Source organism: Anopheles marshallii, chromosome 3 (genome assembly GCF_943734725.1).
Source record: "Anopheles marshallii chromosome 3, idAnoMarsDA_429_01, whole genome shotgun sequence".
NCBI classification, from domain to species: Eukaryota; Metazoa; Arthropoda; class Insecta; order Diptera; family Culicidae; genus Anopheles; species Anopheles marshallii.
The window spans coordinates 37,712,186-37,821,108 of NC_071327.1; the positions used below are offsets into that span (position 1 = coordinate 37,712,186).

The 108,923-nt window shown below is 41.6% G+C and overlaps 9 protein-coding genes across 9 annotated transcripts; 5 read left to right on the forward strand and 4 right to left on the reverse strand.

Moving 5' to 3' along the window:
* The first annotated feature begins 1,143 nt into the window (after positions 1-1,143).
* LOC128712561 (thrombospondin type-1 domain-containing protein 4) lies at positions 1,144-72,500 on the forward strand. The gene is made up of 11 exons (XM_053807453.1): positions 1,144-1,178; positions 7,800-7,881; positions 19,669-20,801; positions 29,666-29,756; positions 29,826-29,928; positions 29,999-30,156; positions 64,933-65,131; positions 69,770-70,081; positions 70,207-71,138; positions 71,206-71,382; positions 72,096-72,500. The coding sequence occupies exons 1-11, from the start codon at positions 1,144-1,146 to the stop codon at positions 72,498-72,500; spliced, it is 3,627 nt and encodes a 1,208-aa protein (XP_053663428.1).
* A 2,156-nt stretch (positions 72,501-74,656) lies between these two features.
* On the reverse strand, positions 74,657-75,451 carry LOC128714107 (transmembrane reductase CYB561D2-like). The gene is made up of 2 exons (XM_053808983.1): positions 75,239-75,451; positions 74,657-75,166 (listed from the first exon to the last, which is right to left on the reverse strand). Exons 1-2 carry the CDS (start codon positions 75,449-75,451, stop codon positions 74,657-74,659), a joined length of 723 nt encoding a protein of 240 aa, XP_053664958.1.
* Positions 75,452-77,515: 2,064 nt separating this feature from the next.
* LOC128714567 (uncharacterized protein KIAA2013 homolog) lies at positions 77,516-79,460 on the forward strand. The gene is made up of 2 exons (XM_053809441.1): positions 77,516-77,687; positions 77,755-79,460. Exons 1-2 carry the CDS (start codon positions 77,516-77,518, stop codon positions 79,458-79,460), a joined length of 1,878 nt encoding a protein of 625 aa, XP_053665416.1.
* A 713-nt stretch (positions 79,461-80,173) lies between these two features.
* On the forward strand, positions 80,174-83,689 carry LOC128714450 (BRCA2-interacting transcriptional repressor EMSY). The gene is made up of 5 exons (XM_053809325.1): positions 80,174-80,234; positions 80,300-80,474; positions 80,568-80,847; positions 80,927-83,297; positions 83,370-83,689. Exons 1-5 carry the CDS (start codon positions 80,174-80,176, stop codon positions 83,687-83,689), a joined length of 3,207 nt encoding a protein of 1,068 aa, XP_053665300.1.
* Positions 83,690-86,052: 2,363 nt separating this feature from the next.
* Positions 86,053-88,485, forward strand: LOC128711672 (PAT complex subunit CCDC47). Its single transcript, XM_053806555.1, has 3 exons — positions 86,053-86,958; positions 87,040-87,384; positions 88,246-88,485. Exons 1-3 carry the CDS (start codon positions 86,053-86,055, stop codon positions 88,483-88,485), a joined length of 1,491 nt encoding a protein of 496 aa, XP_053662530.1.
* Positions 88,486-90,971: 2,486 nt separating this feature from the next.
* Positions 90,972-92,055, reverse strand: LOC128714235 (PI-PLC X domain-containing protein 3). Its single transcript, XM_053809110.1, has 2 exons — positions 91,802-92,055; positions 90,972-91,707 (listed from the first exon to the last, which is right to left on the reverse strand). Exons 1-2 carry the CDS (start codon positions 92,053-92,055, stop codon positions 90,972-90,974), a joined length of 990 nt encoding a protein of 329 aa, XP_053665085.1.
* Positions 92,056-99,190: 7,135 nt separating this feature from the next.
* Positions 99,191-102,793, forward strand: LOC128712162 (uncharacterized). The gene is made up of 4 exons (XM_053807057.1): positions 99,191-99,553; positions 99,626-100,093; positions 100,163-101,429; positions 101,514-102,793. Exons 1-4 carry the CDS (start codon positions 99,191-99,193, stop codon positions 102,791-102,793), a joined length of 3,378 nt encoding a protein of 1,125 aa, XP_053663032.1.
* Positions 102,794-103,716: 923 nt separating this feature from the next.
* Positions 103,717-104,946, reverse strand: LOC128712562 (tumor suppressor candidate 3). Its single transcript, XM_053807455.1, has 4 exons — positions 104,854-104,946; positions 104,031-104,760; positions 103,801-103,963; positions 103,717-103,732 (listed from the first exon to the last, which is right to left on the reverse strand). The coding sequence occupies exons 1-4, from the start codon at positions 104,944-104,946 to the stop codon at positions 103,717-103,719; spliced, it is 1,002 nt and encodes a 333-aa protein (XP_053663430.1).
* A 1,262-nt stretch (positions 104,947-106,208) lies between these two features.
* On the reverse strand, positions 106,209-107,428 carry LOC128713931 (protein MEMO1). The gene is made up of 4 exons (XM_053808803.1): positions 107,374-107,428; positions 107,040-107,190; positions 106,746-106,970; positions 106,209-106,665 (listed from the first exon to the last, which is right to left on the reverse strand). Exons 1-4 carry the CDS (start codon positions 107,426-107,428, stop codon positions 106,209-106,211), a joined length of 888 nt encoding a protein of 295 aa, XP_053664778.1.
* Positions 107,429-108,923: the final 1,495 nt, after the last annotated feature.

Consider the following 108,923-nt stretch of genomic DNA (forward strand, 5'->3'; position numbering starts at 1 on the left):
TTGCGAACCGCCGGGAAATTGTCGATTGCTTGAACATTTGTGTTTGCTGCTGCTGCCGGTTGTGTTTTGCTTTCTCCCGTTGATGGTCTCCGTGTGATGTGGTTGTGGTGGTAGCGTGAAGTAAGCACCATTTTCCAACGCTTCGCTATCGACGTCGCCCGAAAGCATAACGCAGTCGGACTATTGCTTCTACTGCCATCGCAACAAAACGCTAAACGACTGGAAAGGAATGAAAGAGGAGCATTGGATGAAACGAACCCCTCACTTAACGATGGTCGGTGAAGGTGCTAGAGAATGTAAGAAAGGCCCAAGTGCCGTATCGAACAAACACCGAGAACGCACGGTGTCGCCAAGAAAAGCATCGTCAGCCACGTGCCACCAGGATCGGGAATCAAAAGCCCAATTGATTGACTAACTATTTACTTGCCGGACGGATGCGCTGCTCGTGCGCCCGCCGTGTGGTCCCGGACGGAACGGACCAAAGAGTATCGAGAAACCTCTCGACCAACGTTACCTTCCAAGATGTTTACCTTCTTATGCTCACTTGCACCGACTGCACGGGGGACGGCAGTCCAAAACGGCCGAATAAAGTGGGTGAAGGAGTTTCCTCCGAATGCTCCGGTATCATTTGACGTTGCCGCATGTCTCATGTTGTGACTCTTGGTGAGCATTAACAATGGATGACTGGATGAGTGGAACGACGATGACGATGGTGAATTCGATGATGATGATTACTACTATTATTATTACCGTGACAAGTGAATCGATCTAAGAGAACCCGCATCGCACGAAGACGATGGTGTAGCACTTGCCGTGATGCTAAACAATGCGGCATCCTGAGCTTAGGTTCCCTGGTTGGACGTACCCCGATACGCTGTGCATTGTTGCTGATTGATTTGATCCTGGTCCGGTACGGTGGCGGTGGTGCGGTGCGGTCAGTCAGCCGGCGTGAGCTCGGAAGGATGTATTCTCAGGCGTCTATGGAGCAACCTGTGTTATTTGTGTCCTTTTGGGACGAGCCAGTTGGCCAGTCTGCAGGGCAGCGGATTGGATTTATTATACGTACAAGCACTCACAATTTCCTGAGCTTCGGCATTGCTGAGTCCCGGGGAAAACCGGATACACGTTTTCCGTCGGGACATAATGGCTGCTGGGATTGATGATGTGGCGCTGTTCGGGTGAGTGAAGTTGAAAAGGTAGGGCTCACGGGGTGGTGAGCGTACTGCCGTTGGATACGCTTTTGGGCTTCGATGGCTTTGTTTGGAAAACCACATGTTCGAGCGAGCGTCCGGTCAGTTGAGCGTAATTGCGGTTGTCGGTATGGATGGGATTACTTTGAGCAGAAGATGGTCGAGTGTGCGATGGGCAGTGTAATTGGGTATGAACTGAATAATTACCACACATCCGCATCGGTGGTCTGCAATGCGGGACCCATGGCATTTGATTCTTTGCACGGCGTGGCAGGATATCTGCGAAAGACCTTCTTTGCTCGCAGGACAAATGTGCAGGACTAATTTTTGGTATTGTTTTGCTGTTTTGTCCTTTTTCCCTTTTTAAGATGGGAATTATGTTTCAATTTTCATTTCATTGTTAGGGACAGATGACGCTACATCGAGTTTGAAGTTTGGAGCACCATTTCAACATGAAACGATAAGATGTAATGAGCCTTGCTCATTTAACTACAACTTGTCACAATGTCAATGCTGAACATTTTAAAGCCCTGCAAAGTAGCCTTAAGCTATTCCTGCTAAACTCGACGGTTCATAATGCTCCATTCAGATAGCTTTGCAGGGTCGGCATAATGCGAAATGTTTTGATACACTTTGTTGCCTTGCGGTATATCAAACGAATGCAGCCGTCTATTCATCTGCGGAAAATGAAAACTATAATATGTACACACACACACAATCCGTCGACACCAACCATTTCATCCGCATCAAATTTGCGTTAAAGGGCTTTATCGGACAGCATGAATCCCGTGTGTGAACAGCCATACACCGCATCGTTTAGGCCGGGTACGCTAGGTTCAGATGTTTATCTTTCCAGGCTCGCATATTAATAACAAGCGTGTAGTGTCAGCCGACAGTGTTGGTCATAGGGCACGCGGATAGATGCTGTTGCTGTAGGCTTTGGAGCACATTGGAGTATTGTGATTAATTTTCCCGGCCCAACATACACGCATTCGTAATGAAATGTGCAATGCATAAATAGTTCCAATTTTACTTCACTAGTTGAGCTACCTGACGGGCATGATTAATAGCTCAATATGTTTCTGTATTGCACTAGATAATGATGGAAGTTAACGCGTCAATCTGTCAATATCGTTGAAGCAATTTAATGACCTTTCAAATGGCACAGAGCCACTGCCTTTCCATGGCCTTTTCATGCAGAGAGGACATTTTTACATGTTGCTGCACTTGAACACGATACCGAAAGTGCCCGGCCCGCCTAGGGCTGGAAGTATATCGTTACGTTCGATAGGTTGCGCAACTTGTCAAATTGTATTCTTTGTGTATCGATCGTTACCTTTTACTGTGACAAAGTGCCGGTGACCGGATATCGGAAGAATAAATCTTGGCAGATATCTTCCCCAGATAGCTCGGCCTGGTGGTAAGTTTTCTTCCGCAGCTTTGCCATGGCGGCGCTAACGAGTTGATGCTTTCTGATCACGTACTTTCCGTTACACCGGTGCGGTAGCCTAACTTTCGCTAGTTCAATGGGTTCCCAACCCGTTGCCGACTGTTCGCATGTACCCGCGTTTGCTTCCTTCGGCACTTCGGCACAAAATGTATCATGCGGATGCACTTATCTTACAGATTCTAACACTCAACGCCAACTCAAAAATGGTACGAAAGCAACCGAGATTGGAAATTGTGGGAAGCATTCTTTTGCACATTGAACCTGTTTAGGAATAAAATGCACGCCCCGTCTTGTGGAACGTGCCATTTTGTACACGCGTATCGTAGCTTTAGCTAGAACACGGTGCCAACCCAGGCTGCAATGAAATGAATGTATAATGTTAATACCAATCATTAGCTCATTGGTAGACTGTTATAAATATTCTAAGTATTCAAAAAATGTATGCTTCAAATATTTTCATTCTGAAAGATATTTTTATACATTATTGAAAATGTATAAAAAAGTCAGATGGTTTAATGATTTTACATAAAAGGCTTCAAAATTTGTTTAAAACTTAGTTGTATACGTGGTTCGTGGTAAAAAAAAAATAATGTGCAAATAATTATCCCAGCACGTAAACGATGATGAGACTTCCCAAGCACTCCATAGTGTACGCGCTCAGGAGCACTACTTTGTCTGGCACTTGCATCAAATGCAGTGCATGCGATGCAATTAATTAACACGCTGCAAGTATTGCAACACCTGCTCATCCATAAGGAGCTTTCGATTGTACTCATGGTGCAGCACCAGAGCAATGGAACAAATTTGTAATTACCAGTTGCATGACTAGCTGATGATTTGTGTGCAGCATCTCACCCGGAACCCGCACTTGAACCCAGTTGATCGTTTACCAATCAATAACCGAATCCATCAAAATCGTAGCGCGCCCCAAACCCCATCATCACATGATTTGCGGGCCCATTTCATACCGTGCGTCGTAATGCAAGCCGTACCCGGTTGAGCCAGAGTTGCGGCACCAATATGATGCATCTCTAGTGCTGCTTAACCCTCGGTCTGCTTAGTGGGAAAACATGGCCCAAGAGGGTCGCTACGTGAATAACAACGTCAACGAAGACTCCCACCGCCACAGCCGAACACCATGGTACGCATCGCACAGTTTCCGCTTCAACAGACAATCAAACATCAATCTGGAGTCCATTGTTTGCTGAAAAGTGCAATAATGCACTCGCGATAAGATCGAACCACGGCATGCACACGAGGGTTCGGATGGCGGGGCGTGTCCCAGGTGGAGAAGAGCTAAAGAAAAGTGACCTCTTAACATTTCGATCACGCATCCGCAACGTCGACGCTTCTTTCGTCGGCAGAACGGAACGGAAAGTGACGGGTTCGAGTGGCTTTGCACTTTCCAAGTGGCTGCAGATAGAGATGGAGATGCTCTTGAAATGAAGTAATTACGAGGGCGCACAATCCGTTCACCGAGCGCGAAAGCGGTGTTGATTTGAAAGGATTGATTTCCATGGTGGATAATTGCATATAATTAGCAACTGCAAGGTAACTAGAAGGTACCGCACAGGCACGGTAAGTTGACGCGGATCCGTGCCTAGAATGGGGAGACATTTCCGGATCAGTTCAACATTTATCAGATGTAGCACACAATCGACATCCGGTGTGTTGGGATAGAAACGCGTTCGGAGTTGACTATGCTGTGAACATCACTGAGCGCACTGTCTTTTATTTGTTTTGAAAGAAACGCTCGCATATTTGCTTTGATTTACATAGAAGTAATGTTTCCATGTAATTCATAATGTTCTCGTTCTGTAAACATTTTGACAGAAAAACATGCATGCAATGCGCAATTTCTGAACAGTTCAATGTAATTCCAAACTCATATTTTACTCCGTTTATGAAGTCTTGCCGGGTGCAGCAGCAGTCTCCCGGAAGAATGCCTGTTAGACGATGCCGACTTACGCAATATTTGTTCTAATTTGTGAATTTGATATCTGCAGCTGTGGGGTGAGTGCGCCTTCACTGAGAAGAAGGAGCCTGGTTGTACGGTGTGGCCTAATTTATGTACTTCACCCCGAAGTCGCCAGTATCCGGCATCGAGCCGTAGTGCAAATGCAGAAGGCAATTCTTATTATTGCCTGGTATCGAGCATTGTGTAACCTACATCAATCGTGTTCCATCGTTCCGGACCGGTATGTTCCACTTGGTTACTGTTGTTTTTAAGGGTCATAGCATGGGCAAACCTCAACTGCTTGCGGAGCATCGGGCGAACAAATCAAATGGCATGCACATCCAACAGCAAGTGCAGTCTCAGGCGTACCCCATGTTTCGTGCAATGAAACCAATTACAGATTCTGTTGCCCAAAAGCTACAGCACCACAGTGTGCGAGAGCGAACACACAATCAATATCTAGGGTTTTTGGGGGAAATGCTCTATGATTGCGACTTCTAAAATAGGACTGTGTTGTTGAAGGTCCATAGAGTGGCGGTGGGGCCACACGATCGTACCGACGGTTCGAGTGTCCGGAACGAATTCGAGCAAGTGAATTGTGGCTGTACACACATAAATTCATAAGCATATTTTATTGAATTTGTTGGGGTAATAAAGATAACCGAGCTCTGGGACGAGAAGTGCAGAAATGGTGATCGTCCAGCTTCGCCACTGTGGGCGTTTGCAGTCTCCACTCTCCGAGAGCCTGTAATGGTCTTGATAATTTTTCTTTCGGGTATCGTACGAGATACCGTGCGGGAACGTCGGGCACCGAGTGGTTTGATGTGGTCGGCCATTACGTACGGTCATACCGGAAAAACACATGGAATGGACATGGTCCGACGACGTTTTCGCAAGGCTTTCGGACAACGATCTGAACCAAAGTGCTGGACGAAGAGATAAAACGTACATGGTTGTATCGGTTTTGCTCGAATGTTGGTGTATAAGTTCAAGGATCAAAAGATAGATGATGCCGTATTCACAATCACGAAATTAAAGCAACTAAGCGAGAAAAATTGAAAGGGATATTCCCTTTTCCAAAATGTTGATAATAATGCAGAAAAATTTCGCTCAAGTTTAATGTTACCTACACCTATTAAAAGCCTCTTTTCTTCGGAATACTACAACCAATACTACACGCCGTCATACTCACACTCCGCATGATGCAGCAGCCTTTTTTGACAACCAAGCAGTTCTCCCGTTCGTGTTGGGGTCGACTGACGTTTCATCTGGCCGTCATTTCGACACGTGGTGCTAGCACTGTGTGTGAAGAAGGTCCTGGCCATCATCCAAAAAAGGGACCGATACATGCAACACGGGTTTGGGGGAAATAAATTAGACGCAACGAGCGCTTCATCGCATGGTTTCACTTTATCCCCGCATCGGGCGAAAACGAACCGAAACCGAACGAAGGTTCGTCCCGGCGAGTACGGATCTGTTGGGTTGATGGAGTGGGTGTGAGTGTTGGACGTGTACCAGCTGCTATGGAGCGCTTCGACATGCTGGCTAACTGTTGTTGAGATGGGTTTAGTTCAAAATCTGCAACGAACAGGCGAAAGTAATTCGATGGTGATGGTCTGAAATATGTAATAGAATTTTTTGCACAAGCTTTATCGCATGAGAAGGACACTGTACTAATCTCTGTGCTTAATATTACATATTTAACGATAATACGTTTGATCATCTGTCTGTTTGGGCGACACTTCCACGCTCTCTGATTTTGTCTATCTACGATACCACGTTTTGCATTATGCTGGTTTGTGGACATTGTAGGTTACACCATGTGCCATCGGCCGTTACTATAACTCACATGCTGAGCCAGTTTGTTGGGGACAATGTACAGATAATATTACAAAAAAGGTAACATGCACTAATTCTTACCAGATCCCTTGGAATTATAGACTAGACAATCATAGAAACTGTGTGTGAGGTAGGGAATGCTAAAGCTAACGTTAAACGCCATTGACTTTCTAATTATTTTGTTGCAAATACATGTTCAACACTCTGAGATGACTGTTATAAAATGATTGCTTTGCTTTGACAGCTAACGCAGTCCAAGCGTTGACAGAAAGGCACAACTTACACGGCTGATTCTGTATTGACTAATTCCCGCTTGACGTGCCCAATGAAACATCTTTCCGAAAGTTGCACAATTTGATACGTGAACACAACCGCTTATGGAAAAAGTAAATGTTGTCCTACTAGCGCCATGACTAACAACAGCAATTGTTTCGGGCGTATGCTAAAACCGCATAACAGCGCTATGCAATATTTACCATCCTTTTAGGCGACAGGCGATTCGATTGGTTTCGAAAGTAAACGATGGTACGGTCACAATGGTACAGATTTTCAAACATGTCCAAGCCGTTTCTAAAACATTAAACAATATGACTGGGATTCGTTGACCCGTGCTTTGCCGTTACCGTTGATGCGTGTCTTACGACCATTTTTTAATTGACAAACGCAGTGATGTTTCGCAATATTAAATGGATTCGTCAGGCACTCCATACTGAGCATTAGGAGATAGATTTTTTAACCACGAGTCAATAATAGCCGTACAGAATTATTTGATCTTTAAGGTAAAATAATTTCCTACTCTAGTGCCATGTTGGATGAAAAAAAGCTCTTCATCATTGTCGGCATTGCTAAAAAGGGAGTGAAGGGTCTGATCATTCCGGGAGTATCTGTTAGTTCTGGGTGTCGTTGGTGAAGTTGAACGAACAAGCAGAACACTTTTGGGTGGCGCTAGATGTGAGGGATGATTTGAAGAAGCAGCTTGCCGGTTATGACCAAAGCAAATCGTTCGTGCTGTCGTGTGACGAATATCGGAAAGGAATTAATTGCTTCAATACTTGCAGTGGCGGCTGCCACAAAGATAGGCGCCAGTAGGGTTTGGATTACAGATTGCTCTGCTGCATCATCATCATCATCTGATCAAATGTGATCCAAGGCTGTAAGTGACCTATGTGATAATTGTACAATGTGTCATGGACATCACTTCCCGTGCAATTACACTACGATGCATCATTGCGTTGGGATTGGTTAAAAGTAGGTCATACAGAAGAAATAGTTATTGTATCTGTTGGTTAGAGAACCACTTGGAGACATGTGAAGTTTTTATTAATAATTTTCTCGTATCTCTATCATTCTACTCCCATTACAGGCTGGTATATTGTATCACAATCATCGCTATCTTTTCAATCGATACGATCGAAGCTGACCTCTCTACAAGGGACCGCATACGGGTGAGTAAAGTGTGCCGCTACCGAAATCACGAGACAAAAACAGAGTACATGAAAACGCAACATGGAACATGGTGCAGACATAATGGCACAACGGTCGAATTATGTTGCACTTTGTGCCGATCGAAGCAGGAATCTTCCACCGTAGGGTGGAATAAGTTGCACGGACACCCAACCGACAGAGTGGTTGCGATAGCAGAGGGAAAAAAGCACGACACCTCACCGTTTGTGGGTGCCAGCAGACCATGTGGCTAATTAGCAAAATGGAAAAGCATGTTCACCTAATAGCATCTGTTTGGTGTCGACCGGTGGTCCACTCGTGGCTCGTGGGTCATCATCGTGCTACTACTAGTGTACACTGGGATCGGTTCGTGTCATTATACTCTTTATAAACTTTTTCTTATCTTTCGTGTGAGTTGAAAATTTAATTAGGAAACAAAATGGCATTTTCATAAGCTTTTGGTAAGGAAGCATAAATGAATAAAAACTATTTTCGTACTAATATGGTGAAATTACGCCATGTTTAAAGTATTAAACTGGAGGGAATTTGTTTGCAAATTTCAGTTTTTCATGAATAGTTGTTATATTAATGCTTCATTAAAAATTAACACAAAAATTTGCCCACACTGCTTGTGAAGTAGCCGGCGAGTCATTGGGTACATCTCCACCAGTGGGCCCTTTTCCATCGCTATTTCCCCTTGCTTCCAATCTCCATCACCTGTTACCATCCTGTTACATTTCAACGGTGGTAGAATCATTGAGTAACAGCAACCAAAAAGAAAAACACGCCAGCAAAACAAGTATAAAACGGCAGCAGATTAAGTTATATCTTATCAACATGAAACGGAGAAAAGCAAGGTATGGGAGGTAAGAATGTAACATAAACAGTATATTCCGTTCTCTTCCTTTTATGCCAGTAATTTCCACTCAAGCCACTTTTGGTGGCCGGCATGCCGCGTTTGGTGTCGCTTTCACGGGTGGTTGTTGTAAGACATATTAATGGCTGGGCTGCGGGCACACTCCAGCAGTGCCCGTCGGTTTGAAGGTTGCAGGCTTGCAGGCACCGGAAGGCCAGAAGAGGTGCGCTGTGATGTGTTTGAGTTGGTAGTTTGTTGTGTGTTTGCGAACGGATGGAACTTCTCTCGCGATTGTTTGTACACGGTTCGCGGTAAGTGCACTGCACTGGAGGCAAATGTGATACAGCATGAACCAAGCTGTTGCCTCAGATGCGTGCACAGATGAGATGGGTGGTGCCTCCAGTTCGTCCGAATGCGTGGGTGCAAACAATTGTTCCCAATTCACACTTAGGTAAATTAGGCTACGGGGCAATATGCTGGCATAGCGCCGGTTTGCCGGAAGTGTACCAAACGGACGCCAAGAAGGATGGCTCAATGCGTATGGGGATGATGCACTGCAGCAGACGTCTTCAATATGAAAGGGTAACGAAAGTAGCCATGCTCAAACTTGAACCTTCCGAGATAAGGTACTTTAGGGCTAATGATAGTGTGTGTGTGAAAGAGAGATAGAGAGAAAGATAGAGATAGCGAGAGTTAGAAAAGTTGTTTAATCTTGTAACATTCTTGTAACTTCAAGGTGAAAAAATATTCAAATTGCTTAATGTTTTGTTTGAAATTTAATATTCGAGGGGCTGTGCTGTAATTTGAAACATTTCTTTTGTATGAATTGGTAAGCAGCTTTAGGTGCATTAATGCATCGCTTTTAAATTGTCAAAGATCTCTAAACGCAAACTTTTGTGCGTGAAACTTTCAATAATTATTTTGAATAATTGCTATTGGGAAATATTTATACCACTGCCTTTCAGGCGGACGTGTCAATGCCATCACCCCACCTCGTTTTGGTCCTAAAACCTTAGACCTCGATCGATTTTCATCTAAAATGTCTCTTTTTCTCAATGGACGTGTTTGAGGCCAGTTTTGGGTACTGAGCGGGTCGTCCGGTGTCATTCAAATGACATGACTGGCCACAACGGGTGTTAGGCGTGTCTAATTTGATTGCAGGACAGTCAGTTCATTCATTCTTTTTATAAGTATATCCAAACTTATGTTATTAAGCATGTTGTTACTACATACCTTTGGTTATATGTTCTTCATCCATTCCATTCCATTCCAATTGTTTTTCCTTACTTACTTAAATATATTTGTTATGGTACGTTATTCTGATTTGACATAACAAGCAAACTTTGCTCTTCAACAACCGGCTAATATTTCCAACTATGAAATTTACTAAATTTGGCAATGTTCTAATGCTTTAATGAATGTAAAGGAAAAAGAAATAGTAGTGTAAAATTCTTAAAGAAATAAATATTTTTTTGTAAAATACACAAAACAACAAATCTTCTACACAAAGTGTGGTATGGTAACTGAAGCTACAAAATCGACTATAAAAAGCATGAAAATTTAAACATAAATTGGGCTCTTATAAATACTAATCCTTCTTAAAGTAATGTTTGAAGCTTGCATGCTACATTTGAACCGTTGGTGTAAAGTAGAAACAACCAATTTTTCAATCAAAGCTTCTGAGCAACTTGAAAGCAGTTTTCTCAACAATAGCCCATATGAATTTCGTTGATCAAAAACCTCTAAGTGCCCATTTGAAAAAGCCGAATGCAGAAAGGCGACCTACTCGGTAGCCGGTTAAGCGTGGAGCGTGAAAAACCATTACTGTGGAGTATCCTAATTTTCACTTCCTTATCCGTGTGTAGCCATAAAAGTTGCACCGCAGGGCAACTTTATCATAACGCAAACTGAAGCGTCAGCGTCAGCTACCCGAACGGATGTTGCCGGCCCAACAACCGACGACGGTGACGACAGGCAGACAGACAATCCATGGCAATATTGCGGATCAAGCGGAACCGTAAGTTAAATCAGGAAACCTAATCGCCTTGTTGTGTGTGGTCCGGTATAAGATCCGGAAGGTTTTCGATTATGTTCGAAGTTTATTGCCACACCAGCGTACGGACTGACCAATTCTGTATTTTGTGTGTGTGTATGTGGCCAGGCCATACTCCAAGCTAGTGTCAGACGTACAAGACATGAAGAATTTGAACCCTTTGTCGTACGATTTGGCCCCGAAACCAGGCCGTTCAGGAGCGTAGTATCAAAAGTGATGATGTTTCGATGCCTTGGCTCGCTGCGGTTTGACCTATAATGCAACCTTATGGTACAGAATTCGAATCATGCTGGGTTGGTATTCGGTTAAAATTCAAATTTTTCACCTAGTCGTTTGTGGAGGCAGTATGCTCTCAGGAATAGCTCCCCAGTCTCCCTTTAACCCGCTACCGTAGAAGCCCTGGTGGTGGTAAATGTTGCGCAGCATTGCTTTCAGATTTTCCGGTTCATTTAGCGCAGACAATGGTTCTGCTAGTGGAAGCGATACCACCGTTGGGCTGGGACGGAAGAGAAATACGGATCGGGTCTATGGTGGCGTGACGATAGAAGTAGTTCTAGATCAGATTTGGGTCTGGCTTTCGACGTACGTCGAATGAGAACACCGAAAGGGTTAACTTCCGCTTGAGAGAAAAGGAAAATCGCATCGCCTAGTTCTGCACAGTAGCTGTAGCAGGGCCCAAAGATAGGCGGGAAAAAATGCATGCAAACAAACAAAATTAAAAAAAAAAGCAAGGCTGAACCATGTAGGGAGGAAAATTTTCCCAAAATTGGTCTGCCAGAATCGGCGCTCATGATGATGTTTTTTTTTATGATGGCTTTTGGTGCGATTGTGCTGATAGTTTTACGGCCGATGAGTGTTGAATATTTTACGTCGCTTAGTTGCTCTTCGTTTTTTGAGTGTAGCTTTTTGAGTGTGCTTCTGGTTGGTACACATCGGAAAATGGTTGCAGATTTTCGTGTTATTGGCTTCGATGCATATTCTCTTTGCAAACAAATTTCCATCATATAACATGTGAAAGAAGACTAATCAAACGGACAGAGGAGAAATAGGAACCAAATAAAAAAAAACTTTTAATAAATATGCAATTTATTTGTCACGCTGGCAACAACGAAAAACTAAAACAAAACAAAAAGCCATTTGAGATTATCAACACACGGCCTTGCACACAAGCGCAAGCACAGAACATACGTTATGTAATTTCCTGCTCGGGAAGCCCATTCGAAATACGTTTACTTTCGCCCACCCGAACGGCGCATTACCAGCGATAGTAAAAGGTGAAGTAAAAATAAACAAACCGTGTTTCAATCATTTTGAATATTGGACCAATTCCACTTGTTCCGCTCAGCATTCAATCACAGGCTTCTCGGGTACGGGGTCCAAAGGGTGATAAATCAAAGCGGAAAATCCACTTGCTCGCCCCTCTCCAAGCCAGCCCCGGAAAGTGGAAAGCAAATATGGGAGAGATTTTTGCGTGACCTTGCTGCAAAGGGGGCAACGATTTCCCACGTCTCAAACGCCTGCGGTCGTCCAGGTTTAGGTTTGGACCGGAGTGTACCAATGCAAACAAAGGCCAGCCAGTAATCTGAACTCTCGCAGATGGTCGGTCAGTTTCTAGGTCAACGGTCAAATGGCACAGGAGACGAACAAAATCGACCCGGAGTGAAGGGTCCCTCTCAATACTCGCACACCGCTCCTGGAGCTGAAGCTGACCGAACCTCCAATTTGCCCTTCAATCGGTGAAAATATTCGGTTGCAGTAAAATGAGATTATTCTGTCCGGTACGATAACAGCGAACCATTAAGAAGAAGAGTCCCAACAGGAATCGGAAGGAAGTGAGGACGAGCATCGTAATGTGGCATGTGTGAAATATGATGAAATGCAACGAAAACCACTCATCATCGTGCATCATATCGGTTTTGGATGAGATGTTGAAAAAATTCCAACAATTCTATGTGGATAGAGTAGCTGACGCGATGAAGGAAGAGAAGCTGATGTTAATGGTAACCCTTGGCCATGTCTGCCAGTGCTGCCGACCAACGGTTCTTACCGAATCGTTCTTGCATTTGACTGGTGGTGGTGGTGTTTGGTTCTCTGCTCAATGTACAAACTGTTTGAAGCTGACAACATTGAAGAAAAAAACGCTTTGCCAACATATTAAGCGCTACCCTAGCTCCATTTGACCTATTCGTCCAATTTGGTGGTTTATCGATAGGGCCGGGAGGATTAACTGCGGAGGCAGTTTCCCGTCAAACACGCGATCATGTCTAAACGGCCAAAGATAGACGCGGCAGATGAAATGTGAGGCGCAAAGATTCTAAATTCCTGACGACGGAAGCGTTGCGCCCTTCGCCCTGTTTCCTCTGGCCCGCTCGTCTCATCGTTTGCTCCAAATATGATTTATGGACGCAACAACTTATTTGCCGCGTAGTGTTTGAAGCAAAGTGTGGTATGTTATGTGTGAGCGGCCGTGTATGTTTGTGTACGAAAGGCATGCGAAATAAAATTTTGGATAAACAAAACCCTTCGACGGGGATAGGGTGTGTTGGCATTAATCCTACAGCTACACTATGCTGTGTGTGTTTCGTTATATTACGGCACATGACACCAAGTTGAACATGTTAGATGAGGTGCGATTTTTGGCAAGGTTAATACTTTGAAGCTATTCAAGAAATTTAACACCAAGTAGTTGGAAATCAAGAAGAGTCACGTTTAACTATTTTTTTGTTGTTGTTAATATCACTATTACGCTTTGATCTGTTAATTCTTGCTGTATCCGTCATTAGTGTCAAATCAAATTTGAGCAAACCATGCGCTTCAGTTATACCTCGGCAGAAATGGTCTTAAGTTTTCTCAACAAATTCAGTTTAGTGACCTCGAGCGACTCATATCAGCTTTCCCGACACGGAATTTTATTTTTTGAGAAAATATATAAATCACACAGTGGAAAATTTGTAGGAAGTGAGAGTAAAGCGATTATTTTTGTTTGAGGTTTGACTGATACACTATATGGTACATTGGAGTGAGACGGCGTGTTATCATGGTGAAATATTGATTAGTTAACTACTTCCAAGTCCTATCCTACCATATCCTATCCTTATTCGTCAAAAAACGGCGATTTATTTTACCAAATATTCTAAAAGCACCAAGTAGTGTTCTTTATGGACTCAGCTCTTAACATAGCTCTGGAAGATGTCATACGAAAGTGTGTTATACTCGACCCGGCCTTTATTTAAAGCTTTCTGTATTTCAAACGCTTGTGAATGTGAAAGCCACCGCTGTTCGCAACACTTCTGCGATATTTTGAATCTTTCGTAGACTAAATTTTTCGGAAAACACAGAATCTCTATTAAGATCAGTTCTCCATTTTTTCTGTAAAAATTTAGAATTCGTTGAACGCCTCACAACAAATAGCTACCGAATGTCTGTCGGAGGTAAGATTCTTTCCGTCTAATATATCGTTTGGCGGTTCCTTCTCTATGAATTCGAATTAGACTGACTGTGTGGAACAAGCTGCATTCATGGGACCATTTTCTTAACGATTTGCGAAAAACAACATTAGAACAAAAATGTTACAACAAATGGTCCGTTCGTGTTACGTGTCGGTAGCCGTAATAAATGTATTTCTTTCTACTCTCTACTTACCGTCCTACGGTGCATACAGCACCGTAAAGATCCGTAAAATTCTTAACCGGAGCCTTAAAAAACATATTTTACAATGTGATTCCTGGCAGATGAGAGCCATTCACGACAAGCATGACATTTGCGATTATGTGTGTCATTTGAACGGAACACCCATTGCGTATACCTAGCAGAGAGCTACCGTTCTTTCCAGTAACGACACGAGCTGGGAGGAGTGATCTGAGGGTCGACCTTGGCAGCATAAGAAACATGCGGCTCTACCGTTGGTGAAAAAACGGCAACCAAAGTGAAGTAGGTTGGGGGATCGTTGGCATGAAGCAAGCAAAGAAGGGCAGTGGGTAACATTTATTTCGAACGTACAAGCACTCGATACGATGTTGAACGTCCTACACCATGTTCTCCCGGCAGAACAAATGGTGACGTAGAATTACATTTACAAATCCAACAAAACCACCCATCGGTATCACACGACGTTCATTGTTGTGTTTCTATACAATTTGCAGTCTATGTTACAAATTATTTCTGTTCTTTTGCACGATGGTGTGTGTTGTTTTTTTTTACACCCCAAACCAAAAATTCGTTCCCCAAGACCCCAATCGGAAATTGTTCTAGAGGGCGAAGAATTTCACACCATCACCAAGGGCACCAAAACATTTTTATGAGCTGTTCGCCCATTATCGTTTCTGGTTCGGCTTATAGCTGAACCGAAGCGAACCATAAAATGACGGGCTCTGATTTACGAACATATGCTATCGATTATGTGCCCATTATGCTCGCGTGGTTTTGCGGTCCTAGCCAACGGTAGCTCGTGTGGGTGATGTCATTTTTTATGGGGAAATGCTTTCCTTTCTCACTCCGTTTGTTTGCAGCCGAACCGAGACGTAGATTAGGTAGTTTTGGATTTTTATTAGAGGGAAGATTGACAGATAAGGTAACAAAGTGAATAAAATTGGTCAAACGTTGGGGGAAGATACATGGTTGCAATTAATATTTTGAGATAATTAAAAAAGTGGGAATGGTAATATGAAGAAATATGTTTCTATTACAACCCTGAGCGATCGATCAAGCAGTAAAGAACAGACGTCTTAATTAAGTACTGCTGTAATTGGTATAACAAGCAAAACATGGGGTTTAATAAATAAATTAATAATGGTATATTTATATCATTAAACAATAATGTATGTAGGCTACACATAGTTTAACAAATCTTCTTTGTGCTTTAATATTCTGACCAATGCTTCTTTTCATTGTATAAAGTAAAAAGATGATTGTTATTCCAGTTTTTTCTTAAATAATTCTTTGTTTTGATAAAATTGTTATGTTTTGTTTTTAGTATTACATTTTGTATGTTTCATTTGCTTCGTAAATAAAGCTTTATGAATTGGTAACTTAAAATTTATCTAAACATTAAAAATCTTCTCCTTCTTCTTTATTAGCGTAACAACCTCAAGCGGTCTGGGCCTGCCATTTCTGGCTTTCTTTGACTTTATTTACCCGTTGCTGAAGAGTCAGCCCTGCGTATGGGGGATTGATACTGATATGGGGAAAAATTGATAATAAAATCGGAAATAAGTAATGCATATTATACAACACGCAAGGTATTATATAACAAATTAAACGATTCTTAAATTAAAAAAAACTCACAAAAAATTATCTGGGAATGTATGAAAGTCAAGCAAAAATAAGAAACTGACATTACGCTAACAGGAAGAAAGGTTCCAATGAATCTTAAGTGATACGCCGAGAAAGAATTGACAGAATAGTGCGCGGACGTAGGATTCTGGGTAGGATATGAAAAGAAATGTTAGAGAATAAAACAGGTGGTATCCATTTTCTGTAGAAGTAATTCTCTTATAATTAAGTGCTTTGCGCTATGTGCCACACCGTTCCTACAGCCAGTTTTGCATTCAACCGAGTAAAAGTTGGATTTGAGTTAGGTGAAGAGGATTAGTGTAACCTTGCTAAACTAAGCTATTCTCAAGGATTCATGAATCGTTAGAGATTCATAACTCCTCGAGATTCATGAATTCAATCCCTCCGGAAATGTAATCTCAAGGATTCATCCCTGAGGATTCATGAATCCTTAGAGAGTCGACTCCTGATTAAAATGACTTCTCGTCAAACATTCATATGAATGACTCTTCGTAAAAGATTCATTAAGCACAACACTAGCTGTTAGAGTATGTAAGTAGCTAAGTAAACAACTTTAACTGTAATTGTGTATTTTTCACTGAAAAAACATAAAAATTTCATTGAATTTATCGCGTATAAAATTATGAACAAAACACATGAATCAGAACTTGAGAAATGTTCACTTATGATTTCGTGTGAAAAACAAAATAGGATTTTTTTCCGAAGACACAATTATGTTTCTTCCTAGCTTTGGCGACAGATTTCGCTGAACCGTCGGCATATAATTCGGTACGTGCATGCCCTGCCCTTCGTGTACAATCCGTTTAAGCTAACGGGCATTTTTTGTTCGTCTTTGATTGCCATTTTTGGGGAAAAGTTGTTTGCCGCCATTCTCATCAACGGAATCTTGTCAAGTTATTTTGTCGCTTTGCTAGGGGGTAAAGCCCCATACAGCTCAGTAAAGTCAAACGAATTCTAGAATCTACGGCTGCTACCCAATAACAATTGTTGGCAGAAAACTTATGTCGTGCGCTTTCCGGCGGGATTTTCTTCGCTTAGGAAAATTTGTCCGGCTTGCATTTCTTGTAGGTGGGAGGAGATGCTTTTTTTGCATTTCCAGTTTCATTTGTTCAGCCTGTTTCGTTCGGTCGGAGCTATTGACAAGTTTTTCTGTAGATTTTCCAACGAGGCGCTATCACGAAAGCGGCGCTAGTTCTTTGTCCTACACACTAGCTGCATTTGACAGTACATGATGAAGCTCGGTCATGTCAGTTTCCTTTTTTTGTCTACCCCGAAGTGGTTTCGTACTGCAAAAGCTTTTCTCGTAGAATAAAATACCAATTTTGAGGCACTTTCCTCTCGGAGCTTTCCCCTGTTGGACACCTTTCTGAACGAACAACATTCAGACAAAACGCAACTACAATTGTCTGCTCATTGTGCCGAGCGTGAACAACTTTTCGGAAGTTCGGTTTCGTTGGTACTAAATTTAACATAATCTGTATAGTAATTTGCAGCAAATAGCATTCAAATACCGGACGGTGGGCAGTACGATTCGCATCGAGCAGAATTGGTGGTGTACTGAAGTGGTTTGTGGGGAATTTCAGAATTTCGGTTTGGTTTGGACTTTTGTGGGGTTCGTTTCTGGGCTGTTCATGGATGGTGGTCAGATCTAGTAGTTGGATTGGTACCGACGTGTATCGGTGCAGGATAATAGGGCGAACAACCATGCACCTAGAAAAAATGGTAGCATTTTCCGTCTAGACTGGCTTTTTGGGTGTTGGGCAAAAGCTTAATTGAAGTTTCATTCTTTGCGATGGTATGGAGGTGGCAGTGCGGACATAATCGCAACACTAGTTCTGTGGTCTTTGGTGACTAATTAGTCCAATTGTGGAAATTGAAATAATGCGAATGTAGTAGTTGATTATGGTTTCTGTTGGATTTCAGAGGAAAATTATAATTGGGTTTACACCATGAACGAGCTATAAGCAAGCTGGAGTTAAAGGGTGCCCCACATCAAATCACAGAAAAACGTTGTAAAAATTTACCGCTGGGGATTTTCTCTTGAAATGTTGAAAAGAATTAGTAAGGAGTATACTGTTTATAACCTTTCTATAACCCAACGGCTACCAATTTTCCTTACATTCGTAAAAAGGATGCAATTTAAAAATAACGCCATGAAAAATATTCTGGTAAACATACGGAAAATCGTCTTAGCGCTAGATACTGACGATTGGCTGGGGTTTTTTACCGCCAAGTATAAGTTGGATGTTTGGGAGAAAGTAAAGTAACAAAATGTTTCAAAGTTTGCCTAGAATTAAATGATTTGGTAAGCGATATGCTCATGTGCTCGAACAAAATAGTATGCGTTTGTCAGTTCATTGATTAGTTCGTTACTATCGGGTCTTTAAACTGGGAGGTCTACCTCAAGGAGTGTCTAAGTATGCGTCTGATTCCTCTGTAGAAGCGATACGAATGCCCTATGATATTTTGGCCTGATCTGGGTTTGCTCCACTGTTCAAATTTGGTTCTGGAGTGATACGAAGAGGGTCACTTTCCTATTCAAGAACATGAATGCACCCATGTATTTGAACTCTTTACTCTTTACTCTCTTTACTTTCAGAATTACTCTTCGAAAATTCTGAAGCTATTAAGATACAGATACTATGAAACCTTCCCAAAGAGGTTAAATCTCAGGCATACATGAATTAAGCACAGAAGAAACTACAGCCCGATGTTGTACAGAACAGGAATGGTGGAGTTAGGAGTGAAGTTAGGCGTAAGGTTCCAGCGTTCAGTAATGGTATTGTAGTTTAAAAAAAAACATATTGTAATAACTTACTAGTAGTTTATGTTTTATTGTCTAAAAATTTGAAATGGTTCAGTTAACAGGGTAATTTTCTCTTTTCTTTTCCCCTTAATGCAATATGATTTGATGACACGGTTTATCAGTTAATTAAATTGAATTGCAAGTGTTCAATTGTGACCTGTGTATGTGACCTGTAAAGAACAATTAGTGTCCACACATACAAAATGAAATTAAAACTCAATTTTAAGGAAATCAATTTATAAGTTTGGGTTTATTTATGTAATTTTACTTTAAATTTAAATCTTTTCTTGACGTAACGACCTTTTAGGATATGCCTGCCATTTCTGGCCTACTAGACTTAATACCGTACCGAAACCTCCTTTTGTATGATTTCAAAAATTCGATGTAATTTGATTCTTCCTTTTTTGGAGTCCATATAATTATTTATATTCCCTTAGTTATCTTTGTTGACTCTCGTAGCAACATTACTATAATTGTTTGTTTCCTTACACGTCCGGACAATATCTGTGATTTGCTGTGTTTGCTCCTTCAATAGTAACATTTTGTTGCCCACAAAAAGCATCTTTTATGCAGCACACGTCAACATCTGTTAGGGAATAAATGATGGAAAGTATAATGTATGCTCTTCAGCAAATCATTCATCCTGTCAGCAAATGGGATCATTTCTTTTGATTCATCCCCTAAGATCTGCACCTGGATGGGATCTGTTCTGTGCCTACCATTCGTATCCAGGTTCACACTAACCTTCGTTGTTTTTTTTTGTTACTCCTCTTATTCCACAGATTCACCGGGAATGGCTCGAAAGGCGGGCTGCGAAACGATCGAATGTCAGCGCTTTGAATTCTCCTCCCGACGCGCTGGTAGCAACGACGACTCAGCGGACAACCTACATGCGAAAGTTAATCAAATTCAAGAACGAAAACGAACCGCTGTCAGAGAATGACATTTCGTTCGTACCCCATTTCGGTAACGGAGCGGAAATCGGCAGTGGCAGTAATGGGCCTGTTGGTGTCAATAATGATTCCGCCTCGGCAAGCCCCAACAAGCAACAGGATCGGCATCATCATCTCGACCACCACTCTCAGCAGCGTTGGAATTTTCAGCAGCACGGCATCCATGCAGCATCCCGAACCAACGAGAAAGAAATTTTGACAGACGATGCCGCACGATATCGGTATGATGTCGTGTCTGCGCAAGATAGTAACCAACAGGAGGAAGGTTCCGGTGGACGCACAGAAGAATCACTGACGGCCCGACATCCTCTGCCTGAAGCGGTTGTGGATGAAAGCGATACGAAACCTCTTGTGTACATTATGGAACCTCCAGTAACTTCGATTCCCGAAGTACCCGAGGACTTTGGAGTTCCTGTACGCGGGCTGAGGGCTGACGAGTTTCCGGCCACTACAGCTACCCCCCAGGTTGAGGAGCTAACCGAGAAAATTAATGTCGCGGTCGGATTGAACCACCAGAAGCTGAACGAGCGCAACCAGCACAATGCTATCGATGCAAATCCCTTAAATAATGATTTGTCGGTCGGTTCGCACGACGCTACCGTTGCACCTGCAAGCATAGCGCCCACCGACCTTAAATCAGATCCAATTCCAACCCCAACGACGTGGGACACTGCTGAAGGAGCACTTTCGAGCAAGCAGGCCGTACCAAACGGTGTGGTCCGTTCGAGTGCGGAACCATCCGGCGAAGAAGGGAAACTTATTCTAATAACAACCACGAACCAGGATTCAGGCAAACAGGAAGCTGTTCAAGAGTCGGATATCGTGTTACCGGTGGGCTCTGCAGCCCTGTCAATGAATGTCACAGTGCGAAATCTTTTCGGGCCATGGAGTAACTGGACGGCCTGTTCGAGATCGTGTGGAGGAGGGGTGAAGACTCAGGCTCGAAGCTGCTGGAAACGAGAGTAAGTTTTTTCATTTTGGGACCGCTGAACCCTTTTACAACCCTTGCAACATTTTCACGATGGCCGGGATATGAGCATACTCCGGTTTTGGTTTTAGGGCCCTGGAAAAGTGTACGACTGAGAAGTGTTGGCTAATTTGTGGTTATGTTAACACACAGGAAAACACGGATAATGTAGAGTACCTTCGAGGTTGTTTGTTTTAGCAATGAAAGAGTCTTTAATGGTTTATTGCGGTTATGATATAGTATTATTAAAAGTATTCAGTTTAAACACAAATATGTTTTTTTAAGATATTAATGAAACAGTTTTGATTTTTCTGTTGAAATGTATGTATTAAAGCAATGAATTTTATTAAATTAATTACAATAATTACAATACGCAGTAATTAAATATTTAATAAAAGATGCTATTTCATGTCTATTTTTCGTTGCACATCAACGGAAATTGAGAACATATTTTTTTGTGATTTTTAAGTATAGTTTTGATTTTGATATGCTCAGTTGACTATGTCCTATATGGTCTGTCATAGTGCAAACATTGGAAATAATCCTCGATCGCCAAAATAGTCAATGCGTCATGCCCATTCTGTACATGATCAGTTGACGTTGGTATTGAATTTGATATCGGAGTTTTTAATTAATTTTGCTTGAAGAAAAACTTTCCATTCAGTTTTCATAGCTCGTTTTCAATTACCAGCAACGGCAGCATCCGTTGCGTTGGGCACTATAAAAACACTTTAACTCGACCGCTAGACTGCGTGACTGCAGAATTCCGCCAGAATTGCGTCGAAACTGAGCACGGAAAACGATCCATCGTAATCGTGGTTTAGGTAATAAAAAAGTAAAGTTTATCTCATTTATTGCTGCCAGTCGAGAAGTAGTGCGATGCGAATTTAATTAAAGTATGAAAGTGAACCATGGCACTGCAAATGAGACTCATGAATTGAGTGGAATTGAGCGGGGTTTGGCTCAACTTTTGACAACGATTGGTTCGGATGATTTCATTCAATTTAAAATTATTTCAATGTGTTTGGCATAGTTTGTGGGCTTTTTGCTACACTTCGGCATTTCTGTATTTAGTCTGGGAAGTTACATTTTTGTATGTAATGATTGAATGTAATACATTGGACTTTTAGAATATTTTCTAATAGATACATTTTCGATAACATTTAATGAAGGAGTACTAGTTTTGTACCATATCCTGGTTAGTGTCGGCATTATTCCACAATGATGAGTTTGAAAGAACAACACAATTTATTGCTGTATTTAAACTGCTGTTGAATTTGAGATATTGAACTCGATTATTTGAACAACTCATCCACAAAGGGAATATACTCAAATATTTGGCATAACTTTTGTGTATCTTTTAAAGAACCAGGTCGGAAAATTATACCCAATATCGAGTTTTCCAAAGGAGAAACGAACCATTTTCCAATTATAGCTCATCCATTAAAGGTAATAAAACTAAAGTATGGTAAACCGAAGCGTTAGGGCAAACGAAAGTGTGAAAACTTTCTGCATCAAATTGTACTAATGATGCGTCCTTTCTCCATTGTTCCGTTCCATCACACTACAGCTTTCATCATAATCTTCATCATTTTCCGCGTACCATCATCTTACTGCAGTCGTTTTTCTTCGTATCTTTCGACCAACTGTTCGTCCTTGGTCCTACAGCCTTCCTCGAGTGCAACAAGTTTTTGGCAACTGATTAAATTAAATCACAAAATATAAATAATCCTTCGTCTGCCCGGCGGCGACGCTACCAAATGGAATGTGAATGCCGTCACCCGCAAATTCCCCGTTTGGGAAAACAATCCACAACCATCGAAGGGTGGCACGAAGTAAACGTGCAGCAGAAATGCGAAGAAAATTTAAAACTTACTTTTATCATTCCCATAGTGAAACCCGGCGGTAAAACCCATGTTACTGACTCATTGTTTTTCTTTCCCCTCGACAGTTAAACCATCCCTGGCCGAAGGGGGCTTGGTTTCTGGCGCCATCGTACTGAATTTTGCTAAAAGGGATTAGCTGTCTTCTGTTATGGAAGAAGGTTATGCTTTGTCTAGTGCAATTTACCACAAACATTTCGCTGAATAGCTGGGTCAAGTGACGATAGTATCGTCGGTGACCTCGATCATGAACTGCTTTGTGAGGTGAACTGTGTACAATTTGCTTGAAGTCGTTAAATTTTGAATGTCAGCCTGGGTGTGTGGCGCAGTCGAGGACGGTAGTCAGGGCAAATAATCCGCCAAGAGTTCATATCCCGATGGGAGCCCAGGTCTATTGGTAATGCTTACGCTTATGATGAAGATGCAGCAGACAGTGGACCACCCAAAAAGCCGAATGTACCTTAGTGAAGCGATAGCAATAAGAAAATTGGAATGCTTTCATTTTATTTATTTGGTCCAAAAACAGTATTACACTATAACACGAAAATGGTCTGCAATTAACAGGATACTTTAACTTTAAATATTAAATGCTAATAAATGGTAAATGCGCAAATAACCGCTTCCAAACAAGTGTGACTACAGATTTTGATTGAATTGATCGAATCGAATGAGTTCAGTTCGAGATTCGTCGCCATGCCACAAAGTCCCACAGTTTCGGTGCAAAATAGGCATACCATCAACGAGTAAAGTGTTTCCAACCTCTCGGTCGTGTACAACTGTACACGTTTATCGCAATACAATGTCGGCTGCAAGTGCCAACAAGGACTGCACTTTCTTAGGAGCGCCCCACACATCGTTGGTGTCGTGGTGGTGGTTGGTAAATTGGTTATTGTCGGTAATAGAATTCAAATCATACCCTTATTATGCGCAGACTTCTTCCCACTCTCATGCTAGCGCTTCTTCCGCTGCTCACTGCACAACTTTTGCTAATAGGAGACCCTTGTGTTCGCCAAGTTATGTTGTGGGTTTTGCGACGTTGGAAGGATGAGGATGAACTTTGCCATATTTAGAATAGGTTTTCACCATGTTTCCCAATGCACCGGGGTTTTGTGGAAGTGGATGTGGAGTGGCAAGCGGGTTTGTAGAGATTATTCAATGAATTGGAAAGCTAGATGAAGTGCTTATCTTCACGATAGTGAATGAAATTGGTTCGGGAAATAGCTTTCGAGATTTTCCGTACCCTACCGTACCCTACAACAAGGATTTTGCTTTGGTTATGATGATTACTGTTAGTGAGCAATTAGAAACCCTCTTATGGCATTAATAACGCCCCAATAAGGAGTGAGGTGCTAATTTAGTGAGTAGTGCTATCTAAGAGGATTAGCAAACCCGTACGTATTGTTAACATGTTTAGTAAATAAAGAATAGATCACTTATTCTTTTAGAATAAAATGCACCTCAAATTAATAATGGTAGTAATGTTTATCAAATTAATATTGATTTTAAGCTTAATTTTTTAACAGTAACCATACCCTCCTTATGGAGGGTCAGTAACCAGTAACCCTCCCTGTGGACTTACTATTCATATGAGCTGAAGTTGGACATGAAATATATTCCATTCGGTACTGGTGCCGAAAACAGAAGAATACGGATTGCGGTGTAAATTTTAGACCATTCGTCCGTACACATGCTTTCATGACTCTGGTATTTATTATTTGCACACTACTACCATTTTTGTCCATCTCACTAGCGAATGTATATTCTACCAATCTAAAAGTTTACCATCAGAATTTGTACGACTTCCGGAAGGAACTGCCATTGTCCATCTACCATACTTGCGGTATTTTTGTAATTAAGCCCAAAGCTCGATTGCATGCAGCCAGACTTGGTTTTTGTTTCGCTTTGCATAAATTTGCTACAACTTTCCGTCACAACTTTTACATTTACACCCGTAACAAGCAGGGCACTGGGTGGGGGAGATGACAGTGACGTAGTGTAGTGTAGTGCCATTTAGCAAAAGTCCTCGTGTCGCGCATCGCTGAAGAGCACCATTTGCAAAGAATAACATTTAATTCTATCCGAGCGAATAAGTGCGGAACCCGTAAATGGATTCCGTTTCCGCACTAAATTCGTCGAGTTTCCGCTTTTTTCCCACCGGCCAGGACAATGAGGCAAACTAAGCGCACTGTTGCGTAGAGATGGTGACGATGGTGACGATCATGATGATGATGATGGTGAGGTGCTATTCTCGTCCAAACTTGTCTTGGATGGACTTTATGGATTTAAGAAAGTTGTATCCTTTCGCGCGCTGAATGAAGTGGTACCAAAAAGCACAGAAGAATAGTCACCTACCGCCATCTTTATCGTGCGTTCGCTATCTTGTTTTTTACTGCACGAGCTACGCACCGTAGTTGGGCGGAAGTTTTCCCAACGTGCTGTACAGGAAAGTTGTAAAGAAAATGAAGCGACTTCTGCTGCGAACTATACTTCTATCACAAAAGGCACTACAAGTGTGTCCGTACTTGTAGCTGTCGTTTCATGGCTTTTTCGCTAGACTTATTACTTGAGCCAAAAATTTGTTTCGTTGACGGCCATCCCGGGTAGAACGGGTGCACTCGCTACAATCGCTCCCTTGAAGAAGTTCCATCTGATGCTCAAAGTATCAGTGCAGCGTGTTTGTTCAACGTAAGCACTGGCCGTTGCGGAAGAGGCGTGAGATAGAAGCTTTGATTCATCACCGTCACAAGTAGATAAAATACGTTTGTAATTCGCTTCAAAAAAAAAACCATCCACTTGATCTCCTTTCCGGTTTGCAGCATCGTCGTTGCGTTGACAACGCGAGGTCGTTCCTCCGGAGAAAACGATGGCTGCACTTGTGCGCAACCTTGCTAGTTCCGGAACAGAGGGATGTGATACGATGGAAGCATAACGATGAGAAAACTATAATCCACTTTTATCTAATTATGCCACTCCGATGGCTTTTTCTCGCTTCGCTTCGACGACGCTACGCTCGTTTCTTTCGGCATTGCTGTTTCGGGTGTAGCTTGGTGCTGTTCTGTGATGCAATGGGGAGCCCAGTACGCGAACGATCTGTGCCGTGTGCCTTTTTGCTTGGGATGGATGCAAATAGAACCATGCCATGAACGATGAAGATGTTTTACTTCTCGCACCCAATGGAAACGCTCAAAATTTATTGGTTTCATTAAAAATGTCGTTCGGCTGGTGAAGTCGACGACTGCACTATAACTAGAAACGGAATCTTTCTAACAATTGTACCAAAGTATCAAAGACAGTAAATTTTATCGTATACTCTCTAGTGGGTCGGTATTCGATTTTATTTCGTACATTTCACAACACTAGCCATAGATCGTATCATACTTTCTTATTCTGCAGACACTTCTGTATCTAGAAGGTTCAGAAGAAAAAAAAAACAGACGAAAGCAAGACAGAACGGGGAATCAGTAAAAATTGGTTGAGTATTTAATCGGATTATCAAAATCACAGCACGAAAGCAAATCCTCCTCACGATGAGCTTCCGAAGTATGTTGGAATGCAATGAGTTGGTGTATAATGGCAAGAGGCAACAGATGAATGTATGCGACGAGATTGCATTAGATTTGTTGGAGTAAGATTTTCCTTCGCATTCCTCCTGGGTACTTTACCACAAAGATGTTCAACTTGTGACGATGAACTCGGAGCTGTGAAAGGTCAGCTTTAAGTGAACTTATTCTCGGTTACTCACCTTCCTGTTTCTGCTGCAATGGTGGAGAGATTTTGGTTTTCATGAATATCTTCCTTAGATGATCTGATCCGATCAGCATCGGATGCAATCTCATAAAAGATTCACACAACATCGAGCATATTTCACCTTTCCTTCTCCGGCTGCTCTTAGAAAGCTAACGAAACACGTGATGTGGTTTGGAAAGAGATATGAATCCAGAATATGCTTTTCTATTCAAACTTTTGAAGCTTTCATCGATGATGATGGTATGGATTTGTACACCTGTCTCATGAGCAAGACGGGCCAAAGACCAATGCCATGCTGTTTGGATTGATTTGAAGCGCATCCCCTAATAAGCTGTGGTTTGTTTAATCCTTGCAGACTAAATGACAAATATTATATTGAACGATGGATGAGTAAAAACGGGTGATGTAACATATAACAGCAAAGGAACTATCGTTATGAAATTGCTTGCTTATTTATTTTTATGAGTTCTACACTCATCATTATTTATTTAAAAAATAATAGAATTCACCAAGTATTGAAATTTAACTTGGACCTCTGCCTTCTGCGGATTGCAATTGCACAGCACCGGTATTGATTTGCAATTGCTATATATAAAATTACTGGAACATTTTACTCAGTGATTTATGCAACTTTCTTTGTAATTTTAAAAACTCTTTCTTGTAATATCCCTTTTCATGCATATTTACACATTCTTCAGAACATAAGTAATAGAAGACCTTGTTTCTAGAATGGTAAACCATGAATGTAACATCGTTTCGCAGAAATGTTTATCCATTCATGACATAGTTGTGTTCTCGTTTATACTTCGCCAAAAATTCCCACCCATGTCAGTTTCGTTCCGATACTGGCTATCTTGACAGGCGTTGCCAGAGGCAATCTTGTCAAGCACAATTGTAACTGACGCGCAGCAGTTGTTCGCCGATGTTTCAACCACCGCCGAAGGAACCCGCCAAGGCGTGTCGGCGTGTAATCGTGAGACGTTGATTATGCATTTCCCTCTCGATGGTCAAAGGTGCGAAATTCCATGGGATATTCCCAAAAACGCACCTTCGCACCAGAGCGTGTCTGTGATCCCTAAATGGGTTGTAATTCCGAAAAACCACCCGCTCTTGTAGATTAGCGAATGCTGAGGAATGTATTTGCACTCATCTGCCACCGGGTGGCGATGATTGCCAACGAGAAGCTTATGGTGGAGTTGTGATCTTTGCATCAGTAAACCGAACCAGTACACCGCTTTGACCGTTCTCGGCTGTTTCTGGTATGGTACTTGCTCGATCTAGCACACAATTTTGGAAGTCCAGAAGATCCACCATGGGCAGCAGCGGCTGATTAACATAACATCCTCCACGAAGGTTATCCCTTTAGCCATGTCTTCCACTCACACTTTCCCACCGAATTGTTGGAGCTGTCAGTTTTCATTCGACTCCTTTCATCCTCACAATGCCGGGAAGCGATGGAAGACGACATCTGAATTAACGAGAACTGGAGAACGTTTGAATCGGTCCGCATCGTGATCGGTGCGAGATGGCGGCTGCATGTAAAAGATTAAATAATTCAATTTAGTCACCCTGCTGACGCTAGCAGCTGCAAGTGTGAGATGATTTTCCGCCGTTTGCTACTCCATTGAGCTAGTAAGTTTGGTTGGAGTGTACTTTTCCAAGCGATTTTACAGCGCCGCGCACTACACTGCAAGCACGGAGCAATCTGACAAGACATTGATTGATGCGCTACTCCGCACAGTACTAGCATTAGAATTATACTGGTCATTTACATGCCCGGTTCATTCAATTTCAACAGATCAGTCTTCCATTTCCACTTGCATCCAACGGGAAAGTTTCTTATCTGCCGGAACTGATGAGTTCAATTAAACTTCCAAATGTCGGATAATTATTGAGCATGTTTCTTGGAAAAGCAGTCATCAGCCATCAATTGTATGGAACTGTACTAATATAAATGCATTGAATATATTACGCTCGAGGCTGACTGACCGATCAATTTTTAATGGTGAGTAGTATTGAATGTTTGTTTACGGACGGATCAACCATGATACATTTCCGTAGGGAAAAGTGCTGTCGTGTTGTTGTGGGAAAAGAATTTCAAATAATAATACACCCATCAACACAACAAACTGCATCAGTTTAATAACTTAATATGAATAATGTAAATGTATTTACTGATTGCATAATTTCGAAACGTTATGTACTTTATGAAGTTTTCACATATCTATTTTATCTTCGCATCATTCAAATGCACTATTTAATTAATACGGTTTGTTATTGTTGTGCAACTGTTATTGTTTTCTAGCATATTTGTTCATTGGATTGTATCCGTATTATTGAGATAGGATTTAAACTCGTATTACTACATCCCAGTAATGCAATATGCAGTGAATTGTATGCAGTAAAGCTCTCTGTTCATGATATTGATGCTCCGAATTTATTATATAACTGATTGAACATTCATACACCAGAATGGACGATTATAATCAGAGAAATAGTATGAACCCTCCATACATTGGAATAAATAAAGCTTATTCGAGTAGTGCACTATTGACCGCAATATTAGCAAAAATAGTGCCCCAACAGTTTTAACTTAAACTCTTAAACATTTCAAATCAATCTATTATTAACCAGGAGAAACAGAAAACAGGTATTGGATATAAGGATATAAAATATGTTGTATTTTTAACAACTTTTTATCATTCATCATATCAAGTCCTATTCATTGAAAATCTAAACACATATCTTTCGTTATAACTCGGTAAATTTTCAATCTAGAAAAATGGTTTGTACATCAAATCAAAGCTAATTTATTGTAAATTCAACAGAAAAAATAAATAAAATAAATGAAGTTGGTAAAGGAGGAGCTGAGAACAGGTCGGTAGTGTAATATCATCACCAGAAAGGATAAAATAAATCGTTAAATATTAACTATCAATCACTAGTAGATTTTGTTGTTGTGTTGTTGAAAGTTTAATAAATTTACTGTGATTTGGTGTATAAACCATTTTTCATCGTTGAAAATCGACCGAGTTACAGCTTGTTTTGTGTGTCATTCTATATGAACAAAGTTGTATTGTCTATTGAACAAATGAAATAAATTTGAATCGAGGAAAAGCTATTTTATTTACCAGTCAAAACATTTTAACGGAACATCCTATTTTTAAATTGTGTAAATTGTGCATAATTCTGTAATTCGGTACGTATTTTATTTCGTTTTATCTCATAGGTACATAAATGGAAAAAGGAGTACCAAGCCCGCAGTTGAGAGTTTCGAATGTATCGGCATCATTAAGCGTTACCATTTATGCAACGAGCAGGTATATTTTGCGATTGTTTCTTCTGCTCTGCAAGCACTTGAATGATTTGAAATTTGAAACCATTTACAGGAATGTCCTAGCACCGATGGCGATTTCCGTGAACAGCAGTGTGCCAGTTTCAACAGCCAAACGTTCCAGGATAAACGCTACATTTGGGAAGCTTTTGTCAAGGGTATTCGTTGCGGCCAGTGTAAACCCCAAAATGTATTACTAATGATTATTGTCTATTTACCTCATTACAGAGGATGCCGAATGTGAATTAAATTGCAAACCGATTGGTATGCGCTATTTTGCAACACTCAATAAAACGGTCATCGATGGAACACCTTGCTCCAAACCAACCGAATATTTCCGCCGTAATAACAGTGGCCGTGGGATATGCGTCGAAGGATTGTGTAAGGTATGTACTTATTGCTCAACAGTACATTGCTCTTTAAATTACACTTTTCAAACAAGCTATAAATACATGTACGATAATTTCATTTTCGTGGAACGTTCATCAATGAAGTAATTTCCGACGAATTGCGTGTGCGCATCAAACGAATCATTAAATTATTAAATGCAATGTGCAAATGAGCAAAAACAATTTCACTTTTCCATACAACAAAGCGTGTCGTACCTTTAATGATCCAAATGACAAGGATCTGTTTACATTGTGGCGTTGAGCATTAAAGGGAGCTGTTATCGGATGCGAAAGGTCGTAAAATCCATTGATGTTATGGTTATGGCTTCATGGTTCAAATTTATGAGCTGTTGCAATCATGTTCGTGCGGTTCATTTGTAACATGTTTGATATGTATTTTACGCGAAACACGATGGTTCGAACCAAAAAAAAGGGGCATTAAAGTACAATGTGTTATAGAAAGATGGTAAGCATGACTGTAAATCAACTTTTACAACTTTTTTTCTGGTTTTAATATAATGAGGTTTTGTTATTGTTTTCATAATCCATCCAAAGTAATGTTTCAAATGTCAAAAATCAAATCAAAAACGAAAATCATGTTGTTGTTTCATAATGGTCCAAATCCAAATTATGTTGGTAGCAATAACGTTCTGGATTATTTAAAAAATTTATGTTCATTTGTTTGCTGTTAAAAGCTTTGCATGAACGCCTCACTACCGACATCTGTGTTAGTCTAGCGGAACTAATCGAGGGAGGTTATGCTTCGTAACAGCTTTTCCATTGATCATGCTTATGCGTATGATTCATGCGCAATCGCAACAATCGTACGCGTCGTCTAGTCGTATCTGTGCGCATGCTGTGTTGAATTAAATTAGCTTGCTTAGTTTATTTGCCTTTGGTTTTGAATGTTTATTCACGCTCTCTGATGGTAGGGTGTCAATTGACGAAGAACAGGATAGAGGAAACAAAACATTACTGGAGAACGTGCTTCGTTACCAAGTTCAATGGTGCTGTACTTTATGATCGAACCGCAATACATCAGTAATACTTTCTGAAGTAAAAAAAAAACCTGCTTTGTAGTACTTTGTATAGCAAACACAAAGAACATTATTGTCAAAGATAGAACCTGTACTGTAACATTTCCGCCCCGTAGTTGATTGTGGATCTTGTTAACGGAATTTTCCCTTCAACATTAAATGTACAATGTTTTTAGTTTTTTCGTGTAGAGGAAATGCAAAATAACTATGCCAGATTTCGATTTCTTGTGAACAATACCGTTGTATCTACTTGCCGCTCACGTCCGTACGAGGTCCAGTGCAGAGTTCACGCTCCTTATCCGATCTTATCGCGTGCCGTGATTGATGATGCTCATCATTATGAGTAATTTGTTGCAAATGAGAATCGTCCTCTTGCCCATGGCATTGTTCGTCTGTATTATCAGTTGCGTGCGATCCACATCCCATGCCGGAAACAGTGCATGCGTGTCCGTGCGTATGCACGAATAAAGGATTCTTCGTTTGGTCGTGTCGCACCATTGCTGTGCTACACCCTCGCTCATCGTATACCCGCGGGCAGGAGGTTAAAGCACTTGATGCGCGTGCACCATAATACCCATAATAAACCAACCATGAAGAATCGGGTTCTGTCTATCGAAGTGCAAAATTGATACCATTTCATGTTGCGGTTATCATGGATGGAAAATAAAAATACTGGAATTCCGTTATGCTAACAATGCCGTTTGAATGCTTTTCCAATGCTCATTTAGCACCATAAACATAAAACCCTTCTTACTTATATAAATACTTTTTTTGTTGTGTCCCATGGCACAGGAAATGTGTCACGATACGGAATTTGGTTTCCGAACAAAGGTTCCATGCTGGCGCATATGCCGGAGCGTAGGAGTTCAATTTGCATATGGACCGTTTTAGAGCGTCGAGTTGATCCAAACCGCCACCAACTCCAAAGACAGTTGCGAAATACACCACGACGGTATGAATATCTCCTCTTTTGTGGTTCTTTTTCGGGGTTCCGATCGTAAAACTCTTATCGATGGGGAATAGAAATAGAAAGGAATCCATCCAGTGGCGTTTTGATTGAAAACGATCGTAATTTTATGAATGGCGCCTTCAACCGTCTGTCATCAATTCTTCTGATCGTACCGAATGTTGTGCCATGCGGTAAAGTCGCCAGCTAATTCCCAGTCAATAATTTACTCTTCCTTCTCTCCCTGCCCATCATGTGATGTGTATACTGTCGTCTGTTGATAGCTTCATTTGTGCGAACACAAAATAACAAAGTTGATAAAATTGAGCCGCGCAGTGCTGGTCGGATTGATTCGACGACGATTGAATTACTTACTCGTCCGACCTCAGAGCGATGTTACTGATGATTCAACCATAAGGCGTTTGAGTGTGACTAATTTATTAATGCTAAAGGGGAAGAAATCGGTTTGCGAGTGATTTACGCACTCCGCATTGAGCCTGATAGTGTCTATTAACAATTCGGGACAAGTCTTCAATCGAGAAAATATTGACGGTTTGTGATTTGAAGTCTAAAAAGTGGTATTTGATTCAACCCTTGCTACTCACTATTGAAACTATTCAAAATGGTTTGTAAACGTTTTCGCGCAGAAAAGAAAAAAAAAACATTTCGACTAAAAACAAATACAGGCAGGCAGAATTAGCAAAGTAGGTAGTAAAAATAACATACATTAGTAAGATTTTTAATTATATAGTTTATTTACATTTATCATTTGTAATTTAAAAACAAAACCGGATTCTACAGCAACACACAAAAACGGATATATTTAAAGACACCTTTGTTACGTCTTTCAGCTTCCCGATTGTACAGATGGTTGATTGATTGATTTTAAACATCTGGATTTCAAATCAATTTTATTTCATCACACAGTAAACAAAAATCTTTCAAAATATTATGAAAATAGGTATATAATAATACTTTCGCGAGATTCGTGATATTATGCAAATATCGCTGCTTAACGATTCAGTCATCTCGTTTTATGACATGAAGCCACCGGTAGGATGAAGCACTCATTTCAATATTTAATTTGTTAATTTTTTCTATCACTTGGAATCCACATTTTATAATGTATGCAAGATATTATCATTTGTTTACCAAACATATCCATAGCAGCGGTGAGTTAATAATCATAAATAGCAGCACATTTATTCAGTTCGTATATTTATAAATACGTTCTGCAGCATAACTAGAACTCGATGTATGATTTATAAATAATAAATCAATTGGGATTTAATTGGCCTTTCGGGACAAAAAACAACTTTTCTATAATTCATTAAACTGACAAGCGGTGTCAGCATGATTGTGGTATTAGCTGGAACAATCGGTTTATTCCTTGAATACATCGGAATTTAAAAATTGGACAAATAATCCCAAACACACACTCTAATGCACACAAACACGCAACCAACGAAATAGAATAAATCGTAGCTTCTGCGTAGGAATTTCTAGCAAAACCCATAAAAATGTTCATTCGCGGGCTGGCCTGGCCGCACGTCTCTTCGTCTATGCTGCCGTTGTATCAATTTTTCCATCCGAAATACTCGTGACCGAATAAAAACACAACCCCGGCCCCCGATTGTTGGTTCGATAGCCGGAGGTGGAGGCGCCGAAATGATTAGCGAATGATTTAAAACAGAAAACACGTCTAAGCGCGCGAGCACCACCATAACACGTTCCGTACCGCGGGTGCTTGACTTTTACTTTAGTGTTTAGCACTCGGTTCCACTTTGCATTGGGAATTTTTATTCATTTGTTGCCAACCTATGACTGTGTGCAATCTCACCCATTTACCCACCACCAGCAGGAGGAGATGTTCAAATGATGTTCAATGTTGTTTGGCATGGGGGACGTAGCCGTAGATACGTAGGTTTTGGAAGGTAACCGGCTTATGGTGAGTGATGGAAAAACTATTTATAATGTAGGAATTTAATTTAATGTACACCATTTAACGATAGTTACACGGCTAAACATTTTTGTACGATGATTGAAGCGGTTATAACAAATCTGTTTATTTATATATTTTATCCGCATCTGTGTTCTGTAATCATCTGTATAATGTTTGGTACATAGGATTGTTTTAAGCAATTTGCCATTTTTTAAATAAGATTTTTATGTAGCAATGTCAGCTGTTTCGGAACAAAAAAAACTTTGCAAAAATAGTTAGATTTCTGAATCAAAAATATTCATAAAGAATTCCAAATTCACAGAACAGAATCAGAATTCCAACGTACTTCAAAAAGCTACAAAAATTGCAAAGGTTAGAAAAGAATGGTTGAATTGATGTAGTAAATCTATGAAAAGTTATCTGAGATCTTTTGTTGGATGTTTGTTTCATAAACTTTATCGTCAGAATGATATTTGCTTACATAAAAGCAAACAACATGATATGCTTTCAATAACTCCAGATCTGGTGAGTTTCGGGATTTGTTTCATGTTCTTCTACAGAAGCATTTTCCTGGGACATCAGACACACTATAAGTTCATGGAGGCTATTTGAAGATATAGCTAAACTATTGACAAACTTCACAAATTCTTTCACAGTAGGTTGTCTGTTTCTATTTACCTGAGTGGTTTCTGAACATTGCCATATAAGCCATAATTTCAATAATTAACTAATTAATGTTAATTAATATTTCATCTTTGGTACTGCAACAAAACAACTCGAGCTGTGATTTTTTTGTCGTTGGTTAAACAATGGTTGAAAAGGTGCCCCGTTATGAGGGAGTATGCTATAACTAAGCAAAAACTCTTTTTCTTGTTGGTATGTAAATCAAATATAAAATTTAAATATTTATACCATGATTATTGAAAACAATAAATCAAATTACAATTGTGTATCGAACTCTCACTAGGAGATTGTTTACCCAACAATTAACGACCAGTTTCCATATTGGTGTTACCATTATCAACTGGAATATAATTTCGCCAATTCAGTTGTTTTATGGAATAGCCCAATAATTCCATCACCGTGTCAGACCATGATGAATAATAATGCTAAACAAACAATGCGCCCGTTGAACCAAACAAAAAAAAAAGCAGGTTGTCCAATCGGATCGGAGAGATGACGCGAGAGATCAAAGAGGAAAAACTCATCGTCATGGAGATTTGTAATTTAGCGCATAAATAAATAATCCCTAACCCCGGAGAACATTGCAGTACGATTTATGTCCGACCCGACCGGTGACACCTTGGTTGTGTTGTTGGAATGTTTTCGGAGAATTCGTCGGTGGGATTGGGTCGGAAATTACCACCGGACGCTATTCTATGTGCTCCGTACTTTTCCGGTATTCCCTGCTCCACCGGTATGATATTGGGTATGGTGCATGTATTGTTGATGCTTTCATGTATCTGGCATCATTGCTGGCAATGGTCGACCGCGTGGACAGCCATGTTTGTTCAACGATTGTTCGTTAGAGTAAACGGAATCGACTACTCCAAAACTGTTCCAAAGCCGTTCAAGTTCAATGGTTATGTTTATGCAACAATTAGGACCGTTGGTGAGCAAAGCTGTATCTTGCCGTTGATTCGTCATTTCATAGACCAGATGGCCACGATTTAGGAATTATGATTATGAGCGGAGCGTTTTATTTAGAACACTCCTTGCGAATGGTTCTCTGTCAGCCCTGTTGTGGAAGGTCAGACGGATGGAAAGTTGCCTACGTAGCACCAATAAACAATACGTGGCAAGATGCAAAACCCAACATTTCAGGAGATGCTCGACTCAATAGCACCCGATGCCGATGGGTTGGGTGCCCTTTCCACGTTCGATCGTGCTTGAACTTCAGCGAGCGACGCACAGTGAAAAATAGATCACCTTCATGGATGACGCTATAGTGCGAAAGGTTTAGCGGAAGAATGGTGCTGTAGCGATGCTGCATCAATTGACGGGAAAGCGCGCTCGATATCGATTGAGCGAGTGTGGGGTAAAGGCAAAAGCAATCATAATTTGGATACATCAGACGCGATCGCCTTGTCGCTCTTTGCCGCGTTCACTTCTTCCTGTTCTCGTGTGGACGGAAACCCATGCAGAACCGGAGAAGCTTCAGTTTAATAAGCTATTTGTGCGATATAGCTTCGATTGAATAAAACGCCAGCATTGAGCCGGAGAGAATTAATCGAATTCCTGTCTAGAGCTAATGTGCGCCGCAAATGTGTGCTTTGGCGTAGTATGTACCTAGGCTCTTTCATGTCTGTTGGGAAGGGTTTAAGGCTTAGTGCTCCACTTTTCGGAGTTTTTTTTTGTTCTGGGCATCGCAAACCATTCTTAATCAAAATGTGAAGTAAAGTGTGATGACGACAGATAGATGCATGGTGGAAAATTGATTGTGGAAAATTAGTTTAGACTTCTCGTAAATGGTTATAATGGGTGCTTTGCTTTGCCCTTTGGCTTCTATTGTGTTATGGCGAACGCAACAAGTAGATAAGAAAATTAGTGTCAATTGCATCAATAGTGCGAAAAATGACTCCACCGCTTGAATGTTTATTATTTCGTTTAAAAAACGATAACATTAACTTTTAACTGACTTTGAACATTTTGTTACTGCATGATAGAGTTGAAGTGTATAACAATGTACAAAACAGGTTATATGTGAATTATCGCACGAATAAACCAATTTTACAACATCCATGACCATGGAATACATATAAGAGCTTACTTAAATGGTTTGAAAAAAAAAATGAATTAATGAAGAAACTCGTAGTTATATCAACAGAAATTTCAATTTTATTTACCTTCATTTACCTTCATTTTATCCGCCAGGTCATGTCTTAAATACCTGTTGAATAATACAAATTTACATTTTATTGTGGGCTTTTCGCAGAAGCAGCTTATGATTTCAATGAATGGCTATTTTGCATCTATCGACGTTCTGTTGTCAATGATACAAGAACCATACAAGTCGTCTCAAAAACATCAGAACGTGCTGCTGTGACCGCACTGGTCGGCAAACCTCATAACGGACGATGGTCGTCAGGTGATAATGACGATAGGTTTGGCGATAACGATGTTTATTCAAATTTAGTTATTGATATCAAGGTATTCCTTCTCTGTATGGTCGTTCATGTAGTCAACTAGGGAGTTTTCACCGATCATAGCGATTTTCAATATCCGATCCGAACTATGTACAGTGGTAAATACGCCCGGCTAAGTCGACGCACCATGGCATCATGATGCTAGATAAATGACAATATCAACATGAAGTGTTGGCTATCTTGCTAGATTAATTTATTTATTTGTATCTGTGCGACGGTAGAGCGCTTTTCGTCATTTTGTCCTTGCCAAACTTGAGTCATGAATGCTTATAAGCATCCGGGATAGACAGAGTCAATGTTTAGTTTCATTGAATACATTTATGGACATTTTTAAACATAAATCAATATTTAGGAAAATGAGAATGTATCATTACTAGATAAGCAACAATTATTGATAATAGCTCATAGCTCCTAATTAAGTAAATTCATCACTCCTGAGCATTGCCCTTCAATCTATTTCACTTCCCGATACATGGTAAAACCCATCTCGCCATGCGTATTGATACTTTCCCCAAAATAAACAATTTCATGGTTTGTACTTTTCGCATAGATTGAAGTACCTGCCGTTAAAATAATACTAAGTGCAAGAGGAAAAAAATCATTTCCCCCCGGTTTTTGGAAAACTCCTATCCATCACCGAACCTTGATTTCACCAAACCAACAGTGCCGGCCTGGGTATTCATATTCTAAACTTTAGCCCACCAGGCTAAATACACGCACGCATACATTCTTTACAAACAAGCAATAGAAAATGGGAGCGGAGTAAGAAAATCAAAACAACCACCACCGGTCCAGTCGAGTAAAGATTTCCCGCTCAATCATGTCGGAAAGGTTGTCTGCCCTCCGTCACGTTCAATGCGGTTTTGCTGGTGATGATGGATGTGGCAAAAAAAAAAACACCGGCCAAGTTCTGAAGCAGAGATCTTGTAGAAAAATTCATAACTTCTGCACTTTCTCAATTTTGTATTTGTTTTTTTTTGTTACGATACTCAGAAGAGAAACCGCAGAGTGGAATGCTGAGTGGGCAAAGTCTAGGGGTCGGGAATGCAGCAGGACAACTGAAGCATATCAATCAGTTGGTGAACTGTTTTGCCGTGATAGAAAAAAGGAAGCTGCACCAACGGGTGGGTGGATATGGAGTTCGGTTAAAGGGCACCCATTTGATCCTCACTGTGGTTTAGTTGAATGTGAAGTTTTTGTATTCAGTGTCTATTAGCGTGTGTGGGTTGCGCGTTTGTTTGGAGTAAATATGCAACACGGAGGAATTCTCCACAGCCGCAGGACGAGTGGCAAATAGTTTGAATACTTACTACCAATTCCAGAAATAGGAAAAAACAGCGTTCATACACTGTACAAAGAATCGCCAGCAACGAACGGGATCCCTGAAGGTGTAAGTTCTCAACCTAATCACCATGCACTCCCATCATTTCGTATTGAGTGTGCTCGTGCATTACACGTCGCCGGTAGTCGTGTTCCGAGCAAACGACAAAAACATTTTTCCGAGTTTCCCAACAGAAAAAAAATCATACCTCGTTTACAGGTATGTACTGGCAGCTGTCAGAAAGGATAACCGGAAGGAGACTCCTTATCCATTTCTTTTCATTATTGGACCGGGTTGGAGCACGAGTGCGTTTCCCCGACGAAAGTCGCATGCTCTCCAAATCACGATGGCGATCGTGCTTATGTACGCTCGCTCCATGCTATTCTCTCAATCGCATACTCTCGGATCGGTTGGAGCTTCGGATCCCGCCTGTTCGGTTCAGATCCCGTCACGTTTGGGGACTAACAACTACGCGCCATACTCTCCGCCAGCACGCGATTCAGTTTGGTCAGCGACTCGTTCGGATACGCATAGTGGATACCTTTGTGCGTTTCGGGCGACAGTGTTTTCCTGCTTTTCCTGCTGCGACTTTCGTACGGAGTGTGTGTGTGTGTTGTGAAAGTTCCCACTGGTGGTGTGTTTTCCCATGCTCGTGCAGTGCGTTCCACTGTATACCACGATAACAATTGGAAAGGTAGCGCAAATCCTGGCGCTTTTGTGCAAGTGCGACCATGCGAATGTTTATGCTTCAGTGTAGTGTAGTGTTGTGCTAGCGCGTTGCTTTACAGCATGCGACCGGTGCGCTCGGAATGGATGTTCGGTGGAAAATGAATAATAGTGCGTTCGCTCGCTTGGCACAGTGCGCCCCCTACCGAACAGGACATGTGCGGGATGGAATTGGCTGTATTGGAAAGTGCATGCAAGTGGGCGCAACGGAAAAGGGCGCAAAGAAACAAAAGATTTATGCAACACGTGAGGCATTGTTGTGTTGCGTAGCTGTGATTCTTTGGAACCGTGCCAGCACGCGTTGACCACCTTAAATCCGTCACCAGGAATAGAGAGCATTGCTTGGTCTATCAAAAAATTTGCCGAGAAAATGTCTACCCATGTGTGCAGTTGCTTCAATTATCATTATCGTTAGTACTGCTAGCAACTATTGTTATTATCATTACCAGCCTCGTAACCGCTCTGTACCTGCAGGTTGGTTACGAAAAGACACGCTTTTTATCTAAAAGGTCGCATACCGGGGTACTGTGCGTAAATACGCATTCGGTGCGATAAGAGCAATCAACAGTGTGCGCCTAACGCATATAACCCTTCTATAGCCGAAAACACGTTCCGGAAAACACGCGTGGCATAACCACCAGATCGTAACTCGTAGCCCCGTGGCCCAAGATTTTGGCTCGATTTCGAGTTGTAAAAGCAACACAAGCCAAGCCTTCGTTGGGCAAAATGGTTTCACCGTCGAGCAAAGAGTTAAAACATCCCCAAAAGAAGGGATGTTGTGGTTTGTGGATGTGTGCCGGCTGTTGCAAGCACTAAGTAAAAGTCTTTACGGTGTTCTCCCTACCGTTCGTGCACCGGTTGTTATCATGATTCTGGCTGAGATGAAACACTAAGGAAAAAGAACCAAAAACAAAAAAAAAACCACCCCCACAATCAGAGTTTGTTTTTCTTGGACTCATTTTATTTTTACACAACACCAACTGAAGCTTACGCGCTCAACAGCCATGTCCGCAGACAGATTCCGGGGTGGAATGGTTTATTTGAGTTCGTACGTTAAAGGAAACAGATAAAAGGAGGTCCCCACTAGACGTCGTGGGATGTGCGAAGTTACATCATTCGCTTTGATAAATGCAGCTCATTCATCCCACCTGCTATAGAATCGGATATTAATCCACTTTTCTATCAACCAACTTTTCGGGGTTCCGTAGGATGTTTTCCATTTTGTTGGTTTTTTTATGCAAAATGTCATTGTCAAAGTTTTTTCCGACTCCACGCCGGTTCTCGCTAGGTAATGAGTGGTGCGGGTGCCTGGCAATAAAAAGAACGTTCTCGTACAAGAACTGACACGGGAAAAGTTTATTGGATAATTAATTTGAAGTACACATATTTCTTGAGGCGCTTTTAATGGGCGAAGTAGCTTTTCTTGCACCGAAGAGGGCATAGAAAAACAGTGCGAAAGCGAGAGCCTCCGGGTGAGAAAAGTGGTGAATAATGTTATGATTCGTTAACGAACACGCAGGCTGCAAAGGAAATACGCTGGTAAACCCATCTAAGCCGGTGGGGATGTATCAATTATGCTAAATATAATGCCATTTCCCCGTACCATTGTCCCAAGGTGCGTCACGTATATCCCTCCGCACTGGCACAGCTCTTTTCCAGCTTGTCACAGGTGGTATCATTAGGAAAGGACGCCCAGGAAAGGGATCTGGGTGTAGTAAGGCGCGTTGCGAATATTAAATTAAATTTATAATTACACGCATACATTTGTAAATCTCGCAAAATGTGCCGGGCGAAGCATAAAAACGAGATCCTTTACCCTATTGTCGCTGTGCCGGGGTCGTGAAACCGTCTTCTAACAGTGTGTGTGGTTTCGTTGAGTTGCACCCAGCACGAACGGTGGGCACGGCTATTGTGGGTGACATATTTTGGCGAAGAATTATTTGATGTCCTTTTTTACAATTAAAAAAAACTCCTTGCTGTCTCTCTACGATTACACTCATGATCAGTTGTCACGCTAAGCTCACGGCTCAATGTTTGATGTCGCTGTTTTTTTTTTGGTCACGCTTCAAATGCAAACGGCAACGTTTTATTCACACATACGGTCGATACCGAAACTGCGAGCACGCGAGATCTGTTTTTTTATTCCAATGCATGAATGAATCGATTTTTTGTCTTTCCCCCACGAGCAGACGAGCTTTAATGTAGGAAATTGGCAAAAAAACAAAACCAAACATTGACAAACTCCGCGTACACCCGTTCCCCCAGTGGCAAATACCCCATCGCCTTTTTTGTAGTGAGATAGAAATGGCACAGCAAAAGGTACGTAATGCATCTACTGGTTGGACGGTGCAGAAGGAAATTCAAGTGAAAATTCCATTCCAGCTCAAATCAATTGCCAATAAACTTCAATCACGTCCACCGACATCCATCCGTCTAGGCGAGTTTGGATGGTTTGGGTGAGGCGTTGGCGCGCTGTTCTAGGTGACCGGAAGTCTGTTCCGGAGCTAGAACAGAGAACACACAAACACACGTTCGATGCAGACGACATTCCAATCCCATTCGATGAGAAGCTTTGGGGCGGTCGTTATAGCCCCGGTTTTTATGCTTTTATAGAAAATTGTGACGGTCTTTTCTGCGGGAGGTTATAAAGCTGGAGCCAGAACTTTCGACGAACAAGGGTAGTGTGGGGGAAAGTATCAGTTTTGTTTCGGTATTGGGCTGGAGCCTTTTTTGCGAGATGGAATTTCAATAAATTTATCAACTTTCCCCATACTTAGCCAAAGCCCATTCCGCGCTATTCTGGCTGGGAATGTGAACGGCACACGTTTCGGTTGGCAATCAAAGGGAACAATATCATATTTCGTGTGTCACGATTAAGGCGGCTTTAACTCATCATTCAACTGGATTTTTGTCATTTTCTGGACAACGTTAAACTGCATAAATTGTCATTTGGTCATTATTTTGTTTGGATATCACTAAATCTACAATATCAAACCACTAATAGCAGTTTTCTTCATTTCTATGCGTCAGTAAAATGAGTGTTTCGAAATTTAATTTGTGTTGATAGACTTGATTTGATTTTGTGATAGAATATTAATAATTCAGAAGAGAAAAGCAAAACAATCAGTATCAGAAAACCGGTATACAAAAAGACAGATGTGTACATCAATGATGGATGGTGTTTGTGACAGGTACGAATCTAGTTTCACCATAAGTCTCGGCAGGGCTGAAACCATTCTCCGTAAGGTAAATCTCATCGGTGCTCCCCATCGGGACTTTACACAATTTTCCATTGCGTACGTGCGCGCAAAGTGTATGCGGAAAACGTGTGATTCGCGTATTCATGAATGAACCCGGTTCTGGCACGAATATGCCGGCTCGCACGCCCAAGCCAGCCCGATGTATTGGAGATTCCTGGACTGAATAGCTACCGGGATTGCTGGAAACCATACGGGACACCGTATACTTTAACTCCGCAAGAGATGGTACGATCATTTGAATTCGGTCGGCCATGCCCAATGCCTAGTTCGCTGGAACGTGTCGATACGGTGCTCCTGCTCTGAAACACCGGCCAACAGTCAAACGTTGTCCCTAATCCCAGCATCCCCCATGATCCCATGGGGAGGAAATTGCGATCCGGGGATTTGTACTTTGAGTGCTCGTTTGTCCTTCGCCGCTTGACGACTTGCTCCATCCGGTTGGGTAAGCGATCTGTCCCGAAGGCTGATGGCGAGCGATGCTTGGTTTTAAAATATGGACTACCCGGGCTAGCCGGCGGACGAACGGTTTGAAGCCACTTCGAGAAGCCACTTTGTCGGTCGAGCTAAACGAATGGAACGCCACCTGTTTGACTGCGCGCTTGCCGCGAATGATTGGTACGAACGATTCCCGGTGCGTTATCAGAAAGCTTGTTTTCCAAGCTCCGCATGATTTTTTCCCGGCTCTTTTTCATGACTTTCTTGTATTTTCTCGCTTTGCTCATGATTCTCGGTAATCTAACCGTGACAAATACTAATTCATTAGCGTATACAAGCGTATCAATTATTCTTTTATTTTTTCCTCACTGTCGGCAATCACGGGCTTTGCATAGTTCTTGTCGGTTCGGTTTGTTTCAGATCAATCAATGAATATCTCACTGTGGTACCGTTCCTTTTCCGCTTATTGTCTAATGCGGAACAAGAGGAACAGACGTGCGATCGCTAGCAGTTTCAATCCCCGACAGATATTTATTTTCCACTGTTACTTTTACAGCTGTAAATCAAACATTTATTGAAACGTAAAATTTGAAATTGAGTCAATTTGCAACCCTTTCTTGGCAAATAAGGTTTGATTTCATAAAATTTCACATAAAATCAATAAAAGCTCCTTATTTGCAGTATATTGAATTACAAATTAGCAGCAATTAAGAAAAAGAAATATAAAAAGAAAATATGATGATTTAAACTTTAAAATTAGGATATTTTGTAATCATTAATAATCAGTGTTATGACATAAACCATTACACATTTCAAATGACAGTGCATGTAATTGTTGCATTAATTAAATTGTTAAAGCAATTCAAACACTTCCCCTAAGTAACGTTTAAAACTACGCCACAATGTGTGGCAAAAATCACGAAACTCTGGTACACGTTGTGATACATTCCGGTCGCCTACGCGGAAGGATATTTTAGCGCACAAAATCAGCGACAAAAAATTGTTCAGGCTTGAGCATCGGCAACATGGATATACATTAATCCTCGCCGAAACTACAGCTCATAAATTCTGAACTTTCACTTCAGCGGGCCCGTTTGACTCCTGGAATGATAGCGAGGAATATTTCGGTACACCGGACAGCCTGAAACCGAACCGAACCGCAGAAACAACGCATTACAGACACACATATGCATAAAACAATCACCTCCAACCCGTCCGTTCGTCCCTCCGTCCGGCAAAATCACGTACCGCCGTGTGTATTTGAGTGCACGGAAACGCAACTTAGCGTTTCATACTTTTATTTCCACTTTTCGTATTACTCTTCCACCGGACCAACGCGGCTTGCAAAACTTTGCAAGTGTACGTTGCATCGGCAGCAACACGCGAACGATGAACATGGCCGGCAGAAACGTCGGAAAAACAATTCACCCAGCAATTCGAACGATAAGAAAAGTTTTAGCTGCCCATAAAACATAAAAACGCTACCCGTCTTCCCACGTGGTCCAACGCGACAGTGGTCGCGTTTTTCACGCGTTTTCCATTTCCCGCACAAGCATGTACTCCGCGAACCGTGCGCGTAGATCGCACGTGATCGTTGGATGCGGTCCAACCCACAAACCGATTTGTTCCTCCCTAGACACTTCTTGTATGGCATGTGTCCACTACGGAGCTTTCGAGAGTTCAGGAAAGGAAAACCACCCACGACTACGGTTCGATTTTTCGCGGCTTAATCGACAGAATTTTCCTCTATTATAATCGGTCGCCTGAGCATGATAAATTGGAGTTGCGCAGAGTTTGCCTTCGATGGTTGGTTGTTGGACGATGGAGCGGTCGATCAACATCGGTTGGCAGGAACGAACCCTGCGCCATATTCGTGTTGGGTTGCTTCACAGTACGTTGCACATGATGTACGATGGGAGGTGGTCGGTGAAATGTTTCCGATTGCTGGTCATGCACGATGCTACATCGGTTGCGTACGTGGCCATTTTCCGGTGGTGGAAACACTCATACGACCATTCACCAAAATGGCAGGCAACGTTTAGGAGAACTTCACTTCTGACAGCAGTATTTGTGATGGAAATTGACAAAATAAATGACTGCTGTTGGTGATTTACAAAAAAAAGCTTGGCTGGTGGTTTATGGCACTGAACGATTCCAATCACATGCGACTCACTCCGGCGAGTTTTCGTAACGCCGTTGGGCAAGTTAGGAATAGTTTGATCTATCGATCTGATGGTTTGCCAAGCTTTTGGCTGGAGGTTGTTATGTTTCGCTTGACGTAGAACATAGATCACGATCTAGACTATATTTGGGCCAACAGTGGCGCTGAAATTGTGGTGTATCGTTGCTTTGCGGTTGAAAGCTGAGAGTTGCTTTGAGTTTGAATGAATTTAAAAATAGGATTGAGTAGCAACCTTAGCTTTTTTATATCTCTGTTTATCTGTTTAATACGATCTCTGATATCATATGTTTACTTAAACGAGTTGGACAACGTATTATTGTTACTTTGATTCACTCTTTTATCGCTGTAAATAATAGAAGAATTCTTGGAGCTCTGCAGTATTTTCATTTAAATTATTTTGTTTTCATTCCGTGATAAGAAGTTTGTTAATAAACGTTACAATCCGTTGACGATAAATTGAAAACTATAGTTCTTCAGTCTTTCAAGCGAATTTCACACAACAGCTGACGATGCAAGAAAAAGCTCGAAGAATACAAAAGTCACAATTGCGACGTCTGTCAGCAAGCAGTTGACTCAATTTTCGCATTTCACACCAAACCGATCCCAACAGCATTCAGCCATTTGCTTTCATTCCTGGATCCTTTGCGATGCGTTTTTCTGCTACTTCACTGATTCCCAGTGGGGGTGGGGAGCGAAAAAGTTTGAAGGAAAGTCAACTTTTTCTCTAACAAACTATGGAAACCCCCATTGTCAACGAATGGGAAGGAATCAAATTATGAAATTCTTGCTTTTTGCTTAGCCATCCGGGCATACGCTTGCCCTGCATCAAGAAGGATCGTGATGGAAGCTAATGTGAGCAAAAGCCAACGGTCCTGTCTGTGTTGGAACGTGGCAGCCATTAAAAATCGCCAGCACAAACACTCCCACATGGTGTCCTCTGGCTACCCAGCTCCCCTTTTCACCACCCACCCAACACCACGAAGAAAGAAACCAAAAAGTGGCACTAGGAACTCTCCAGCAGAACAACTCTCTTGTTCTTCCACATCCAAATGGAGACGCCTGGATGGTTGTTGCTGTTGTGATGTACGCCTTCCGTGCGGCTATGGGATGTGCGGGTGGGGTAACCGAGCATAGGCACATAAATCGGCACCCGCCACACTCTTGGGGATTTTGAGCGATGACAAAGGCGCATAATAAACACTTGAGAGCACTTTTGCAGCATAATTCGTCGTCGGTCTCCCCTTTCTGTTCGGGACGATTCGTCGCTCGGTCGCGTAGTTATACGGCGTTCGAACACGTTTGCATGTGTGTGCTTTTGTGAAGAAGTATAAAATGAAGCAAACAACAAAAAAAAGAAACGATTACCAGCATTTCTTGCACTCCTTGAGCGAACTGCAATAGCTCTTTTTGTGCAGAAATTAGGAAATTACGGTATAATGCATAAGTCCTCCGATTAACAAGTCCCGGAGTTGGATGGTGTGGGTTGGGAAGATACTGGGGTGGGGAGGAAATTTTGGAGTGGATGTGTGTAAGAGTGTGTTCTAATATCAACTTTGGCTCAAGAACTTTCGTTTCGAATGACGGGGAAGACCGAATGATTGAGTGAGGGGCGTAAGCGCAGGGTCCCATCGGAGTACTACCTACTTGGTCTGAGAGCGTATCGTTGCTTACTGCGAGCGAGAATGCATAAATGTTTGGAAATTTCTGCTGTGTGTACGCTTTTTTTACGGCTCATGTTTTATGGCTGCCCGGGGAAGGAAAAATTCCATTAAAAGTGACTTTTTTCGTCTTAAATTGACTCGCCAGTGACAGGCAGCGAGGTACGGCACCATATGCCGTCTCTGCTTCTATTGCACACTAAATCAAGCGGTTGCTCGATTTGACTGCGTGGCAGAATACTTAGGAAATTTTATGTACTTTTGCAACACTTCGCCCTGGTTAACGGTTAGGCTAACGGCAAATGCATAAATGCCGTCGTTTCGGAAAAGTAGAAATTGAATTCAGCTTTTGAGAGCTAATATAAAACCAAAACCTTTTTCTGTGTCTCGTATTCGAAACGATTAACGAACAAAGTCATCTCGCACATATCTTAATAGCATCATAAAAGAAACGAAAATGATTTCCACCGCGCGACAGAATGCATTGCATGAATGTTAGATTTTTTTCGGTTTGCATAAAGACAACAAAGAATGCAATCCAAAAGCAGCGTCAGAACGCTTCACACTCTCGCAACAAAAAACCACAGTGCAGCACTGCAAACAACAGAACACATCTCTCTGATGCGCGGTGGGGGCCCATTCTGTCGTTGCACATTCCACAATCGGTTCGCTCGGTAGTGTATCGTAACACCTTAATATCTACAAAACATGAGCACCCGGTAACACCAACACGTGCCGCGTACCGTCACGGATATTCAAATTCAACGAAAAGATTATAGAGAAAACACGCGAATGGATGCTTATTTCCTATGCAAACTGTCTGCCACTCAACCGAAACCTTTGGGGCAGAGCTGCCAGTGACAGTGACAGCGAGCATTCCTTCCGAAAGGATACGGAAGTGGTGTAGCTACACAAAACCCCGGCATTGCTGCTCGATTTCAATGATGGGAACTGATACGCCACGCAACGTGATGTGTGCCGAATTGAATTTCCACCCCGGGAATACCGGGATGAAAATTGAATGGGTTTTATGTTGTGTACGTTTTGGGGAGCATTCGTTCACCCAATCGCTCACAATAATCTCTATTAAGTTTCTCCCGGGTAGCACTGCCGAGGTTCGGAGCATTGGCGGCAAGGGTGCTGGGTGTTGGAGAATAGCAGGTATCTCTTTGTGCCCAACCGAAGTATATCTTCTTCCGATATGCTAAAGCTATTATTTTTCACCCTGCCGAGTTTTTTTTTTTTAGTGGAAGGACAGTTCCGACTAAGTTTTCCCGTCATTAAACCACCCACCCATCATCCTTGATGTTTGCGCTCCGGCCATCTGCTTTACGGCCCACAGTTCATGCTGATTTATTTACCAACCGGAAGTTTTGGTTCAAATTCAATCCGAAAAGTTTTCTAAATAGCACAAAGCATTTCGAAAGCCTTACGCGCTCCTCGATACAAGCACTCAAACACTCACAGATCGGTTTGCTTGTTCGGTTGAGGCTGGTGCTCATAGGGTTACTACACCATTAGCATAGCCGACCATCCGTTATGTAGAGTCGCACCAATCCCGCTGAACCCGGGCTCACCCAATTTGTCCAACTGGCATTATCAATTTTATACAATTTCCCAGTGCTTTTTCTGGACCTGGCAACTTTATCCACTGCAAAACAGCAACAGGGTCAGGGTGCTGTTACATGCCCAGCCCTAGATTTCGTTACATTCTTCTCAATGCTATTGATGAGAAGTTTTGCGATGAATAAACAGAAAAAGCATGCGCTTCGGTGAGTTGTTTACGGTTCACCTACAATTTCTGCTTTTCACCAGGTTAGGTTGTGCAGCATCTGGCCATGAAAAGCCCCAGCAAAGCGAAAGGATATCCTCGAGCAGGGCGCAAACAACTACAGCAAAAAAGCAAGCAAAACACGAATGAAAAAGTTAACCCAGCTAGCCGGACACGGCGCCAACAAAAAAGAGATGCCCGTACCCTTGCACACATCCTTTGCTAATGGCGGGTTTTCTCGCATAGTGCCTCAAGTACACGATTCATCAGGGGATTCCTGCTCTTCTCGAGGGTTCCCCTTCGTTCATTGCGAGCCTGTAACGGTCGAAGCGTTTTCCACCTTTGTTCCAGTGCGATCAGCACACTTCACCGTTTCGCCTTGCATGTGTTTGCAGTTTACTATCGGAAGTGTAATGGTTGAGCGGTTAGTTAGTTGCTAGTGTCTCCCAACCTTCCACGAATGGTTCCTACTCGTGAAGGTCGCTCCATTGCGGATACGGACACACCGCGTCCAGCGAATGGACGCGAACGGGAGCGACCTAGGCATCATCCTTCAAGTACAACTGTTCACGCTTTCGCTCGACAGACTGCGATTTTGGAAGGTAAACAAGATAAAATACAAAGTAATTAAGGACGAGTTTGCGTCGGGTTGCCCTTGCCCCGCCGGACTATGGTCGATCCGTTTGAGTACACTAGCCCGGACGGGTGTTAGTACACCCGGGAGGCACCTGTGCGTTGCACGAACTGTTGAAATATTTAGTGTATAAATATATTGTTGCATGTGGTTTAGAGCGCCACACGTTCCGCCCGGAACCGCATCGGTGTGTGTGTGCAGTGTAATTTTGTGTTTCCAACATTTCCACTCTGCTGGAGATGTAATCCAGATAATACATACTCGCGTGTGTGGCGTGTTGCGTAAGATTTGTACGACTCACTACACTTTGTCTGCCGAATAGTGAAAATGACTGCATTAGAGCAGACTTTTTGACGCCAGTTTACACTGTACGAAAACTTTGCAATGAGCTCGATCCCGAATAAAGAACCAAAAGAAAAAAAAGAATGAGGAAACATTTTAAAGCAATAAAAGCTCGGGAAATGTCATCGTCAGTGCGAGTGTACACTGCATACAAAAGAAAGTTTTATAATTAGTTTTCCCTTTGCTTTGCTTAAGCGAGCTCCAACAAATGTGAGGCTAATAACTTGGTCTTGATTATATAAAAAGTCAGTTCTAGTACTATCAGACGCTAGAGAGCTTCTATTAAATAACATTATTTATTCAGGGTGAGCAATTCCACCAAAGTTGATATAGTATGAACTCCAAAACATATTCAAATATAATCCATGTGACCAGCAATAAATTAAAAAAAAAACACTTAAAACACTTGATAGTTCAAGTGAGACGTAAAAAAAACGTATTTAATAATAGTAAAAGGTAATCGTTGAATAGTATTTTTTAATGCCAGAAGATCGCAAAAAGAGCTATTTTCACGTACCTGTAGCAGATATGCATGTACACACAATAATTGTACATCAATTTTACCACTTTTTGCGTCATGTTTACCATCCACAACAAAGTTATCAACTCCACGCATCATCAATGTTGTTCTCGTTCTTTTTACACTGATTAAACACGGCGTGAATCATGCGAGTAAAAATAACGCACTATTCAAACAAACACGCAAACATCGATCTATCAAACGAATTCCGCGCAAACCTCCACACTAGACATTGTACCTTTTGTTGACATTCCGAAGCTCTAAAAAAGCTGACACTCCGTAGTATCTCCATCTCCTGGAAGCACCTGTGGGGAACACGGCATCAACCTTACCACTTTGCCTTCCACAACACCTGATGTGTTGTTTGTGTTGTGTTTGACATTTGTCAGTCGAGCCGGGGATCACGATGACAGAGCAGACACATTTCGCAGGTCATTCCTGGTTTATACTGGCCAATCCAACGCATAATACCACGCTTTACATTACCACGCTTCATTGCGATCTTCTCCCATGCAAACCCCTTTACCGTCCGGTCACCAGCATTTTAAGGTGTGTACATGGCGGCATTATTTGGTTGGCAGGCGCCAACGGATAGGTGTGCAAATAGTGTGCCGTTAATGAATTTACGAATGATTGCCACAAAACGGGCCGAAAGAAAAAAAAACCTACCGGATACCGGTCAAATCGCGCACTTGAAATGGAAAAGGTCGGTTTTGGGTGGGTAATTGGAAAAAATAAAAGGAAATCAAACATGAAACAAGCCGTGAGACGCGTCACGCTAAAATCAAAGCCTAGATAGCTGAGGGAGTCGAGCAGCTATCGTCTTTTTTTTTGAACCGAACGGAAAGTGCCAACTAGAAACAGTAGACTACCATGTTGGAAAGGAACTAATGTTGTTCACACACACACACACCCGCACCTACACACCCAAACACGGTTTTGTTATTGTTGGTGAAGAAAACATTTCGCGAAACTAACTACCTACCATAGCCCCCAGGGCTGTTGCCCGCGGGATGTTGAATTTAGATGCAAATTCTAATTACACTACGCTTGATTGCGTTGTTCCGAGGGCATACACCAGCACCTTCGGAACAGTTGTAGACACGACCGGCTATTACGATGCTATCCAGCAGCGTGCTACCTGGGTGGGTTTGGTAGAAAATGTTAAATGTGTTTCGGTTTCCGATGAGCGTGGAAAAAAGGTAGATAGACTCTGTCTTCGCACGCCTCAGGCCGGGGGGAGTTGGATGACAAATTGAGGGCGGTTTCCCTTTCCATTTTCTTTCGGGAGAACAACTTTGCCAAGTTGCAAGTCGGTCGGACGATGTCCTTTTCGCGTGCTCCCTATTTTAGAAGCCCAAGGCTCTCGATATAAACAGTATCATTTAGCATCTATATTTCCCATTTGCTGGAGTATCGTTGAGTTGCTTATGGTTCCCACGCTACCGGTCTCGGAAAGTGCCATTATTTAAAACAGGCTATAGGTTCCTTCCATCGAGGCAATTGTTTTTATTTCGAAACCTTTTGTTGTTGTTTCGGATCGGTAAATTGCAATTTTAGGGTTTTCGAAACATGCTAACCGTCATCAAACGTTTAATCGAGGAACAACTATAGATCCTTGTAAACAAATAGATAGGAGCACAATTTGTATAGATATGTTACAAATATTGATCAATAAAAATGGTCTGTCTGACGAAAAAAAAGTTAAATTCTATTTCGATCCGAGATGGCTTAGTAGAATCTTGGTGCGGTGTTTCAATTATAATTAAATTATAATTATCTATCTAAAGTTCCAAATCTAAAACTAAACCTAAAAAAAACTAATCTAAACTTTGGTATCTAAAAGTTCCAAAACAAAACATAAGGAATTAACTGACTGTTGTCTATATGAGTTGCTGAGTTGTATCAAATTATTATACCACCTTGATGCACTTATAAAATTAATTTAGTGGGATAATGTTTATTCTGGTAATTTAAGTGTGTAGGAAGAGCTGCGTTATTAAATCAGACCCATACACACACTATATTATTGCATTATATTTGATTTGATGTTTGATGATTTGTATATAAATGACTTGATGGTATTTTTTTAAGTCTAAGGAAGCTATAAACTTCTGTTTTTTTCTTACATCCGGAGCAGTCACAGAAATATGAAAGTGGAATTAAAACCGCAAATCAACATATAGTCGTTAGTGAACACGTGGTGTATTTCTACATTTCTTTACTTTTGTATTAATATACTAAATTTTTCAAAGAATGTAATTGAGCAGTTGAACGAAGCAGTTGAGCAAACTCACGAAATATGGCTTTTGATCATGTATGAATAATCGTTGGCCTTGGTGGAAAAGCTAAAGGGATTTTCCCCTTTTGTTTTTAGTTTTAAAATATTTAATTCGCATAAAATCTTGATTTTTTTTTTTTTTGATTTTTAAAGTAAATAGATCCTTCTTCCTCCACGATGCACCTCTGGTGAAGCCAAATAGCAGTATCCAAAGCCGTTATAGCCGGTTAATGGATAAGGAGCCGTTGTAGCCGGTGAGGGATAAGGATCCTCTCAAATAAATGTGGATGGTGTCCTATGAATACATTATACGTTCTTTAACGAAAAAAAGATATTCAAATTCGATAACCCATATAACATGATTAAGTATGCGACCGGGTCGGTTTGCGTTGGTTGAGAAATACATTTTTGTTATGAAACAAGACTGACCAGAAAAGACCGTACCGGTCCATAAAATAATTGTTCCGTCACCAGCCGGCACACCACACTTATCCAACCATACGCTAACGCTGATAACGACACCCGGCATAGGTGAGGTTGATTATTTTTGTAAACATCATCCCGTTGCTTTTAGCTGATCCCAGGGGTAATTTCCGGCTAATGGATGCTTGCGCTTAAGCTCTAGTACGTTTCTTTTTTTTTTGTTTTTATGTTGGCAAAACGAACGCCATAGCCTTCAGAAGGTATGTCGCTTCGGTATGAAATAGCATTTTTATTTTTTTCCCTCGTCGAAATGAGGACCTTTTGGAAACATCCGGTCCTTCATGAATACAATCTTCACCTTCACCTTCGTGCATTTTAATAAACTGCCCCAAAACGGAGTATACATGCTCGAGTTGGGCTCACACATGGTCGGCTAAAAAACACCCATGCAAACACTACGCTTCAAATTGCTGTGCCTTTCAGGAACGAAACACTGCTCAAAGAAGGTTTCCCATGTCGGTTGAACGACATTGAGCGAATACGTTACCCTTGTTGTCCATTCGCAACGCGCCGGGTCCTCTCGATCCGTATGGTAGAACTTGAAGCCGATACGATTCGTTGGCACTGTCGTCAAGCATACAACGTCCCGGATTTTTAATTACTTTGCATAGTTGCAGCGAGAAGGATGCGATCGCAGCCACGCGCTGTTTCGCGCTTTACGCTCGCCACCCGGGAGCAAGGGAGGCACGTCACAGCGTTACGCAAACTTCATAAAACTAGGAAAAGATAACATCTTATAAGCTCGTGCTCTAAAGGCGGGCCGTGATGGTGAAGCGCGTCTGTGATGGTTGGCGTGAAAAATTGCCTGCTCACAATAGCGCTCTTTGGCAGAGGCGATAGTGTTCGAGCATGTTGCTGAGAAGGTTAAAAAGACCGGCTCAAGGGTTGAAACTGTCAAGTGCTAAGCTTTTGTGCACTTCCGGTATTATGTAAGCCAGCAGCATAAACAACGAGAGCATCATTTTCGTCGACTGAATGAAAAAAGGTTGGCCCCATTTGCTGATGCGCAAACTGAAGGCATGCAACTCAAATTCAAAAAGACAGTTTTGGCTAAATAGAAAGAGCATCCTTCACAATGATTAAAATGCATAACGTAAGTTTTCTTGAAGTAAACGAATCTTACAGCAGTACATATTCAATTTAAAATAGTAACAATATTATTGGTAATGATGCACGTAGCTATAATGAAAACTGTGTTAAAACCAACAGATATTTGTTATTTTGTTTTCAATGTACCCTGCTCTCACCAGGGTAGTTTTAAACAACTTAATGCCAACAACTTGAGCTTAATTTTTACACTCATTTCCAGGAAGTTCCAAGTTCCAGGAAAGAGGCTTGAATCCTGCTTTGAAATAGCTGTTGTCTCGAATAGCTGTTGCATCTATTAGGAAGCTAATGAAATTTGAAAACAATGTAGAAGCAGGAATCTTAAAAGCCATTTAAAAAGAAATCACAATCATGTTCAACCAATCCACATCCACAATCAAGTAGGTTTGAAAACTACGGCAAAGTGTTCTGATTTGCTCCAAAATTTTAAATCTGTTGGAATCAGGATTGAGGAAACATATTTGCTCGTGCAGTGTTGTTACCGTTGCCCATCTTCATCTTCTACCGCATTATTGTCTCGTGCAATTGTGACAAAGACTATTCCCAACAGCACATGAGTTACCCTCTAGCTGACATTTTCCAGCTTTTAAACACAATAACCTACCGGCAACACTACACCCTTAGTACTTCACTTCAGTTGACAAGCGGCATGCGACCGAGTGCATAGTGCGTGTAACCCCATCCCAGTGACATGGAATTCTTTTGATGCACTTTTCCTGCTCAGCCGTTTGTTGAAGAAGTACACCGGGGAAGACTTTTACTTCCTGCTCTCGGAGATCGGTCTTCTTTGTGCTAGTTCCGCTTTGTAGGATACACTTTGCACGATGATACACTGATAGTTTGCCTGAGCAGGTGGAGGTCGACGAGGAACACCATGACATTCGAACATCCAACATTATGGGGTCTTCTGTGGGGTAGTGTCCTTTTTGCCGAGCCATTGACATCACTACACTAGCATTGGTTAAGTATTAATGCTACAGTGATACAAATACGAAGGATCTATCTCATATCAACCGCTTGTAAGCTGGTCAGAGTGCCTTTTGTTTTTCATTTTATCAGAATGTAAGAGATCAAAATCCTCAAGATCAAAATCCTTAAATTGATATTGAAATACTAAGAGAATCACTATCTTTAATATTAATATCCACTTATGTGAGCTAAAGCTTAACAGATACATTTTCGCCAAAAATGAATTTAAAAAAAACTTGAAAAAAAAAGTTTTGTGGAATGTTCTTGAATTTCTTGTACCTCTAATGTGAACGACACGTGAAAACAATTAATGGTCCGATTAAACCCTATATCCTGTCTTCTATCTCAACTTCACCCAAACCATGTGTAATTGGATTTTCCTTGCCCATACGAGCAATATTTTGGAGAACAACCAACTGTACTGCCCAATCCTGTCCATGTACTAATATTCCTACAGACAAGTTTTCCAATCCACCCCTTAAACCTTCGCATTTCTTCACTAACCATTTCCAATCAGCCCATCATTTTGCATATAGTTGTAATGAGGTACCACCGTTCGCTGAATCTATTCTCGTTACGTTCCATGGGGACCTTTAGCGTGAACCATATGGAAATGCAATTCCACTTCCACTCCGAATCACATAAAGGCAGCCACCTTCAATTGCAACCAATGAACCACTCGGGGTAGCTTTGTGTTTCCCACTTGATGTGCACTGTCCCATTTACGTGCATGGGACCGTTCAGCGATAATGGTACTCGGATGATTTACCAAGCGATAGATAAACGAATGCGCATCATCGAGCGCAATAATCGATTTCGCTGCGAATTGAAATGTTCGCCTGGAATTGAAACATCGAACGTCGGCTACAACTCTTAATTATCGCAAAGCGGGTAATATGGTTCGGCCGTAAACTGCGTTGCGAAGGTGTGGTGCATTCATTTGTAGCTCATAATCGGCCGGGACCGCAATGGGATTAACCTCGCAATGTGGCGATCGCATTTGGCCCGGAAGCAGCATGAGCCGAGCGACTATTAATTACTTGCCGAAATCAAACATTTATCAACAACCACCGGACGTTGGCGGGTACGCCCCGGTGGAATTTAAAGCATAATTTCCCGATACTTCACCCGCGCACACAGGTGCTTGATGCTCAGGAAAATAGTAGAGATTGTGATAGGATGAATTAAAAAATTAATTATCTCATTGTGGTCAACGAACGCTAAGCCCGTTGGCAAATAAACTGCCACGATAAATTACACAGTGCCCGTTTGTTTTGGATCACTTTTTGATTAATCATATTGTTTGTAATCCGTCCGATCAATGATTTATTGGATGGGTATCGGATGGCTATAGCGCAGTTGATAACCGGATGGGTTATGATCTGTCAACAATGCAGATGTCACAACTGATTGCGTACATTCCCAGGGAAGCGTAAAGCAGGCAGGGAACAGAGTGCTTTGGAACATTTGTTTTTCTATCATTATCTTGTTTAATTGAACGTGGATGGGTTTAATTGAGTGCAATAATCAAGTCTTGCACATCTTGATTAAGTTTTGGTAATTTTGTTTTTTTTTTTTGTTTTACTTTTCAAATAAAACCCATTTGAAAGCACATATCGTCAATCCACAATCCAATTGAACAATGGATTGCTATTGTTACCTATTTTTATATTACATTTTTACAATTTAGCAAATCATCTGATCGTTGCGTCAGATACTTTTCGTTTTACGCCTTTTTTACTGGATCGTTCTTGCTTGAAAATGTTTCTATAACTTTTAGAACTTAGCTAGAAGAACTGTAACTTAGCTTTATTAAATTTTTTAAAATTTAAAATACCCTTAAATACTCAATATGTTTGCCAGATTTCGATTTAACATATCGATGTATTAGTCCTTGTACATATTGTCGATGCACCACATAACATTGTCAGATGATTTGCGTAATATTGATCCATTGTCTTCTCTAGAAAGCTTCTCTTTATTTTCATTACATCGCTTTCCTTTTTAACTTAACATGTTCACAATTGCAACAATTTCAAAACTGCAATACTTACTTACTTATCCGACACTACAACCGCTTCGCGGTATTGGCCTGTTGCAGGAATCCTCTAAACTGCTCACGGTCGGGCACCTTCATCAGCCAATCCATTATCCCGGCCATTATCGCAATTTGGGCCTACCACGCCTCCTCTGTCCATGTGGACGAGCTAAAAAAAGTTGACGGGTTGGATCGTCCGGTGTCATTCTCATGACGTGACCAGCCCACCGGAGCCTAACGAGTCTAATGCGCTGTACGCCTATAAGTTTGTGGTATAGCTCGTAAAGCTCTTCAGTGTAGTGGTTCCTACATTGTCCTTCTACACATAGGGGGCCAAAAATCCTTCGGTGCATCTTCCTCCCGAACGTGGCTAAGGTAGTTTCGTCAGTTTTACAAATTCCATGTCTCAGAGGCGTATGTGAGTACTGGAACTATATAGGTTGGATTTAGGCCCAGCTTCGTTCTTCGCGACAGGTGTTTTGGGTGGAAAAGTTTCCTCAGACTGTAGTATGACCGGTTGGCAGCCAGGTTCTTTTGAGAACCGTGACTCGTTCTCCTCGCAGAGGCATAGTTAAAAAAATAAAAAAACTCGCAGAGGCATAGTTTTTTTTAAATTATTATTTACTTATTTCATTACATTTATCACGGCTCTTAGCCGTATCATCAGCAATATATTGACTGAAGAGAGTACAAATTTCTCAAAACATTTCCTCCTTGTCTTTCGCCTTATCCCGGACACGTTCCGTTGCCTTGAAATTATTATTGGAGATATTAAGCAAGTCTTAAAAAAAAACACCAATCTTGTTCAGTAAATATTGCTAACAAAAATGAACAATTTTTGAATTTAAGAACGTCCAGATATTTGCCTTTGAGACACTGTATAAACATACTTCTTTGAGTTCGTTCAACATGCTTTGCGTTTTGTGTAGTCTGCCCGGTTGGTAATCGAAACGGTTCATGCGCATAAAATAATTTCAACCGAGTGCAATGAGAAAATCTTTGTCTCGTGCCAAATCTCTACCGTCATCATCGATTTCCAGGAAAACTGTTCAATTTCCCTTTCATCACATCAATCAATCCTTTTGTATGCTTTGATCATGTACATTGATAAGGGTCATTGTTATATGAAAGCGACTGTAACATTAGGCTATCGTTTATGATACTTTTGCACTCAGTCGACACAGTTTAAATTGCTTAAAGATAATGTATCACGGTACTCAATTTTTGCAAAAGGTACACTTAAGTTTACTAATTTCAGAAACACGCTTACTTTATGGAAAGTTAAGAAAAGCTACTGTTAAGTTTTTCATGCAATCGTTAGTTGTTAGAAATTTGCTCTTTATTGTTTATCCGCGCATCTGTTCATGCTTTGATCTTTCTCCTTTTGATATTTCACGTCCGGAGGCGCTCTGAGACTTGCTGTGCTTTTATTTTTTTTTTTCCTGCCGACTTTCTGACACAGCGAGCACATAAAATAAGAAACGAGAAAGAAAAAAAAACTATTCAGTAGCTTCTAATAAAAACGCAAGTTGGACACATTATAAAAGCATTTCCGGCCCGACCTAGGCAATGTTAGAACTTATCGAATAAACTTTGAGTTTATTTTTACTGCTAGAACACGTGGCCAGATGTAGATACAGTAAAGCTCCGGAAGCTGCACCGCCGTAAAAGAAAACTCTATAAAATTTACCATTTTCATGCAGCGTTTGGAATTCGTTTCCCCAACGCTCAATTGAATAACCGATAGTGATGAGAAGTTGATAAGCATCATATTCTGTCACTGTTGTCAACTGTGCGCGTATACACATACATACTATTATGACCTTCTGTATGCTTTTCCTTGGAGGAACATAAGGAAGGAAACGTAAAGCTGCTAGGTTGGGTACCCATCGCATATGATGTGCCCGGTACTAGCTACTTTATAACCCACCATGTGAGTATAAAGGTTGATTGGGTTTGGAGTTTGTGACCGTCCGTGAGAGTATCGAGAGGCGCACCTTGCTGAGATGCATACTTGAGTTGGTTTTTTTTCCATCCAGTTCCATTTACGATACGGCAACCGCCCTGATTCAATCTCGGGTGGACGAGTACAGTATTGTGTAGGATAAAAACTTTCACCGTACCGTAGAAAGAAAGTCGATCCACTTCAGCCGATATAGCATAATAGGGTTCAACCGATGAAACTGTACACGAGGAAGCGAGTAGTTACCTTTGAAAGGCAATAGCAATAGAGCTAAAGGCGTAAGGAATTTCTCTGGTCATATACGTCCGGATTCCGCCTTTGCGACACATTGGAAGGCTGCAAAGGGTGTAAGGATTTCTATATAATCCATAGTGAAGAAATAATAGTAATAACACAGTATTTACAGGTCAATCGGGAACTTTTGATACTATTTAGTAATGTTTTAATTATATTAGAAACATTTACATTAAATCATAACTTAGGAAAATATGCGCGCTCATCTTCCGTTATTTAAAAAAAATGTGAGAATGTAAATTCGAGTGATATTATCCTTGTTTCCATTGAATTGCTAGTTATCCTAGTGATTAGAATATGCCGCAGTGTAATATTCATTCCTGGACAGCGAGTTTCACTTATTCAATACAATTTAATTCAATGTGTTAAAAGAATACAAATGGAATTTAATAAATATTATTTAAATCTGCATTCCGAAGCTCAAACACAATCGTTGCAAAGTAGGATTTAAATACGCATTTTATGAACAAAACCTCATTTGTGTTAACGACGGCAGATGTATGTTGCTGCAAGGTTTTTTTTCTCAGCCAACGAACTAAATAGCTTCAAGTACCATTACCTGCATAAAAAAGCTGCAGGGTGAATCTATTTACGTGCATCCAAACGAGCTTTAGACGGGCAGGCAGCAGAACCACTAAACCAAGAGCGAATTTGTTTGGTTCTTTTAAGAAAGTGCTAAGGAAAGATTTTTCCGGCTGCAAAGAATGGAAAGCAAAATGCACCAGAAAAATGCAACTAGCGTAAAACCATCACCTCCATACTGCTTCCCAACGGTTTCGGATGAAATGTAGGCTTTACATCTTGTTTAACTTTTCCTATCTTTGAAGCTTATTTCAACTTGCTCTTGCAGTTGCGGTCACACCGGCAACAAACTGTACTGAGTAAGAATCTTGCATCAGAAAAACCAATTCCGCCGGTGCATCCATTGAGTGGTCGAGATCACCGGTCCGAGGGCAATTCCCTGTGAACGCTACGTCGCTTTTGATATTCTAATAAACTTTCCGTCCGAGATCAGAGTTGAACTTTGTGGTCGAACTTACGCGCTGCCAGGTACTAGGATATGCGGGGGTCGGATACGGTCATTCTTGTCATACGAACCTCAAGAAGCTAGGCTTATTACCTTCGTTGGCTTCCTCGGTTCAGACGCTCCAGACGAACACGTCCATTGGAGAATAGCCAGACTGATTTGATGCTCGAAATTAAGTTTCGCCTCAACGACGAAGATGATGATGCTGATGATGACGAGGATGGCAACGGTTCTTAAACGAGCAGCGGTGCTCAGTTGGACAAAGTTTTCGGCAAAACGTCAGCAATCATCACCAACCCGACCAGCTCTACCCTTCAGCGCGGTCAATGAAGTGGAAAGCGTTTGCTGAGATTCACTTCCAAAAACTACGGTTGGTTGTATTTTGCCCTTTGCTACTGCCAAGAAACCTTCTCCGGTGGGGTTTCCTGTGTCGCTGCGCAGCAGGGTAGGAAATCCGCGAGTTAAACGACCTGTAAGATGTTGCGCTGGTTGGAATTGAATTATAACACTTTATGTATTATGAAAGCGTAATGAAGATCGACACGGGACGAAAGCATACCGTACCTTCGATTTGCGCGTCCAACTCTGGAAGTCCCACGAAGCTTATGGGTTTGACGGTTCGCTTCGGATAACAACAGTCTGGTGGGAACTAACTCAGCGCTTAGTGTGTCGTTAGCTGCCTTAAGTTTCGCAACAAGAGTGTGAAGAAAGAAGCAATTCGTTAATGAAATCGTTCAATATCCTTTTCACGGTGCGCCATGGTGCACCTTAAGATAAATCCGATTATTTTTAGAGAGATTAATAGAAACCGGCGGGTCATCCTGGGTCGATAAAGTAGATATATTGTTGGGTGTTAAATACAGCAAATCTGATGCTCCGATCTTTAAAAAATAGCGTTTAAAAGAAGCTGGTTGTTAGTAGATCCTCTGAGTGGTTTATTTGAGGATGGAAAACACTTAATTTAATTTTTCAAGTATTACAACATAGTAACAGTAATATTTTGCTTCTACCAAACCACTAGTTGTAAAGTACACTGTATCATAATGATGACGAAACTGTTACAACGTTGAAACGTTTCTTGAATCTCATCTTCAGTACAATGGTTTTGGTTTCAAGCGCAAAAAGTATTGGGATCTTCCCAGCAAAGTAACTGACTGTGATCCTATAACTTTGCCAATGAAAACTTATTTCCGTTGCCTTTGGCACTGGCTAACCGCACGTGCACTTACACACATACACCAACCCATCGTGTTCAAAGCGGATAACAATACTGACGACAGGTTGTTGTCACTAACGATGCGACGCACGGCGATGCGGTTAAAGGTAAAGCTCTTAGGCATGATGGAGAATTTGGATGAAATTAAAACTTTATTAAATTGGGCAAATGTTTTTTTGTGGTTTTTCCGACAAGTTTTTGCTTGTAATTGGTTTGAACAACGACGTACATTACACAACCATTTCACTTTAAAGGCATTAATCCGCTAAGCAAACGCTAACAGTGACAGTTCATAAAGCACGTGATCCAGTCCGTTCGTTCGCCGTGATTCAATCCGTCCAAGTGTCGGTTGTGACCTAACGACCTCCCCCACAGTGATTAATTAACCTTTCTTTCAAATTAAAACAATCGGCGCACTGTGCTAAGTGAAGTTGTACAAAAACCCGGTCACTGATCGCCGGAGGACTAACCGACCGTTCTGCCAGGGCTCCGATACCGAAGCGAAGGTGCCCACTGCAGGATAACAGACGGCGTGAGAAAAGTTTCGTGAATACTTTATTAACCTTCCCCACAATCCATTTCCGTGTTTGCCTCGGTTGGCGTGACTCTTCTTCGCCGACGGGAATATACTGGTTTCAAAACGCAAAATCCCTCAACAAATCCCGCATCTTCTACAGAAACCACCGATCCACATTCAACCATACCGGCAACATTTCTTTCAACGTTCAGTGAAAAACGAGTGGAACTGTTTTAAATGTTTTTTAAAAATTCATTACTACGGATCGTTGCCGTTGCACTGCTGGTGGTAAGTACTGCTGACCGATGCGGATGTTGGTATCAAATTCGGAAGGGAACGGGAACGCGATGTGTTGGGGTGTAAACGGAACTGAATACGAGAAGATTTCTGGTTTCGGCTTCGGACAACAAAGCCTTAAAGGATCCCCCTTTCTGTAGAGTGTTCCAGTCGAGTCAGGCGATACTGTACGGACTACTCGGGATGCCACGCTGGTTGATATATCAGGCTCATGAGTATTATTTCTCTTTATTCAGTTCACTCAACCGGCGGTGAAAAATACCCCAAAGCGTACCGGCGATGCTTTCGTAGCATCTTCATAAACGGAAACGGAAGTAAACAGGAAGGGCGATGATGCTGCGGAACGCCAAACTTTAAGCTGTGGTAAACCAGCACATTGCTAGCGGTGCGCAGTCACACAGGCAATCAGGTTCTTAGTTGTGCCGTGTCACGTGGACATGGTACATAGTTGTGTGTTTTTCATCGTAAAGCGTTTCGTTCTTAATTATTCCGCCTAGATTACCGCAGTCGGTTTTGTTCCGTGAAAGTGTGAAAACGGAATAATTAAGTGATTTTCTTGCATGGCTTCGGTATGACAGATACAATTCCGAAGAGGGTGGTCTGCTCGGGGGCGAGCATAAAGCAAATTTTCAATAAGTTCCTTTCGCGGAAATGTATCATGGAAAATGGCCCACCCAACGTGGAGTAGCAATCTGTAGGCACAATGAAATAATGTTGGAAGATACTTAAAGTTATATTACATTGTTAATGCTTTGATATAGTACAGATACAATAATTATTCGCCAGAAGACCACAACGTTATTTATTTTAATCTCATCCTTCTCCCCAGTAGTGGAATATCAAGTCGATGAAAGTTCTTCTCGGTTTAGATAGTAGTGATGCTACGTTGAGGAATCTAACTTATATTGATGACAAAAATCTTCATTTCATAGATTTTTGTTCCCAAAACGTAGAAAAAAGCTGTACATTGAACACACAAAACGAATTCAAATATGTTTTAGTTCTTTATTTAATATTGTACATAACCATTGATTTTTTGTTGCGTAAATCCCGTATTTTATACTGATAATTTCAAAGTATGTGAAATCTGTATTGAATATACCCTGATTTACTCTAACCGGTTTTGTCGGGAATTTACATAAGTTTTTTTTCTCCAATACTAAAAAACACCGCGTTAGGTTGCTGGTTTGGATAAGGATTAATACACGAGCTTCGGTATATTACACCAAGCATCTGAGAAAGATGACACTCCCAGATACTGTTCCCTAATACTACTTTCAAAATAAATAAAACTAGAAATTGTTGAAAAACTAATATCTTAAACAAGTGTTAAAGTAGTGTAGCATATTGCTCGATAGCGTTCAGGGCCTTCAACTATCGTTAACAAAATAAATTGTTCAAGACAGCTTAGTTGAAGATTACTTTCGAAGCAATGTTTGAATTTCCATTTTTTGTTATACAACCGTAAAGTTATAAAGGAATAATTGTCAAAATTTCAATTGAGCTGTCCAATAAAATAACACGTTATTACATTTTGTAGACTAAAATACACAAGGAAATTCAATAAATAGCAATTCAATACGTCCAAAATCATGTAGGTACACTTCCATCAACCTAAAGCGCACACATTTTGACGAACTCTGTGACGAAATGATCCATTAAATGTGAAACAGAGCGAATGTTAATCAGGTGCTACGAAGGATACACGCTCTTAAAAGGAACGAAACAGACAATCAGCCAGAGCCGTTCTTCACCGCCCTGCAGGTCATACTTAAAGCGAACGAGTTGGAACGGTTAATAACCACCACGGACTGATACATTCGATTGAGAAAACGCCCGCATACTTGACACTCTCGAGGTGACAACAAACCGGTCCGGCCCGAAGGTTGCCAGCCACTGTAATAGCATCGTTGGAGAAAATTAAAAGCAAACACAGTTTTCTTAAGACTTAAAAGGATGAAAGAAATGGTTTTTTAGCTCTCACGCTTCGCTCGTTCTGTTCCCGTACCGTTTTCTTGCATTGGCGTGGCCGTGGTGGATATCGGTGGTTGCTAGTTAAATTTGTTCCAGGCAGAGAAGAAAATAAACGAAGCAACACTCAATACTCGTTACACAACGCTATCAGAGGTTGAAAGACTAAAATCCTTCACTAATGCTGGTTCTTGTTGGTAGGAAGTAAAGCTGAATGAAGCTGGTGCTTCTAGAGCAGTATGCTTTCAAGCTGTGTCATTTGGTTTTATCCTTGGCACACCGTGATGAGGTGAAGATAAGCTGTGTGATATGCAGAGGTATTTCACTCATCGCCAAAAAAATCAACAATATTTTCCACACTATCGCGAAAATGTTCCATTCTCAAGTTTCGTTGAACCACAACAAATGACGCCAGATATTCCCTCAATTTCAACCCGATTCCGAATTCTATCGCTTTGTAATGCTATCCCTATGCCCAGCTATACACCGAATAAATTGATTTTTGTACTTTTTAAAAGCACCATTTCCAATTTGCCACCTGCTGCGCGAAGGTGTCGCATGCTTTTTATGTACATTTTCGTACAAATCGTGCCCCAATTTACAGGATCTTAACCGGACTGGGAGAATTGCGCTGCCGCCTATTGCTATTCGCACTGCAAATGACATGTGTTTGATTTATTTCTTCCGCAGGCCGTTCACAACAGTGGCGTTATTTCGGGCACGTTCATGAACAATGGCGCCGTCCGGTGCGGAACGACCGTTTGCCGTCCCATTTCCGGTATCTACACGAAGACCAACCCGAACAATGGGTACGTTCACGTGGCCACCATACCAGCCGGTGCGTCCAACATCACGATAACGGAGCTGCAGAACAGCCAGAACTATCTCGGTAAGTGAACCCGTGCTACTAGCAACAGCCGATCCTACGGAAATCAGTTGTAGTGGAAAAAAACACACACACACATGCGGGAACGGATGCAAAGGCGATGCAAATGCAGAAAATGCTGCGGTCGCCCGGGTCGTCAGAAGACATCCGCTACTAATGAAGTAAAGGAGAGAACGACGACCGAAATGGCTGCTATGCTAATGCACTTTAATCGGCCTTGAAATGGCCTACCCTGGCTGCATACCGTCACCCCCCGCAACATTTTCCATGCGGATGACCTCCGGAAAATCATACAAAACATTTCTGTTTCTTTCCACATGGCGCCCAGTATATGCATGCTTACTTAAGAGGGTATTAAATATGTGTTTATTTTTAGTTTATTACATTCGTTGGTCAGCAAATACGTAGCCGGTAGCTTAGGGTGGGACTGTAGGACACCCAACCGAGAGCTAGAGCGTTTTTCCCAAATGAAAACGATGAAAGCAGCCAACTCTCCCACTATTAATGGACACCGTCACTTCGCGTCACTTCGCTACTACGTTGCTAATGGCGAAGGAACGTAAATGTAACACGTTATTCTACACTGTTACGATACAGGCGATTGTGTGGGTATTTTATTTTCCGTTTGTTGATTTTCATTTCCATTTCGAATGAAAGTGAATAGAACTTTCTTACCTATCACACCCAACCGTATGCCGTAACCGTCCAGAGTACACCCCGTCGTGGTTGATTTAGTCAGAAGAAATGACCCATCATGGGGTAGATTTATGAGCCGTTAGACACTTGCTGACAATATGGACGAACGCACGCACATAGCCTCACGCCCAAATGGTCCAAAAGGTCCGGGACATTTGGAGCATTAAGCATAGAGTGAAAAGTGAAATGCCGGGGGTGTGATGTACACCCGTGACAGGGTGGTGTTGCCATTTGCAGGTGTGCCGATTTGCTGCCATTTCCATATGCACCGGGTAACCGGGTTGTTGCTACCATTCGCACCCGGGTGCTGTCATCGTTTGTAACTAATGCGACACTTCTTTTCACACGCTCTTGCAGCATTATGTTGCCTTCCGTTGCCGGTGTCCGTTTGCGTCCGTGCCACTGGCTGGGCAAAAGTACAGAGCTACCGTTTGGCATGCCAGAGCTCATCGTTTTCCGTTCTTTGGGATCGGAGTGAAGTGGGTACGGTACTATTTCAGCAGCATCCGATGCATCTGTACCGTTTGCCAGTGTTGGCTTCGGTGGGCGAAAGCTTGTGAATAAATAAAATGGAACTCGAAAGAATCTTGTTTTTACTCGGTAAAGAACCTCGGCTGTTCGGTCTGCTCTTCGAGGGCACATAATGTCCCCTCGTTCGTTGATACACTTATGATGGATGAACTGCTTCTATGAATGCTAACCACATACCCAGCTAAGGGTAGGGATAGGATCGATGATGCCATTCCACATTTTACCTTTGCACGCACTTCATTGAAGTTAAGCAAATTAGTTTTACGACAAACAAACGTAACACATCATCAGCAGTTTCTTGATGGAAATTATATTTTTCTCGAAGGTTGACTCAATCACGATATAAGTTTAGACTAAACATCATCAAGTGCAAACAAATTAAATGCAAGATCATTTGATGCGATGTTTCTTGATTAAATAGATGATGGGTCAACCCTGACCCTGATGTGCATAGTGCGCAAAGATATTAAACATCCCGTAACTGTATGCTAATAATTGTTAAGTGATGCAGATAAGATAAGCAGAGACAACTGTGCCATTTCCCGTAGAGTAACTTAAAGTCCGCAGGTACAAACATTTCATTATAAATCACTAAGAACTGCACAGTGCCGAACAATGGCAACTTGAAGCAAATGTTTCGGATAACCTTCAGCCCACAAATTATCATAAATGTCGCATAAAGTCAAAAATAACCGGCTAGCAATCATAATGGTACAATGAAACTCTTTGCGCTCTCGGTCGGTTTGCAACAGTTCCAGTGAGATAAACGTAGATTGATGGAAGTGCCAATATTGGGGAGGCATTCAGCCATTACTGCATGTGTGTCGATGCAACTTCTTTCTCTGCGGTTAAATCCACGCAAAGTGTATTGAGAATCTATGCCCTATCTGCAATCCCATCACAGCCCGGTACTATGTTTTCAAATGCATCCAGTATATCAACAAACGCCAACACAACGGGATCAGTATACAATGGCCGCATTGCACCAAGCATACAGCGTTACCATTCGATGGCGCTAGAACCGATGCCGTCTCCATACTAAACCCCCAAGGCAAGGACAGAAAAAAAAACATATTGCCTGCACCATAACCAAATTAAGATGGAAATCTGTCCGATGCATACCTTAATTTACTTTCCATTTCCATCCGAAAGCGGTATCGACACGGACGAACCGAAACATTAACCATTAATTCATGCAATGTGCTGTACGTTTCCTACACACACAGGCAGTGCCCTTTGCTGGTGCTATGGCGTTGCCGGAAAGCTTTTTTCCAGTTCTTTACACGCACTCTTCGCAAATGGGCACGACAGCACCGTTTATAGGCGCGTGGTTTTGATCCGTATATTGCACGGAATTCCAAACATGTTTGTCGTGTGTGATGAGGGGGTTCAAAAACAGAGTTAAAAATTGTTCCAGCATATAAAAGCATCCTTATTCAAATTCTTCCTCGCTGGTTCTTCGTAAAGAAATGTTACATTGTTGAAGATGGTAATGTACGGAAGGTGTGGAAAACATATGTTTGTTTCATTTTACTTATTTGCCATCTACTAACGAGAACTTTGAAGCATTCGAGCAATGTTTAGAGAGTGAGATAGTTTGAAACCAAAAATACAAAAATTTCAGAGGTTGGAAGAACAGAGTTTGAAGCTCTATCTCCTTAAGTCAAACTAGTGGTTTTTTTCACACAGTAGTGATAGAGTACACAGTAGTTACAGTAGTGTATCAAACATAATAATACGACAAAGAACCTATACAACGAAGAATAATTTTGCTAACGCATGTGATGCATTCGGCGAGGTTTGGTGCTAAGATATCCGGATTCGAATAACCGGCTTTGTAATTAAAGGTCTTTAGGTACCACTACTTGGTTGTAGGGTGTAGATGTAGCCAAGCGATAGAAATCCACAACGTGATAAAAATACGCTTTCGAGAAGATTTACGAAGGACCAACGGTCGCGAAGTTTTTTGATAGGGCTTTGGACCAACACGCATCGACCGTAGAGCGCGCTAGGAATTCGTGGGAATGCGGTTTGAGGAAAAAGAATAGTGTGGTTTGGAAGACGGATTCTACGTAAAGATGGTCTTCCGGTTACAAAATTGTTTTACCCACTGCACTACAGGGAAACAAACGACAAACTGCACGAGGCATCCTGGAAACCAAATATGTTCTCATCTGTATCTCATTTGCACTTTTGGTTTTCATTTGTGGTGGAAAAATGAATCGTATGCAAAAAAATGGGATTTGGGAAACGGGTATTGTCTATAAAAGATTACGCCTAAGTCCACCAAAGTAAATTTGGTCGCTTCTGCAGACGACTCTGAGCGTGTCCTGGTCGTCCTGGTGCTCCACGAATGGCTTAGAGCTTTGCGCTGACAAGTGTGTTGTCATAACATTCGCAAGAAAACGCAGCCCACTGTTATTCGAGTACGCCATTAACGGATCTGCCCTTGTGCGCCAAAGCTGTGTCAGGGACCTTGGAGTATTCCTGTATGCTAAGTTGAGCTTCCACGTTCAGCACATCGCTAATAAGGGCAACCAGCTAATTGGCCTGCTGAAGAAGTTAGCGCGCGACATTACTGATCCGGTCTGTACTAAGGCACTCCATTGTTCCTTAGTTCGTTCGGTGATGGATTACGTTTCTGTGGTGTGGTGGCCTACGGCTACGCGATTTCTGGCCCGTCTGAAGTCCATTCCGCGCAAGTTTACGCGGTTTGCTCTGCGCTCCTGGAGCGTTCAAGTTGAATACGACGGACATTGCGCGTTACTTCCCGCCTAGACCAAAATCCCGTCTAGACCAAACCCCCGTACGCAGGACTGACTGTCTGAATGACTGACTAACAAAGCCAGAAATTACTTATCTAACCATTTTGAGGTTGTTGTGGCGATGAAAAAGTAGAATAACTAGCAAAAAGTTGACATGGTGGTGTAACAAATTGTCCAACGAAGTGGAAAGATTCTTGCTAGACAGATATGGATGAGAGTTTTGGCTAGAAAGGCGTAAGAATGAATACGCAGCAAAACTTAGAGAAATCATGATCTATTTTTTTCATAAAACTGAATAAAAATACCTTTTCTTTAATGCAATCATTCGTTACTACGTCAACTCATTCACCAGAAACATTTGATTTTCTTTAATATTGTTCTTGAAATTAAATTATAGTTCTTCGGTTGATATTACTGATCAAGAAACAATGATGAAACTGGAATAAGCTCATATTTCTGCAAGTTTACATTGCAAAGTCCAGGAACATAAACGTTAGACATGAGTAAATCGAAATATTTCCAGAGTCGAATGAATGTAATATTAAATATTTGTACACTCTTTCAAGCGATTTTTCACCCAAAGGTAATAAAATATACATTTCCCGGGTTTTTCCACACCATGGTTTCCACCCGACTTTTTTTCCGACAGCGCTGAAAACGAGTGATCAACGGTTTTTCATCAATGGTGACTACACGATTTCGCTCAGTGGACATTACATTGCCGCCGGGACCGTGTTCGATTATCGCCGAGTCGATGGGCTGAACAACGGTTCGAACAGCAGCTTCCGGCACGTGGAAGGCATCACCGAATGGGTGACTGCGTTTGGGCCCACGAACGAGCCGGTACAGGTGTTTCTGCTTTCCCAGTCACCGAACCCGGGTATCAAGTACGAATATCTGCTTCCCGTGAACGTCAACCCTACCGAACCTACATCACAAGAAGAAATTCCCAGTGCCGAAGGTAGGAGAAAAACCGGACATTCGAAAATTAACAAAAGTGGAAATGAAATCATACGAAATGTAACAACCCTCGGCAATGGGAGGTTAAATATATTTTTTCTGCACTTTCACATTTGCCATTTGCAGCGGGAAATGAAATCTCGGAAAAATCCAATCTGCGAGTGCCAAAGCAGCGGTTGGTAAGTTCAGCCAACAACTCAAGTACGGGCCGGGTTGGTCAGCGTAAGCGTAAGTATCTGTGGAAGGTGATCGGATTCAGTGCGTGCAGTAAGTCTTGTGGCGGAGGCATCCAACAGCCCATCATCAAATGTGTGCGCGAATCTCCGACGCGCGTATTTTCTGCCAAACGGTGTGCCCATCTGCAGCAACCTGTACTGAACGAAAATTTGCTACGCTGTAACACCCAACCCTGTCCTGCGTACTGGAAGCTTGGCGAATGGGAACAGTGTAATTGCGAGGAAAAGTACGACGAGGAGGTGTTCCGGACGCGCGAAGTCAAGTGCGTGCAAGAGCTTCTGTCCGGGATTGTGATACAGGTCAATAATGGTGCCTGTATGGAAGAGCTCCCACCCAGCACGGAACGGTGTGAGTGCTCACGTGTGGTAAAACCAACGGCAGCGAGAACAGAAAAGCCACGGTACAAACCGACAGAAAGCCAACACCAGCACGAACACCGTGGCCACCGGGGCCAGCATCAGCATCAACACCACGATCACCACAATGGTGGCAGTCACAGTCACACCCAGAACGATATGGAGAATGGGCCTATGTCGAACGGAGGCTTTGTCGTTCCGCACAGTCGCCAGCGAACCGACATAAACCACATCAACTATCGGGCAGAGTCGAAGAAAACTGGTGTCTGGTTGACCGCAAACTGGAGCACTCGGTGCTCTACCACCTGCGGTATTGGTATGCAGACCCGATCGATCTTCTGCGATCGTAGCTCCTCGGTTAACTCGGAACGTTGCGATCTGCGCATGATGCCGGAAACTTCACGCGAGTGCACCAGCAATCGAGCTTGCGAATTTGGCGAATGGTTTGCCGGTCCTTGGACGCTGGTGAGTATCCTTAATCTCTGAAAGCGAAATCGAACTACCGTATGCTAGCTATCCGTTCCGTTCACAGTGCTCCGGAGATTGCTTCAATCTGACACGCTCCAGAACAGTGCTCTGCATCCGTAATGATCATTTTGCACCAGAAAGTGAGTGTGATGCCGATCTACGACCGAAATCGATCGAACCATGTGACACTGAATCATTCGAGGAATGTAAACCCAGGTGGCACTTCTCCGAATGGACTGAGGTAAGTTGATAAGATATTTTTTTTTAATATTCACCCAACAAATTGGAGGCTCCAATTAACATTAGAACTACCCGACGAGTTATTTTGAATGGTTTCCCTAATTTTCCAAAATTTTAATGTTGATATTACACAATTCTACCGTAGCTGATGTATGACTATTACACATTTTTTCTGTACGAACAATACGAACTGAAAAGATTATTAAAGATAATGTAGGTATGCTAAATTGTTTGTAAAGTTACTATTCATTTACTCATTACATCCTGGGTGTATAAAATCTTAATCCAAAAATAATGACTTTTGGTTAGCAAATTTCATTTGGTCTTCTTCAGAATTCGAGATATATGAAGAGTAAAAAATTAATTTTTCCGTACAAAATTTTTATTTTTCCGTATTTCCCTTTATGACATTTCGTAAAAAATAAACTCTTAAGATTGTCGGTAATAATTTAATCACAATTTAAGCAATGTTTAATCCATTAAATGTAAATTTTTAGACATTTTTAAGGCTCACTTTTTCGACTTGATTTTACCCGTACTTTGCACACTACAAAACACAACTCAACCTACCAAAATTGAGCCCCAGAGGGTTCCACATGCCGGGTAATTTAGGTTAATTTTATTTCCTAAGCTTTTAAGTTTTAAGTTATTAACATCCTAAAATTATTCTAAAACAAATTCGCAAACATGTTTTGTGCATATATTTTTGCATAGTGTACCAAACCCTGTGGCGGTGGCAATCAACGTCGGGTGATTAAATGTCTCGAGTTCAATTTGCGCGACAAATTGCTCCAGGAATCGGGTGGCTGTCGCTACTCCGATCGGCCCATATCTTACCGGGTGTGTAACGAAGAGTCCTGTCCGACATCGACCGCGTCTCCCGCCACACCTGCCACAATCAGAACGACTACGTACTCCACTTACACGACGACCATGTCCGCGTCTTCATCGGTGGATCCGTACTACGAGACACGTCCGGACATGATGCCGAACGATGAAACCTGCCGAGATGATTTCCCCAACTGTACGATAGTGTTAAAGGCTAAATTGTGCAACTATGCGTACTACAGCCAGGCGTGTTGTCAGATGTGCCGAACGCGGCAGAACGAACTGTACTAATGCGCAGCGCCGAGTACCGTTTAGCACCATTAACACAACACCACACGAGGCTGCGCAGATTGGACGTTGCACATACCATTTCCTGCGTTCATTAGTAATTAAAATTACACAAAGAGAAGTTTGATATGTTGCGTTATTATCAGCCAGTTTGGGTTCGGTAGGATGTTGCAGGGTATTTTTTTAACGATTACCAGTTTCAACCACAAGAATTCTATTTGAGCAGTATTTTTGAGCTGGGGAACAGCAGATTAAGCGAAATGCGATAAGAAGGCACGAGTTCTTTTCAGCTTTGTTGCAAATAGTGATCAAGAACGCATACTTGCGTATTTGTCCAGCGTCAATCAACAATATACCCATCATCGCCGGTCACACTAGTATTAACCAAATGCAAAGGCGTTCCAGTGCAAACAGTGAGTATAACATACGTGCACTAATCAACAACGCGCTACGACGAAACATTGGGTCCCGTTTTCATTACTCACAACGGCAGACACGTAGTGGTTTGCAACACTAACGACAAACATTTGGTTTTTGTTCTGCCTCTCGTTATGAAACACTGGATACTTATTTGCAACAATGCAACTGGTTATGTTTAAGATTCGTTCGATTCTCCCCCAAAAAAAAACGGACGCAAAGGAAAAGTGAAGAAAAATCGTTAGACGCTGAGACTTTTTTAATTTGTTTCCCCCCCCAGGTAGTAAACATGAGAGGTGGTAGTGATTAGGTATTTATCGAGGAGGAAAAATTCACGACTTCGCATCGTTACGCATCAAAGAGAATCATTATTGTTAGTAACTATTTGCGACTAATAAACACAACAACAAAACGGTAAACACACTGCAGCAAAATCAACAGAAATAACAACCGGAAGGTTAAATTTTCACTCACTGTAACTATAACATAGATCTCCCTCTTTCCAATAAACGTTTGATAACATTGGAGGCGATGAGCCTTTTGGATCGGTGCATAAGAAAAGCGAAAGAAAGATATTTATCCTGTGGTGTTGCATGTTGGTTATCGATGCGATGGTCCTATTGATATGTTTCATATCACTTCTCATGTCTGATTATAATGTTATTTGTATCGTATGTTCGCTATCGGCTGTAGTAATTGTGTTTTCGTTATGTTTAACACGTTGTCTGCCACCATACATGCCCACTAAACTGCCCCGTCAGGCCACGGAATCACTCTTTGAAACGATTGCGTTTGCTTTTGCATTTTTTCTCTATTAAATCAAATTCACAAATTCTCTTTGTTGTCTCAGTCGCTCCACAATGTTGTTTGTTTGGCTAATTCCATGAAATTTCATTCTTGAAACCCCCCTCCCCTCCCTTCCCTTCCCTTTCTTCGCCTCTCGCAAAAGTTGGTGACATTCCGACTCCAACTACTGCTTGCAAGGGAATCGGATGTATCAGATTCTGACAAAATCACTTCTATGAATTCCTCCTTTTTACCTATAATCGATTGTTCTACTGTGTACTTCCCTACGAGGTGAGGATTTTTTTCTACAAATACTACAAATACAAATACAAATACATGCTACAAATACCCGTCAAAAACACAACCAAATTCAGTCCGCAACAAGAAAATCATTTTTTAGCCATCCTTCAAGATGCCAATGGGAAAAAAATGCGACGCGCATGCAAAGTTTGCATACGATGCTACAACAATGACAGGCAAAGCATGGCCCGATCAAAGGCACGTGAAACTGTGAAAAGATCGTTTACGTATTGTCCAAGCTGTCCCGATCAACCTCAACTTTGTGATGAGTGTTTTAAGATTGTGCAGCAAAAGTAAAGGATGAATAAATGAACTCCGAGATCTTATAATTATTGTTCATTCTCATTTTCATTTATTTATGAAAACATATTAGAAACTCATTTTGATATTTTAATCATTTTTTAAGAAATCATAACCCTTAAAGAAAAGCACTGTGAAAGAACCGATCAAAGACGTGCAAATTTATCTCTTGTAGCTCGTCTTTTACAATGTGTAGTGTGGCTGACGTGGCCCGATCGGAAAAACCCCGTCAGCCACATAGTGGCTGACGTGGCAGACAACGTGTTAATAGAAGTAATATGTTTAATTGCTATTTTTTTTTGCTTGGCTGACTTCAAACCAATATTTATAAATTACCGTTGGCGTAGTTCTTTTCTTTACTTCACGAGAGTCCTCAGCTGATTGTAGATCGCCTTCACCACCCCAATCATGCTGAGCACGGTAACCGCTATCGTGAACACGGTCATCATCGTTATTCCCTCGGTGATCGTATTCTGGCGATAGATTCGTTTTTCATACGCCAACACGATCGCCACCATGCCCATCACGTAGCACACCGTGCCGGTAAGATAGTGGCTTAACTTTGCGTAGATCGGTCGGATGCGCTTTCGCAGCTCGGTGGCAAACAGCGCCATCAACCCATTCGCAAGGGTAAGCACCAGAAATACGAGCGAAATTAGTCCCACTATGCTGTGCGTGGATGAAAAGTGTCGTCGGTTGGTGGAATCCCGGAAGTAGATCTCCAACGCAATGCCCACCACACAGCAACTACAGCCGACGACTTCGATCAACCAGTGGACGGTGCGTTTATGCGAGTGCGTTAATTTCTGCGTCCAACCGTTACCACTGTACAGCAAAACAATCCCTTCGGCCATTAGTAGATGATACTATGTTTTTGGGAAGATACACATCAGGATATTAGGGTGAACAATAACGAAGATATTCGTCGGTCTTCCTACCCCGATCAAAGTGAGGAACACGTGCCAGGTGTAGAGCTTGTCGAATCCATTTTTCCAACAGAGCCAGCTAGTGTAGATGCAAACCACGCCGATCATGGTGTGGTTGAGCGTGTTGAAAATGCCTTCCACCATGAAAAACCATTCACTCTCTGTAACGCGCTTCCGATCTAATGCCGCTTTCTGTTGGGGATCGTTTGTGTGTTGCAGTTCCATTTTGTCCAAGTTAATACACTGTTATCACTGTTGAAATGTTTGTTATGTGTCAAACGAGATTATGATTAACGAGCAGGAAATTAACATAACATATACTGGCACATGCTGTGCTGAAATCGTAACACAATTTCTATGCCGCGCACTACACTGCATTTGAACTAGCTGCGATCAATGCGCAATGCTTTTGTACCGTGAGATCGATACGAGAGACACAAACATTGGTTTGTTTTATTCCGATGGCATCAACACTAGTACGAGTTCTATTTTATAACATTGTGCCCTATGAAGAGCATTTCGCGAGCGTCAGCATGTATGTGGTCGATTGTTATCAGTAGAACGTGTGCGAGATGGTACGTGAGCGACTAGGGCGTTCGGTTTAAACCGATACGCCCTCACGTCATTCCGTACCACTAGAATGATGACAGAACCCGGCAAAATCGGACCCCATCGGTATTTGAACGTGTGTCTTAAGACAGTAAATTTATCTGTACATCCGAACGAATAGAGTTCTGCCACAAAACGGTGGACAGACACTGGTTAGTGTCTTAGGTCATGGAAACGCGAGTGTTTAGTAGATAGTCCATCTTTAGGCATCATATAGATAACAAACGTTGCGATTCCAAACTCTTGTAATCTCACGGAATTGGATTAAATCTATCAATTTTATTATACGTTCTATCTCCTAATTAATCATCGGACCATAAAAGATTCACACACTGAATTGTACAATTTTTTGAACGTCCCGAATGCTGTTATCAGAGTTGTTATAAGCGTTGCTACTAGTATTATTAATCGTATTTCTGTGCAAAAATTGTCTTTAATAATATTATAGTCATACGCAATCACTAGAGCTAACATTCCTGCTAAAAATGCTATTACTCCCACTGAACGATGCGCCCGGTATAGCCACAGTGACCTAAGATATTGGCGGAGTTCCCAACCGAACAAAGCGACCACACCGCTTATCAAGCTAGCGACAACTAGCACCACCGATGTCAGTCCCACAATCGAATGTACCGAGACGATATGGTGTTTGTGTTTCATTTCCCGATTGATGTACTGTAGCACTGTTCCTGCCAAGACGCATGCACTTGCGATGATCTGCAGTATCCAATGAATGGTTTTACGAGAGGTAATGCAAGATGGCAATGGTAATGCATACCGGGGAAAATGTTGCCCACACAGTAGCGAGATTCCTAAGGGCATGAGTAGATGAAACTGATATCGATAACTATTAGCACACCGCTTTTGTAGCTATTGAGACAACGAGATCTTACCCCTATTCCTGTTAGTAGAACGTGCCAGGTATAAAGATGGTGGAATCCTTTTATCCAACAGGCAGTAATGATGGAAATAGCTGGGAAAATAATGCATACAGGATAAATAACGTTCAGCACAACTTTCGAAGCAATGCTCTTTAACCGTTCTTCAGATATTAAGTCATCTGGAAGATCTTCTTCCATTAGCATTCGCTTCATACTGTACGAACTAAGAGATACACAAACAATGCGGTTGGATTCAATATTATTTAACTACTGCTAAGCAAGACACAGCGTAGGTCACAAAATGGGGCGGTTTCGAACTGTATCACTCACAATTAACCCATTGAAGGTCAACCACCCGCCTGCCACTACTTGAATTCTGGTCAATGTTGAATGCAACGGTGAAAGTTTTTCCTTCAACTTCAATTGCAATATCTTCAACATTGATAATTGGTGAGAGCAACATTAATCTTTTGCGATGAATAAATGCGGTTGCACTTCTATTTCCATTCTTAGTGGGACATACTTTAAAAACGACATTAATTTAAAATCTTTACCTTCGTTCCTGCTGTGTACATTGAGCGGTGTTTTCAAATTTATACCAGGTGCTGCTGGTACCAGTGTACAATGGTGCCAGCAGCAACAGCAACAGCAGCATTAAGCAGCTGTCAGTAGGAGACAAACATAAACAAAACGTCGTTGACGTTGTCACAATATTTTCCTCGCAGGAAATCATTACGGAAGTGTAGGTTTTCCGTAGTTGCCGATCAAAACCATACGCCCTACCAATGCAGCTTTTAACATGAACTATAAATTCGATACCAGTGATTTGACCCGGCGTCTGAAGCGAACGTTTGATGGAAATCTTTCCTACCGTAAGCTGTTCTTGCTGCTGTTTGTGGTTGCTGTTTTGCTGCTGTACATAGGACCGTCATTTCTGCGATGGTTGTTCGGTCAAACGGAACCAACGAGAGGTAATGCTTACCCATAATGTAGTCTAGGCGTGTTTCACAATCGGATATTGTTTTCTGCAATTGTTAGATCAACCGATGCGATGTATGGATGATCGATTGACACCGTTTTATCTGCAAAACCTCGAGTATAACGTCAACATTCGCCATCAACCGGCATACCCTCACGAACATGACGCAATCCCGTACGTTGGCAATGGTTGGTTTGGGCTGGAAATACACACCGACGCTCATCTGAACATTTTTCATGGTCGAGCACTTTTGCAACCCATCAACTTCCATCCGATCGTTAGTGTGGCCAGCCCGGGCCAGCCGGCTAGAGAAGCGACCGTCGTCGAATACCTTACTGGCATTGTGCACAGGTTTCAGTGTTTCCCGGATGGTTATCATGTATCTTATCAGTACTATGCCCATCGTACGATGCCGTCCGTATTGGTGCAAGAAATTCAGCTAACAAACACCAAGAATCAGCTAACGGACATAGAGCTGATCGTACCGCGTATTTCGGATTGGCCATCTGCTATCGTAAAAAACGTGCGGCTTCAGCATGGTTCCGCCATTTTGGAGTATCAGGTCGTTACAGGAATGGTTAATGTATTACCAATTGCGGGAAATACGGAAGAAAACAAGGTGCGTGTGGTGTCGATTGTCGCTCGTAAGTTACCCCGTGTAATTACGCTAAAAAAACGTGGCACCACAAAACTGGAGCTGTTGCTCACTGTGAATTATTCGGAACCGTTACCACGTGACAAATACGCTGCTCACAAAGAAAGTATCGAAAAACAAGCAATCGATGTCATGAACAGGGCACTGCTGGCGGCGGAACACGGCGAGCATAACGCGTATCACAACTTCAAACGGGATCACATTCTCGTTTGGAACAATTTGTGGGACACGGGATTTCACATCAGCACTTCAAAGGCTGAGAATACCCTAAACGGTAACAACATCAATGCAACCATGTATGCGGTCATATCGCATACCAGGGCTTACGAGTTTGAGCAGTCGGTGACAGTGGGCAGAAAAGAAGACATTGCTCGTTCACTCACGTATGCGGAAGGATGCTACGACAGTTATCATACGCTCCAGGCGGAGAATTTGTGGAGACCGATGACAACGTTCGAGGAGCTGAATGCAGTCGTGGGCTCTTGGATGTTGACTTTAGAGAAGCAGGGATGCCATAACCTTATAAAAGCTGGAGCAAGTGGCATTGTGCAAGCGATGGTGCTTAGCTTCGGAGGGTTCCGGTTCAGCAACCAGCACCTGGAGTTAAACATTCACCCGAAGTATCTACATCGGGATTACGATTTCCGTCGTTTGAATTACGGTAATATGACGCATCTAAACATTTCGATTACCGTTCGGGACGATAACAAAGCGGTTCTGCACGTGGCATTGGATCGATCGGATCGCAACTATTACGCCTGCGATGCTGGCTGCTTGGATGATCCGGTGCAGTTACGCCAGTCGCGGGCTATATTCCCTGTGAAGCTTACCGAACCGGTCACGTCCATACTGTACATAACGTCAGACAAGAAGCACATGGAAGATCTCCGACATGCAATCCATGTTAAGGAGGTTGTGGAAGCACCGGCTCACGAGCATCATGTGATTGCGCTTCATCGACACGGCCACCATTTGGGTGGATTGCCGACGCTGTTTTGGGTTTCCATATGTGTCATCATCATCGTGTTTCACGTGTTCCTCTGCAAGCTCATAGTGAAGGAATACTGTGAACCGCCGGACAAGATGAGGTATCGCTACAGCAAACCTTGAGCGGAAAATATTGTCTTGTAAATATTTAGTTTATCGCCGAAACAATTCCCAGTCCTTTCGTCAAAATTAATAGTATTTATGTTACGTGAGTTTATGTTGTGCGTGAAAGCCGCGTACAGATTTAGCCTATAATTTCTAACAATTTGCAATACGAATCGCAATAATATATACAAAAAATGTGAGATGTTGTAAATGCATTGTAATGCACGTTGAAAAAAAAAACTAAAGCTACCAAATAAAAAGCGAAATGTAATTTGAAACATACAAAAAAAAAACATCAACTGGCATCACTTGTACAGATTCAAAACGTCAAACAGCATGTTTGGCAACAATGGCTGCCAGTGCTGCCAGCTGGGGATAAAAATAAAACTTTTGACGTTTATAAACATAAATGGGAGCCAGGACATATTATGCCAATTCAGTTAGAATATCACACGGAAACGCCAGATCGCACCTGGATTATTCGCATCGGCGCGAATCCGGGAGCAAGGAAATAAATTTGAATTAACACAAAAAATACGCAACATTTCGGATGGCCAGCAGGCGAACAATGGTGTGCAAATAGCATCGGTCGTATCGCTGGTAGAAGGAAGGAAAGTGAAGTGTTTTGATTGGGGGTTAGCGCGGTCCAAGCCAAACGCACGGCTTCGGTGTAGTATTTCGATTTGCAAAGGTGCTGGAAAAGACGCTGGCGGCGTTGCAAGTGAGCAAAGATGTGGCCAATGAAGCTGGATATGACTCGGGAAGAGTGTCGGGGCGTTCTGAGGCGTCTAGGTAAGCGTGTTAGCGCCAACAATGTTACCATCCAAGCATGGCTATTAATTTCTTTTTTCATACAGAGCTTGAATCGTACGGCACGGTGATAAGTACATTTCGGGCCCAGGGGTGTTTGAACAAAGAAAAGCTACGAATACTGGAAGATTTGCGCCGAATGCTACACATTTCTAACGATCGGCATCGAGCGGAAGCGAGACGCGTTGCAAACGATGAGCGGCTCACTACAGTTGCGGAAATGTAAGTGAATCACACCGTGAATTGCCAAGGTGGAAGATCCATAACATAGGACGTTTTTGTTTGTTTATACCTCTTCTCTCTTTCACCAAGCAGTATTTCTGGTCCAAACAGTGGACAGGACTGGCGTCGTGAAGGACACCGTTCCTTTCCCATTCTGCCCCGAACGGTACCTCACACTGCTTTGACGTATATAGCTAACACTGTGTTCGAACAATTGACTCGTGCAAATTCTAAGCTACCACATCCAGCAGATACGTTTTGCGATCGACTAAAGAAAGCGGAAGAAATGTTTAGATTCGAGCTGGTTCGGAAAGAGTCTGCATTGTTTGAGAAGGGTTTTGTACGTGATGCTGCTGTTGTTACTTCGGATCCGGTAAATGTGCAAAAAGAAAAGTTGCACTGCATTAACGGTTTATTATTACCATATTTTTCTACATTTTCTCAATCAACAGCTACAAGATATCATGTCCAAGAGTTATGTTAAGCAAGATGAAAAACATAATGATTCAACTAAGTCGGTAGAAAAGCCTACACTGGAATGTGAAAAGGACGGTGCATCAATAACGAATGGCGAGAATACGACGACCACTTCCGAGCCTGTTTTCGATCAATCATCATTGTTTGATATACTGTTGAACACGAATATGCGCACGGACGACCATTTGCAATCGAAGTTAAACAAATCTGGAGAACGTTTGCCACGAAAAAAGCCACAGGCAACGAAACGCACATGGAAATCGAAACCATCCTTTCCACCTGCCAAACTGTTCAAACATACGCTGGCGAAAAATGGAAAACAATCTTCCAAGGCCAATAATTTGCACAGTCCACATCTGATACATTCGTATGCGGCGCCATTCGATGAAGAGGATACATCTGATAACGATGATTGCAGTACGGAACCGCCACAGTTACAGCAGCATCTCACATCTAACTTGTCACAACAAAATCAACAAAACAATCCGGGCACGGGACAAATGGTTGGAGCTCCCGGTGGTGCTACACCTTCCCCTATACATAATCTAGAGCAAGCAATCTTGCCAACGTCCAAGAAGGACATACAGTATAATTTGTTCAAGTTAAAGCCAAACATCGGCATAGGATCCAAGGGGAATGTGAATATTCCTACTAAGGGTATAGGTGTCCATCCGCTCGGCAAGCCATTTCTGCATCCGCTGCTAAACTATCAAAGGAAATCGCCCAGCAAGAACATTCTTATTCCCACGTCAAATGCAGCAGCCACATTGGCTAGTTTAGGTTTGCCAACACCGCTTCACCCACCATTAACGGATCATTCAAACAATTGGATAAGTTCGAAAATCCGTGACACCAACATTAAAACTACGAAGCATATGAAAACAAACACATCAACGCCTGTTAATAGTGAATCGGAGCGTACCAGTGTCCCGGCTGGTCAGAAACTTAATGTACCGGGATCAGAACTAACCAGCTATCCTGGCCGTGTCACAATGCCAACTGAAATAGTTACAGAAAGTACGGATCAACGGGTCGATAACAATCCTGTCACAAAAACGGCTCTAACTTCGAACCTTGCTATACAATCACCCGTCACGAACAATGCTGGCTTACCGGGAGCACAACCAAACCTAGCCGGATTTACTGCGGTAAAAAGTGGTACCAAACTGTCTGTGCACAAAATGCAGCTAATACCGGTTAAAGGTGTAACGCAAAACACACCGTTGACTCCGGCAGCACAGAAAAACAATGTCTTTATCCTGCCGAAATCATCGACTGTAGCTGGAGTACTGAATCTGGGACAGAAGATCACTATCCCGAAAAGCATCGTGGACTCATCGACGATCGTGCCACCAGTGTCAAGTCCTCCGAAGGTGATTGTACAGTCTGTTCCCAATCCGTACAGTGCAACGACGACAACGTTCGACATGAACATCTATCGGCAAAATACAGCATCGTCTCCGAAGTTACATACCAGCGATGAGAAGTTAAGCGGTTCTGTTTCCGTAACAGCAACCACGGAGCACAATGAAACGTCCGCCGATGAGCGAGCGACACAGCAAGATGTTCCAAGCACACAAAAGCGACCAGCTTCCGTTACCTTCCCTTGTGATGGTGTACCTGGTCGTAAGATCAAAATTTCCACCAGTCAGCTCGTTCCTTTTAAGGGAACCTTGCATACGACCCCTATGCCATCAACAAATTCAGGCTGCATAGCGATTGGAGGTAAGAAGTTGAAAATTGACTCGGAAGCTGCACTTTCATTCGGACGTGCAGCTTTAAATGAGACAGATTGGGAAAACGAATTAGATCGTGCAAATTCTACTCAAACTCCTAACGATCATGTTTTGTCGGAAAACGACCCAAAAGTAGTTCAGCACGCCTCAAGTTCCAACGAGCAATCAAATCCTTCGGCAATAGCCAATATTACATTGGTGCACAAAGATGGTAATACATTTTCCATCGATGAGGAAATTCGTAAGAAACACAATAGTGGTAATGCTTCACATGGTTCACTGTCACCGTCCGATATGACAAATGATAGGACAGGGCAGAGTGAGTACGATGTTGTTTCCACCGAACGAGAAGACGATTCATCCGTAACAGATTCTGCCGATGCAGAGGACGATATTGAAGACGAAGAGAGTCAGACAGAAGAATGCGAAGGAATCGAGGAAGATGACTTCGGTGACGATGTTATGGACGTTGAAATGGAAACGGAACCAATCATTATTGAGGAGGAACCAGCGAACTACGATCATCTCATAGAGGAAGTGCCCGAAGATGAACAATTTGTAGAGGAGGAGGTAGAGGACGGTCCGATGGAGTTTATCAGTGTTGGATACGGTAAGTAAACTGAGGTGTTTCAAGTGGTGGTTGTTTGAGTTCTCTAACTAACCGTATGTTGTGTATGTTCAGGCACTACAGGTGAATTAGTTGCTGAACTCGAAAGCACCACCGCCGAGGAAATCATTGAAGAACATTGTCCCGCCAACGGTATAGTGCGGGAAGAATTATCCACGGAGATTAATTACAATCAAAGCACCGGCGGATACGGATCGGTGGAAAATGGTGATTTGCAAACCATTGCCGTATCGGACGGAATAGTGTGTGATTTGTTGGAGATGGGCTCAGATGGTAAATATCACGCACTGCCCTACTCGTACAAACTCGCAGAAGGAATCCCGTCTGTTTCGGAAGCGGTTAAACAAACACACTCAACGGTAAGATTAAGTTAGATAAGCTCACGGAACTAAATTGTAACAACACATAGGGGTAAGCAACGTATCTGGGACATACACAAGTACAAGTACTAGGACTATGAATCGAAAAACGGCTCAAGAGTAGGGAAAGCAGTAAAATAATCCTAAAATGACTAAAATATGTGAGCCTACTCCCTTTGTTATGCTGTTTATTTTCGAGCCATTGCTAAAACCTTTTTTGTATTTTGTATAACACCGGGCAAAAGAAACAATGAAATTGTTTTGCCTTGACATACAACTGTGCGAAAATGTTTTAAGTCCTTGTGAAGTTTTAGTACTACTACGCATAAAGATTGTGGCGAAAATGGTTGCAACAATTATGTTACACGCGACAGTACTTTTTCAAACTGTTGCATAGCACAACTTATATTAGCGAATACTATTAATATTCCGTCAATACTTCAAACAAAATAATGTCATTTACGTACATTAATTATTTCCGTTTTTGATTGCCCAAAATGTAGGCGCTTGTTACGTATCCCGCAATCATTTTGCGCTGCATGCATGCAACGTGCAGTGCAGTGGACTATGAACGTTATTTTTTTTTGTAAATTGTACATAGAATGTATATAACATTCATTTGTCATTTCAAATGTAGAATTTACATGAAGTATGCCACTATAAGGGCAATAGCTAATCGAATTACATGGAGGTCGGAAGGTTGAGTTCGATTTTTAAGCGTATATGTAAGATATTACTGACCCTTACGGAGGGTGGTACACAAATTAACCTTTACCTTGTATACCAAGGGGTAAAGAATAAGATGGGAATTAAAGTCTTAACAGAGGTCGAAATCTAGGTGGTAAGCATAGCTATAAGCGTCGTGATGTAAAACCTTTACTTTTTCTATGCAAGCAAGCATTGAAACTGTTATCAGTTCTGAACTAATGTCGTAAAAAGTTGCACTGATTGGTTAACGATTTTTACTTTAAATTGAATTGTGAAGATGTGGATAATATATCAAACAATTGTAAGTAATGGGTGGGCAATATAAACACGATCTGTTCAGGTATATAGATGTATCATTATGTTGTAAGCAAAGGCGTTGGAAAGTGTTGGAAACGATAGCATTATTTTGCAGCGCACTTTGAATTGTAACACAACGTGCTACAATTGTACATATGCGAGCGGCTCGAGTATGTGTTGTAAAAAAGGCCAATCCGAAGGGCAACAAATTGTAATTCTAATGTAACAAGCGGATGTTAATGTCGTGTAGAATTGACTTCTTACTACACAATGAAAATAAATTTAAATAAATGATAAATTGTAAGTTTTAAGCTAAACATCGGAATAGTTACTTTGTCTATTCGTCAACTTGGCACAGCCATTCTAAAATTCCGACAATTCTCTTGGAATTTTTGAATATCATTACAGAATTTATCAAGAGATTTTTGGGCAAGAGATTTTATTAGTCCTCCCCATAGGGTTTGAAGCTACCCTGGACATATTTGTTGCACTATGGTCTCGAATTGGTCCTGGAAGGTAAATAATTTAAATTCTAAGAAGTATGTTTTAATTTTTGTTTCGTTGTTATAGTAGTTAAAAACAATGCTGTTAATGAAAATTATGATAAATGTTAGCGATTAACGTTCACAATTCAATGATTTGAGGATGATTATAATAGAAATAACAACTAAAAATGTTTCAAATATTCAAATAAACATGTTGAATGAAAACACATTGTAAAAAGATATTTGAAAAAATTTAATTTTTCACATTTCATGACCAATTTGAGTGCATAGTGCAACAGATATGTCCAGGGTAGCTTTAAACCCCATGGGGACTGCCCAGAATGTCCACATGGAACTGTTGGTAAACATGGAAACTGTGACGGAAATGAATGAAATCTATCCCACAGTGCTGTTGTCACGTGTGTTGAAAGTGAAACATCATCGCGATTCCCGTTTATAGAGTATGCGCGAAAGGTTAAAGATATGAAAAATTCGATGCCTGTTTGTAGCACTATCTACAAGCATTTGCTTATGCTCCAGCGTCAATTGTCCTCTGCAATGCTATACTCGCCTAGACCGTCTAATCTATCGGATTGTTCAGATTAAAATCCCGAAATCGATACCATTAAGCTTTGATTGAATTAAAAATTAAGACTGCATCGTGAATTTTTGACGAGAATGTATTAATTTTAAGCTACTTTCAAAACAGTTGCTAGTGAACTAAATTGGTTGTTATATTTAGGTCGATCTTAACTGAACGACTGGTGGTAAGTTTTTCAGCCTGTGATGGTGCTAGGTCAGCGCTTCCGGAGGGAGGTCGTGAGTGATTTATTTTGGGATACCTATTTTTGCACTTGCTAATCCTTTTCAGGAGTTTCAAATAGCACCATGCGGCTTCTGTTTCCCCTGGCGGTAGTGCTGGTATTGTGTGTAACAACACAGCACGTAACTGGCCAAGATCTCGAGGATAATGATTTTGCCGAATTCGAAGACTTTGATGACGATGAATTTGTAATGGGAGAAACACACCAACCAGGCCAACAACAGGCACAGCAACCACAAGGAGCTGGGGACGGACGACAAGGCAATGAGCCAGGCAAGGGTCAATCGAAGAATGTCCCAGCTTCGCAGGATAATGAAGACTTCATGGAGATGGATGACGATCAGGCTGACGATGACGGTATCGTGGAAGACGAGGACAGCGAGTTCGAACATTTCCAGGATGAGGAAGAGTTTGAGGGGTTTGCTAGTACGATCGGCGATCAGGATGAGTTGCGACAAGGCGAACCGGTTGGAAAGCATGCCGAACCGAAGCTAACCATCCCGAAGGTTCCGATACATTTCCGCACACACTGGGACTCGTACTGGATGGAAATGCTTATGCTGGCCGGACTGATGGCTTACTTTGCGAACTATTTGGTGGGCAATAAGAAAAACTCGGCCATCGCCAACCAATGGCTATCGATACATCGCAGCCTGCTAGAGGACAATTTTGCGCTAGTCGGTGACGATGGCAAGAAGGAAACGGAAGGTTCCACATTTACCTTCAACAAAGAAAGCGAAAGTGTCTACACCCTTTGGTGCAGTGGACGCACCTGCTGCGAAGGTATGCTTGTGGAGCTGAAAATGATCAAACGACAGGATCTGGTGTCGCTGATTGCTGGCGTCATGAAGCCGGTACAGGATCAGCTGCATATCAAGGTAGAACTGTCGGCAGATGCGATTGATAACTTTGTGTTCTGTGTGGCCAGTCGGAAACAAGCTACCAAAATGTTCAAAGAGCTCAACGACTTGGTACGTAACATGATTAGCTGAATGGCGGCAAGGGGTTTGGCGGATATTAATTGTATTTTTTTGTTTGTATGCAATCCACAGAACAAATTCTGTTGTCTAGTCAGCAAGGCCGAGGATAAGTACAATATTCCCGGGTTTGCGTTGTTATCGGAGATTGCCGAGGTGTCGACCGGCATATTAGATAGTAGAGTAGTAGCAGCTTTAAATAAGTACTCGCACCTGATCGATTACATTCACCTGTCGGATCAATACAGTGGTCCGATACAGCAGGAAGACCCGAACCAGCTGAAGCGTCCGGAAGTTCGGCGTATACTGCACTGCGGATTTAATGTTCCAGTTAAAGGCGATTTAGAAGAAATGAAACCTTTGCTAATACTCGTGTTTTACCTGATGGATCGTGTGCGTCGCTTCAAACTTTCGAAGGAGGTAAGAACACGCTCTTTGCACACGGGTTCAACTAACCGCTATTTGAATTTGTCAATTTCTTAAATTTATGTCCAAGTAAATGACCTCCTACATCTCCTACTTTGGTGCCCATCAACCTGTTCTCGATAACTATTTCCTCAACTTCCTTCAGTTATGTCGAGTACATGACCTCCGCGACTTAGATGTGACTCAACTACAAACTATCCACTACTGACCAATTCAAAGTCATTGTATCGAAAACTTTTAAAGTATTTACCTACGCCCTACCTTTCAAGTATTGAGCCTTTACCCTGACAACTGATATATGTCTTAATATGGTACTTAGTTTGTTGCTTAGTCCATACTCCACTGGAATATGCCTGAATTGTCTGGGATTATACCAGTCCTAGAATGCAAAACTCCACCAAGTACAAAAATGTTTCACGAGAATTGTTTTCTGGATCCTAATCACTGCACATTGTCTACATACCACATAAGGCGCCAATTGATTGACCTGGTTATAGAATACACGAGGTCTAGTCTAGACTATTTTTATTGGTGGTCTGCTTCTCGGACATAAATCCTCTGCTGCATTTCTTTGTATGTTTCTATCTGTGTCTCCTACTTAGATCTTGCCAGACGTATCAGGTATGGCTCAAATGACCTTTTCCTTATCTCGTTTCGTTGTTTAAAAGATTTCTACCATCGCTTCGACTTTCACTCCTTCCATTCCTACTTTATTACAATCCTATTCCGTTCCTTCATCCTGATATGAGATTAGGTTAGCTTAACTTGTTCAATGATTGATTGATGAATATTGAAGTCTGCGGGCAGACAGCTTTAAATGAACAGTAACAATGCGTACTTCCGTTCTGTTTGCAGGCCAAAGCTAAGTCGGATAAGAATCGTGCTGCCGTGGAGGAAGAGTTCATGAAGAGCACTCATCAGGCTCGTGCCGAAGCAGCTGCACTGCGTCGTGAAGAAAAACGTAAGGCTGAAAAGGAGAAAATCCTCGCCGAAGAAGACCCAGAGAAGCAACGGCGCTGGGAAAAGAAGGAACAGAAACGCCAACTCAAAAAGCAAGCTCCCAAGATGAAGCAGCTTTCCATAAAGGCTCTGTAAAAGGGTGACTATTACATCTGATGAAGCGTTTCAGTGGAGTATTAGATGTTTTTTTTTCTGTTATTGTTTATTAATATCTTTCGACGGCCAAAAGGCTACAATACTACTAAAAATGGTAACATTTAAATAATTTCCACATCCACACCATCAACTAGACAACTGTTGGGTGAAATGTAGGTGGTACTGTCTTAGCTACGTAGAAATGAATAAAGAATTATCGGATCGTAGGACAAAACCTTACCCTGGAGAGTTACCTATTGTGCGTGAACAAATTAACAAGAAAAGAAAGTTAACATGCAACACCATCCACTTCCGGTTGTTCCAGCAAAATGTATATTTTCAATCTTTTTAAACTGCTCACAACACTATTCGGCAAATCGGTTTCCAACAGTCACAAATATGTTTTTGAACATCACAATTACACAATGTACATGTTTGTTGTTTTTTTGTGTTTAAATATATTTCTTAAGTTATACCTGTATCGTGGCTCCCCAATATATGTGTGTTTTGTTTCAGCAGTATTCACGATCGTTCGATCCGTTGATATACTTTAACCGTTAACAAATCGTGTGCAAGATACTACAATCGTATATAGGTGGGCTATTATAATCATGCTATTTGATTCAATGTTTCTCTCCCTCACTCTTTCTCTTTCTGTGCTTCACATTTTCTCTTTTTCGAACTAAAGATAAACTGTGCGCAGCATGATGTTAAAGTTTTTCAGTCCTATGTCGTATCTCCAAAACACCAGCGTGTGTCGTTAAATGCTATGAAACGGTGCGTGGATTGTTTTGAGTTTTATTTAACTTCTATCAAAAAAGTTCAGTCATAAAACTAGCTACACAATGTACAAATACATTACGACGCCATATAATAATGTTATTATTCCGACAGAGCGCCAACAGGGCGATATTTTGTTGTTTCTACTACATTATGTACTAATCTTGTCCCGCGGTACCCCTAAATGGAGCCGCTACAGTAGAGTTGGACGGGAAGTAGTGAGTGGTTTAAGAACCCGAATGTTAGTCAAGATTCTACTAGCGTCTATGATTCCGCTGACTAATTCACCATTGAAGTATATAATAGTACCAAAGAAGTGCTTAAAGTGAAGAGCTTTTTTTTTTGCTGTAGATTGATTGATTTCTTTCTGCATTTTACCATGTCGGTTGTGTCCGTTTCGATTTGTAGGCCTCCTTTCTGATATTTTTGTATCTTATACTTGTTTAGTTCCGTTCTCGAAGATATATTAATGCTGCTTGAAGCGATCGATCTCGCTATTTTTACTTTCTTTCCTTTACCATATAAAAGTACACGTACTTTTACGAATATCCCAACCATTAATTTCCCATGCATGAGCTCCTTGGGCTACGATTCGCTTACACACCACACCTTTACTAACAACATATTTTAACAGCTTATCTGCTGTACATTGGAGGTTATTCATTTAGTAATGTGTATTACACTTTTAGACATAATAACGGTTTTGCATTTTCTGTTACACACTCATGTACGATGTAATGGAGGTATTCGGAATCAGAATGCTTTTGATTTTGAAACCATTGTGGTTCTCGGGATCCGATTCCGGTTTAGCTTTACAAAGTGGTGGTTACCGAACAGGCCCTGTTCGACACTGTTGATATAAACATGAAAGTAAATAACAACATGTAAGTATTTTGCCTCTGTATGCTTACAACAATTACACGCTAAGATTTGTAGTTGTGAGCGGATTCTCACTGTGCGCTTTTAAAGTTTTATAAAGTTGTAGGCGACGCTACTTCTCCGGATCATATGTTTTTGTTTGTTTGTTTTGTTTTGTTTTTACATATATCTGCAGTATATCCTAAAATAGTACAAAGTTTGTGCAAAAAGTGGTAATATTGTTGCACTGATTATCAGTAGTATATTGTACCATTTGCTGACGATTGTCCTTTGCCCCAACACTGAGTAAAACGATTGTTCCGTTACGGAGTCTCCATATTTACCGTTTTTTAATAAGTCGTAAAATAAAATCATTGACTATTGCATGTTGTGCTCTTCAGATATTTTGCAAGTATGAATATACATAATTTTACAACTAAACGATAATAGAATAATCATCACATTTTTGCTACCAGTAGAGTCCAGCTTACTGGTTATGGCGCTAATGAGAATGATGCAAAAATCTACCTTTTAAAAATACATTTAAGAATCTAAACTACAAACTCATACAATCATCTCAGATGATGTTTTGTGTTGTGTTGCTTGAGTTGAAATTATATTCTGCATTGAATCCGAGAGATCAACCAAATCAGCATATCACAGTAATTAAATTAAAGCTTTTGAAAAGGAGAGAGAAAGATATGTGCCATACAGTAAAAACTGTAAAGATCTTTAAACGTAAAGCGCCGTCCGAATTGAACATAAAAAAATAGTCTAGGCTAACCCCAGGAGAATCGCGAATAAGATATAGCATTTCTCAAACGGTCGTACATGCAAAAGGAGCAAATTTACGAACTCTTCTTTGACGGTGAACTGTGCGTACTGTTGTTGTCCTGCTCCAGCAGCTTCTTGTTCAATCCTACCACCACCTTGCAAAATTGATTGTCTGCTATGTCGACGAAATCGGCCAGAAATACATTGGTGCGGGGCTTTTCTTCGCCAGCGAACGTACCCGGCACTTGGCCCTTGATCCAGTCCATCAGCTGTCGGTCAACCGCTTTCGCACAGGTGGCACGCAGCGATGACATGAACCGGGGCACTATGTAGCGCACTGTCGGGGTCAGGACGCACTGTGATACGAATCCCGTGTCGGGGCGACGCTGGGACAACGACTCATCCAGATACTGCTGCAGTTTCTTCACGTTGATCTCGTTCGGCCATGGCGTCGGCCAATCCTGGCTCAACCAGAACCGCTCGTTAACGCACGCGTCGCTACGGTACACGATCAGCACCTGCTTGCCATTCCCGGTGGCAGATTCAAGCGTACATTCCTGCAGTTCGCTTACATTACGGGAGTATATCTTTTTATCGAAGATACGGTTGAGTTCCGCCGACAGGACGCAGTGATCGGTTGGGTTGAACGAATAGAAATGCTGACAGTCTAGCACGACAAACTCCTTCGGATGGGTGCGCAGAAATTCCTTCAGCTGATCGAGCGGTTCCGATATTTCCTCACAAAACAGACCGTGCACGAAGTAAAATTTGTTCTCTGGCCGTTTCATGCAAATTCGCAAATCAAAGTACCTGGCGATTGCAGAGAAGAAAAAAAAACGATTCCAGGCGGTTACGATGTATTTCTATTGATTAGACTATCGGGACTATTCGCGGTACGACCTACCTTACGCCACACTTTAGCTGCTCTAGCATGTTGTAACGTTGCGTTACAGCCCATCGCCGTACGACACAGGGAATGAATTTGTTGAGCGTCCCTACAATCGGATCAGCATCCGGTGCGACCGGTGCTTTATTTTTAATACCGTACGACATCGTGTCGTGCGAACCGGGAATAGCCAAATGGATGATAGGTACGGCCTTTAACTCGGCCGGCAGTTTTCCCATCCAGTTTTCCAGATCATCCGTAAAGTCCATCATATTGGGAACGGCTTTTTTTGCTGCCAGAAACGATGAACCCACTATCTCGGGAGGCCGTACAGCGTATTCTAAAATAATAAAGAATGTAAAATTGAAAGTAACATCAATACTTGTTTGCTTAATTGCTATGAAGAGACTTCAGAGAGCACAAACAAAAACATTCCATTCGATCAATCCTTAGTCATGATAGGCAAGGTCTGGGTTAGTGAATTGTCAGGTGACGACACTCGAGCGTAAGCAGATGTAGCGCCAGAGAAGTAAATAAGTAAAATAATGCAGTAACTAAGGTATGATTTTCACATGTAATCCAGCTCTGCGAAATTGCTGATCAAGAATCACCAATGGCGTAGGGTGAATCTGATTCAGCTGATTCCCAACCATCCATCCAGACCGTACACAAGGTGGCGCTAATGTTTGAAAAGAGAAATGTCACCATGTCACCTTTCACCCCACCGAGTTTGATCCGTCACTGCTCCAAGGATTCATGAATCTTTTAAAAGTCGACTTCTGATTTGAATAACTTCTTACAAAAGATTCATTGAACGACTGTTCTTAAAAGATCCATTAAGCACAACACTAATCATCAATGAAAATGCGTAAGAAGTCTTGTAATTGAAATACACATACGAGGTATAGTATGTCCTAATTAGGGTGGAGCAATGACAACGTTGACGCATACGTCAAGAAGGCAAAATACGGCACTCGATGTGAAGGAGCCGCAGCTCAAGAATGCTAACAGGCTAAAACGCTTCACTTGTGCATTACTGGACAAACCTATCTTAAATCAGCTTGAAACCACTGCGTTACAGGCTCCGTTAGCGTTATAGGCCGCCAACTCCAGTTATATTATGATTGGATCCCTCGGTAAACTTTCTTTTATCTATTTTTCCGCCTCCCAAGAAGCGTGAAAATTGACGTTTGTTTGGCCGTGCAGGGGGTCCCGGAAAAAGCTGTTTAGTAGGAACAAGTGTATGAATTATGCTAGAAATGGGCCCGACAAACATCGGACTAGGTGGCCGCCGAGAGCCCCGACGTGCAATGGGTCACGGGAAAAGTGTAATTCATGCCAGAAATGAGCCCCGCAAGCACCGCTTTTACCTTCTTCGTATGACGAAGTCTATCACAGGGGGCCTCTGGAGAAAACTGTCTGGAGACAGTTTGGGGGCCCCATAAAACCACGCTTTTAGCTTCGTCTCATTTGAAAGGCCCTGATATTTCTGATAGTAATTTCTGATATTTTATGATGGCTAACCCTCCCTCACTAGCCCCTTGGTTAATCGGGGGCCCCAACTATCATTCACCAAGGACATCCAAGGGGTTTGATCCGCCACTGTGTTCTCCAATCTGAGTGTTCCACACGATAAGCCACATGTAACAAAAAGTCTCAATCGTTTTTAACAACTTTATTCTAATCTACCCTTGCCTTTCAAAGACTGCGGCTAAATTTATGAAACGTGTGGTTGAGGATTATTCCCTTACTCCAAATTGTTGCGTCTGTTTTGCATATAGGACATTTAGCAATTCTAATGAACGGTCATGTAACAGACATTACAATTTATTGCGTCACTGAAATGATGGCATTGCACAAGGATGAGGACGAATCTTTTGAAGAGTGAAATCTTCCAGCATATCCCATTCCTCGATTCCGTTCCTTAATCTATCCTTCTTTCTTCACCGGGAGTTGCCATGACCTTTAGCAGTGACATCAAAAAATCATTAGGTGACATTATTTCTATCGCATATGCACCAATGTCTACTCTCGGAGCTTGTGTACCCAACCAAACCACTACTAACTACAGGCTAGACACTTCTTCTTCTTCTTCTTTATCGGGACAACAAGCTCAATAGTTCTATAGTCCTGCGTATGGGGGATTGATCCAGATGGGAGTTTGGACCGGTTCTGTAGTGTGAAGACCCTCGCCGTTATCATTACACCACCGGGCCGGGGCTAAAATAAATTCCGATACATATTCATTAAATGCATGTTTTATAAACACAAAAATGATCGATGACATAAAAGTATCATTCCTTCAATAATAAGACTAACAAAAGTACCCGTACAGCATAATTAGTACGACTGTAGGAAAAGTTTCGGAACAACGAAAGCACACCGGGGTAGGTGTGCGAATTATTCTGCCGTATACCTCCCCAAAGCTCCAGGTAGATGTGCAGCAATGCCATGAATAATTGCAAATCAGCGGCCACGGGGTTAGCAATGCCAATCCGTGCCAAGCCTTGCTGTACGGTAAAACTTATAATTAGGCTGCCACGCGTGTTTTGATAACGCACAACTACATTGTGCGGACTACTACCAAGCTCCAACCGTAGCCCTAACCCAGCGAGACGACGACAACGGGTACTAAAAATACGTGGATTTCACTTGAAAAAGCATGCAAAACAATGCCCCTTTCCCTTTTCTCGCCTATCCGACGCCCATTTACGGACCCCACGGAGCATCGTGCTTCATGACGCTTGGATACCGATACCGAAGGGTGGCGATACGCGGGTGGGATCGCTGGATACGAACGATTAGGAAGCTAAATTGGATCCGTTACGCTCTTCATTTTCTTACCGGCACCACTTTAAAAAAGAGACACCAACCAGGAGGATATTCTAATTAACTTCTGCCCCCAACGAAAGGGATGAAAGCAACACAAAACCAACACAGGACGGTGAAGATCTCGTATAGCAAAGCGCGAGTGGGGGCTTCGAAAGGATGTTTTATTAAAGATACGTGTGTTAAAATTCACGTGCGTATGCACAAAAGTATGTTTATGTAACGAACATAATTATAAACGACTTTCAACCAATATCATCTCCAGGAAATGTAGTATAAACAAAGCATTGTGTGTAAACGAGCAGTAGCACACAGCAACAGCTGGCATATTAATTTGATTGGATTCACAACACTGTTGAATAGTTAAAGATGCAATCATAATTGAATGGTACTGCTTTCCATTGAATTGTTTACTTTGGTATGATTGATTTCCGAATCGGATAAAAAGCTACGACGACGGAACCGGATAGAAGAAAACCGCACCGTTCGAGGGAAAGGTTTGGTCTTTCTGCACGTCATATATTCTGTTTAGTATGCAATGTGAATCGTTTATAAACGATTGATTGATTTCCTTTTTGTTTGGGCATATTGATATTATGTGTAGATGTTAAAAATTATGATACATCATTACTATAATATGTTTTAAAAGAAATACTTAACGGGTTTCTTTCTGAGAACCTCGTTTGCACAAAGCTGTTGCATAAATAGCTATATACAATGTGATGCGAGTCTGAGGGCTTGTCCACTATGATAAAAAGTGGGCTTTACAATAAAAATGGTAGTTTGTATATCAACAGCAATACAATTGTCGGCAAAATGCACCCAGGATAAGGTACTTTTTCACTTTTCGGAGAAGGAAATGTCTCCAAACTAATGTGAATTGTATTTTTGATTATGATTCCTATACATTTAAGCAATACGGTCTGGCCGTTCTTCGTGAATTGGTTCTTCAATATAAAAACATATTACAATTGTCCGTAAATTTATGAATTCCCATTAAAGATGGGAATTGAACCATAAATATGTATTCCATAAAGTTGTATTAATTTGCTACGAAAGGCGAGAGAGGAACAAGAAAGGATATTCTACAAAAACAATATAAAATATAGCAACTTCATACAGTCTCGTATTCTCTACATTTACCTCCCTATTAGACTATTTTGTCGAAACAAATGAGAAAAAGGAAAAACTTTTTAGTAATATGGAGTTAGTAACTGGTTTTAAGCTTAAACCACCAGGAGTAACGATGAGATTCAATTAAAATAGATAACACTACGGGCATGGTGACTTATCAGATGAAAGGGGGTTTCCTGCAGCATCATTGTTAGAGCGTAGCTATTATCAAACGATATTTTACTTTAGCAAAAAAAGTCTAGACCACCAGCCTTGTTACCGTGGAGGAGGAGATGAGATCAAGGTCATTCGAAGTGAGTATATAAATTTAGAGTGGCAGTTGTTGAAATAACTACTAAAATACACAGGGACGGATGAAGCTAGGAATCCAAAGTTTGTTACAATTTAAAACGAACAAATAAATTAATTGCTAAAAACGAAGTCGAAAAACTTTATGTTTCCACAACCACAATCACCACCACTGTCAAACTGTGTTAAATACTTAATCCTGTATAGATATTTAAACACATCTACATAACTATAACGAAATGCTTTCTTCTAAAGTATCCTTTTGCCAAAAAGAAGTCAACAAAATACAACAAATTAATAACGTAGGATCGACAGAAAACTACCCCGGTCACTGACGCGTGGTCGTTAAAGTTCTGCACGATTGCACGGTGGTTGATAATTGAATTTCCTGCCAACGACAATTAACGACCGACGCACGGATGCGGACAGGCCGCACGATATCGACTGGTGAAATGTGGTTAGCGTTTTCAGCAGTACGGCACGAGGCGCATCTGCCAAACGTGTCCTCCTTCGTACGCACGCGGAGCGCCCTTACACACAAACTGTAGACAATAAAACCAATATCTAAAAGCGTCACGCGGCAGTCGAAATCGGGTGACTGGCAGCTTCTATTGCGGCTATATATCATTACGAAAGCATACGATTTTTTGTTGTTGTGTGTGCTACCACAGGCTGACGTGTTTCGATTTTCGCAAAAATTTCTTTGTTCCACTGGTTGCCCGCATGCCCTGACCTGACCTGGCAGCATGTGTGTATTGTTTCTCGAGCTATAGTGGTGCGTTTTGTTCAATCGATACGCACTGGGCCAATATGTACAGGCACACGCACCGTGTACTCATTTCGCGCCAATGATTGCCACATTTTTGGCATTGTTGATTGCTGTTGCCAATGCAATTCAGAAATTGAGATTGAGAGCAAGGATACTACTACATTGCTAATCGGCGTTTTTGGCAAAGCCAAGGAAATCTGTGCAACGGTTTGCATTGTTCTAGTTTTTAGAATTAGGATGTACTTGTACTACTAATATTTCTTTATTTATCGGAAGAACAGTCGATCTTTGTATTACTAATATAGCTGAAGCGAAAATGGAAGATAATCATTCAACCAAAACGACGAGACCAAAATTCATATCGTGAAGAACATTTTTAATCGTTCTATTTTGGTTCTAAAGAACATACCTAAAGCCTTTTCGCTTCGGGATATAGCACATTACTTGTTTTCAACTCATTGGTAAACAAGCATGTTATGCTTTCCATCCTTTTTGCATGTGTATGCCGACTTACAGCCACATGCTTTGATCTCGGATTATTCTCTGCACACCCGAGGATATTTTTCCACATATACCGCAGACTTGAGCGATCCTCGAGGGATATTATTCATCAACGGCACCAGATAAAACCTTACTGTGAAGGTATCGAGGAGACTTCTGGTTACTGTTTCAGCAACTGGCCAATGTGTAAAATAACGGGTGAATTATATCTCATTGAATCACATATAGTGTTTCATAAAATGATTTTCTTTTAATATACTTAACAGAAATGATCGTCCGAATTGTTTGCGTGCGCTTTACAATACGTGAAAAGAGACATTCGTAAACAAAGCTGTGTCTGAAAGCAACTAACCTTTTCCGCTTCTTTTCACACGATCCCTTTGTGCTGTGTCCTTACGGGAATGTGCGGCAAATACAAAGATTTTACAGCAGGTGGGATAACAATGCATATGAACTAGGCAAAACCTTGCTATCCTTCTTGCCGTGCGTTTTCACAACCGTACATCACGTATCTTACTGGATGATAACTTCAACTAATTAACACTGACACTTTGCAAAACATTTTTTTTGCTACACGCATAGATAACAGCTTCTGCAGATGAGTGTTTTTTCTCACTGCATTGTGACGTACCATCGACACCAGATGAGCATTCGTTTTAGCAGATTAACACAGTTAGTTTTCAACAGTTCACACACTTTGCAATATTAAACGAAACACCAAACGACGCTCATGAGATTACATCCGCTTATCAAATTAATACACCCAGTGTCGGACGACTCAAAAGCAAGACTCAAGCTTTAGGACGATTCACGAGGATTTCGCGATTCGTTGTTCTCGAAAGCTTGTTTATTTTGACATTTCTTGGATGTAAAACTGTCAGCGCGTTGTCGAACTAAGCACAATTTACACGACACCAATCGATTGTAGCTCAATAGTTGGAGAATGTTTATAGATATCGTTGCACCTTCAATTTTATTTGGTATATTTTAGAGCATTTATATGGAACATTCAGTTGTTATTTTTGATCCACTTTTGAATTATGAAACAAATGAAAAAACTCGTTGTTTTGTTTCGAAATTTAAAACATCTTATAACAATTCCACAAACAGATATGGCAAGAAACGAACTTGGAATTGGTGCAACTTGCGGTTGCTATTGGTTGGCACCTACTGTTGCTCACTTACATTTTGACAGCATCCGAGTGTCAACATAAACAAGCTTTTTGTGAAGTAAGTTTTTGTTTACAAGTACTGTGTTTTTTTACGAATTGGCTGGATTATAAAACACATTCTTCATTTTGTACCTTTTTGACCATGTTCATCATATACATGTCATAGATTTAGAATACTAGCGATGCATGTTGCTTCAACCATAAGTCTAATCTGTTGCAGCTATACTGGAGTGTGTAAACAGGTCCGCGTACAGTTGCAGCGAGTAGGATAAGAGATATCCGGATGTTTTTAGTTATTTCTGAATACTTTAAAATTGGTCTGGTCACTGACATTACTATCGGTTGCGCTCCGCTTAACAACAGTCATACAGTGCAATTACCAATTAGAGGATATACGGCTATGGGTCAAACTGTTAATCATACTAAGGTAACGAAGAGGATCCGAGAAGAATGATACCGAAGAGGCTTAACAAACCAAATAGTGAAAGAATAGTTAATATGCGTTTCGTAACAATAACATTACAACTGAGCTGGATCTCGTGTAGAGCATAATAATATGTATTCGAAGACAGCGACTTGTGGGAATTGGTGGTATGTTTCAATCCCTAGTGCAAGCAGTACATTTTACTTTTTAGCAGTACCCTGAATGTATGTATGTTTTCTTTTAGAACCTTACAGAATCTATCTATGTAGAAGGATCGCGTGTGCTACGATATGGATCATATGGAACATTTGAGCGGAACTATTGACGGACATCAAGACTTGTCGAAGGGAGTGCTTCGAACCAGCATGCAGTCTACTGACAATGCTTCACTACTCTTCATAACGAGCACAGGAATGGCTCATAGTGGGAGAGAGCAGGAGTACATTGAGTCCACCCTATTGGGCACGGACCTATTATCAAGTCAGCTGCCAACAAATTTGCTGAATGATTACATAAATTCGGTGTCGACAACTGCTCCGAATGCAATTGGCAGCATGCAAACAGCTCTCATGGAGCACCATTATCGGCCCCTCACTGCAGATGAGATACATACACTGATTAGTGAATCGAGTAACGACGCAACCGGCACGAAGGTATTTTGAAGATGGCACAATTGCAAATCCCACATAATCACATTGTACATTTCTCATTCGATTGCATTTTAGGATATTCCGGGTTTCAACACGTTGTCCTCGTACGATAAAATGATTAGCATTGGTCAATCTACATCGCCCATGAGCAATGGATTGGCGCAAATCGCTGGTACGATTGATAGTTATGTCCATTTTCCACTGCATACCACCGGTTCGGGTACGGAAGGATTTGACGTAACGACAAATGTTCTTGTGACTGCCAACGCAGAACACCAACAACATCATCATTACAGTCTGGCACATCCCGCTAATTCACACATGCATGTTCAGCACCAAACGCAAGGTCATATGCACCATCATCAGAACATTGTTGAGATATCAAATGCTACGCAAATTCCCGCGCTAGGGCATTCACAAACGTCTGCTTCGAGCATAGGTGCAATACTGCCCGCTGTCGATGTTGCCATGAAGGTGTACAATCATAATAACTCCATCGTTCCCATCGCATCGACAGCACCAGGATCGACAGACGCGCACAGTGTAAGTTCGCAACGGTGCATTGTAAATATCCGACGAGATAAATAATGTTCAATCACATTTCCATTTTAGAGTACAACTATGAGCATCAGTTCGATGAATATAAACGAATCTCCTAAACGCTTTTATTCCTGCACTAGTCTTCCCTTGATAATTACGAATGCAAATCAACGATCGACGTATTCCATTACTGATAGTTTGGGCGCTCCAAAGTCTACCGCCCCGAACAGCATTGAGTGTGAATCACGAACGCACGATGAAGAAATCGTAGAATGTGTTGCATCAATGGAGAGTACATCGTGTGCACTGTCAGGAAATATGAATCTACCCCACAAGAAAAGATTGGCCAAAAAGTTGGGCGACACGAAGGAAACTTTATGCATTGGGGCTCCCGAAATGGATCAAGCTTTGATGATGGCAAATATGCAGCATTCACAGCGTGACGAATCTACTGAACCCGAGGCGGACAAACCCACAAATCATTCAAATTATCAATGTGATTCAACTGTACCACAGCACGCCAATGCTGTAAAATGTAACGCTTCAAAGTCAACCATGGCACAACAGTCACCGTCCGTTGCACAGCAGACTATGAGTTCATTTGTCTGCCAACTGTGTGGAAAAATGGTGCACGATCAACTAGTGTTCTTTAACCATTTGAAGGAACACTACGAACCATTGAATAAAGATAATGGCGTTTCGATCTCAAGTTCTAATACATTTGCATCGAAAACGGTTGTTATAACGCCTGCGGCGAACATTTCTCCAGTTAGTAAGGAAGCTGCCGACGGTAAGAAAGCCAAGCCCAAGCTACCTCGAGTGAAGCACACGAAAAAGTTAAAGAATGATCGTACTGTAAGGCAAATCCATGTGGAAGAGGAACGGCAAACGCCAAAAACCGAAACAAAGGCAATTCCAACCTCCTCGAAATGTTCAAATGCCGCAGGATTATCTAAAGCAAGAGAAAATCTTGAGCCAAATCTGGCAGTGGAAGATGCTATGATAGTAATTGAAAGTTCAGAAAATGGCGGTGAATTTAGTGAAACAGAGGACATGCTGGAAGGCATCCGGAATGTGGTGCAGAAGGTTCAGGAGACTGTCGATACAGATACGAACGAGGATTTGTGTTTAGCAAGCAATGGGACCTGGTTTCCGAGCGGCAATAATGGCAATGAAAATGATGCGGATAATGGCCCAGCAGCAACATCATTGCGACAAGAGCAAGAAAAGAGCAATTTAACTTTACCCGGAGACACACTGGGTTCTAACGAAATGAACATTGTAAGTGGAGGAGACAACTTTTTAATACTCCTTAGCAAAACTCCATTTAATGACACGGGTAAGAAGACGATCATAGTGCGGTTGGAGTTTTTGTTCTTATATGCATCTAAGTAAATTTATATTATTTTCTTTTGCATTTTAGAATTATTACCAACGGAAATCGCTAACGCGTCGATATTGAAATCGCTTGAATCTGTCTCGTGTGAACAGCTAGTACATGCCGACTCATTGAATGTACCAACTAGAAATGAAGTTACCAAAGAGCCAGACTTGCAACAAATGCGAATTTTAAGTTCAACTTCGTTTCCACTTCTTCCCAGCATTGATCCCCTCTCGGACACGCATACGACTTCATTTAGAAGCAGCGAATCTAGTTTACCGATAGCATCCATCATTGAACAGTCCTCGAATGCGATGAGCAAATTTTCGGCAAGCTCCTATGTACCGTCACACGGTGGCATTATATCGGATCAGTTGAAAAATGAGCAAAAATCTGATGACGATGATGACGAGGGCGGTGAAGATGCATCGGAATATGAACAAATGCAACTTACCGATCTTGATCCGCTCGTCGATGAAACATCCGGCAGTCGGGATGAACCGCCATTAGAAGATTATCATGTTAGCGGTGATGAAGCTGCTGATACGCACGGCGAACACTTTCCATCGGAGGTGCAAGCCAACGAAGATGAAGCGGAACTGTGTCGAAATGATAAGGAATTATTAGCAGCTAAGAGTAGTTCAACATTAGATAAATACCTATGTAAGGTAGCGGACTGTGGGCGGTGGTTTAAGTCCAACACGGCATTTGCTTACCATCAGTTACAGCACACAGGCGAACGACCGCACAAATGCCAAGCCTGCCAGAAACGCTTCTTTACCTGTAGTGCACTAAAGGTACACGAACGATTGCATTCCGGTGAAAAGCCATACAAATGTGAAGAATGCGGTCACCACTTCCGGCAGTGGGGAGATCTGAAATATCACAAAATCTCCAAACACTCGAACGAGAAAATACACAAATGTGAATTCTGCGGCAAAGACTTTGCCCGACGCTATTCCCTCGTTCTGCATACGCGAATCCATACCAACGAGAAAAACTTTGTATGCGAGTACTGTAACAAAGCATTCCGTGCTAGCTCATACTTGCAGTCACACCGAATGATACACACCGGAGAAAAACCACACCAATGTACCATTTGCGATAAAAAGTTCCGCTGCCACGGGGATTTGAATAGGCATCAAAAAACACATTCACGTATTAGCAAAATTGAACCAGCGACCAAGGAGCAAGAGAAGATTGTGGAAGAGGACGATAGTGGCTTAACGGCGGATTTATCCTGCGGAGAAAAACTAAGAGCAACGGTCAAAGGAAAAACTAAACTGAAACGGAAAAACAATAATAGCATTGTTATCGTTTAGTGAAGATATGTAAATCATACGACGTCGACGGGATCTTTCTACCCAACCCATATGGGAATACAAAGAGAACATTAACTATTGTCTAAATGAAACGACGATAGTGCTCTAGCTTAGGAAAATAGCCAAATATTTTATTTACTCGAAAAAATTACTAACGTTGATAAATCAGTGTATAAACGTTCGGAATTATTCTGAAGAACTTGGTTCCAATTCTATGGAGCTGGTCATATGATCAGAAAACGGACTGTCACTGATTTCATATTTCATTTGCCTTGGAAAATTACAAATCTTTATCATAAAGCGATAGAGGTAAATAATATAACTAATAATTTTAATATTATTAATAATTAACAGAGATGTTTGAAGAAGGATGTTTACCGTGATTCGTTTAAAGTTCGTCTATAGCTGTAAACAAAATCGTTCAAAATATACGGCAAAAATGGTGAGAAACGTGTACGGAAATTTGTCACGCATCATTTTCTTTCTTCTATGTATGGAAAATGAAGGAATGGAAATGGAATTTTTCGCCGGTCGAATAGTTTATTCATCAGCTACTATCGGAATTAACTCTCGAAGGAATATTGGATTTTTGAGCAACATTCCGCTAGCAAGTTTCCTTGGGTTTATAATTTATTTGTTCGTGTACTACTTTTTCGACCAATTGTTTACGCATCGTTAATTGAAACGCCATTATTTTTCTAGTACAAGGAGGATTATTTCCGAATTGTGATAACATTCTAACAACAATATGTTCGTGTGCACAAATTTGTGTATGATATCATTAGTTCGAAGATAGAAATTATAGATTTTTAGGATTGCACAAAACACAACTGAAGATCCAATTCATGTGATCAACGCTTTCAACCTGGTGCACATTTTCAGACGGAGTTTTTTGTTTGTTGTGATTCTACTTACGCTATTGCTCACTTAAATAAGAAGCTGAAACGAGATTTAAAAAACAATAAGATAAGTGTGCTCGAGTGACTATTCATATGATTTTGACCTACCTGTAAGGGTAGCCTTGCGCTTTGGAACGGAATATGGAAAGTATCAAGGAGAAAAAGACAACAACCAAAAACAGTCCCACGATGGCTGTTACCTTACTTTTGCGGTGATCATTCTGCCAGCCAGCTTCCGTCAAAAGCACCATGCCCAGCACAATCATTGCATCTATGAAAAATAAAATTGAGATTTCAACATTTGTAACCAACGCTTATCACGACCACAGATAACTTACTCAAGAACATGACGATATATGTCTCGATCACTAGCTGACCTTGCGAGGATCCGTGAATGTACGCAATCCCTCCATTCTGACTCTTGTGCACGAACGGTGGGCTACGGATGTGGTTCCACATCTGTCCCGATACCATCGCGAAACAGAACACGACTGCAACCAGGGCCCACATCTGCTTGTTGTACAGAAAATCGAGATTGTTTCGGCGCAGGTACAGAAACCCACCGACAAAAAGCGATAGCATCAGTATCGCTACAGTTGCCGAATAATTTGGAGGACGGAAGATTCTGATCTGGATGTCGGTACGCTCCTGGATCCATTTTCCAATCACTTCCGCTGATACACCAATACGTTGAATGTCCATCGTGTCAGCCGGTTTCGGTTTTCCCTTCGGTGGGAAATGAATGAACACGGGAGCAGTGTTGAGCCGCAGCATCTGGAACACGTCTGAGCCTTCGTCAAAGTCCACCATGGCAAAGAACAGCTTGTTGGAGTAGGTTTGCGAGTAGCGGTACGAGTTGGCTACAATCGTGTACTCGTCATGAGCATGTCGACAAATGACGCATTGCCGGGCCGGTGCCATGGCCGTAAACATCACGATAATCGAATAGTTACGGGGTGCCGACTTGACGAAGTCACGGAACTTGTTGCCATTGAATCGCATCACCGGGCGCTTAGCATTCATGTCCAGCAGCTGCTGAACCTTCTCCGAGAGTGACTGTTGCCCCTGCTGAGGAAATTCGGGAAATACGATTAGATTTATGGAAATGTAAACATCAACGTCACCATATCGGTGCGGCTGATGCCGGCTTAGTATACTTACGCTTCGCGCATTTTTGGAAGATTGACTGTTAGCTAAATTAAACAAGCACAGAGATATTGCGGTCAGTACGGCTATTTTGACGAGGATCTTCATTTTGCCAACAGTTTGGCAAGCAGGAAACGAAAAGATTCTGCAATCAGCTTCAACCGATCTTCCTGTGATGTTGGTTTACGGCACGAGCTGACACTTATGACGTGTACCAAACAAATCGTTAGCTGTCAAGATTCTCGCCAACAATGGTCATGAAGTGGCATTTACATTGGGCGAGATTGTGAAAGCTCAACGCGCCAACGCGAAAGAGAAAATAACGCCAGAGCAAGCTGAAATTAATAATTAAAACAGATCTTTTTGTATTATATTCAAACTCAGATACCTAGTCAAGCATCTTAGTCTAGTCACTTCAATTAAGGTTGCACTACTTCCATCGTTGAATCTAGTTGAATAATATTGCTTCTGAATGGGTTGTTATTCCAGTATCAATTGGCGAAATAATGGTTAGCATCTTCCGTTAAATAAATCCGCTTTTTTCTATTTATAACAACATATTTGTGGATCGGCCAATTACGTTGGTTTCATTGTTTGGTAAAGAGCTTAGATCTATGCAATTTTTGCAACCTCTACCTCTGCTTTTATTTTATAGTTTGTCTTTTTTTACCTATCATTTCCGAGTTCCTGCTAGTAGATCGCACTGGTAACTGTGAATGAATATCGGTTCTTATGTTTTCTCGATGAAAATGAATGCTGCACTTCACTTCAAGAGCACATTGCGTTTTAAACAAACCTTCATGGGATTAGACACATTTTTATTTTATTCTCTGTTTAACACTACATATCAATTGAAGGACAATAATATAGTAAAAAATTGCATTTCTTCAGAACTTAAGCTACCCCTTTGTAACGGTTAATTTTTATCCTTGCATAAGATTTCCTCGTAATCCTGATGAGCTTCAAAACAAACCAGTTCTCCCTTTCTTTTGTGTGAGTTAGTTCAAAGTGAGAAGTGGTGCGCAAAGTGAAATACGCTAGCAACGAATCGCAATACATTTTCGGGTTTTGAATTTTGCAATGAAACATATTTTGTTCTTTTTCTTTATCAATAAAATCATGTAGCTTATCATTACAATTTTAAATGAGAAACAAATGAAAGTATGCCATTTATAGTGCTATAAAATGAATTAAAAAGAGAAAAAAACACACTCAAAAAATTCGAATGAAACGTGCATCGTTGCCGAGCAGGTAGCGGCATTCACATTACACTACCTTGGGACATGAGACACATAAGAAGCTGTGAAACGCACTCGAGGGATTAGCACGTTCATTCATCGCCATTACGATATGAGATGATTGTGAGCGGCTCACTCAAATATCAGCGAACCGGAGGCGTAGCTTACGCTGGAGTCTTTCTTATCACAGCACTGATTGCTTTGGTCATATTTCAGGAATTTGAAGCTCATCCGATGACCACGGCGTTTCAGTTCTTCGACGGATTGCATCAGTACACCGATCGGATGACGCCCGCAAATCGTATTGTTGTACTTGCGCAGGTATTCACTAAAGCTGTCTGCTTTGAGGGTTTCTATCAAATCCATGCCCATCTTATCCAGCGTTTCAATCCATTTGTAGATGGGACCGGACCCTTCCTCGTAATACGTGTAACGAAACCGTTGGCCCCAGTGACAAAAATCGGACGAAATGACGAACAGATTCTGAGGATCCGCTAGGTATGGTGCAAATATTTTCCCATATGTTTCCTCCCATTCGTTGCTGATTGATCCGACCATCACCGGGACGATGGTAAACTGATCGCTGTACCTAAAATGAGAAATGATAAAGGGGACGCGTAAAACTAGCTTTCAACAAGGGATGATAGTAGAACTGGTGGGTTAACTTACTCTTCCATCACTTTAGCCACATATGGAAGATGCATTTCGATACTATGCTCATCTTCGTCCGTTTTTTGATCCATCCACTTGAAATGACCGGTAGCTTCTAGCTGTTTGTTGATTTGTTGATCCACCTTCAGATCGTACAAAGGCGTACGGCAGTATTGAGCGGCCGATAGGGCGCATCGGGACAATCGTACATGATGCGAAGGACCCAAAATGAACACACGTTTCCTGGAGACAAATGCAGATAGATAGAGCCTTATAATTTTGGGTGCGAATGTTTGGTGGTAATGCACTTACACCACGGCGGGGCTAATCTGTCGATAAGCCCAAGCACCGCAGGCACCGCAATAGCGATATCCGGCGTGCGGAGCGATAATGGCACGGGCGGGACCAAACGTTAGATCTGCATCGTTCAACCAACCATTAAGCTGGCGGTTCAAATCAGCTCCTACGAACAAGAGAAAATATGAATCGTTGGCATCGAGGATAACATGCACATAAGACTTTGTGGAGCTTTAATCATGCACAACATACATAGCGGTTAGATATGGGGAAACTAGATATGTTAATAGCCAAATACAAGTAAAGATTGTGCACGATGGAAATTATGAACTAAAATATAGGTAATTACCTGAATCCGTATACCAGCTTCCAGCATGCGTCGCCTCACGATACATATTTGGCATTTCGAGAGAGTTAGGATGAACTGTCCGTTGCTTTGCGTAGAATATCACAACACCCCGCTTGTCTTGAAGCTCACTTTCTCGATGAAGTGAAAGTGTCTAGTTACACTAGAGCAGACGAATGATTAAGCTGCAGATCAGAGATGTCTTCCAACACACTGGAGTTATGCTTTGGAGGGAGGAATGTAAGCGTAACACAAAAATTGGTAAATATTAACCCGTATCACTAATATACGTTAGCAATATAGTAGATTTTACGACAATAAAAGCAATTTGACACTTTATTTCAGAAAGAGAAATCTGCATTCCAAATTTGCAAAGCAAAACGTAGGGTTTTGTTTACCTTTAGACAAGAATGTTGGAACTACTAACAATCAAAAGACTCTTCCTAATTGCCGTCTTGTAGTGCAACTTTTGATTACGTATTTCAATTTTCTTAATTAATCTTTTCTAATAGCCCTTGTAAAACTGCACTGTTCTCTTTCTCTGCAGTGGCGAACAAAGCAAAGGGCGGGGGTAACAGATGATTGGCGCTGAGGATGAGGCAGGGTGATGTTAATGTAATTTCAATGTGAACTTTTAGTTTTACAGCTCAAAAATGTACTCTTCGAAGCTGCTGGTACTAGCTTTGCCTGAACATTCCGAATAATAATCAGAACTTTAACCTTTGCAAGAAATTGGGGCAGAAAAAGGCATGAAACTCTGTCTATTTCACACTGAAACTGTTTGTTTTTGGTTCACCGAGTGTCAGAAGTGTTGCGCTGGTGTGTGTGTGTGTCTAAATTTGATACAACAGCATATAATCACACGTTGAAAACTTTACTATCGGTGAAGAGCGGAGAAAGAACAAATGAATTGAATAATTCTCCACTAATCAAGCAGAAAATAACTGTGTTTATTAAGTCTCATTTGCTGCAGATTATTTGACAACTTTTAGTACAAACAGCGCTCTTTTACCAGCATTTCAATCATGATTACGATAGAAAAACGAAAACTTATCGTTTGATATTTTGACAAAAAATATGTCGATTAGAACACTGCCTCAGCGCTGTCACAACGGAACCTCATGAAGTTGTTTATAATCGGAGATTGAATTGCTTCTGCGCTGCTCTCAAGCATACACGCCCACGGTGCCTGTGTATCTTGCTTCATTTTCTCATCTCGTATAGGAGAGACTGAGTTCGTGCGGTCCGTCGCTGGCTTTGTGCAATGGTAGCATCCATTCTGTCTAAGCATGGCCACAAAGAACAAGTGCAATAAATCGATGACAATCGTATCAACGTGAATTGTAGTGCACCGCCGGCAGAAAAATACGCTTAAGCGCAAGCTGGTTTGTAGCTGCCAACGGTAATTGTCCGTCTTTCGGTCGTTTTTTCTTCACCTTTTCTTTTTGTGATCGTTTTTCCGGAGTGCGTGAAAAACGGGCACCCACAAAATTCGGTTCTGGCTGGATGGATTAGAGCAGTGTGCGTGTGTGTTTTTCGGAAAAAGGACTGTG

What these genes read in the sequence shown, in the direction of transcription:
- LOC128712561 (XM_053807453.1), top strand. Translation starts at nt 1,144, where the DNA reads ATGGCTGCTGGGATTGATGATGTGGCGCTGTTCGG. An exon ending in GATGATGTGGCGCTGTTCGG is followed by an intron (nt 1,179 to 7,799) that starts GTGAGTGAAGTT and finishes CTCCCATTACAG; the next exon opens with GCTGGTATATTGTATCACAA. An exon ending in ACTTCTCCGAATGGACTGAG is followed by an intron (nt 71,383 to 72,095) that starts GTAAGTTGATAA and finishes ATTTTTGCATAG; the next exon opens with TGTACCAAACCCTGTGGCGG.
- LOC128714107 (XM_053808983.1), bottom strand. Translation starts at nt 75,451, where the DNA reads ATGGAACTGCAACACACAAACGATCCCCAACAGAAAGCGGCATTAGAT. An exon ending in TGTTCCTCACTTTGATCGGG is followed by an intron (nt 75,167 to 75,238) that starts GTAGGAAGACCG and finishes CCAAAAACATAG; the next exon opens with TATCATCTACTAATGGCCGA.
- LOC128714567 (XM_053809441.1), top strand. Translation starts at nt 77,516, where the DNA reads ATGAACTATAAATTCGATACCAGTGATTTGACCCGGCGTCTGAAGCGA. An exon ending in TCAAACGGAACCAACGAGAG is followed by an intron (nt 77,688 to 77,754) that starts GTAATGCTTACC and finishes TGCAATTGTTAG; the next exon opens with ATCAACCGATGCGATGTATG.
- LOC128714450 (XM_053809325.1), top strand. Translation starts at nt 80,174, where the DNA reads ATGTGGCCAATGAAGCTGGATATGACTCGGGAAGAGTGTCGGGGCGTT. An exon ending in GGGCGTTCTGAGGCGTCTAG is followed by an intron (nt 80,235 to 80,299) that starts GTAAGCGTGTTA and finishes TTTTTCATACAG; the next exon opens with AGCTTGAATCGTACGGCACG. An exon ending in GTTTATCAGTGTTGGATACG is followed by an intron (nt 83,298 to 83,369) that starts GTAAGTAAACTG and finishes GTGTATGTTCAG; the next exon opens with GCACTACAGGTGAATTAGTT.
- LOC128711672 (XM_053806555.1), top strand. Translation starts at nt 86,053, where the DNA reads ATGCGGCTTCTGTTTCCCCTGGCGGTAGTGCTGGTATTGTGTGTAACA. An exon ending in TCAAAGAGCTCAACGACTTG is followed by an intron (nt 86,959 to 87,039) that starts GTACGTAACATG and finishes TGCAATCCACAG; the next exon opens with AACAAATTCTGTTGTCTAGT. An exon ending in GCTTCAAACTTTCGAAGGAG is followed by an intron (nt 87,385 to 88,245) that starts GTAAGAACACGC and finishes TTCTGTTTGCAG; the next exon opens with GCCAAAGCTAAGTCGGATAA.
- LOC128714235 (XM_053809110.1), bottom strand. Translation starts at nt 92,055, where the DNA reads ATGATGGACTTTACGGATGATCTGGAAAACTGGATGGGAAAACTGCCG. An exon ending in CAGCTAAAGTGTGGCGTAAG is followed by an intron (nt 91,708 to 91,801) that starts GTAGGTCGTACC and finishes TGCAATCGCCAG; the next exon opens with GTACTTTGATTTGCGAATTT.
- LOC128712162 (XM_053807057.1), top strand. Translation starts at nt 99,191, where the DNA reads ATGGATCATATGGAACATTTGAGCGGAACTATTGACGGACATCAAGAC. An exon ending in ACGACGCAACCGGCACGAAG is followed by an intron (nt 99,554 to 99,625) that starts GTATTTTGAAGA and finishes ATTGCATTTTAG; the next exon opens with GATATTCCGGGTTTCAACAC. An exon ending in GATCGACAGACGCGCACAGT is followed by an intron (nt 100,094 to 100,162) that starts GTAAGTTCGCAA and finishes TTTCCATTTTAG; the next exon opens with AGTACAACTATGAGCATCAG.
- LOC128712562 (XM_053807455.1), bottom strand. Translation starts at nt 104,946, where the DNA reads ATGAAGATCCTCGTCAAAATAGCCGTACTGACCGCAATATCTCTGTGC. An exon ending in CTTCCAAAAATGCGCGAAGC is followed by an intron (nt 104,761 to 104,853) that starts GTAAGTATACTA and finishes GAATTTCCTCAG; the next exon opens with CAGGGGCAACAGTCACTCTC. An exon ending in ATATATCGTCATGTTCTTGA is followed by an intron (nt 103,964 to 104,030) that starts GTAAGTTATCTG and finishes TATTTTTCATAG; the next exon opens with ATGCAATGATTGTGCTGGGC.
- LOC128713931 (XM_053808803.1), bottom strand. Translation starts at nt 107,428, where the DNA reads ATGCCAAATATGTATCGTGAGGCGACGCATGCTGGAAGCTGGTATACG. An exon ending in AAGCTGGTATACGGATTCAG is followed by an intron (nt 107,191 to 107,373) that starts GTAATTACCTAT and finishes TCTTGTTCGTAG; the next exon opens with GAGCTGATTTGAACCGCCAG. An exon ending in CAGATTAGCCCCGCCGTGGT is followed by an intron (nt 106,971 to 107,039) that starts GTAAGTGCATTA and finishes ATTTGTCTCCAG; the next exon opens with GAAACGTGTGTTCATTTTGG.